At 34.9% G+C, this 144179-nt stretch overlaps 1 protein-coding gene across 11 annotated transcripts; it reads right to left on the bottom strand.

Annotated features, from left to right (window-relative positions):
* Nucleotides 1-23505: 23505 nt before the first annotated feature.
* On the bottom strand, nt 23506-122282 carry ZNF644 (zinc finger protein 644). 11 transcript variants are annotated; one of them, XM_077120303.1, is made up of 9 exons: nt 122139-122282; nt 121308-121364; nt 120756-120864; nt 96454-96514; nt 44092-47129; nt 43192-43797; nt 41111-41233; nt 26253-26355; nt 23506-25184 (listed from the first exon to the last, which is right to left on the bottom strand). In XM_077120303.1, the coding sequence occupies exons 3-9, from the start codon at nt 120757-120759 to the stop codon at nt 24992-24994; spliced, it is 4128 nt and encodes a 1375-aa protein (XP_076976418.1). In that variant the 5' UTR covers nt 120760-120864; nt 121308-121364; nt 122139-122282; the 3' UTR covers nt 23506-24991. The 11 variants fall into 11 exon arrangements, with proteins under 11 accessions (XP_076976418.1, XP_076976420.1, XP_076976419.1 ...); XM_077120305.1 differs by lacking the exon at nt 120756-120864; XM_077120304.1 differs by lacking the exons at nt 120756-120864; nt 121308-121364.
* Between the last annotated feature and the right edge of the window lie 21897 nt (nt 122283-144179).

The following is a 144179-nucleotide window of genomic DNA, read 5'->3' as shown; positions in this document are numbered from 1 at the left end:
CTGTAGTAAGAAATAGCAAGCTCCAAAAGAGGTACAACCAGATTTATCACAAGACCTTGTTCCACAAGTTCTTAAAATTTTATATTCTTGGTCTTAGAAACCCCTGATAATAGTGTTCTTCTTTAAACCTATAATAGGAATATACTTTATTTGCTAAATGATTAGGTCAAAGCCTAAGACAAATGTCTACTAAAAGGAATCAACACACCCCAAAGCATATAGGATTTAAAACTCAAGCCAAATCTCTACCAACCAAGTTGTATATTTTCTTTAATATTAAAGAGATAAATGTGTAAGATATTGCTCCTAAAGGACCAATGGAATTTATTCATCATTAAGTTTAGACCAGTTTGACAAAATTACTCAGCTTTATCTTTTGTAAGTAGTAAAACGTCTACAGAGAAAAGTAATCACTTGGGAAATGATTGGATTTTATTTCAACATGGTAGTTTATAGGACAATTCCTTTTTATTTTCTTTTAGTAATTTTAGATTACCATCAGTTCCTTTTGGACAGATTAGACTTTTCATGATTAACTAATTCAATCTTACAAAAATTCACAAATTGAATGTAATTAAGACAACTTAGAGTACAGGAAGGTAGAACTATAGTGGGATATAGGGGAGAGACAACAACATGGCTGAGAAAAGCCAAACTTGCCTGCTATTTCACAAATGGGAGCTTAAAACTATCTCTTGACCTGAGGATGACTTTCAAGAAGGAATCAAATAAACCACTTGGCTAATGTTGTGGGAAAGCTACATACCAGAAATGGAAGGGCTCTTATAAAGAAACTTTATTATATTACAAGTTTACAGTTCTAAGGCCATAAAAATGTCCAAACTAAGGCATCCACAGAAAGATACCTGAACTCCAAAGAAAGGCTGATATCTGTCACATGGGAAGGTATGTGGCTGGTATCTGCTTGTTCTTGTTCCTGGTTCTGCTGCTTCCAGCTTCTGATGCCAGTGGTTTCCTCATAAGTGTCTATGGGCCTTCACTTCATGCCTCCGGGACACAGCTCTGGGTTCTGGCTTGCTTTGCATCTCATGGGAAGGCACATGGTGATGAATGCTGGGCTCCAAATGTCCCTGTCTAGGCAGCTGCTCTCTCTGTCAGCACTCCAAGTGTCTCTGTTGGCTCTGAAGCAACTGTTCTCCAAGCATCTACTCTGAGGTTTCTCAAAAACGTTTAACCTCTCTATAATCAACATTGAATGGGTGGAGACAACATTGAATGGGTGGCCTCTAATCAAAAGGCCACACCCACAATTGGGTGTGTCACATCTCTAAGGAAGTAATCTAACCAAAAGGTCACATCTACAACTGGGTGTGTCACATTTCCATGGAAACAATCCAATCAAAGTTTCCCATCCAAACAATAGGTCTGGCCCCACAAGATTGGATCAGAATTAAAACAAGGCTTTGTAACAGTTTTAAACCAGCACATCCCACCCTCTAGACCCCCTAAAAAGACATGTTCTTTTCATACACAAAATACATTCACTCTATCACAATATCACAAAAGTCTTAAATCATTTCAGTAACAATACAATACCATACAAAGTTGAAAACAGTACAAAATCTCATCAAAGTCAGTTACAGGTATGGTCTATCCTAAGGCAAAAAATTCTCCCCTACTCTGGACCTGTCAAACTCAGAGCCTGTCAAACTCAGAACAAGTCATGTGCTACCAATATACAAGGGAGGGACAGTTATAAGATACATGTTTCCACTGCCATAGGGAGAAATCGAAAAGTAAATAGGGATCAAAGTTCCCAAACAGTTCTGAAAACCTGCAGGACAAACTCCATTGTGAGAATACTCACAAATTATGTATTCTCAGGGCTTTGGAAAATGGCAGTTCCATCCTTTCCAAGGGACTACACAGCGGCCTTGCTCTCTCCAAATGCTGGAGTGAGAGCTGCAACACGGGGACGCATTGGGGTAACCACCTTTCTCTTGGCTCCACCCTCTCCAAATTTCAGGGCAACACCTGGGATCTCTGCCATCTCCAGGGCACATGCTGAACTCCTCCATAACAATGTGGTGGCAGCTAGGCTTTCCCCCCACCCCACCCCCCAATCCCTGGTTTATATGCTCCACCCTCTCTGAGGCCTGAGGCAGCAAAACTCTTACTGCACATTGAGGCAAAGGCCCACCCTGTCTTCAGGGCAAACCCATCCTCTCCAAGTGCTTGTCTGCTCTTCTGTCCTGAGGTTTCTTGGCTTCAAAGCTTAGCTTCCAAGGCTCTGCCTTTGAAGTTATTTTTCCTTCAGTTTGCCCTTTTTCTGCCCCTTTTTACTCCAGATTGGCAATGGTTCCATTTATACAGATCTCACAACACTCTCGGTTTTCTATACAGTACACCGGGATCATGCCCATTAGACAATAGGACTTTCCAAAAACCCTCTCTGGATAACTCCATCTCAATTACTTGCTTATACCTGTAATACCTGACTGCTTCCATGTTTGGTTAAATCCTCATATGGGGCACTATTCTCTGTGTCTCCCTTTCTGGAAGCCCAGAATTTTCCACACCATCAATTTCTGGTTTCTTTGTACCCAAAAATTCAGCTCTCAACTTATCTCTTTCCTATTGCATTTCACTATCAGCTTCTAGAAGAAACCATTTAATTTGGAAATCTCTTCAGCTAAGTATTCAAGCTCTTGGCTTTTAAAACCTGCCTTCCATTCAAAACCAGCAGTCAACTTTTGCCAGATTCTTTGCCACTTTAAAACATGGATGGTCTTCCTTCCAGTTTGCAATAATATATGCATCATTTCTAAGGTCTTATAAGAATATCTTTACAGTCTATATTTCTACCAAGTCTCTTCATAGTATGCTAGACCTTCTCTATCAAGCTCCTCACAATTCTTAAAGAATCTTCCCCTCATCCATTTAAAAAGCCATCTCAATATGTTTGTTGCTTACAAACCACAGTTCTCTAGTACTAAAGTCTGTTTTGGTTTTTAAGTTGCTGGAAAGCAATATATCAGAATTGAAAGGGTTCTTATTAAGGGAATTATTATAAGTTCATAGTCTAAGGCCATAAAAATGTCAAACTAAGGCATCCACAGAAAGATACCTGAACTCCAAAGAAAGGCAGATGTCTGTCAACATGAGACAGTACGTAGCTGGTGTCTGCTGACCCTTGTTCTGGTTCTGTTGCTTCCAGCTTTTGATGCCAGTGGTTTCCTCTTAAGTGTCTACTGGGCCTTCACTTCATGCCTCTGGGACACAGCTCCGGGTTCTGGCTTGCTTTGCATCTCATGGGAAGGCACATGGTGATGAATGCTGGGCTCCAAATGTCCCTGTCTAGGCAGTTGCTCTCTCTGTCAGCACTCCAAGTGTCTCTGTTGGCTCTGAAGCAACTGTTCTCCAAGCATGTACATCTGAGGTTTCTCAAAAATGTTCCCCCCTTTAAAGGACTCTAGTAAACTAATCAAGACCCACCTTTGAATGGGTAGAGTCACAGCTCCATCTAATCAAAAGTCCATACCCATGATTGGTGTGTCACATCTTCATGGAAACAATCCAATCAAAGTTTTCCACGCTAAACAACAGGTCTGGCCCCACAAGATTGGATCAGGATTAATATATGGCTTTTCTGGGATACATAACAGTTTCAAACTGGCACACCAACCAAACAAAAAACAAAAAATAACAAACACTAATAGGTCTACTCTAATGGTTATGGTGACTGACTCCACAACCTGTTTCACTTCAGTAAAGGGATATTCCAATCAGTTATCCCATTTTCCCTGCCAGTGATTGTTTGGGAAGGGGCATATACCCCACTCTGCCAATGAGAATGGAAGAAGTCAATGAAGGCGATTCTGAGACTGTTTCCTTGGTGCTAAAACTTAAAGTTTTAATCCTGATGATTTATCATTTGGGTGGGCCACGGTGGCTGAGCAGGCAGAGTTCTTGCCTGCCATGCCAGAGACCCAGGTTTGGTTCCCAGTACCTGCCTGTGTAAAAAACAAAAACAAAAACAAAAAACCTTTTTAAATGAGTATTCATAAAATATCCCATACTAAATGTTTAACTAAATTCTCCCTTTCCCCAAAGATAAATTTAAAAGTTCTCTAGGGATATATCAGATTAGTGCCTAAAGAAAACCATCCTAATGTAATAGTTTTAAAATATTGTCATTAGATTCTTTTTTCTTTAAGAAAAAGTAGAAGGTCTCTGATTTTTTTAATCTATTGCCTGCTGCTGCCATATCAGATTCTAAATCATCAAATGCAGAGGAGCCATTTCAGACAAAGTAAATTAATAATAATCTTGTTTATTACTAATCTGATTCTACCTAGGGATTTTTTTTTTTTTCTGGATTAGAGGTCAGGATAAAGAGACTTCTCTAATATTCCTTTTCTCTGGACCACTCTAATTCCTGTTCGTCTTAATATGTGGTAGGGATAGGAGGCAGTTTGAACTTCCACCAAAGAGAGAGGCAGCCTTGAGCCCCATTTATCAAGGAATTTACATGAGAAGCAAGAGAGAAAAGCAAAGCACAAAGAAAACCAAAAAGGGCCAAGGTCAAGCAAAAGATTACAAGACAGAAAGAGACGTCACCCTAGAAGTAATTACTTTTAACCTTCTGGTTACATAAAAACTCCCCCCTACAACACAATGGCCCATGGCAGAATCTATTAGCACTGCTTCTTGTGAGGAATGAAGACTGAGATAGGGTACACTCACTTTTCGAAACTGGAGTGTGCCATAATGTATGCCTGCAAAAGAAACGGGTTTTATAACATACTATGGTCATGATAACAGATAAGAGCCTAGGCTCTGATGATGCCAGACTGCCTGGACTTGAATTCCAGCTTTGCCATTTACTACTAGAAGTAGCTCTCTCTGCCTTATTTTTCTCATTGTAAAAGATGATATTTTCTACTTTTTTGGATTGCTATGAGATAAAATAAGATTAATACATGTAAAGTATTTGGAAAATGGGCTGGCACATAGTAAGTGCTCAATAAATGTTATCTATTATTATGAATACTATAATTAGAATTATGATTGCTTTAAAAGGAAAAAGAAATGATAGCTGGAAGTGATGGTGGTTGGAGAGGATAGTGGGGGCCTAAAGAGGTTTTTATTTTTAAGAAATTTTTTTAAGATGAGAGGAAACAACAGCTTAAGTGTTGAGTTGGAATTTTGCCAAGAATACACAAAGTGAAAAAGGGACAAGGAAGGAATGAGTAATACAAAGGAGTGTCCTTGATTAAGGACTGATAAATATAATTTGGTAAATGGGCAAAGGAGAACATGAAGGGGCTGAGAGTCAGTAAAAAGGTGGTAAGATCAATTGATTATAGGCTTTGGTGAGGCTGAAGGATTACTGAACTCAGGGTTTAAGAGAACAAAATTGGAATGACAGAAAGTGGTAATTCAGAGCAGGAATACTGAAACCGAGAATAAAGGTGGGGCTGCAGTTATGGATACAAACAAGATTTAGGGACTGATCATGAGAGCAAGAGTGTAAGGTAGGATAAAGAATAAATTCAATGGAGAGATCTTATGATCTTATATAACTTGGCATAAAAGCCCTATGTGAGCAGCTCTATGTTACTTCTCTGACTTTATGTCCTACCTTCCCCTATGCGTTTCTTACATTTTTCCAACCATAAGGCATTTCTGCGTTCCTTCAGCACATCAAACATGCTCCAGGTTCAAAGACTGTTACACTTGTCCAACCCTCTGCCTAGTGTACTTTTCCCTAAGATAATTACATGACTAACTCCCTCACCTTCTTCAGAGATTTGCTACAATGATGCTTTCTCAGGGACACCGAAATTCTCAAGATTTAGGACAAGGATAATCCTGCAGAGAGCATCCAGGATCTAAAAATCTTAAGTTTTTGGCATACTGGGGAACCGGTATATAACTGGAACAAGGAGGAATGGTGAGTGGTAGAGTCTAATGGCATGAGCTTCAAAGCTAAGGACTTTTGGAGAACAGGGAGGGAGAAGAGTTTGGAAGTAGGTATGAAGAACAAACAGCATCAGAGCTTTCTTCCCTCTGAAGAGTTAAGGCACAATGTGAAGTTCATTAAAGTTATTGGTAGATCTTACTATGAAGTGAGCCCCAGCTCAGTGTATTCACAGATAATTGTACATACTTGGCTTGTATTTTGAGGCAGCTCAGTATCCAGGAAATGGATCATGAGAATAAAGTACACTTAATGTTGTACCAGCATTACCATTTTAGTAGAAAATAGGTAAGGAAGTGACTTCCTCTTTTAAGGAAGTGTGGGCCAAAAGCCCACAGCAGACTGTGGGTTTTACTGAAGTTTTCAGTCATCAATTCAAATAAGCAATATTAGCTCTGGTCTTAACGAGAAGGGTATTTGCCTACTGTGTCAGAGGAGTATTAATTACAGTAGCAGATATCTACTACAGAAAACAGATCTTTAAAGTTATATGTAAGAGAATATAAATTTCTTCCATCTTCCCAGCGAATGACTTTAAGTCCCTAATGTATTGGCTTTCTGAGTGAAAAGAGGTCTCATAAAGCTATGATTCATGATCTATGAACCTCTCAAAGGGCATATAAAATGTCAGCAGAGGTTTCAAAAAACCATGTTCACACACTATTTTTGACCTCTGGTAGGTAACGTTTTACTATAGAAATGGCACCTTAATGGGCATTTACATCAGCAGCTTGGTCATCTTGAGCAAAGAGAAATGAATAGCAGTAAATGCCACCTTCTAAAAATAACCAAATAAAGAATTTAAAAAGTAAAACACAAAGCTTAAACACAGGGTAAGAAATTTACTTGTTTCAATCACTCTGATTTAGGTTAACTTCTGAAAAAATTTGATGTTTATTCCTTATATACTTCTATGCATTTCATGAAGCATATATCTAGTGACTGCAGTGAGTAGAAAGAAATAAAGCACTGTTTTGACATTCTAAAAGGACTGACATAAGCTATATGCAGAAAAAATATACAGAGGATTTGAGGTAGCTAAAAAGGAACACTACTTTGAAGAATAACTACTGTTTTGTTTTTTTTTAAACATGATTTTATAATGGTTTAGGGATAATTATCTGTAAAGAGAAATAATATACCACCCTGATTTATACAAACTGTTCTATCAATCAAAAAACACTTTAATGTAATAAAATTTTGCCTAGACTGTGTATTATACTGAAAAGTTTACTGATAACTGAGATGCCAGAATGGAGCCTGGAGAATTTATTTGGGTGAGCTAGTAAGGTTATATATTCAAAATAATTTATAGATTAGCTTTTGAAGTTTGGATCAAGATCTAGATTAAACACATAACGCAGGATCCTCTAATCTCTAAAATCTGACAAAGAAAAACTTCAAGTCTGTAACTGGGCTGGGAGAGAAGAAAGGATATTTTGATGAATTAGAAATTATGAGCAACCTCTGAAAAACAGCAGGCGAATGGAGTCTGAAGGAGAAATCCTTAACCCAAACAAAGCATGAGAAGACTTCTACAAAAGATGGGAGGAGCCCTGGAGGCTGGGGTGTTACTAGTTCAGATACAGCAAAGAGGCAGAGAGAGAGTGAGGGGAGTTTTCACTTCTAGAAAACTCAATATTGAAATGTTTAACTCTTTCCTCACAATCATCTGAAAGAAGATGAAGAGAGAGAGTACGTTCAGATAGGCTAACAAGAAATTTGAAACATACAATAAGCAAACAAGCAATAATTAACAATATTTGAGCAAAACATACACCATGAAAGAAGGGCATCAAATTCAACAAACAGAACTCCTAAGAAAACAAAGCAAAAAGAAATAAAAAGTATGAATGCCAATAAACAAGCGATCAAATAAAAAACACCAAACCGTGAAACACCTTGTGAAATAAAAATAGCTTTAAAGTCAGTCAGTGAGTTGGAAGACCAAGTCATGGAATTCTTCAGAGCACAGTGCAAAAAGATGAAGGAATAAAATGCATAAGAGAAGAGCTAAGAGATAGGGGAGACAGATTCAGAGCCACACAAGACATCCGACCACAAGGATAGAGCAGAGAGAAGTAAGAGAAATAAGCAAAGAAATAATAAAAATAAGTAATTCAGAGCTGAAAACAGGCATAAATTCTAAGATTCAACGTGTCCACAAAGTACTTTACAAGATGAATGCAAAAAAGATGACACATCCTGGTGAGCTTTCACAACATTAAGGATAAAAAAGATAATCTTAAAATTTCCTCAGAGAGGGCAAAAGAAAAAAGACTGACAAAGGAATTAACTAGGTCAGACTGACACCAAACTCTATGTAATGCTGGTAATGAGACAATTGAACAATCTATCTTCAAAGACTTAAGGTAAAAACTATTCTAATCCCAAACAAAATAAATATATCTTCAGCTAGACAAAGACTAAGAGAGCTTACCACCTATAAACCCTTGCTGAAAAAATTACTGAGGATATTAAATGTCACCAAAGAACCAATTAAAATAAAGTACTGATTCAAAAATAATAAAATAGAAACTAAATTTCAGGTGATTTTAAAAAATGGGACGTTGTTGAATGGGTGGGAAGTAAAGTATGCTAAGGTTCTTGTATTGCTGGAGGGAAAAGACACAGACATTGATTAAAGATGCCAACTAAAAATTGTTAATTTTTTAAAGTTTTCAGTGTGAGGGAATTATGGGAACAAGGGTGATTTCAACAAAATTCCCTATCTCCTCCCAACACCAAGCTTTTAGCTTCTCCTAAGGCAAATGGCTACTAGGACTTACAGGCAAATGGTGTACATGTGAGGCCTGGGATTCTGTTGGGGTCCTGTTAGAGAGAAAAGGGAACTGGTTGGAACTTTCTTCTCCATGTGCTGATGCTCAGAGGTGAGGACCAGAAGTTGGTAGATCGACCCTGGGAAGATTATGACTATCAGGTATCTGTGGGCTCTAGGGAAAAAGGAACTCCATGTAAGTGTAGGTCTCCTTGAAGTGTTGGTTTCTGTGAAGTAAAAAAGGAAATGAATGGCTAGGTTAAGTACTTCCTGGCCTTGAAGCTGAGACAAGACAAGGAGCTCAGGGACCAGGAAGGTCCTTCAGGTACCTCAGCAGGGATTGACACTTTGCTTTTTATTTATCTGGGATATCAACAACAGGTAGGCTATCCCAACAAAAAACGTGAACTCAATTAGCTGAAAAAGTAAAATAACACATTTAAAGTGGCTCAGATGAATTAAAAAAAATATGTACTCAGTAAAGAGAGAAAGGCTAGAGAAGAAACAAAACTTAAATAAAAATGAGTAAGAAGATTTAAGTGCAGCATCCACACACTCCCAAAAGCTTAATGCCGTTATTTCTGAACTAGAATTTTAATTGGTGAATTTAAAATTTAATAAGCAGAAAGCATATATAGTCAATATCAGTCCCATCTGTTACTAGTGGTTTGAAAGATTAAGTGCAAGAAATATTGTGAAGTACAAAGCAAAAATACACAAACGGAAATCATGAGGGAAGAGATTTGAAGAATGTATCAAGGAAATCTAGCATGCAGATAATGAGTGTTCTAGAAGAAGAAAAAGGAACAAATGCAAAAGATAAAATTGCTCAACAAATGCTAGAAGAAAAATTTACCTGAATTAGACAAAACTAGATAGCGTTTGTTCATTAAGTTACAGGCTGGACTGATGCACACATGTTTTGGTAAAAATTCTTGAACTCCAAGCATGAACAGAGATTCTTATAACCATCCAAGCAGAAAGAACAAGTTATTTATGAGGAAAAAAATCAGATGGGAAATGAAACATCCATTCTATGCACCTTGAGACAAACTGCGTCTATGCCATCATAAGAGAAAAGGACGTTAACCAGTAACTTCTTATTCACCTTTCAGGGCAAAAATAAACAGCAAATGAACCAGAAAAGAGAATTCATGTTGGAGAAAGAAAAAAAAGCAAACACTCATTAGCTATGTAAAATTAATTTTTAAATGGATGAGGATAGATTTCTCATGATTGTGAAACAGAAAAGAAATCATTTCAAAGATCTCACTGTGGGAGAACAGTGATGAAGAGTGTAAAAGTATATTCTAAAGAAAAGCAGGGAACTTGCTTTGCCAGTTATCAGAATGTAGTATAAAAAACCGTTATCAAATAAGCATGGTATTGGATTAGAAAAAGAAAAAAGAATAGCTGAACAGAAAAGAGATTCTAGACAGATCATAGGATACATGACAATTTGATATGTAAACAAAGTTAATGGTTCAATTCCGCTGGACAAGAAATCTGGGGGCTCGAAGGCAAGGCCACTCTCAGATGAGTTTACAGATAGATAATATGGAATCTTTAAGAAAGCAGTATCATGCATTTTATGAAAACTCAAAGCATAGACAAACTTAAACGGTCCATCTCATTTTATGAGACCGGCATAACTTGGATACCAAATCTAGACAAGTAAAAAGGTAACACCAAATTCTTCAATGAAATAGAAGCAAATCAAGTTTACTAAAATAACCAATGACATCAACACAAAGGAGAAATTGTCCCAGAGATCTAGGAATGGCTCAATATTTAATAGCCTATATATGCATTTTATTACATCAACAAATTAAAGAAAAATCATAAAACTTCAAGAGAAGCTGAAGACACATTTGCTAAATGACTTTTTAAAAATTTCTTAAGCAACAAGTGTCTGAGAAACTTTTAGCAAAATCATGATTAATGATGAAACAACAGAAGCATCCCATTGCAATCAGGTACAAGATAGGAATTTCAGTTATCACCACTAATACTCAATACTATATTGGAGATACCTGATAGTGTAAGAATACAAGAAAAAGAATAGGTATGGATATTGAGGAATAAGGAACAAATATGTCATAATTTGCCAATAATATGATTGGCCACTTAGTAATGTCACAAGAACTTAGTAATTTCAAGAGTTCAACAGGGTGAGAAGATATACATAAGCCTGAAAATTTAATTACAAAATTATAGGACAAACTTATAGCAACCAAAAAAAAAAACCTATACAATATACAGAAATAAATTTAAAAAGAAATGTGCAATTCTATATAAAGAAAACGATACGACTTTCTTGTAGGACATAAAAGGCCAAGATAAATGAAAAAGCATACCATGTTCCTGAGCAGGAAGACTCATATGTTCCCATTTTTCTCAAATTACTTCATAAATTCAGTGCAATACTAAGCAAAATCTTGGGGCATTCAGATGGAACTTAAAAAACTAATTCTAAAATATATCAGCAAGTGAAAAATGCTCACAGCCAGAATTTATTTTTAACAGAAAAATAAGGAGAATATACTCTTATTTAAATTTACTTTGAAATAATAGCTAATTCATCTAATTATTCAGTGACTGTTTCTACATGCATACTATATGCCAGAACTCTTCTAGGAATATAGACAAAACATACAAAACTTACAAAATATTTGTTTGACCAAAACATACAAAATCCCTGCACTCAGAAATTTACGTAAGGACTTCTGATTCTGGTAGTGCTGGGCTAGATAATCTGGATAAATGCTCCCTCACTGAGGACAACTAAAACTGGATTAATTTATGTTCCAGTTTGCTAGCTGCTGGAATGCAACACACCAGAGACAGACTGGCTTTTAATAAAAGGGGATTTATTTCATTAGTTCTTCAGAGGAAAGGCAGCTAACTTTCAAATGAGGTTCTTTCTTACTTGGGAAAGCACAGGATGGTCTCTATTGGCCTTCTCTCCAGGCCTCTGGGTTCTAACAACTCTCCCCAGGGTGATTCCTTTCTGCATCTGTGAATGCCTGGGCTGAGCTGCGAGTGCTGAGATGAGGTATGCTGAGCTGCTTGGACTGTGCTACATTATGCTCTCTCATTTAAGCACCAGCCACTTAAATCAAACATCATTCATTGCAGCAGGCACACCTCCTAGACGACTGCAGATGTAAATCAGCAACAGATGAGGTTCACTTACCATTGGCTCATGTCCACAGCAACAGAGCTAGGTGCCTTTACCTGGTGAAGTTGACAACTGAATCTAACTACCACAATGTGGATTAATGAAAACAAAACTTCATAGAAGCATCAAAGATATAACAAGATAGTGAAAATTACTGAGTCAAAATCTCTGAAAAAACAAGAACCTAGCAAGACAACCCAGTAATGAAACTTTTTTTGTCCAGAGGACATGAATGAAATGGCTATGTAACTAAATTACACTTCTGATGACCCTGGTGAATAGGAAGATAATACTACACCTACACAACACAGAGGGTAAAGTGAACGAGAGGTGAGCCAGCCTTCCCATGATCCAGAACTTACAGCTTGAATTTGGGTCACCAGACCATGTCAGGTAAATTCAAATCTGAAACTGAATTAAGATTTCTAAACTGGTATCAACCCCAGGCATCTGGCAGAAGGAAATGAAAGTTCTATTCATAATATTTTCCAAATACAATGTCTGTCTTAGTCAAAGATAGAGGTGCACAGGAAAACAGAGCACCCTAACAAGAAGCAAAAGAAACATCCAATAGAATCAAGCTCAAAATTATATTCAGATTATAAAATAACTACATGAAGTAAAAACCTAAAATTGTGGAATTGTAACCCATACCAAACTCTGAAATCTGTTCTACAACTAATTGTGGTGTTGTGCTTTGAAATTTATTGCCTTTCTTTATATATGTCATTTTTCACAAAAAAGAAAAGTTGACTGTGATGATAAAAAAATATTTATTCCTTCCAGCCTCCTATATTCTGGAGCAGCTAGAAGGAAAAATCTGAGAGGATGGTAGCCCATGACAAACTCTGGGATCTGTCCTGTAACTACTTGTTGAAGAGTGCTTTGAAAACTACTGCTTTTTTCCTTTTTTGCTTTGTATTATACAATAAAATAATAGTAATAATAACTATGTGGACTGTATTTAAAGAAATAAAACCCAAGTGGGGGTAAGTGCAGGGGTTTCTGCCTATCAAGATGGTGAAGTAAGCCACTCACTCCAGGGCTCTGTTCCCCCAGAGAAGCTATAGGCAACAAACAATAGTTTTCCAGAAACAGTTAAACGATTGCAGTAACAGGTCAAGTACAAAATCAAGAAAAAGGCAACCCTATCCCTATCCCCTCTCTGGCCTGGCATGGAGCTGGCAAACACGATCACTATGGATCCCTGTTCCCAGCCCTGGAGGAAGCAGAATAGCCTTCATGCACAAACTGGGATGTTTGTCTTTGCCAATCTGTCTGGCGGCAGCCTGAAAGACTGAAACCAGGAGAACTGTCACAGGTTTGCTGTCCCAGAACTGGCCCTGGGAGTAGAAGTCAGCCCACAGTTACAGAGCGCTGCAGAAGAGTCAAATCACAACTGCTTTGAGCAAAAATACAATACAGTGCCCAGGACAATGAGGGAGGAGTTTTCAAGGAAAAATGGGCCATTTCAATCAATGTGAATGGAGGAAATTCTATGGCCACCTGTAGAAAAGTCTGGAGAGTCCCAAGGCTTCTGCTTTGGGCTATTCTCTAAACTCACTGTGTGGACAACAAAGCGTTGTCCACACAGGTCCATCTACAAAGACAGAAAGGTAGTGTTTTCTTTTTCTTTTCTTTTTTCTTGTTAGCTCATGGCTGTCAAGGAAATCTCTGTCATTATACTAGATGGATATAAGCTTAGGGAAAAGATGCTTCAATGTCTAAATTTCAGAGAAAATACATTAAAATATCAAAATGTACAGGTTGCAGCAAAAAATTATAAAACAACAGGAAATAATGGGCTGTGCAGAAGGATAAAGAATGAGAAGCCATCAACAAGGAAGAGTAGAACTTGGATATACCAAAGACTTTTAAAGATTTTATGTTGCTAAATATGTTCAAAGAGCTAAAGGAAAACTAAAAGAACTAAAGGAAACCAGAAAAATGACAAATATGTACAAAGAGAATGCTAATAAAGAGATAGATAAAATAAAAAAGAACCAAACAAAGCTGAAGACCACAATGACAGACCTAAAAAAAACTCTCTAGAGTGGTTCAGCAGCCTGGAGCTGGGATAAGAAAGAACCAGTGAACTTGAAGACAAGTGAAATAATTTAGTTTGGGGAGCAGAAAGAAAAAATAATTTTAAAAAGTGGACAGAGCTTGAGAAACCTGTGGGACACCATCAAGTCTATCAATATATACATTGTGGGAATCCCAGGAGGAGGAGAGAGAAAGGGACAAAAAGAATATCTGAAGAAATAATAGCCAAAAACTTCCCAAATTTAGGGAGTGCAGTGGTAGTTCAGGGGTAGAATTCTTGTCTGCCATGTGAGGGACCTGGGTTCAATTCCTGGATCATGCACTTCCCCTCCCTAGAAAAACAACAACAACAACAAAAAAAAAAACACAACAAATGGTGTTGCAATAATGGGATACTCACATAGGAAAAAAATGAAATGTGACCCCCACCATACAGCATACAAAAAAAGTAATTTAAAAAACTTCCCACATTTAATGAAAGACATGATTATATACATTCAAGCAGCCTAATGAACTCCAAACAAGAGAAACTGAAACAGATCTGCACCAAAACCTATCATAATCAAATTGTAAAGTGCCAAAGATAAAAGAGACAATTCTGAAAGCTGCATGAGGGAAGCAACACTGTCATGCACAAGGGAGCCTCAATAATACTAAGTATCAACTTCTTAGGAAAAACTATGGAGGCAAGACAGCAGTGGGATGATATATTTGAAATGGTGAAAGCAAAAAACTGCCAACCAACTGCCTAGGAAAACCGTCTTTCAAAATAAGGGAACGATTAAGACATTCTCAGATAATCAAAAATGAAGGGAGCATTTGGTATGTACAATTTTTTTTTTCTTTTTATTTCTTTTTTCTGGATTGATGCAAATGTTCTGAGAGGTGATCTGTGGTGTGAATATACAACTATGTGATGATATTTTGAGTTTTTGTTTATATGCCAAGAATGGAATGATCATATGGAAAAACAAACAAATGAACAAAAACCGTAAGGAGCTCAATCACTATACTCGCTTTATAAGAAATACAAAGGGATTTTTTCAGGTTGATAGAAAAGGAGCCCTAGACAACAGACTGATGTTAAAAAGAAATAAAGATACCTTGGTAAAGGTAAGGACATGGGTAAATACCAATGACAGTACTATTCTATTTTTGGTTTGTAACCCCACTTCCTAATTTTTACAGGAACTAAAAAGAAAATTCATAAAAAATAATGAGAAATCAATGGTTTGGAAGTCATAATGTAGAATTATGTAATTTGGGACAAGAGCTACATAAAGGTGGGAAGATGAAGGGGCATAGGAGGATAGTGTATGTATCCCATTTAAATTAAGTTGGCATCAAACCAAATGAGACTGTTATAGATTTAGGATGTTAAATTTAAGCTCCACATAACTATACGGAAAATACTGGAGAAATATATACAAAAAGAAATGAGAAGGGATTCTAAATGATTCACTATGAAAATGGGCAAATAACTTGAAAAGACATTTTGCCAAACAAATGGCCAATAAGAACATGTAAAAATGCTCAATTAATATCATTAACCATTAGGGAAATGCATACAAAACCACAGTGAGATACCATTTCACACCTACTAGAATGCCTATTATTTAAAAAAAAAAAAGAAAGAAAGAAAAGAAGCGTTGGTGAGGACAAGGAGAAATGGGGTTCTTAGTATAGCATTAGTAGGAATGTAAAATGGTGCAGCTGCTGTGGAAAAATTTGTTCCTCAAAAAGTCAAACATAGAACTACCACTTCTAGGTATATATACAAAAGAATTGAAAGCAGGGACTCCAACATTTATTTGTGCACAAGTATTAATAGCTGCATTACTCACAATATGCAAAAGGTGGAAGCAATCCAGATGTCTATCACCAGATGAATGGATAAACAAAATGTGGTATATTTACATGGAATATAAAATACAAAAAGGAATAAGGTTCTAGTACATTCCACTTCATGAAAGAACCTTGAAAATGTCAAGTTAAGTGAAGTCAGACACAAAGGGAAAGATATTATATTTCACTTATACAAAACATCTAGAATATGCAAATTCATAGATACAGAAAGTAGATTACACGCTACAAGGGGCAGGAAGAAGGGGGAATGGGGATGTAAGGCTTAATTAGTGCAGGGTTTTTGTATGGAGTGATGGGAAAAATTCTGCTAATGGACAGTGGTGAGTATAGCACAACACTGTGAGTGCGATTAATCCCACTGAGCTGTATGCTTAGGAGTGGGTGAGAATGGAAAAATTCACGTTGTTACCACAATCTAAAAAAAAACAGATTAAAGCGATAATAACATGTAAAGGTAATATATAATTCCTGGACTGTATTTAATAATGGAAGAGAAAATGCCCAAAAGGACATTATTGGCGTACAGTGTGTAACATAAGCTTTATATCAATGTAAAATTTCTGAAGTTTGATAATTGTGTTTATGGTTACATATATGAATATCCTTGATGTTAGAAAATGTACACAAAGGTATTATGTTCTAAGGTGCATGATGTATACAACCTACTCTAAAATGTTTAGAAAGCAGAAAAATAGAAATATAGATGGGTAGCATGGTATGGAAAATGTGACAAAATGGTATAAGTAGGTGGATTGAGTGATGCCCTGATAAATTTCAGAGTGATCTGAACAGTGAATAAAAAAGTATTTGCAAAGTCCCCTTGGGGGAATGGCAAGAAAGGGGGAAAATTCAGCTTCCCCATGTGGAGAATTCCTGATATTCTCACAAGCAGTGGGGACAACCAAAGCAACAGGCTGAGCTTTCAATCTTGGGGGTTGTTCATATGAAACTTAACCCTGCAAAGGATAGATAGGCCAAGCCCACTTCAAATGAGGCCTAAGAGTCACCCCCAAAGAACCTCTTTTGTTGCTCAGATGTGGCCTCTCTCAGCCAACATGACAAGCAAGCTCACTGATCTCCCCCTCTCTATGTGGGACATGAATCCCAGGGGTGTAAACCTTCCTGATACGTGGGTCAGAAATCCTAGAGTGAGCTGGGACTCACTATAAAGGGATTGAGAAAATCTTCGCAACCAAAAAGGGGAAGAGAGAAATGAGACAAAATAAAGTGTCAATGGCTGAGAGATTTCAGAGTCAAGAGGTTATCCTGGAGGTTGTTCTTATGCATCATACAGATATCACCTTTTTAGTTAAGGTATATTGGAGAGGCTGGAGGGAAGTGCTTGAAATATGTAGAGCTGTGTTCCAGTAGCCATGTTTCTTAACGATGACGGTATAAAGATACAGCTTTTGCAATGTGACTATGTGATTGTGAAATCCTTGTGTCTGATGCTCCTTTTATCTCCCTTATATGAGTAAAATACATGGATTAAAAATAAATAATAGGAGAACAAATGTTAAAATAAATTTGGTAGATTGAAATGCTAGTGATCAACGAAAGGGAGGGGTAAGGGGCATGGTATTTATGAATTTTTTCCTTTTTTCTTTTTATTTCTTTTTCTGAATTGATGCTGATATTCTAAGATATGATCATGATGAATATACAAAATAAAATGTTTGTTGTTTACAATAAAAATATTTTTTAAAAAGTTGGTGGATTTGAGTATCTGGGTGGGGTTATCTCAGGGTTCTCTGTATGGGGATTGTATTATTTTTGCAACTGTCCAATAAGTTTGAAATTATTTCAAAATAAAAAGTAAAAAAAAAGAAAAAAAAAGCCAAGTAAGGTACCAGACACAATAAAAAGTGACAGCTTATTTGAAAAGGAACCAATAGAAATACTAGATCTGAAAAGTATTACAAGCAAAATTAAGACCTCAGTGGATGGCTTTAATAGCAGCTAAGAAAATTAGAAAATTACTGAAAGGCAAGTAAAAAAAAATTGTCCAGAATGAGCACAAAGATACTAAAAGATGGAAAAGAAAGAAGGTAAAAGACCTAGAGAACATACTGAGAAGATCTAATATATTTAATGGAGCCCCAAAATAATAACAGGAAATGTGGCAGAAAAAAACTGAAGAGAAAATGGGTAGAAAACTTTCAAAAGCTCAAAGAGATCCCAAATTTGACAAAAATAAAGAAATTCCTACCTTAATATATCAGAAAAAAAAAACTTTAGATAACTACATATAAAGACAAATTATCTTAAAAGCAGTCAGAAAATAAAGGATAGATTATTTAAAAATGAAAACTAGCTCAACTTGCAAGAATGAAAGCCAGAAAATGGTGGAATAACAGCTTCAATACGCTGAAAAAAATAACTGACAACCTAAAATTCTACACCCAGTGAAAACAGCTTTAAAGCTTAAAGTCATTAAAGTTGTCTTCAAATAAAAAAAATATCAAGAGCATTTTCCACAAGAACTGGAAAAAAATGGAAAAGGATAGACTCAGTTAAATTAAAATTAAGAAATATTTAACAAGAAGCAAGTAAAAAATACAGTAATGGAGCAGTGAGAAGAGTTAAGAATAAACCCCAGACTGACCAAAGCCTGCGTACTGCTGCATCCCTGCGTCCAGAACCCAAGCCTAAAAAGACCAAAAAGACCCTAAGAAGAGAGAAAAGGTCCCAAAGGGAAAAAGGGGGAAAGCTGAAACTGACAAGGATGGGAATAATCCCGCAGAAAATGGAGATGCCAAAACAGACCAGGCACAGAAAGCCAAAGGTTCTGGAGACGCCAAGTGAAGTGTGTACATTTTTGATAACTGTGCACTTCTGATGACTATACAGTTTGAAATACTACTTTTTGTCAAGTTTTATAAAAATGTAGAATTTTTACTTTTTTTTTTTTAAAGCTATATTGTCAGTACACAGAACATTTCATTGTTGTTTGTGGGGGAAGGAGCAAATGTTACTAATATAACGTCTCCACAGCTGGATTTATATGAGACAAAACACACTTCCCCTCTAATTTTGAGAGACTTCATCTTTACTCCCAAGATATTGGATTCTTTGACACTGATACACAATGCCTTGTGGTATGGAAAAACTAAAATTCATTTTTATGTCCTCATGTCCTCTTCTCCTTCTCAGTCTTCAGCACAGACTTGACTCCCTGAAATCCATTGAGGCTTGACCCCTAAAAATCACTAAGATGTCAGGTAATCTGGACTTTCCAGTGATACCCCTGAGATGGCATTCCGCAAAAGAACAGCGAGTCCTTATTTAGGTTTTGGATCTTCAAACTGATAACTCTGCCATTTTCATTTCATTTCCTGAAAGTCAGGGTCAGTTTGTGAAAGGCTGCCTGTCAAACATGCTAAATGTGAAACGTCAACCCTCACTCTAAACTTGCCCTGTTCAGAGCATCAAATGAAAGCTTCACTGGGTTTTATCGTGGCTTTCTGATTTTGGTAGTCCATTGAAGAAGGGAGGTTTGAAAGCTGTTGTATACTGTTAACGATTGTCTGCCCATGTCCGGCCTAAAATACCATGATTGATTATGAAAAGTACCTTTAATAAAGCTGGATACAGTTTGGCTTAGAAAAAAAAATACAGTAACAAAGTACAGGATCTCTATGACATATAACCAAGGGATTAGTGGATTCCTAAGTGTAAACATGAAGAGGCACTCCAAAAGAAAAAAAATGGACAAAGAATTTATAAAAGCATTTCTTAAAAGAGGAAATCCAAGTGGGCAATAAATACAAGAAAAATGATCAACCTCATGGTAATCAGGAAAGTGTAAATTAAATTCACAATGAAATAGCATGAACACATCCACCAACTGGACAAAATAAAAAAGTTTGACAATATTATTGGTGAGGACACAAAGGAGCAAGAATTCTTATACATTCTTTTGGGATCATAAACCACAGAATCATTCAGAAAACAGCTTATAAACTCTAGACCAAGAAATGCCACACTTTGGCATGCACTTTAGGAAAACTCTTATAGATATTCACCAGGAGATATGTTTGTTCATAGCTACACAGCCCTTAATTTCCACAAACTGAAAAACCCTAATGTCTATCAACAGTAGAAACAGATAATAACATTGTGACATATCCATATACAATGAAAACAAATAACGCTCAGCTACAGGCAACGATAGAGATGAACTTCAAAGACAACATTAAGCAAAAGTGAGTCACAAAAGAATACATGCTTAAGGGCCAGTATTGGGAGAGATGGAATTCAATCCGTGTGGAGAACACGGGGGTTCCTGAGGATGCAGGTGATGTTCTAAATGTTGTCCTTGGTTGGTAATTAAAATATTTCTTGAAATGATATTCGTATATTGTACTATAAAAATTTTTTAGATAAGAGGCACTCTATGTAATTCAAAATTTTGAGTATTTGTAATATTTGAGAAAGTCTAGCCTATTAGTTTAACAGCTCAGCCTTCTAAATTCAATTTAAAATGTACAAACAAGAAATTGACTTTAACTTGCAATTTTTAAGTAGAAATCTTACTAAATTGTATTAATCATTGGATTATTCAAGAGAATTCAAAGTTCTACAAATTTACTAAGAGCTTAATTTATTATAAGAAATATTTATGTTCTTCAAAAGGTTTTAAATCAGGGAATTGAGGTTCCTGAAATATAGATGGAATATACTTCATTTGTAAATGCAGTTTAAAATGTTTACAGATGTTTAAGTTGTAAATGGGACCAAACATGATAAAAGTCCCTTATCCAAAGGACTTTTGTTTTTCAACAGAAAAATAAAATCTCATGAGTTGACCTTATAAGCTTAAGAACTCTGAGTTTCTTTAATCTTTGAGAAATCAAGTATTAATTTTTTTGGGGGGGGGAGGAGCATGGTCCAGGAATTGAACCCAGGTCTCCTTCATGGAAGGTAAGCATTCTACCATTGAAACCACTCATACACCAAAGTATTAATTTTCAAAAGCAAACTTCTGATTAATCCTTTTCTGCCAACTTCTTCAGAAGATGCAAAACAATTGACATTTAACCCTACTTCTTTTCCTCACCACATAAAAACAAACCAAAATCTATTTGAGCGTCTGATGAGTGCTATGAATTTCCCAGAAAAATTCACAGAGACACGTAAACACACACAATTTTGGAACCAATTTCAAAATAGTCAAAGTCCTCTTGAAAGTAATCTTAGGACCACAGGTTAAGGAACGCTCATACTCTTCATTGTCCCAGGGGCCAATTATGAAATCAGAGCTGAAGTTATTTTAGATACATCATCTAAATAAAACCTAAGTTTAAGTTATTATTTTAAATTTGAAAGTTAATGCCTTTATGATCAAAAAAGCTCACTTATTTTTTCAGTTTTCACTTAAAGATGAACAAGATACCACCAGTTTTAAACTAGGAAGTAAACAAAGTTGTTTGAAAAACTATATTGGCAGGGTGGGCCACGGTGGCTCATCAGGCAGAGCTCTCGCCTGCCACGCTGGAGACCTGGGTTCAATTCCCGGTGCCTGCCCATTCAAAAAATAAAAACAAAAAACAACAAAACAAAACAAACAATCAAACACAAAAACTATGTTGGCAAGAGCGAGAGGAATTATAAGCCATTCTCATATATTGCAGGTAGGAATATAGTTACATGACTACTAGAAAATAATATGCAAATCCATATACAAAGCCACGAATGTGAACAATATTCAACTATTTGATCGATCAATTATACTATTAGAAATTGACCCTAAAGAAACAATTTTGGATGTGCACAAATATTTACTGCAAGAATGTTCATCAAAACATTCTTTGTAATGCTAAATGCCTATAGACAACATAAAATGCTCAACGATAGAAGAAAATAAAGAGCACATGTACAATGGAATACAACATGATAATTTAAAGTATTTTTAAGAATATTTATTGGCATGAAAATACTCATGGATCTACTGCTAAAATAGGGTCATTTTCTACATAGCATGATCTCAATTTTTTTTCTTTTTTAAACATGGGCAGGCACTGGGAATCGACCCCGGGTTTCCAACATGGCAGGCAAGAACTCTGCCACTGAGCCACCATGGCCCGCCCTTATCTCAATTTTTAAAAAGGAAAAGAGAATCTATAAATAGAAAAAAAAAAGATTAGAAGAGTATATATGATACATTTTGTAAGATGGGGAATACCATGCATTTTTTTTCTTATCTAAAATTTTAATAACAAGGAAACCACCAACTCCCAAGTAATTTATTAGATTATATCTACTCCTTGTTCGTTTTTGCTTTTGGCCTAACCTAAGACTAAAAAGCATACAGTATGAGATATCAATTTATGTTTTCCTTATTATTATGGTTCTCTGCCTAGGCAATTATTGAGTATTGGTGATAATCAAGTAAAACCAAAGCAGTATCCTCCCCTCTATAGTGCAGGGTAGAAGACCAAGAAATTAAAGTTATGGGCTATTGGCAAAAGATCTATAACTGAATCTCACTGGCCCTCAAAATAAACTTTTAAAAATTCCAGTTTTTAAATAAACTTGAAAGCTATCTTTTGCAGCAGTGCTGAAAACTGATTCTAGTCCATAATTTCAAATATCACTAATACTGACTGGCTTTTGTCATATCCAAGTATTAACATAAATTATCTAGTATCTGAAGGTTGGTTCAGAGAATGTAGCTCTCAAATTTAAAATTAACTTTGGAAAACAGGAGACAATATAATACATTATGATCACAATCACACAGAAACAAGATAAAAGAAGAGAAAGAAATGTACTAGTAGTTAAAGCAGTTGTCTCTGAGTGATGATATCACAAGTGATTTTCCCCATCTTTCACTTTTCTATTGATCATATATAATCAATAAAAATTTCGTTTTTAGAACAAAATGAAAGTTATCCTTTGGACTAATATGTTCTAACTGTCCAGTTTCTGACAGGTTGTGTAGGGACTTAAGAAAAGTTTGTCTACTAACTTACTATAACAAACCATCATCTCCTTCACCAATAATTAAATACATGAAACTTCAAATAGAGATAAGGGCTAAGCCATGGTTCTAATCTATTCTGAAGAGGCATAGAGGAAAATACTACTTTTGGAGAAGTTAACTCTTTCGCCTTGCTGTTAAATATATCAATATTTCTAATTGGTTGGTTTAAAAAAAAAAAGCCCAAACCACTAAAGAAGCTCAGATATCCCAGGCAATAATAAAAGACTTAAAGCAAAAAGAGCAATCACTGAATGTTAATATTGCCCTGACTTGAAAATCTATCATGTGACTTGAGATAATATTCTATAATTTTCTTCTAGTGGAATTTTCTTCCTGTGTCATTACAGGCAAACACAGTTTCTATTAGACCTTTTGGAAAAACTGATAATAATTTATGAATACTTTTCCCTCATCTAGTACCCCAGGGATCAGGAGACCCTTAGTTGGGAATGATCCATCTAGTTCAACATCCTAATTTTACATTTAAGGTGGTTCTAGATTTAAAGGTTTGATTAGTTTGGAAAGAGAAAACAATGACCTACCTCACATACCATTACTGATCAATTCATTCTTTCTAGAAAAACTACATTCTGTGAACAGAATAATCTGCTAAGTATAAACAATTTAAAGAAAATAAAAAACAATCTCAAATAAACTATTTTCACCAATGATAAAATAAATGCTTCAGAGTATAGACATTATAATTTTCTTTAAGTCTTTTTATTTAGAGATTTTTCTGGTAAGGAGATATACCAAAGGAAAGCAATTTCACTGGCAGTGAGGTATGTATATACTCTACCAAAATACTCCTTATTTTAATAGTTTTTAACTTTATTTACATATGAAATATCAATGCATATCCTTGGTTTAATTATTAGTTATACTACATGAAATAAAAATGAAATGGTGCTTGCATACAAAACTGTCATTTGAAAAGGAATCTGATTTCAGACTAAAAGAACTAATTTGTTTGCTGAAAGTGTTTAAAATAAGAATCACAATTCATCATGACCAAGACACCTGCACCATATTTTCCATTCCTCACAGCACATTTATTTCAGTAATTCCGTTATGTTGGTTCTTAGCATGAGCATAGTGTTACACGATTTCCGTACATATAATCACATCCAAAACAAGTTCTAAAATTTAAATTGTAAACATTCTCATCATATGTAGAAATATTTCAAATGGTGTATTAAGTTTTGCTAACTGATCAAATTTGGAAGAGAATATAAATGAGAAAGTCTATTCTAAATTGTGTAGTGAGCATCATTTATTAATTACATTTCTACAATGTTAAATAAAGTAAGAGGCAAACTTGTCCTGTAAGCATGTCAAATTTTTAGGTAAAACATTAAAAAGAAACAAATTTGTTAACAAAAAGATGTCTTGCAATAAAGAACATTAGATTTTTAAAATCTATTATGATACAAAAATGTAAAGGGTAATAGCATCTTTGTTGACAAAGTAGGAGGTAGCATGGATGCACCACTTTATTGTCTGAGAAATGCAACTGGAGTAAAGAATATTTCCTTACCACAAATAATTTCCAGGACTATGTACATATTTCTTTTAGAAATATTTGTTTAAACAAATCTCCCTCCTCTTTTTAGTATTAAAAAAACCGTTTCATGTGATTTTAAAAAAACACTTACACATCTAGATAGAATAGTACTCATTGCCCTATTTGAGTGAACAGTCTCAAACTATGAAGTACATGATATTTAATGCCCTAAATTGAGTAAATTTAGTTAGCGGTTCCTGGTATTATACAAAACACTAAATACATACAAACAAAATATAATATCTTATTTTTCTATGCAAGTCTTGTGGGGAAAAACAGAGCCTTGATTCTGGTAACACTGCAGAAAACATAATTTTCCAATTGTCTATAAGTACCCATGTGCAACAGTTTATAAATGGCTGCTTACATGTAATGATCTTTTGAGTGAACAGTTAACCGACAAAACTTAGTAAACCTTAAAAACACATCTTCCACTGTATATAAAATATATAGACTACTTACTGTTTTAAGTATTTAATTTGCTCTGATGTCACTATAATTCAATTCTCCCCCATTTTCCTGCTTTAGTATTTATAAACGGATAATTTAATGTGGCTTTTTAAAAAAGACAAAGAATTTCAAATTTACATCCAATTCAAATTTGCTATTTAAAAGGTTTCCTTGTTCTATGAAGCTGCTTCTGCCATTAGTAGAGAAAATGAAGTTTCTGTAATGGAGGCCGGCTTTTTAAGTAGTGATGTGACTTCAACCATGCCAGCTCCAGTCCGTGGAAGATTAGCGTTTACAATGTGTCGCTGTAAGTGCTTAATCCAGTCTTCCTGAACAGACAATGGTCCTCGAAAGACTAGGCCACAAAACCTATAGAAGAAGTTAACAATTCTCTTAACATGACCAATTTCCTTTATTTAAAACCAATCCACCAAAATCTGTAAACATGGGAGTAAATTTTACTACTTATTACGGTAGCTGACTAACAGTTTTTAAATAAATATGAAGTTGAAATGATTTAATACAATATCAAGACTCCCAATTCATATGTTTAATAACTACAAAGAAACTCCAATAGTAATTGGAGAGGTGGGAGCATTATTAGAAAGTTAAAATTAATTTAAAAGTCTTTATACTTTATACATCTTAATATATTTAAACAATCAGTATATAGTAAAGGACCTCATTTTACACGACCAATCATTCCAAGACCTTTAGCATAAGATGAAAACTGTACATAATAGTAAATTCATTATTAAATAAGTATTTCTTATACGAACATATATATTACAAATAAGGCAAATAAACACTCCAGAAACAAGTAAACAAGATCAATCACAGAAAAAATTGTTTTAACTTGAATTCTGTCTTTTATTTTTCTAGAATGCCAATCACGTATAACTGAATTCGCATTGTGTTGTTTGTGTAAAACAAGGTCCTACTGTATCTCCAAAATATATGACTCTTTTTGGAAGGACCCTTCCCTGATTTAGCATTCCTTGAACTGCAGTATATCTATTCATGTTTGTCTGTGTGTGTAGGAGTATGGAAAGGGATATGAATAAGTATGCAAAGCTATACTGAGAATTATGTGGGGAAAAATATACGTTCCCAATAAAGGGGAACACAAGACATTAAACAAACAAACCAAACTAAACAGAATTAAACTAAACAGAGCAAATAAGAAACAAAACAACAAAAAGCCACCTTCATAAATTACATTGTAAAAGTTTCTTGGGTAAGGAAAAAAATCTTAATTCATTAGTTGTTGGAATAAAGTACAATATATTATGAGCTGAGTAAAATTTTAAGCTTGTATCCCAAAATGCACTCATAACTTGAATGCTGAGAAAGTACTTTCTGACCAAATAAAATAACTAACATGTCTCAAAACAAAATCTGAAGAAACTGATTAGGCTTGGCAACATAGGCATATACCTGCATCGGAGAATGTAAACCTCGTCAGCACCATGAGGTAATGTTAACATTTTCTTCTTGCTCCCAGATCTTGACCTTGATTTCTTTTGCTTACAATCTAAGGCTAAAAAAAGGAAGAAAAAGACTTAATATACTTATATATTTCAAAACATACAAATATACATATATTTCTAAGGAGGTAAGGACATCTAAATCAAGTTAGAAAAGTTTACATTCCATTGCCCATTCCCTGAAGCATGCACTAACTTGCAGCTGATTCTCTAATTGTAGAGATATTACCTGCATACATTTTTCTTGTACTACTTTTCAAATAATGCTTTACCATAACGAACTAGAACTGAGGAAATGCAGCTAATTAATTTTAAATTGCTAAATAGGACAATTACCACAATAATGGCAATCTTTTCTCTTATGATCATATATACATTATTTAAACATCTGTTTAAATCTTATTTCCAGAAAATTACAACCTTTTATTTAAGATCATTAAATTAAGTTTGTATCTTATGACTACTCCATTAAGTAGGTCTCACATGCTTCTTTTTTTGGGGGGGGGGGGGGCATGGTGGTCCAGGAATCAAACCCAGGTCTCCCACATGGAAGGCAAGCATTCTACCACTGAACCACCCGTGCACCCAGTCTCACATGCTTTTGAAACTTAAGGGAACACAAACAATGTAATAAAAAGCTCAATGAAAAAATAATTCATTGTGATTCACTTTGACTTCTATAATAAACATTTCTTAAAAATTATATTCTGGCCCTATATTTGAAAGGGCAAAAAAGCACAATGTTCATTTTCTAACTCAACCACTTTTGCATGTTGAGTCATATTTTAATTTTACTAGAAAATAAATATAAGACCAGACTGTCTCACACAGCAAGCTTATAAATGGGCAAGAAGTTTAGTGCTAACTATTCTTGATTATTTTCATTTTACATTTTCTCCAATAGCTTATTTAATACGATTAAATAGGGAAGAAAACCAAAGATTTTAAAGGGTGACCAAAATTTTAGTGTTCTTGAAATTTTTCCTTCAATCACTTACCCTAAAAAAAAAAAAGTGATTTAATAAAGAAAAAGATTTTTTGATAGTAGACAGAATATAACATTTTATTGGTCTCTGGATATAACTACACCATTCCTTTAGACAAGCAGATGACAATAATCCAGGGTGCTGCTGGTCAGTTAGCAAGAAGAGAAAGTAAGAGTTTATTTCTAGGGATCCAAGGGGGAGGGACACAAATGTAATAGAAGAGTTACCCAAATGGCTTTTCTTTTGTTAACCTGTAATGTGAAATCTCCTGGAAAAATTCTAGGTAAGAGAGAATAGGAACCGTGAAATGAGTTGTTTGAAGTCCAGATTCCAAAAGAATAGATGCTCCTATCACAAAACCAGTAAACACAGTCCCTTACAGTAGTCAAGTAGCAATGCTAACAGAAAAGTCATACTGAAAATTAAAAACTGGAGAAGGCTAAATCTCATTTAAGTCACTGGTTTCAGCTTCCTGTTACATGCCTGTTTAAAAGATCCACTGAGCATTTCTCTACTCATCCTCACAAGAAGAGTCTAATAAGTAAAGAACTACTGGAAGTCGAGTTAAGTATTAAAGAATGGCTAATTCAAGCTAAACAACCGAAATCTGGAATACAAAAATCTTATAAGGTTCTCATTAGTTATCTCAGTCCAATGCCTGGCATATAGTAGGAACACAATAAATACTCCTGGAGTAAAAAATAAAGGAACTCAGTAATTTAATTTTTGAAATTTAGACAGCATAATGAAATGAATGGAAATTAGTTTTATTGCTATGTAATATAGGTAACATTACAGGAGAATAACACCTCTGTATCATTTGTTTAAATGAATATGTTGCTAGCAGTCACACTTAAACTCTTCAATACCTAGTTATAAATCACTAGGCTGCCTCATTAAATGTAAAGTGAACAAGTAAGCAAAATTAGGTTCTTTACAATCAGTAGGAAAAGTGAGGTACCATGTACCTTGCATCAGTACCTTATCTCTCCTAACTGGTGAAGAGTCTGAATTTAAGTGGATTTTAAGAGATTCATACAGTGGAAGAGTTCAGACAACTCAAAAGGGCAAAACGCCATTAGACGTCACGTCCTTCTGTATCTATAAGGCAAACCACACACAATCCTTGTCTCTGTTATATGGAACAGAGAATAAGCATTTGGTATCATAAGGTTAAGGTAAAATCTTTGATGAGCTTTCTGGTTGTCAAAATTGCCACATTATATATAAATAAATTACTGTACGATACAAATAGAATACACCATAATCTTAAAACCTGTAAGACTGCTAAAATTACATGAGTAAAGTATATTTAGGGAGAGGGGCAGAGCACAGTGGAGAACTATTCAAAAATGTTGCATCAGTTACAGAGCATGTAAGTTACATTTAGATACTAAAATACTCTAAAACTGAAACTGGACATGTTTACCCTTAAGTATAGTTTTGAGTCAGTAATAGAGAACAAAAGACTATTTTCTGACATTTAATGCTGTATGGATTCTAGAGACTCTGACGCTTAGGCTATTTTATGAATGAGAGCTAAATTTTAAATGAGAATGTCATTTTTGTAATAATTAATACTTTAAAGTAATGTGACCTTAGAAAGTAGGACAACTCTGACAGCATATGACATACTCTCTGGTACCCTAGACTCAAGTTAAGTTTAGAAAACCTCATGTACTGAGAATTCTTGGAAACTTGTCCATAAAGCAGATAATAAAAACGTGGGAACTGCTGGTAATTATAAGTAACTCAGTGGCTTAATTTCCCAACCTCATCTCTAAAATTCTGAGCCCTAAAATTTTTATTTTTAACAATAAAATAAAAAATACATTTTACATTAATAGTTTTTTCTAATAACAACCTCCAGCCTCCATCCCTGTAATATTACACAAACATTTTAGGAAAATCTGTAGAAGACTGAGTATTTATATATTAATACATACAGAAAGGGGACAGCTATATGATATCCTCTAAATGAAAAAGATGATTTATATAAAATGTTCTACTAAATGAAAAATATGACAAACAAACATGTCTATTATACAAATGTTCTCATTTAACAGATTTCATATCTTTATATGGACTATATCAGGAGTCACTAAAATATTAAAAAAACAGAACATCACTAACATATTCAGTTTTAGATGGAGTTCTTCAATATTTGTGATAGCCAAAGGTTTCATAAAGTTGCTTATATGAACAGTCTGACAGAAAACTGTGGTTCAAAGCCCTTTGTGCAACAGGATTTTATTTGTACCTGTTAGTGTAAAAACAAAAATACCTTTTTGTTCCTTCCAAAGTATTTTAAATTTAACATTGTTTCTATGCTTGAAATTTACAAAAAATACAAGTTTAGTACTAGAAATTCTTCATTTTCTTCATTCAGTGTTTCTGCAGTGAAGCTGCATCTGAGCTATAGGTTTTTTTTTTTTTTACTATTATTACTTTTATTTCTTTTCTCTATATTAACATTCTATATCTTTTTCTGTTGTGTTGCTAGTTCCTCTAAACCGATGCAAATGTACTAAGAAACGATGATCATGCATCTATGTGATGATGTTAAGAATTACTGATTGCATATGTAGAATGGTATGATTTCTAAATGTTGGGTTAATTTCTTTTTTTTCCATTAATTAATAAAAAAAAAAAAAAAAAAAAAATTCTTCATTTTTTTCTCCTTAAGCAAAAAGTGCTTTAGAAAGGCACAAACCCAGTCACTCAAACCTAAGGTTCCTGGAGTTTGTAAAAAGTCTTTATGTGACCAATTTAAATCAGAAAACTCCTAAATCTTCGAAGCTACTGGATTTTTAAGGATCTAAATCACTACTAGGAATATTCTATTTTTAAGGAAATTAATTGAGCCGTAAGGCCACATACTGAAAGTTTTAGGAAATATCTTTAACTACAACAGCTGTTTTGATCAAATAGGAGTATTAGTGTGAAATATAACTGACATATTTCTCAAAAAGGACACCATACTGCTCTGTTATAAAATAGAACTACAACATCATCATCATAAAAGTGCCTAAAGCACTAAACCAGATCATGAAAAAAGCAAGTTGATAAAATAACACAACAGATACAAATTCAAGTCTGTTTTCTGAGACATCATTTAAGTTTTTTTTTTTTTTACATAGGCAGGCACCAGGAACCGAACCCAGGTCTCTAGCATGGCAGGCGAGAACTCTGCCATTGAGCCACCATTGCCCTATTTAAGGTTTATACATAGCAAAAAAGTTTATTTTTGGCTCTAACATAAAATAGAATCTTTGCCCTTTCCATCTTTCTATTACAAACATAAATTGCTTCAATGAGTCTTATTTTGTTTTTTCACCTCTAAAGAGATGACCTCAAAGAATGAGGACACACTTTTTTGAAAAATACCTGAAGCTACCATGATAAACAAACACACCATAACACTAAATTAGCATTCACCACCAAAATACCTTTATTTGAGTCATCTTCCCCTGCCCAATTAGTTTAAAGTCCCATTTCAGCAGGTTCAGTTCTAACTTGTTGTTGGCCCCCCGGAATAAAGTTAAACTTAACATAATGACCAGGTATATATACTCCAAATAAGAGGCATGGTCGAGTCCTACTAGGGGGATGAAAATTTCTTCTCCATTTAATTGGCCTATAGGAAATAGTAGCTACAAGCTCATTCAGAAAGATAGTAGGTATAAGGTTGACATCAATTGGCAAACCATCATTCCATCACCATTTAAAAGTAGGAGGAGGAGGAGAAGGAGGAGGAGGAAGAGGATGAGGGGGAGTGGTTGTCGTGAGGTGGGAACAGAAGGTATATGTCCTGAGGGACAGTGTGAAACGGATAAAAGGACTCAATTCTAGTTGCTGCCACTAATCCTTCAAAGTTCATAAGCCTCCAAGGATGTAAAAGGCTGTGTAAATAGCATGTTCTTTCCTTTAGCCCCACATGAAAAAGAACTGGGGCTTTTTTTTTTAAACAAACATTCTATCTTGGAAAAAGGAGTGATTGGGGTGGGGGTGGGGGGTTGGGACAAGGGAAGCCTTTTCCAGAGAAACCAAACTCTACATTTCTTCTGTTTATACTTTTCTCTCTGCTCACAGTGTCTACAATGTCAGCTTCATGGGTGTGCAACCTGTGCAGTTCTACAAGGCCCAGGGCTTGGTTTAATGCTCTGCTGTTGAAGTTTTGAACTTCTTAGGTTTTAAACTAGGGTCACCACATTTTCATTTTGCACTGGGCCCTGCAAATTATTTAGCCAGACTTGAGTATCTACTACACACAATGAAAAAGGCTGCACTCAACCTCACCACTTAATCTCTTGGCCCATTAAAGTGGCTATTAAAACCAAAATGGTTAAATCCCCACTCTATGCTGTTCATTAAAATTGTAAAGGGCTTCCCTACTCACAACATCAATTCTTTGCTATATCCCCATAATCAAACCTGTCAGTATTCCCAAGATGTACATATAAAACAGATTAAGTGGTTTATTGTTATGAAAAACAATGTTCCCCTTCCAATCAGAATTAAGCATACAGATAGATATACAATTAACTACCTCAGAAGTGTTTATTTTTAATCACCAATTCCCCTTGATATTTTTACTCTAAAATGGAAGGAAAAATTCAGTCTTCTAAGTCATTTACATTAATTTTTAGAGTTTCCATTCCTATTGACTAAAAAACAATAATCAACCAGTAATTACGGAGACATCAGTGGCAAAATTAATAAGATCCTGCTTTACCATTTTACCTGGAAAAGGACAAAATGCAAAACATGGGAAATGAAAACAGATTTCTCTTGCTTTATCATATTAGGTTTGTAACTTAACAAGTATTTGTCTAAAAGAGACAGCTATCTCGAGTTTGTTCTACATAGTAGAATAAGGGTAGTCAATAGTCATAATTTTATGCTCTGTTTAAATAAAAAATGAAAGCAAATGAGGGTGCTATTTATCAAGTCTTGGGTCTGTTTGGGAGAAGAAAAACCACATACAATTTGTAGAAGCCTCTGCTATTTCAAAGTAGAAAGGGTGATTAGTGAAAGAGTATTCTGAGCAAACATTCTCAAGATGTGAAGGGAAAACATAGACATGATACTTTAAAGTACCTACAAATAAAATTTGTACATTTTTATAGACAGAGAAACTAGAGACAAACTAGTTTTACAAGCTTGCCAAAAGCTAAAAATAAACACCTATTCTCTCTGATGGCCCCATGCCACAAGGTGCTTACAGGTCAATTAAGAGTTAGTAACAAATCTATTATATCTTTGTGGTTAAAAAAACATTAAAAATTTTCCTTTCAATATGAGTTGGACTAGAATGCTATTTTATTAAGCCAAATAGGTTTGTGTTATCAACATCAACCACTTTTCCAAGACTAAGACATCTAACATTAGAATAAACATTAAACTACCTAATAATGAATCTACTTTAAGTCACCTTTATTTAGAACTACCTGAGTATAATCACACTTTCTGCCCTCTCTTCACTCCCTGCAGGAGTGTGATTATACTTGAGTAACTCTAAACAAAATATTTTATATGTACTAGGAAATAATTTATATGTACAAGGAATAATTACTGTTTTTGATTATAAATTAAGGACACTTTTAAAATTCCCTTTAAGCTACCTTTAATATGATTATTATGTTCAATTGAAAATTAGATGGCGCGCACAACAATTACATTAATAAATCTTAGTGTCAGAAATCCATGGTCCAAATGTATCTGATTTGGCTTTTTATAATTTAGAAGTACTTTTTACACATTCCAACCCAAATCCAAACTATAACTAAACATGATGCTGACCAGATATGTTCTGTTTTACTAACTTCCAGGTAAGGCCACAAACATATACATATATTTATATATATATATTTTTAACTATGAATAACAAGAATTAATCTTATTTTATTTCTCAAATTCTAGACAAAAGGAAATTGTAAACACTATTTTTCCATATCCCAGATATGAGAGGGACCACCACTTTCCAAAAAGTCTTGCGCTAACCTTCAAAAGAGAAAGTCTGTGAGTTCCTCGATCATGTCCACAAAGCAGATCACCTACAGTTTAGCATCTACCCAGCAACATGCCTCCTTACTATAAGATTCAACTCTATCGTAATCCAGATTATAAACAGCATTCACAAACATCATGTTAGAATAGAAATCATAGCAAACACACACACCACAACTGAGGTAATAAAGCTATTACAGACATTAAAAAATCCAAACAGAAAAATCCAGGTGAACTTAGCTATTAAAACAAAACAAAACAAAACAAAACATAATATAAAAAGCAAAATTCCGAAAATTAGTTAATAAAACCAAATGAATGCTATGGGACTAGATAAGATGCTCACGAAAGACAAGATGTTGGTCAAACAATGTAATCAACCAAAATGAACTGCTCAATTTTGTTACTAATGACCAAGAAAACCAGGAATCATAAAATATAAGTATTTTATGCCAAAATGCTGTTAGGTTCCATTTTCCTAAAAACAAATTTACTAATTTAATGTGTGGTTATTTGCTTTGTCATAGTGAGTAATTAGGTAATGAAGTGCTGCTAGATAAATGACAGATGAAGTAATGAAGAGTAGGAGGTAGCAAGGTATCAGAGATTAACTGTACCCACAGAGCCAAGTCCCTCGATAAAAAGATCTAAAACCTTGAGTCATTTCTCTTTCCTCTATCTTACTCTTTTATCTCCACTCCAGCTAATTTACTGCTGAGCCCTGCTTTCTTTAATTCCACAATATTATCCTTACATCTATTATCCCTTCCTTACATTCCTACCATCACTGGCCCTGGTTAAGGACTCCTCAAATGACCTCACCTACAGTTCTTCCCCTTCCCATTGAATCCTTTAACTTTTTTTTTTAAAGCAGTTGTAAAAGCTTTACCCAAATTCTAAAAATTCTCAGATTCCTCACAACAAAATTAATTCCAACACTTTATGATTAGCATTCTACCATTCTGTGCCCTTTACCTGATCCACCTTACCTGTCCAACTCTAATCCCTTATCTCCTACTTCCCAGTATTTTCAATAAACTTTTCATGGTCTCATATTGTTTCCTCTTTCAGAAACGCTCCTCTTTCTTCCCCAACCTCTATTTCCAATTCTATTAGCTATCCTTCAGGGTCAAAATCAAATGCAAAAGGCACGTTGAGTTCTAGTCTACTGAAAGTACTTCTTCATCTAGACTTCCACATATTTCATGCGTTCCACTCCAATGGCATTTACCAATTTGTCTTGTATTACATATTTGTTTCTCCAATATTGTTAAAATCCTATTTAACTCTGCAGTACTTAGCACTTAGCACAATGCAAAAACCACGACTGGTACTGAAAAAAAATGCTTTGTTAAATTAGTGAATAAATTAGTCAATTACCATTTAATATTGGCAAATAGCCCAATACATGCTGAAGTAAAATGATTCTAAATATTCAAATACTTAAATTATATTTAGCCTACTGTTTCTCAAGGCAGAAATAAGAGCTTTCTTAAAAGATATTATCAAAATGGCTAGGATCTAAATGGCCTTTGACATTTAAAAGGGCTATACTTGAGGTTACCTGGAAAATCTACTCAAGTTGAACAATTCATTCATTACCCTGCTAATTCTGATAAATGATACACTTTTTTTTTACAGATATATATATATATATACTAACTCTAATGAAGATCGGTACTACAGAATTAAGTTATAGCCAAGATAATACAGAAATCCATCTTCCACAGGCTCAGAATAGCTTTTTAAATATACATTTGACCATGTCATTCCCCTTACTAGAAAAACAAACAAAAAATCCTTCAATGACTTTCTAAATTTTCCAGTAAAGCATTCAAAGTATCAACCCCACGTTTCTGGTATCACCATCTTCCTAAACACTTACAAATCAATCTCCTGATACTTCCTGAATTCCAAATTTCATCATTTTGTGCCCACTTTATGTTATTTTTATTTTCTCTGTCTGGAATGTTCTACTACTTCTCTTTTTCTTAAAACTCTACTTACCCCTCAAGTTCAGAGTCAATCGAAACCTTATCATTCTTTCCTTACTAGTACACTGTACCTATTCTAAGTCATGATTATAGGTATTCAGTCATATTTACAACCTTGGGGACTAGCATATTCTGGATACAATACAAAAACTCAATTTTGACTACTGGCTTTATTTTTTTACCTCATTTAAAAAATAAGAACTGTTTGAGGATGAACTATTTTTATTTCCTTTCTCTTTTTGAGGCTCTATTTAGCAATGAGACAAACAGAAAACTTAACAGGAAAAAAGGAACCTAACTTAATCCCCAGTTCCCTCCAAAAGGAGGCCTAGGCTATAATAATCTGAATTCCTATAGCACTTACAGCAAATATACCCACTTGATTGTGTCCCATCTTGCGCAGTTCTCTAATTTTGATTGCTTTGTATATTTTGCTAATAATGCTTTACTAATACAGTAGAAGTTCACAGATGGCAGGGATTTGTCTCATACGTCTCCTGTATCCTATACAAAGCCCAATCTAGAAGAATTATCAATATAATTGCTTTAAGTAGAAGCTGTTTTGCTCCTTTAGAGTTTAATCTTATGAAGACCAAAACTTGCCACTTATACTCTTTAAGGCTGAATGGATCACTATAAAAAGATGTAATTTTCTGAAGAGCCAATATTATAATAATATTAAAGACATATTACAGAGCAATTCATGAGAGGACAAGCAATTTAATGCACATTGGGAAGTTTTCCCAATAATATTTTTTTGTTTTCCTTTATCATAGCAGAAAATGTTCCCATAGTACTCTCTACAACATAATTACTTTTCTGGTTGCTTACACACCCATTCAGCACCTGGTGTAGTGTTATATATATTCATTAGCACTTATTCTTGCAGGCTTCTATGGCCAATCATGTCATTAAAGCCAAAAATAGGCAAGAGAATCTATTTTGCAATCCACAATCTACTATTCCACTTAAAACAAAACTGAACAGTATGAAAAATAAAACACTGACTTCACTAAACAAGATTACATATATATTTTGCACTAATAGTTCTGACTGAAAAGCCTTAGTACCAATTTTTTAAACTATTTTTTTCCTCATGGAAAAAATCATTCTTTAACTATGATGTTTGAGCCATTAATGGCTATAAAATAGCAACAACTGTGCTTTACTTCTAAAACATTAGCATGGAAATGTTATAAAGATAAAATGAAGCAGAAATATAAAGTACTTTAAAGATACTCAAAAGGAAAGTAAAATACAAGGTAACCACTTTGCCACCTCCACATATACACATATAAAAATATTTTCCTTGCATTAATTTTTAATAATAGAAAATTCCAATTTACTTTAAATCCAGAAGGCCAGCATTCAATAAAAAAATGTGATCTACAGCTCAAACTTTGAATAAATGAGTAAGGAAAATTACCTTGCTGACATATAAGTCTTATGATTTCTAAGATATGATTGAATTAGTTCTAGCCAGCTTAGCCCCTAAGAGTAGCTCATGACAATGTTTTTCAATCTGTGGGTGATCTCTTAGTAAGTAGTAAAATCAATTTATTGGGTCATGACAACACTAATTTTTAACGAAAAAGAATAAAACAAAATATTAGAACGTACTGTACTCAATTAAGGTGAGTGAATGAGTAAATGTACGCGTGTATAAATATAAGTTTGTATAAGGGAGTCCTGTAACAATGCTGAAAGTCAGTTATTCTTTCTTCTTTTCAAAAGATAACAGAATGCTATGTAACATAGAGAAGCACTGTGCAAATATGCATTCATCTTACTGACAAATGTCCTTTTACAACATTATCCCTACTCTCTGACCTAAATTATTCCCCTTCCCTCACCTGTTGAATTCACTCTTTGACCTTAAAATATTTTTCTTCCCAACTGCAAACTAAGTTAGTAGAATATATTCTGCTTTAAATCATTTTAAATGTTTTAGACATCTTGATAATGAGTGAAAAAGATAAGAGGGCTCAACAGGATGTATCTTCATTTTATTAGTAACTTAATACTATGCTTTTAATATTGCCAGTATAAAAAAAAATCTAGTTAAAATATTTATTATTAAGCACAGAAAGCCAAAAGTAAAAATAAAAAGTTCAAAAGCATTTAATATGAACTTTGTGAATCATGAAATTTCTGACTTTTATGAATTATATATTACTAGATTATATAAAAAAAAAAATCAAGAAAAAATCTGGATGAGTGCTTAAAACATTATGCTAAAGAGAATAAAAACTGAAAAATGAAGTCTATACTAGCTAGAATAAATTCGGGAATAACTGATTTGAATTTACAATATAAGATATAAATAAACCCTTTTAGTATTAGTCCAGTTCAAAGATCCATTTTAAAAAAGGTAGAACAGATTTATAAAATTATTGACAACTGAAAGCACAATAAAAGAACTTAAGACAGTTTATTTAAATAAGCCAAATGGGAGATAAACTGGGTGACTTCTGGGCAAACTTTTAATCTGTGAAATTTATTCTATTTTAGACAATTATCTCTGTCCTAAGGATTGGCTACCTCTTTAACGTCTTCAATTCCAATGTTTTCCTACTTTTTTTTATCATTTCTTTTTACTATATCCAGGGAGGATGTTATCTTTTAACTTATACTTATGATCATATGAATTACTTTTGATGGTAAGCATTGCTTACATTTTAATCCTTTTCTAACTCTTTTTAAAAAAGGATTTCTTAGGGCTCTTGATTCCAAGTTCTTGTTCCTTCCACTTTATTTTTATTTTGGCATCTCCCCATTCTCGGTTTTCCTTTAGAGAAAAGATAACAGATTTCAGGGGATATGAAAAGCCTACTCTCAGAAAGATTTTTATATGTGGATGAATAAGTGCATGTTTCTGTGATGGGGCCCATAACTTACACAAAATTCTCAAAAGGGTTAGTGACCCAAAAAGAAAAAATAATCACTACATTAGAAGTATAAGAGTCATCAGTAAATAGATATTTGGAGATACAGAGGGGTACTCTTTTTAGTCTATTCAGGCTAGCTGGAGAGTTAATGTTAGAAGGAATTATTCTCCCCCTTAAAAGGCTACTAGTTCCCACAGAGGAAGCCAGAAGCTGGTGGCATCTAGGAAGGCTTGGGTGTTTATCCTATCACAGATAACAAAAAAGTCCTTTTCCTCTTAGTCTAGGGGTATCTAAGCTTGTATTCAAGAGTGGGTATATAATTTTAAAAATCCATGTGAATGAAAACTGCTTGAAATAGGAACACAGATACTAGAAAATGTATGAAGGCTTTATTCTTATCTTATTGCTTATAAATAAACTGACAGTATCCCTACATTGACCATATTCTTACCTATTTTCTCTTTATATTGTTCCCGTTACGTGATTAAATTGGATTCAGGTGAGATTTTTTTTAAGAAATGAATTTGTGTTTTATTCATCGAAACAGCACTGACATATACTTGAAAATGTTTGGCATTCATATGTACTGACAAATTTCTTCTAATACCCTAGCAGAACTCTCTGGGACTATAGGTTGAGAACCACTGTTTTGTATCAGTGGTTCTATTTATGTGAGAAGAGAATAATCATGTGTGTTTATAAAGACTGGATAATTCTCCAGCTGAAAAAAATATATATATTAATAAAGCCGGATAAAAACTTCTTTGTTGGCATGGATAAGCAGCAAAGACATCTTCTATGTAGCTCTACTACCAAGATTTTTCAAAACCAGGGGAAAACATTTCAGATTATCCAAGAAAAAGGAGTACGAAATTTTTATGTTTATCAAAAGTAAGCATGGGGTATGGAAATGCCATCCTAGATTTTCTTCAGCTGTTCATTCCCTTTCTCTTTGCCCTAGGACTGCCAAACACATACTATGTATTTTCTAGCACTTTTGACATTTTGGTTACTATTTAATTACATTGTAAAAATACTATCCCCTATTTTGTTGATGCTCTGAATCTATCCCCATTCATCCTGTATTACTTTTCATTTTGGTAATGAAGTGTTCATTAGAATATACTCATAGTCAACTATCAGTTATTTATAAGCAATTAATTTAATCTTTTGAAGGATCTTCAGATGGGATAACAGCATTATTTTTAATGGCCCAACAAAATCTAGACTGGAGAGATCTGCCAATGAATACTTGCATGATTTGCTTAAGTAGTCACAACGCAATATTTTCTGAAATCCTCCAAAGTCTAATCCAGACCTCACCCTTTGTTGGATCCGTTCTTTTTAATTGGATAGATAAATAGACAATTTATCTATTCAGCTGTTATCAGAATGCTCTCTACCTTAAACCCAAGTTCTTTTACAATTTTCATTTGCTTTCATTTTTAAGTAAGAAATCCAAGAAAAGGATGTCTTGTATATGGTAGAGACCAGAAATTAAGTCTAGGGTAAGGGTGTCTTGATTTGAATGTCAAGTTTGCTATTTATTAACAGTATAAGTTTAGGCAAATTGTTTAAATTCTCTAAGCTCTATTTCCTGTACAACTCATATGGTTGCTGTAATGATAAAATAATGCTATGCACATAAACTGCAATGCATAGTGCCTGACACACAGTAAGTTAAAAGTCAGTGGCTATGATAATAATGATTTCTTGTTCTACAGTTTATTTTTACTGCCACCCACCCCCCACTTTAATGTCGACAACCACCTTTCAAGGCTGATGAATGTGGATGTAATATAAAAATTATAACCCCATAGTAGGAAGACTAATCCAGTACAGCAAAATTCACTCTACTCTGCTCCCTCTAATATAAATGGTCAAAAGTCATCCCCGGTTATTTGTATAACAAGTCAGGGGATAAAGCAAAGAAGCAGGAGAAAGAAAGACACCAGTATAAATGCAAGTGTTTTTATTTTGAAGCAAGAGCATATTGGATGTAAGTCATAAGTTATCACATGAGGAAGAACAGAAAAGCTGGGAATACAACAACTAGAAGACAGCAGAGGGTAGTGATCTAAAAGAGCAAGATAAAAAAAGATTGGAAGAGGAGAACTTTTTTGGCAAAAGGATTTATGTATATCTATTTAGAAAAGAAGGTGTATTTTAAGATGTAGAACAATGAAATTTGCTGAAAGCTGGGTAGCCTGTAAGGCTACAAACAAAAGAGCAAGGCATTTTGCAGGGTATAAGAAGTAGAATTACGTATGAGCTAATAAAACTTTCACAGACTGGAAGTATGATGAGGTATCTGCAAGGTTGGGCTAACCAACCAAACATAACACAGAAATGTGCATGCTAACACTTATGTACATAGATATATTTATTAACCCTAAACATAGTTTAGGAACATTAAAAGAAAAATTTCTTCAGCTGTCAAAATGGGTCATTATTAAAGCTTGCCCCATCAAAGATTTGATCTAATAAAAACTGAGATTGCTTAGTTTCCTAGTCAGTTTCTACATATCTGGTTACACTATAATTTCCTTTCCTAGTAAATTATTTCCTCAAGCTAGAACTAAAATCCTTTTTACCAAAGAAAGGCGTCTTACTGGAATCTACTAACAAAAATAAATTAAAAAATAAAAAATAGTATAATTTAAAAATCAATAGGAATAATGTAGACTAAAAAGTTCTACACCTCTTTTGGGTTATTTTTCCCCCAAAATCAAGTCAATAAGAGCAAAATGAAAATGGATAGTTTACTTAAAATTATATTTAATAGTTTACAAGTTGCTGAAATTTAATGTCTATCCAGATTCAACTGCTGCTACCAAAGAAAGCTATAAATATCATCTGAATTAGCACCAGTCTGGTGAGAAAAAGTCTATTGCATCAGACAGACTTGCTGTGATATCTGTTCAAACATACCTGTACCAGTCAAAAGTCCAGCACTCTTCTTTCGTGCATAAGCGCGTAAGTGGTTGGACAGGCTAACAGCACTTGTAAACGTCGTATTGCAATGCACACATGTTCTAAGCTTCACAGGCATACCTATCATTCAAAAGAAAACTATAATCCAGTTCTCACTTCAAAAAGTGAAATTTTCTTAGCTTAAAGTGAGTAGAAAAGTACCACAATAAAGATGGTTTAAAAAACGTTCATTGGAATAGTTTAATTTAAAAGGAGGGGGAATTAAGTTAACTACTATCTCAGTTTGTAGTTAGTATTTAGAGCCAACCCATGCTCTTTAGAAAGGCTGAAGAGGAGTGACTTGAACCTCTGAGCTCCTCTGGATTTTACACGTACTATCACTTTCTTGCAGATTTCTGTGTTACGCAGATCACTTCCTAAACCTAAAATATATCCTTGTGATTTGAATAGCACAGTTCTGTTTAGAAGTTTCAAAGCTTACAACATTACCAATAAAAAGAATTTAAAAGTCTAGTTGACAAAGTGGTAATTAAAGTGTTTTACCCACAAATCCGTAAACGGCTCAATACTAAATTAGGCTTTCTGAAGAAGGCTGGGAGAAAAGGTGGTAAAACACACCACTGAACAGCTGTTAGGCACAACATTTTATTCAGGGCATTTTATGTTCATTACTCTGAATGCGCAATCAATAATGAAAGTTAATGATTTGAAGTTTTTTGCTAAAATCTTTGTGCTAAATAAATGATCAACAAGCTAACATCTTAGTCATCACAGGAAAGAAACATGTTGAAACAATAAGAAACTCCTAACTTCCCAGACAACTCTCACTCCCCCGACACATTTTAATTGGTTTCCTCAAGATTATTGTGTTAGCCACAAATACACTATTCTTCTCTGAAGCGTACCACACATAGATCAACACAGTTAATACATCTTCTCTATAATTTATACCTCTGAAAAATATTGAAAGCTACTGACTTCGAAAGACTCTCTTAGAACAAAACAAGAACCCTATTAATCAGAAGTCCATGCAAGACAAATTGTTTTCAGACTACTAACAAAACAAGACAAAGCTTCCTTAAACCAAAACTGCATTACAAATATTTGGGATTTCTAATGTCTGCCCAAAGTAAACAAATCAACATTACAGTAATTTTACTCATCATCACTACATTAGCCAATTACTATAACCTAAGGCAGATTCACTTTAGGATTCTAATCATGAGACCATCTAAATTAATCTTCAACACTCTTAAGCCCCAAAAGAAGCCTATAAAGACACTTAAAATTTCTCTATTCTAAAAATAAAAAACAAACTTAGCAATACTAAAAAGTCTGGCTACCTTATCCTACCACATCATTTGCCAATACATAGAAATATTCCTTGGAAAAGGAAAAAATACTGTAGCACAAGCACTAAGCTAAGTCATCTGTTCTGTTCCATCACAACGTTACCTAAAATTTAAAACGCCAAACAAATATATTTTATACATACAATGGTACTCTAAAACCTAACTATTCCACAATATGAGGAACTGGAGTGGAAGCAATTTCTTTGACTTAAACACAACATATAACAGACACCAATCCATTCAGTTCAAAAAGTCTGTTTTGCTTTACCTAAGCAGTGTAAAAACCAATAGCTAAATTTTGAGATTATCACCTTGCAGCATTGGCAAACGTATGACAGAGGTCTGCCTTTTTGGTAATGTTATGCTTTTGAACAAAACCAACCTCCCATCCATGAACCACCATCGCCCCTCCCCGGCCACAGCAAATTTCATTTTTATAGACCAGCTTTCTCGTTAGTTTTGCTTTTGTTCTCACCTTATATTCTGACCAAAAATTGAGGCACAGAGAACTCAATGCTGATGAGCATCAACTGACTCAGTGCTGATGAGCATCAACTGATACGTCGTATAAAAATAGCAGTATAGTAACCATTCCCGTACTCTGCAAAAAGAGCAGCTTAAAGGAAAAGATTCTGAAAGTATTTTCTACAAATTTTCCATTAAAATAAGCATAATCAAACTGTGTTTAAATTACACATGCTAACATAGTCACACATGTCCTCTTACCTGAGTGCATAGTCAAGTCCATTTTTTGTGGCTGATACATCAACGGACTGTCTTCATTTAATGGAAGAACACATTTTTGAACAAATCTCTTTCTTGCAGTTTGATTATGGGTCTTTTGAGGAGAAATAACAGAATTCCTTTCTTCTCCCATTCTTTTATTTTTAAGAAGTTCTATCAGTGTAAGAGACTGATTTTTTTTCCCACTGGACAGTTCTGGTTTTGTTTCATCACATTCATTTAGGAAACTCAATCCTTCTTCCTCTGATGCAGACACTGATATAGCTTCAGTCTTTAGGCCATTATGGTATGCTTCGAGAGGTATAACATTTTGAGATAAAAAGTCATCACTTGATGCAAGTTTTTGAGCTACAAATGGTCTGGGAATAATACGACGACTATTCAATGCCTTTAAGATCTTTTCATATTTTTCTTCATTTTGCATCATCTCATTCAATACACAGATTGGAGACTTGTGAGCATCCCATTTGGTTTTTCCAAGTCTTTTCAGGTGGCCTCTAACATGATTTGATAATCCAATTTTAGTATCAAACCAACCGCCACACAGCTGACAAGTGTGTTCAGAAGTGGTTTCAGACTTCTCTATAGCTACAAAAAAAATTTTTTAAGAGTAATATCAGCAATTTTTTTTGGGGGGGGTATATGGTCCAGGAATCGAACCCGAGTCTCCTGCATGGAAGGCGAGCATTCTACCACTGAACTATACCCATGCACCCTAACCACCCATGCACCCTTCAGCAATTTTTATTAACTGACCATCCTAAACCCGGTTAATTCTGAAATATGCATTATGATTCTAATAAAAAAAATTCAAACAAAACATTAAAATCCTCTGCATTTGAACACAGACATGTTAACCCAAAATTACCCATGAGAACTTACCTTTTCTAACTCGCTTAACAGGCGTCCCTGTGCCAGCTCTTTTGAAATGCTGCATTTTGTCACTTGTGGCTATTTGTTCTGGAGAAACAACATGACGGGCTTCATAACTTAATCCTGCTCTGTGAAGATGTCCCCGGACATGATTTGACAATCCAACACCTGTTTCAAATGTTGCTGGACAATAAGGACAAGATTTCTTCTCAAGAGACAAATCAGTCCAATGAAAAACAGAACCATGCTTTGACAATGAAGTTTCTGTATTTTCTAAATGCTGAGGATCATGTATTTCATGCAAAAAGTTATTAGTTCCAGCATCTTCATAATATTCAAAATAAAAGCCATCATTTTGATCATAGCTAAGGGTAGTATCTTCTCCAGGCTCCTGACTTTCCACCTTGCTTTTAAATAAAGGAAACAAGTTCACATGTTCTTGATTAATATCATTATAGGTTTCATCTTCTATTGCCTGTGTAGTGTAGTCACCTAGTTCAACATTGTCCCAGGAACTTTCATCTTCTGTTTCATAGCTATCTTTCTTTTCAGCAGAATTAAGTTTCTGCAAAACAACAACAGTCATTTTATGCAAAAAATCAGGATAGCTATCCAATTCTTCTCCTCCAACTGAACTTTCCTTCTTAGATTCCTTAACTACTCTTTTTACAGCTACACGCCTGTGGTCTTTGAAGCTTTCTGGCCTTTTGGTGTCAAGGTTATTAGAAGCTGCAATATAACTATTATTGTGAGAATCACTTGATGATGAATATAAATGTAAAGAATTTAATGAACTAACTTCTTTTTTGAAATGCAGAGGATATGATTCACCTGATTTTTTTATCATCCTGTAGTTTTCATATTTGTGTTTATATGAATAGTTGCTATTCGTCTTGACATTAGATTTTTCTTTTGCTGCTTGATGAAAATACTTAGGTTTTTGGTCAGTGCTGTTTTTACTCATAACAGTCTTGTGAGGAGAACTGTTTTGATTGCACACATTTACACCTGACTGGGTGATGCTTTTCCGAGCTTTTTGAATTCTATGTGGCCGCTTATGGAATTTTGAAAAATTACTTGACTGTGAGGTGGCTCCAAATGTTCGCTTTACATCTTGTTTTAAAGCAGAGTTCTTTGGAAATGTGGTTGACTGTTGTTTAATTAATGGTTTAGTGCTATCAATATCTACAGGCTCTTCAAGAATGTCACTTTTTCTTTTATCAAGTCCAAGAGGACTACCAAATGAATCAATGCATGACGGTGAATGTAAGTATTCCATGTGTTTTTTTAAAATACTTCTGGCTGAAGTAGTAAAAGGACACATCTTACATATATAGGTAGTTGGTTTTTTGGATGACCCTGTAACAGAGTCTTTAATGAAAGTCTTTTTTTGCGGTTTTCTCTGGGATATATCAGAACTGACCACAGGGCATTTTACCACTGCTCCATGGGCAATGCCTCGATGGCATTCCAATTCATTTTCTGTCACTGCCATGAAATTACACTCTTCACAGCAGTAGTACCTTTTATCTTTTTCATGGGTTTTAGCATGTTGCACAAATGTTTTAGGGCAATTGGTACCAAACACACACTGAGGACACTGTAATCGTGCACTTCTCCCTTCATCCTGAAGTTCTTTCAGTTCACGAATTTCCTCCATCAACTTCTGCCTTCTTTCTTGGTGAATAATCATATGCTTGAGAAGTGAGTTGCGATCTCGAAATGTCCGTCCACATTCTCTACAAGCATACGGCCTTGGGACATTAAGATGGCGAAAATGACTATTTCCATCTAAATGATACATCATATGCCTGTGGAGGTGCTTTTTCTCCCTAAAATTCACATTGCACTTTGTACAGGGGTAGAATGCTGGCTCTTCGGTGCTGAAAGTGGCAGGTGACTCAGAATCGCTCTCTTCACATTTCTTTTTTAAGGTATTTGAAAGAAAAGTGCTAGTATGAACAGGTGAACTGTCTTCTCTACACTTATCTGAGTTATAAATTAGATGTTGAAAAGCATCCATAGATTCCAAGTCTTCATCAGCTGATTCAGGCTTCACTTTTGATAATGTGTATTTCTGCGAGTCTACTGCTTGTGGTTCTTCATTCTGTTCTGAAAAGTTTGCATCTAGCATTTTTGATTTACTGGGTAGACAATTAGAATCACTAAAGCAATCCTCAGTATAACGGGTTATCTTGCTTACGTCCATTTTTCTCTTTCTCTTTTTTTCTTGACCTCCTTTAGAGTGAACTGGAGCTTTATCCACACTGTCTTCATTAGTCATAAGAAACTGAATGAACTCTTCTTGGGGATCCCAGTTTGTATCATTTTCTGACCTAAATTCATCTGTACCTGAGGAAATTCCTGTTAATGTATTGACACAATCATCTTTTACTAATACATCTTCACTATCTTTACCCACCTCTACTTGATTTATTAAAGTGCCATCTGACTTTATACTACTCCCTACAGAATTTTGAATGTCACAACCAACCGAAGCAGAGGTAGGTAGTTTTTTAATGGAATGGGCTGGATTCTTAGCATGTGCTACATCTGATAACAAAAATAAAACTTGGTGTTGACTTGCTTTCTGGGGTGTAGACAGCTGAAGATCAGCTGTTACCTTCAAGGTTGAACAAGATTCTGCTGTTGGCTGATCCACAGATTGTCCAGTGGTTAATGAAACACTGCCTTTATTCATATTAGAAGTCTTAGTTAAGGAGGAGTGTGAAACTGGTCCATTAACAGCAACTCCTTTAGGCAAGATAAAGTTTTCACTAGAATCAGTAGGAGGACCAGCATGTATAAATAGAGGAGACTGGCCTCCACTTAAGGCTTTTTCAGATTTGTCCTTTGACAATTCTTCAGGCAGAGTCAACGTATTATTTTTCTGAAATGATGGCTGACAATCTTTTGGTTTATGAACTCCACTCTCCTTTTCTGAGATAAAACTGTTGTCATCTAGGAGTTCTTCTTTAGCACCAGTAATATCGGTGTTTATCTTCAAATCATCCATGTTGTTGGCAAGCCCATTTAACACATTTAGTCTAGAAAATGGAAAAAAGAATTAGATTTGCAATGAAAGAAAAATATTATTAAATCGTGTATGGAGAACAGAAAGCATACATTTTTATTAACTTAATTTTCTACTTTTTATATTGGGATGCTAATAATTTTCTTAGAATGAAGAAACACTTAAAAACTTGAAACATTTTTAAAGTGTCACTAAGGCTCATTTTTTCTTTCTGTTAGGCAACAACAACCCAACATTGCATATATACAAAACATCTAGGTAAAAGTGACACACACACAACTCACACAGCATAAACGAGTATTTTACAGAGGGAAAAATCCTTTAAACTCTCATATACAGAGACAGCTACTAAGGAGAAAATTATCTCACAGATGCAGATTTATTAGAGGTAGCCACTAGTTATAAGCCACTTATAACTAGTGGCTGCCTCTAATAAATTTACAATTTAGAACAGTCTAAATTGTAGAACATTGCAGAGATGTAAAGTTTTGCCTCTTAAAAGTTTATTCCTGGAGGAAGATAATAAAATGTCATTTGGCAAAGGACCCTATCTGAATGAACATTTTTTTCAATGTCAATGGCTTACATATGAAATAGTGATTTTCATTTTAAAAAATTTAAGAATGCTTTGCTTTATATGTTTAACATTTCTAAATATTCAACAAAAATTTTATGATGAAACATCATAAATATGTTTTAGCTTATCCATGTAAAATGTAGATATGGTTTCTAAATATTTTTGATAATACATTTAATCACTGTAACACAACAGAATATTCTAAAAGTAAAGGAGACTTCTAGAAATTTGGGAGGCATACACACCATGCTTGTAATAACGATCTCTACTATAAAGAGTTATCTTGTACAGTCTGTATTCCATCAGCGCCAATTACCCATTATCTTACCCTGTTTCTAACTCCTGCTGACTAGATACAAAAACTCAAAAATGGACAGCACAATAATACCTAATTGTAAAGTAATCATGTTAAAATACTGAATGAAGCTGCATCCGAGCTATAGGTTTTTGTTTTGTTTTGTTTTGTTTGTTTTGTTCTTATTATTATTACTTTTATTTTTTTTCCTCTATATTAACATTCTATATCTTTTTCGGTTATATTGCTAGTTCTTCTAAACCGATGCAAATGTACTAAGAAACGATGATCATGCATCTATGTGATGATGTTAAGAATTACTGATTGCATATGTAGAATGGTATGATTTCTTAAAAAAAAAAAAAAGGTCAGCACAATACTGCCTAATTGTAATGTAATTATGTTGGAACGCTGAATGAAGCTACATCTGAGCTATAGTTTTTTGTTTTTTTTTTTCTCTTATATATTTTTGTACTTTTTATTTTTATTTTTGTTTTCTCTCTGTGTTATCACTTTACTTCTTTTTCTGTTGTCGTGCTATTTCTTTCTCTAAATCAATGCATATGTACTGAGAAATGATGACCATACACCTATGTGATGATATTAAGAATTACTGATTGCATATGTAGAATGGAATGATTTCTAAATGTTGTGTTAGTTAAATTTTTTTAATTAATAAAAAAAGAAAAAAAAGGAAAAAAAAAGAGTTATCTTGTACTCTTTTCATATTCTGCTGTTAGAAATGGTCATTTTGTACTGGATTTGCTTGTCTCCTTAGAAGAACGTAAGCTCTTTGTGGGCAGTGACTGTAACCTAGTCACCTTATAGCTCTAGAAATTAGCTTAGTGCTTGGCATGGGTACTCAGGTAATATTCATTGAATAAAGGACAGAATAAATGTTGACTGAATAAAAATACAAGAGCAAAATCAAAATAAAAGTTCCTCAAGTAAAAGAAAGATAGTCTTTCTATGAAAGAGGAAACCCATTCAAATAACACATGGTCCTTCACAGTTCTGATTTTGTGACTCAGTAATTGTAGTAAGGCTCTCAAATTATCCAGCAATACTCATGAACAATTTAAAGAACATGCTTTTGGAACCTCAGGTATTAACTATTTGAAGCACTGTCATAAAGTTCCATATTACTTTTGCTTTAGTACATAGTGGTAGGTACAGTTTGTTAATTATCCAAATATTTGCAGAGCCCTCACTATATACCAGGCACTGCAGTAGGTATTAGGCATACAGTAGTAAACAACAGATCAGGCAGCTGCTCTCAGATAAAAAATAAGCCTTCATAACTTTCTTTGATAGTATTTTAAATTTGCAATACTATTTCAGGATAGCAAGAACTTTAATCTTCAAAAATTAAAATACTTTCAATGAAGTCCACTATTTCTACTCTCCTTTATGTAATCAATCCCATAATATGTAAAAATAAATCTAAGTTAAAGAATAAAAGTTTTTTCATTACCTTTTCCTTATTCCATAAATTAGAACAAGTACTTAAATGACATTATTCTACATAATGTATTCTTTTAATAACAAACACTACAAGTAAATAATACAATACCTTTCTTTAGCATTACTATTTATAGGGACAATCATTTCCACACCTCATAGGTCTTAAAATTCTGTTTTGAGACTGGCAGCTTTCCAAAGTAATAAAAATACTTTTAATAAGATCATACTCAAAGATATCACCCCAAAATGGTGCTAATGCAGCACCCAGCAGGAATCTCTACATCACATATACACAAGTTAAAAATGCGCAGCACAAACATGTGTTAAGAAGGAGTGTGCAAATGTCAATGAAAAGAAAAGCAGACTAGATGCTATACTATTATCTATGCCCGAAATTTCTCATTAAATTAGGTAAAAAAGGAAAATGCTTTAACAGCAATAATTTCATAAATCTGAAATGGAAGAATTTTTTTAAAAACTGTTTAAGCCTGAAAGACAGTTACTTTCTGTTCCTATTTATTATAATCACAGAGGTAGACAAATATATGCTCAGTCAATTTGAAAGCCTATATTAGCTTTTCTCAACAGGAAGCAACGTTGCTAACGAAGTGGTAAATTCAGTGTTAATGAGTGGCTTCACTGTTACCACCTCAGAGGTAAAACCTTCCATGTTCCATGTTCCACCCATCTGTTCTGGTGTTAGAGGTTCAGAGATGGAACAGACGCTTCCCATTTAAAGCAACTTCATTGGTACCCCCTGAACAGCAGGGTGACGAACTACGAGAATATCATGTCGACTTGAAGACTGCATCCTCATTATTAGAATGGCTTTATAAGAGCTTTCTCTAAGTTCACATTCTGAAGATACCAAACTGTTTTGCTCAAACACATATAAAAATATATATGTGCACAACGGATCTTTCATCTACAAAACACATTTAGTAAAAAAAAAAAATCAAATTAAATATCGTTAAAATGTAAAATGAAGTGTTTAACAATCACGTTTTCTTTCATATCTACATAATGAAACAGGGCTTACTTGCCCCAAATTAATAATTACCTCTCTGCAGGAATAAGAGAAATTTCTTTTTCTTTTTTTTTTTTTGGCTAAGTGGGAAGACTTTCTTAGCACAATATTAAAAGTCTATCGGTTTAAAAAATATGTAAGAAATTCACTTGGTGAGCTAATATTTTAGCAACAATTAAAAGTTTTACTGTTTACTAATCAGAATGAAATATTTTAACTATCAATTGTTCCAAACACATTTTTTCCTAATAAAAATATTTACGAGCCATAGCTGTTGCACTGAGACACAATGCAGGACATTATTATCAAAATCTGTTGCAATGAATAACTTAGAATTTTTTACAACAATCCTTATTTCCATACATTCACAAGCACTTACATGATATCCAGACAAAAAAGCATTTGACCCATAAGCTAATTTTTCTTGTACCAAATAGCTTTCAACTACCTTCACAGTCTTAACAGTTAAATATAATAACAGAACCATCAATACCAGTTATGCTAATATTACAAAGCATGGGATGGATCTGAAGGGAGGCATTAGTTAAATATTAAAAAGGGAGGCTAATAAATGAAAAAGAAAACTAAAGTTATGCTGTTCAGATTTCCTAAATTTCAATGAACTTGTTCTATCAATTAGGATCATTTTATAAAAAGTTTCAACACCATTACAATGTCCTTCTCCATGTAATCATATATATAACCATGGAATTTTTCCTACATCTGAATTAAAATGTACTTTAAAAAAGATTCACACATGCTATAAAAAGCTGTAAATGGAATTTTAAATCTACATAAAACATATTTCCAGTTTCTAAAAAATCATAATGAGTTCTACAGCTATAACTGCCTGTAGTTATATACCATGAGCTTTAAAAAAGTACAAAGGTCAGATCTGTCTTCAGGATGACAGATCATCACTTATATGCCTCAAGCTACACTTATTGTCTCAGAAATCTCAAACACCAGTATTTTTGCAAACTATCAGCACTTGCTATAACACCCTCACTACACTACATCTTGAGGTTACTACAGAAGAAATGAGGTGATAATTGCATATTAACATAATTATTCTGTAATCCCTCTGAGCAAGCTTCCTAGGTCACTCAGTAATTCAGATTAGCTACAACCTTCCTGTCATCAAATCTATGCTGTCCACTTTCTGTTCATGAATAATTCTTTTTTTGATAGAAAATTAGCTTAATTTCATTCTTTTATGTACATTATTAATTGTATTTATTACAAGTAGGTTAACATTTTGGGGGTACTTCTTACATAATGCCAACCTTTGTCATGCTATATAATTTCACACAAAACTACAGTATGATTTGCCTTCGTTTCACATTAGTTCATTAACAATTACATTACATAGTTATAAATATAACGCTGCCCACTAGCTGAGTTACAGTTAAGACCTTATCAGGTTTTCATAAAACCATGTTCACTTAAATTATCCTTGAGAATATATGACAACTTCAGTTAGAAATATATGAGACTGGTTTAAGAAGAGAAAGCCATTTCAGAACTGCTACTCCAATTGCAAAACAAATCCTAAGTAACTGAAATACTACATCCAAAAACTACTGCAGTATTTAAATCTATATATACTATACAAATGTAAAAAACATGCAGCTAAATCTCACCTAGCCTACAAGTAAAGACAGAGCAAACTGTTATTGTATACCTAAGAACAAGGTATCTTATTATGGATGCCACAGAAAGGAAACACAAAACCATTACAGAACACTCACAAGAGTATCCACCATGAGACTGACTGAAAACTATTCCCACATAGTGAAATGAAAAGAAAATTTGGTTCTGTTCAGATTAACAATTAGCACACACAACTAACAATCTTCAAATGTTTGAAGCTTTGGAGTTTAAGAGGGCAGAACAGAGTCAACGTATTAGAATGCTAAGAAAAACTATAAACAGGAACCATTCAACATTGCAAAGGGTTATTTTATGCAACAGTGTACTTAACAGATTAGGCTGACCATTTGTCCGGAGCGATGGTTGAAAGAATATGGGGTTGGAGATGGATGATTTCCAAGAAACCTTTTCATATGTGCTATATATATTTAACATTAATTTGTATATATGCAAAAAGAAATAATTAGCTAAAAACAGGGGTGAGAACTATATTATAGGACCTTACTTTTTTTTTCTCTAAATTCAAAATTACTCAAAGTAGTCCTTTAGTTAACTTTAATATGCTGATATACTACCTCTTGAACAAAGAAAATATGGCAACGAATGACTAACACACTGAGGACATTACACTATCTGCATCATGAGAACTCTACAGTATAGCAAGGATTATTTTTTATAGGCGATATGAAACGTAAAAATTGTCACTGAGTTTGAACACCTAGAAAACATACAGTAGATTAAGAAGAGAAATAGAAAACAAAAATAAAATATATTGGGCACATACTGTTAGATTATCAATAGCATATGGCACTGCCACGACAAACTACTGATCTATATATGTATTTTTACCACTTATCACAGAATTACATTTAACTTGAATAGATCTGTCCCTAATGCCACATGTCATCTTCATAATTTAATGGCAAGAATATACATATATTAAATCACAGATGACTTAATAAGGTGATTCTTACTACAATGTATATTAAATATTAAACATAACCTGACACATCTCAAGAAGCGGCTATATGTAAACTCCAAAGGCTAACTGGCAAGGAGGATAAAGGAGGGGGGAAGCTACAAAATCATAATTTTGTAGAACCTTACAAAATAACAACAACGAGAATCAACAGTAACAAAAATAAACGGATATTCATTAATCAATCAAAGGTTAATTTCCCCATAAAGGAGTTTGCAATTGGAAGAGACAAGGCAATATATCATAGCTGCAGCCAAAGGAGAGTTTCAAGTCATATTCTGCCTGGTACTGACAGCTTGTTTATGCTGTTTATGCCTTCACACAGAAAAAGATAAGTGATGGCTTCAGCTTTGGTAGGGTAAATGATGCATGTATGTACAATGCATGTTTTTTTAAAAAATGGGTGATAATTTCATCATGTATTTTTTAAACTGATCAAACTTTTGACCATAATTACAAAATTATCAGGTCACTGTCAACATATCTATCCAAATTTTTAACTTAAAAACTTCCAAAGAAATCAAGAAAGCTAACTAAGGTGTATCAAGTCTACATTCCAGAACTAATGTGTCAACTCTGCCCTCCACCACCAGTGAGTACTAACTGCCATATATTGTCATTTTACTTTGGATTTTTCAATGTTTTTTAATCCATGATGGGTTTTCTGTCTTTATGTCCAGTTTTAAGATTTTTTTGTGACTATTAACCCATCATGTCCAATAAGTGTAAAAGAAGTGAGAATGTTAAATGTCCTAGGAAGGCAACACATACAATTATATTAGAAATGAAAAGAGGTATCATAAAATACTCAAAGGAACGAAATAATTATTACATACACATATGGGATTAACTGCTTTATACGTGAAATAATTCTGAAAGGCAAAGAGAATTTCACCATTAAAAAACTATTGTGCCTATACATTTGACAATAATTAAAGAGGTAAGGAGATGAGATAAAAGAAGGATTTTTGAGTACAGAATCAGCATCAATGTCAGATCTCAATTTGTATAATGTTTACTTAGAAAAAGGATAGGAGTTCGTTCAAGTACTTAAAAGCTAACCATTTTCAAAGTACAGCTGATGAAAATTCTACCTTAACATGCATGATTTCACAGGATCAAGACCTTTTATAGTATGTACAACAAAGTTAGTAGTACCATGACTGCAAACGCAAACACTGTGGCTTCGTAGGAATTCCTTATGACAACTGAAGAAATGATTTGTGCCTTAGTAGATTGTCAGTGTAGATGAAACGATTTCATTTTGGGGAAAAGGTGACCAAGAAAACTTGGATCAACATGGAGAATAGTGCCTGGGACATACTAAATGTTATGTTAGTTTCCTTCTAATATTTCAACAATTTTGCTAAGTCTTTCAAATTCAAAATTTCATAGATTCAACCATGTGTAATTTTTAAAAACTTTCATAGATCATAATAGTTAAAATAAAAGTCTGTTACAAAAGCTCCAACAATTCATTTACTAAATCAAATGATTAACTGTATTTAAAAAATAAAAAAACTGTTTATAGTCTAATGGAATTACAACATTATGACACTACAATAAATCATTTCACTAATTTACAATTTCATTTTATTGAAGAGAAGGATTAAGACTGTAAAAAAATGACTTCTAGAATTATGCAATAATCTGTAATGAGTACTTAACCATTCATCTGTATATACACCTTCAAATTCTAGTACGTAAATTCAGACTTAAATATATTCAGATGAGAAACTCTCTTTGAGACATGGAAAAATGAAATAAGACTAATTACTTCCTAAAAATATATTTTTATTACATGTGAACTTTATTGTTGTTGATCTCATTTACTCAACTTACCTTTCTTCTTTTTCTGAAACTGGCAAAAAAAAAAAACCCGAAACCAAAAAACAAACAAAAAAACCCAAGCCCAATTATCTTCAAAAGAAATATATTCCAAGGTAATCACTACAATTATTTTCACTTAGTAGTAAAAATCCAAATACAAGAAATTTGATTTCCTTGACACAAAGTGTATTTATGCATCTGTCCCACACCAGTGGCAAATAACCAACCATCTTGTTTGGATTCAACATTTGAGATGCTAATAAACTTTTACTTATTACATTCTCAGTTTTGGGAGTTTTGTTTACAAAAAACACAGATGTCCATATGATATATGGAAAATGCAAACACTTATAATTAATCAAATGCACAGCACTATTCAAACAACTATGATTAAAAAAGAATTTCCTTTAGATTTATTCAAATAGAAAGAAAACAAAGGCATAGACAAGAGCAGCAATTATGAATCCATACAGTCTTACCAAATGCCTAACTTCCAATAACCCATGAAACTAAAGTGTTATCAATAGTACATTATTGTATTGTGAAAGGTGACTAAAGCATATTTAAAATGGAGATAATTTCAGGGAAATTTTGAATTATTATGTATTAAATTTTAACACATTTAATCAAAACGTATAAATAGTTTTTCTTTTACTTTACTGCTATTTAACTGGAGAAAACTTCTAGTTTGCTAGCTGCTGGAATTCAGTATACTAGAAACAGAATGGTTTTTAAAAGGGGGGATTTAATGAGTTGCTAGTTTACAGTTCTAAGGCCAAGAAAATTGTCTACAAGTCTGTAGAAATGTCCAATCTAAGACATCCATCCAGGGAAAGATACCTTGGTTCAAGAAGGCCGATAAAGTGCAGGGTATCTCTCTCAAATGAGAAGGCACAGGGCAGACACAGTCAGGGCTTCTCTCTCAGCTGGAAGAGCACATGGCGAACACGGCATCATCTGCTAGCTTTCCCTCCTGGCTTCCAGTTTCATGAAGCTCTCCTGGAGGCGTTTTCCTTCTTCATCTCCAAAGATTGTTGGCTGGTGTACTCTCTGCTTCTTGGTGCTGCAGCATTCTCTGCTCTCTCTCAATCTCCCATTCTCCAAATCGTTTCCTCTTTTATAGGACTCCAATAAACCAATCAAGACCCACCCAAATGGGTGGAGACATGTCATCACCTAATCCAGTTTAACAACCACTCTTGACTAAATCACATCATCCAGGGAGATGATCTGATTACAGTTTCAAACACACAGTACTGAATAGGGATTATTCTACATGGCTTTTCTAGGGGGGCATACATCCTTTCAAACCAGCACAAAGACTATACAAAACAAATGCATATAAAAAGCCATCAGTAAATATGTTATATTCCCAATCAGTAACACATGTTATATACAATGTACAGTTTAGAGCAGGTAGAAGACCCTTTAAAATACTAGTCATAAAAATTCAGAAGAGAGAACTTTAACTAAATTTTACTGTGCAGTGCAAAGAGAACCACTCTTTGGAGGCAAATAGACCTGGTCTGAAAAAGTGGCTCTTTAACGTCTAGCTGGGAGCAGTTATTTCACCTTCCCTAAACTTCTGTTGCTTAATCTGTAAAACAGGAATGAAGCCCACTTAAAGGTTTGTGAGGATTAAATAAAACAACCTATTTAAAACATAGCACCATGTCTGGTATTGAGTACTTATTCATTAAAGGTTAATTCTCTACTATCCCTGTCATTGACTTATTTTATGAAATTTTTGCATTGCTCCTGTCCAAAACCAACCTGGGAGGTTAAGTCTCAGAGCTATAGCCAGACTATCCTAGCTTCCTAGGAATACACTGAATGACTCATGGTGGAGGAGGCCCTTAAAATTCTGGGAGGAAATACCTGGGGCCTTATACCACACGCAGGTTATAAAAAGAATTGTAAGAACAGAAGGTATAGAGTTAAAGGAAGAAATGTATCTTAAATTCTTGAGCTAGGACAATTAATAACACTCTTGTAGGAACAGAGTAGGGGTTCAGTGAGAATATTTACTAAATAATAAAAAGGGGGAAGGAACTACAGTGCTTGACCCAATACTCTTAGAAAAAAAGAGCATCAAGTGCCCCTCGGGATTTACTCTTAAATGTTCCTGGTTCTTATTGATATATCAAGGACATAAAATTATCTTCTTTCATAAAATCCCAATGAAATGAAAGCAGATGGACTAGAAGAATGAGACATACCAGAGCATATAAAATCACAAACTAGAACAGATACTGAGATAGGCTCCTGGAAACAACAGAGATGCCAATCTCAAATAAAACAACAAACACACATGCACATTAAATACAGGTTTTATACAATAGTATATGAATCAGAGTAGCATGAGGCTTTTGTCAAGGCAGTGTTAAGTCAATGTATTAGTAACTTCAAACTTTGGGGTGAAGATTATTTTGACCCTAGAATTCTAAATAAATTATCAAATATGACAGCACACAAAGTCTCTAAGTTTACTACTCACTAGCGCAGAAAAATTTTTTTCAAAGAGATTGAGCACGTAGGGGGTTTTGGAAATGGATAAAATGAGTGTGCTAAGAGTATTTTATTATGTTAAAAATGAGGTTATAAAAACTATTTAATTCTTTACAATGACAGAAATATATACATTTAAATGACTGTTACAATTATAAAGTTAATCACTAGAAGAACAAGAAGGAAATGAATATACTTAAATATCTCTGATTCTACAAACTATTATATTTTAAATAAAATAGTCTAGTCACTTTGAAATGAAAAGTTACTAAAAACAAAAGTAAAAAAAAAAATTCAATAGGTTGGTTGAAGAGCTAAATGGATGCAACTGATGAACTGTGGTATTCTTCTAGAAAATAATCATCTTTTAGAAAGGGGATGTGGAAGGCCTAGAAATTATGAGACATGGAGCCTAGATCCAGAAATTATTCATATCAAGTGGAAATTACTGAGAAAACTGAGGCTACAGGGTAGAAGACAATAAAAAAAGTCAGAGCTCAAGAAACAAGGAAATCTTCAGATTTAAAAGGGTTCTCACGAAGTGTTAAGCAAGATCAAAGACACCAACTGACAAAATTCAAAACTCTGTGAATAAAAGGAAAATCTCTATACATTTCCTGAAAACAAAACAAAAACAAACAAAAATAACTACCTACAAAGGAACAAGAATACAGTACACAATTCATCACCAACAGTATCTCTTCAGACTTCTGAGGGAAAATGAGTTTTTTTTAATCACGAAGTACAGCATATTTGTTGTAATCTCCTCTAAGTTCTCCACTCTATCTCACATCAGTTACCAATTTTAATAGTATGATGTATCCTTCTACTCCCATTCTTATTCACACACATACATATATATTTGTTTTGTGTCTAGAGACACAACCTATACACATACTATGATAAATCTTTTTATAGTTTTACAGCTGTGTTTTATTTCCATAATGTAGATTCTTTAAAGTTGTATGTGCATATTTTAGTTTAATATATATTTCCAAATCATGCCCAAGTCTGTGGCAATTTGAATGTCTATCTTCACTATCTAAGAATGCCTGTTTCCCCACATCCTTACAGTTTTTGCCAATATGATGGCAAAAAATGTGTAAAATACTTTTTCATCTAGAATTCCATAACTAGTCAAACTAGTGTTTCAGCATAAGAACAAAATACAGACATTTTTGGATAAGCAAGGGTTCAAAAAGGTTCTCCCATTCACAAATGAGAGAAATATTCATGGAGCTATTCAGGCACAAAGAGAAATTAATGCATGAAAAAGGAAAACTTAGTATTCAAGAAACATTACGGAGCAATTAAATCACTAAAACATTAAACAAATTTAAATAACGGTTGACATTTGTTCAAATATGATTCCTACAAAATAAGAAGTAAACCGCTATTAAAAATTTAGAAACTAAGATCTTCTGAAAAAGATTTCAACATGGAAGATAAGACTAGTACACAACTAATAAACTTCTCAAAAATGGGTTAAAATTTAACAATATTTAACAGTGAAATAAAATAAAGTTTCAAACATATAAAAGAAAAAAAAAGAAAGAAAATTCAATTGATACAATAATAAAAATAACAAAGAGAAAACAAAAGTAAAATGTCAGCTCTACCTAACTGTGAGTGCCAACTTTTGGTTAGATGGTTTTCATAGAGATGTGTCTCCACCCACTCAAGGTGGGGCTGCTTACTGGAGCCCTTTAAGAGGGAACCATTTTGGAAAAAGCTTTAGAACCAACAGAGCCAACAGAAAGGACAGAGCCTCAGGGAAGCCACTGAAGAAGCCTGGAGAGAAAGCTAGCAGATGTTGCTATGTGCCACAGCTGAGAGAGAAATCCTAAACATCATCGGCCTTCTTGAACAAAGGTATCTTTCCCTGGATGCCTTAATTGGGACATTTTCACAACCTTAGAACTGTTAACTTGCAACTTAATAAATTCCCTTTTTAAAAGCCAAAATAAATAAATAAGAGGTCAGAAAGAAGTATAAAACACATCAATATTCACAATAAATATGCAAGTGAAAATTTCATATAACAAGAAAAAGGCATTTGGATTTGTTGTTTAAGTCTAGCTATATATCTATATCTAATCTATATCTATATAATTATATATATATATACATGTTACTTATAAAAGCTTAAAATAAACTAGGCAAATGTTAATAGAAAAATGTCTCTACTATCAGAAAAATCAAATAGCATGTAAGACACAAAGCACGGGACTTCACAGAGAAGAATATGATATATTAATAGAATGAACAATTCACCAAGAAGATAGTCAAGACCTCTTTGTATGTTACAAAATGCCTTAAAAAGATATAAATAAAAAGCTATTTTACAAGTAAAAAGGTAACTGACAAATCTATAGTCACAGGAAGTTAATATATAAATAAGCATATATAGGATTTTAACAACATAATTAATAAAGTTGATCTAATACTGTCGTCTTCAAACTGGAGCATTCATACCACTGAAAGACTTCTCAGGGGGTATGCACATATGAATATCAATTTCCAGATCCTCAACTTCCATATGTAATCTTTCCTTAAAATTGATCTGAAAAGAATACATTTGCAACATTACAGTCCTCCTTCCCCAGCTCCCCTTTTAAAATCACCCTTCTCTCTTTTTACAAAAGGATCCCAAACAAAAACCTGCAGCCTTCCCCATCTCCTATCAGTTAGGCTGCTTAGGCCAACAAACTTTGAGCAGTCATCAGTCTTCTGTTCTTCACACACCCTATATCTAAGCCATCAGGAAACACTACTGCCACTATCTTCAAAATACATCCAGAATCCAATCATTTCCCCTTACTGCCACTGCTACGCCCAAGTACCTTATTATCTCTCCCCAGTATTACTTGAATAGCTTTCTAATTGTGTTTCTTTTTTCTTTTCTTGCATGGGCAGGCACTGGGAATTGAACCCTGGTCTCCAGCATGGTAGGCAAGAATTCAGCCTGAGTGAGCCACCAGGGACTGTCCCTTAGTTGGGTTTTACTACATCTTCCCATGTCCCCTACCACCTATTCTCAACATAGTAACCAGAGTAATCCTTTTAAAACCCAATTAATGTCCCTCAAAATACTAGAATGGCTCCGTTTCTTTCAGAGAAAAATAAAACAATGTCCTTAGAACAGCTTATAAGACTACATAGATACATCTCAGTTAACTCTTTCTGACCTCGTATCATACTCCTCTTAACAATTCATTGACTCTACTCTAGTTATTCTCGCTTTCTTACTATTCTGGGATCACGTTCCTTTCAACTTTAAGGTCTTAGCATTCATTATCCCCAGCTGGAATGCTCTGTCTCTCAGATATTCTCATGGTAAACTCCCTCATCTTGCTTAACCACCTTCTTATGAATGATGCCTCCATCTTCCCCACCATGTTGGCATTCTCAATTTATACAAACCCACCCTTCATCATTCTATCCCATAATATTGATCACCTTCTAACACACTATGTAATATACTTAATTATGGGTTTCTGTTTGTGCATCTCTCATCTAGAATTAAAATTTCAAGAGCACAGATCTTTGTTTTGTTAATTGCATATCCCAAGGGCCTAGAAGAGTGCCAAAATCTTAGCATCATGCATTGCTCTGGCATATAAAAAACCTCCCCCTGGGGAGCCAAATAAAAGGTGGTTTGAGTATACAAAGTTCCTTAGAAAAAATGCCACCAATGCAGCAAAAGAAAGAATAAGGAAAATTGAAAACCACCAAAGTTTAAGTAGTAGAAAAACAACTCAAAGCAAGATTCCCCTATCTGTCTCTTCCTCTTCCATCTTCTTCCTTTCCATACCTCTTTTTTTGCTCTCTCCCTCCTGTCTCCCAGTTCCCTAGTCTAGGAATTAAAATTCAGAAGTGAGAAGGCTGTCAACAGGGACATGAATGAATACATTTACTTGAATTTAAAAAGTGAAGCTAGATTTTTACTGACAAACGGTAACTAACTTAGCTGTGAAGAATGTTAAATACAGTACATGGCAGACATTTTCTGTAAGTTAAATGAATTAAATAATGCAAAGATTTTGAAGAAATTATTTTAAATGGATGCATTTCATAAACACTAGTAATTATTTTCACGTGTGACAAAAATATCAGATGATAAGTTAAAAATGCCATAATCTTTCAAAACTCTTTTAGAGGTATGCAAACAAAAATGTTTGAAGATCACAGATCAAATCTGAGAGCTCTATACAATAACAAAAATAGTTCTTTTTCAAAACTCAGATGGAACCCTGATAAAATATAACTATTTTTTATCAGGTGACCACAGAGAAATTTCCAACAGAAACAGAAATCACGTAAATCATACTCTCTGGTTACCACGGAACAAAAGTAGAACTTAAAGGATAAAAGGCTATACCCTACCACTCAGCCAAAATCTATCCATTTATAAACCTAAAACATCCTTCTAAATAAACCTATAGAAAAAGTGGTTAGCTCTTAAGTTACAAATTATTCTAGACATTTCTGCAAATGTAAAAAATCTCATTTGGGTTAAAAGATACAACAACAAGAAAAAGACAAGGTTTAAATATATATATGCTGAGGCAGCATATTTCCATACAGTGTTTCTCAAATCCTGGTCCAGTACTAGACAGCAAAGCTTCTACTGTTTCTATTCCTTAATTAAAGTTTTTATTAAGTACCAGTATTTGGGCAGTATGACTGAGTGGTTAACAGTACAAGCCATAGAGCTAGAGTGCCTAGGTTCAAATTTTAGCTTCCCTACTCACTAGCAAGGTGATTCTGAACCTCAATTGCTTCTCTATTCCTATTTCCCATTCTTCAAACAAGTTTAAAAACAGTTCTCTCTCATACAGTTGCTGTGAAGCTTAAGTGATTAAATAATATAAGTAAAGTACTGACAGTAATACGTGACTCACAGTAAGCAATTACTTAGTGTATATTTGCACATGCATGTCAAGTACTATGCTAGTCCTTGGAGTAGAGATACGCAGCCCTCAGGGAGTTTTCAGTCTAGTTCTGGGTTTCCATTCTTCCCTCTAATATTTCTGTTTAATTACTCTTTGTAAAGCACTGAGCTTGAACCTAAAGATACAGTAAGGAGATATGAAAATATGGAATTAAAATACAAGGCAGAAAATGTTAGGATAGGGATGAAGAATGGGTTTTAGACAACCCATAAGAAGCAAAACTACCCATACCCTTCTTAATGAACTAAAGTTTTCACTTGTTTTTTTTTTTTTTGAAATTTTTTTTTATTAATTAAAAAAAGAATTAACAAAACAATTAGAAATCGTTCCAATCTACATGTACAATCAGTAATTCTTAATAACATCACATAGTTGCATATTCATCATTTCTTAGTACATTTGCATCGATTTAGAAAAAGAAATAAAAAGACAACAGAATAAGAATTAAAACAATAATAGAAAGAAAAAAAAAAAAACAAAAAACCTATACCTCACATGCAGCTTCATTCAGTGTTTTAACATAATTGCATTACAATTGGGTAGTATTGTGCTGTCCATTTCTGAGTTTTTATATCCAGTCCCGTTGTACAGTCTGTATCCCTTCAGCTCCAATTATCCCTTCTCTTTTTTTTTTTCTTTTAATTAACGGAAAAAAAGAAATTAACCCAACCTTTAGAGATCATACCATTCTACATATGCAATCATTAATTCTTAACATCATCACATAGATGCATGATCATCATTTCTTAGTACATCTGCATTGGTTTAGAAGAACTAGCAGCATAACCGAGAAAGATATAGAATGTTAATATAGAGAAAAAAATAAAAGTAATAATAGTAAAATCAAAACAAAACAAAACAAAACAAAACAAAAACCTATAGCTCAGATGCAGCTTCATTCAGTGTTTTAACATGATTACTTTACAATTAGGTATTATTGTGCTGTCCATTTTTGAGTTTTTGTATCTAGTCCTGTTGCACAGTCTGTATCCCTTCAGCTCCAATTACCCATTATCTTACCCTGTTTTTAACTCTTGCTGGACTCTGTTACCAATGACATATTCCAAGTTTATTCTCGAATGTCGGTTCACATCAGTGGGACCATACAGTATTTGTCCTTTAGTTTTTGGCTAGACTCACTCAGCATAATGTTCTCTAGGTCCATCCATGTTATTACATGCTTCATAAGTTTATCCTGTCTTAAAGCTGCATAGTATTCCATCGTATGTATATACCACAGTTTGTTTAGCCACTCTTCTGTTGATGGAGATTTTGGCTGTTTCCATCTCTTTGCAATTGTAAATAACGCTGCTATAAACATCGGTGTGCAAATGTCCGTTTGTGTCTTTGCCCTTAAGTCCTTTTTTTTTTTAAATTTTTTTTATTAATCAAAAAAAAGAAAAGAAATTAACACAACATTTAGAAATCATTCCATTCTACAAATGCACTCAGTAATTCTTAGTATCATCACATAGATGTATGATCATCATTTCTTAGTACATTTGCATCGATTTAGGAAAAGAACTAGCAAAACAGCAGAAAAAGATATAGAATGTTAATATAGAAAAGAGAATTAAAATAATAATACTAATAATGTATATATATATATATATAAAAAGGAAAAAGAAAAAAAACAAAAACAAAAGATACAAACACACAAACAAACAAACAACCGTATTTCAGGTGCAGCTTCATTCAGTGTTCCAACCTAGTATTACACTTAGGTATTATTGTGCTGTCCATTTTTGAGTTTTTGTATCTAGTCCTGTTGCACAGTCTGTATCCCTTCAGCTCCAATTACCCATTATCTTACCCTGTTTCTAACTCCTGCTGGTCTCTGTTACCAATGATATATTCCAAGCTGATTCTCCAATGTCGGTTCACATCAGTGGGACCTTACAGTATTTGTCCTTTAGTTTTGGGCTAGACTCACTCAGCATAATGTTCTCTAGGTCCATCCATGTTATTACATGCTTCATAAGTTTAGTCTGTCTTAAAGCTGCATAATATTCCATCGTAGGTATACGCCACAGTTTGTTTAGCCACCCGTCTGCCGATGGACATTTTGGCTGTTTCCATCTCTTTGCAATTGTAGATAATGCTGCTATAAACACTGGTGTGCAAATGTCCGTCTGTGTCTTTGCCCTTAAGTCCTTTGAGTAGATACTTAGCAGTGGTATTGCTGGGTCGTAATCCATTCTGCCATTCTATGTCTTTTGATTGGGAAATTCAGTCCATTAACTTTTAGTATTATTACTGTTTGGATAATATTTTCCTCTACCATTTTGGCTTTTGTATTATATATATCATATCTGATTTTCCTTCTTTCTACACTTTACTCCATACCTCTCTCTTCTGTCTTTTCGTATCTGACTCTAGTGCTCCCTTTAGTATTTCTTGCAGAGCTGGTCTCTTGGTCACAAATTCTCTCAGTGACTTTTTGTCTATAAATGTTTTAATTTCTCCTTCATTTTTGAAGGACAATTTTGCTGGATATAGGAGTCTTGGTTGGCAGTTTTTCTCTTTTAGTAATTTAAATATATCATCCCACTGTCTTCTAGCTTCCATGGTTTCTGCTGAGAAATCTACACATAGTCTTATTGGGTTTCCCTTGTATGTGACAGATTGTTTTTCTCTTGCTGCTTTCAAGATCCTCTCTTTCTCTCTGACCTCTGACATTCTAACTAGTAAGTGTCTTGGAGAACGCCTATTTGGGTCTATTCTCTTTGGGGTGCGCTGCACTTCTTGGATCTGCAAATTTAGGTCTTTCATAAGAGTTGGGAAATTTTCAGTGATAATTTCTTCCATTAGTTTTTCTCCTCCTTTTCCCTTCTCTTCTCCTTCTGGGATACCCACAACACGTACATTTGTGCGCTTCATATTGTCATTCAGTTCCCTGATCCCCTGCTCAAGTTTTTCCATTCTTTTCCCTATAGTTTCTGTTTCTTTTTGGAATTCAGATGTTCCATCCTCCAGTTCACTAATTGTAGCTTCTGTCTCTTTAGATCTACCATTGTAGGTATCCATTGTTTTTTCCAGTTTTTCTTCTTTGTCCTTCACTCCCATAAGTTCTGTGATTTGTTTTTTCAGATTTTCTATTTCTTCTTTTTGTTCAGCCCATGTCTTCTTCATGTCCTCCCTCAATTTATTGATTTGGTTTTTGAAGAGTTTTTCCATTTCTGTTCGTATATTCAGCATTAGTTGTCTCAGCTCCTGTATCTCATTTGAACTATTGGTTTGTTCCTTTGACTGGGCCATATCTTCAATTTTCCGAGCGTCATCCATTATTTTCTGCTGGTGTCTGGGCATTTGATCAGATTTCCCTGGGTGTGGGACCCAGCTGGTTGAAAGCTTTTTCTGTGAAATCTCTGGGCTCTGTTTTTCTTTTCCTGCCCAGTAGGTGGCGCTCGTGGCACTCGTCTGTCTGCACGGCAGTCGGCCCGGGAAACCGCGCGTGGAGGCGGGGGTCGCTGGCCGCCGCGGCTTGGGGGAGTGCCGGTCCAAATTGCCCAGCTGGCCCGAGATGCCAAGCGTGATGGGAGGGCCCCGCTATCCAACGTTCCCAGTCAGACCGGGGAGCCACGTGCGTGGAGGGGACCCCAGTCGCCAGCCGCCCCGGCCAGGAAAACGTGCGCCCCCCGGGTATCTCACCGCAGTGGATTCTCCCTGCCCGTTCAGCCGTTCCAGAATGGGGTACGCTGTCTTTTTGGTCTCTGTCGTGACTCTGGGAGCTGTTTCGTATTGTTTCTGTTTCTTTAGTTGCTTTTCTGGAGGAGGAACTAAGACCCGCGCGTCTTACTAAGCCGCCATCTTCTCCGGAAGTCCTCATGTATAACTTCTTCACTTAAGTTTTAACTCTCTTGGTTAACTAACAACTTCTTTTAAAAGGATACCAATTGTTAAACCTATTGGTCATTTTCAATTCCTTTGTGAATTGCTTTAATTAAATAACAAAGTATCCTGGGTATGTTATTTCAAAACTAGAAAAGAACCTAGTTGCAAATATCTGTAATTCTTTGATTCTAATAATGAAATTATGAACAGAGAAGGGAAGTAAGTTGTTTGACCACAGTCAGAAAATCATACATAAATACACATGCACAAAGCATTATGTGTAATTTGGGGCAGAGCCTCAGTAAGTCCTACAGCTGCCAATAGTTCTGGAAAAATGAACACCACATAAATACCAAAGGTGGCTGGAGGAATAGTAGAGAGAGGAAATATACATATAACATATATATTTCGTTTACTCTGCAATTTACATCTGGAACTTACAAATAATATTTGAACATGAAGTTAAAATATATTTTCAAATATTCATGCAAACATAAATATGTATATGTCAAATCAGTTAAATAATCAGCTTAAGAACAAACCTTTCTTTCTTGGCTAAGAGCTTTTGGGAGCCCTCTACATTTCTGTCCTTTCGGATTTTGAGTTTCCATCATCGAAAGTTCCGTTGTGGATGGCAACTTAACAACTTCACAAACAATAAAAATTTTTATTTTTAGGCTTTATCCTAAAGCCACAAGATTTCCTAGATGGAAAGACCTTGAAACCAATGTCAAAATATCCTCGTTGTATGCAAGGATCCAGACATGCAGAAATGTTAAAGATGACTCAACTACAATTAAACAACTGATTTAATAACAAAGCCTACACATTAACTACGGGTATCCTGATAACAGACCACTAGTCTTTCTAACATATTACTAAACCTCATCTATTTAGTTGAAACTATTGCAAATTATGTAGTGCTGAGAATTTTTTAGAAAGGTAATACATTCACTCCAATTTTTCTCATTCCCCTCCTTTTATATTTGGTGAAAAACACACAAAAAATCTGGTTGTTGGGTCTTTCCTCACTTTGCCAAAGTGTCTAGAGCAGCGCTTGGCATATATCCATTTGCTCACTAAGTCTTATCTCTTTAATAGCTCTACAATTTAAACTCTCTTTTCCACCCCCATTATCACTTCTTGCCTGGATTTTTGCAATACCACCAAACCTGTCGTCTAACAATACACTCTTCCTACTGCTACCAATTCCTGAAATGCAAAATTATCATGTCATTTTGTATCTTAAAATCCTTCAGTATCTCCTCACCCGCCTTCAAGATAAAATCCAAACCTCCTTTGGGTGAACTTCTGGGCTATTTACCTCTGAATTCTTGCCATTTCTCCACTCATTTACTGAACATTTCAACCATTAACTTCCCTATGGAAATTCCCTATAGGCCACAGTCTCCATCATGTTTTTGAGCCTGCAAGAATATCCTACTGGTTAAATATTAATCATCCCTAAAAGCTTGGCTCAGATGTCATCTCCTCCAGAAGTTCTTTGAGCATTAGATTTATTACTCTTTGGACCGTCATGTATGTTGCAAATATTTCCCCTTTCTTTTGCCTTTTAACTCTGTCTATGGTGATTTGCTACCCACAACTTTTAACATTTTATGCAATCAAGAATATCAATTATTTTCCTTGTGACCTAGATTTCATGTCATACTAAAGTCTTTACTACATTTTTACTACATTTTACTACTTTACTACATATGTAGGATACTACATATCCTACCGCTTTTAAAAAACTAAAAAGATAAAAATATACAATGACATAACACCACGCAAAGATCAAATGAAACTTATTTTCTATTAACTTTTTTTTTTTTGCATGGACACGCACTGGGAATTGAATCCAGGTCTCTGGCATGGCAGGCGGGCATTCTGCCACTGAGCCACCATTGCACTGCCCTCTATTAACTTTTAAAATAGAAGTTTCTTCATTTCCAGTAAGGTGGGCTACGTAGTTCAGACCAACAATCCTGCTGAGAACTAGAGAATGTGGTCAATATAAAAAATATCGGCTTAAATAAATTAGAGCACTAACAAATTAGAGAGTTAAGAAACAAGAGATTGATATTCCAGATTAAGGAAACTCAGAAAGCAAGCCTGGCACTGGATCTGCCTTTGCCTTAAGAGTATCTGCAGATACAAGATCTCCTACAACTTAGGGGGCAAAAAGCAAGAGTTTAAGGCCAGCTAAAGAAAAGGGCTTTGTTAAATGCCCAAATGTTGGTTTGGGACCATGAGGCTAGCTATCCCTAGGAGTAGCGATGAACCAAAAATAGGCCTCTGCAGAGATGTAAGCCTTGCTTCAAATCATTCTATTTCCTGCTAGAGGATTAAAGTGATCCTGGATTGCTAGTGACCACATTCGGTAGCTAGAAGCAAGCATCGATCCTCTCAAACATCATTTCAGACCTCAAATTATCTTTACAATGTTTCGTATATAGTACCAGGCATCAAAATAAATAAACAAACAAGCAGGTACATGAGAATCCAAGGCAATGTGACCACAATCACAAGAAGAAAATAGGTAATGGGAAGAGACCTACAAAGAGTCCATAAAATGGAATTATCAGGAAACTTTAAAATAAAATACTGTGTATGTTCAAGGAACTAAAGACTGAGAATCTGAGTAGAAAATTTAAAAACAAATGGAAATTCTACAAGTGAAAAACACAGTAACTGAAATTAAGAACTCAGTGAATGGGTTTAAATGACAAAGTAGATATAATTAAAGAGATAATCAGTGAACTAGAGAAAGGTCAGAAGTATAAAGAATGAGGAAAGGAAAAACAAAAGGATGAAAAATGGAAAAAAAAAGTAAGACCCAAAGAGACAGGGTGAAAAGATTCAGCATACATTTAAATGTAATCCCAGAAGGAAAAGTGTCAGATAGGACAGAGTAATAGTTAGAGAAAAAATGGCTGAGAATTTTCTAAAACTGACAAAAGTTATCAAGCCACAGCTTGTGGAAGCAACAAAAAATCTAAGATCTAAATTTAAGCACATCATCGTAAAACTGGTGATAATGAAAGACAATGGAAAAAGCTTAAAGGCAGCCACAGGAAAAAAAAACAGTATTTGTAACTGGGTAATAATTAGACTGAGAATGAAGAAAAGCAGCTCCTCACATCTGAGAACTAAATTGCTGCTTTCAATTTTATCTTGCCATTCCCTGTTGGACATAAAAAAAATCTAATAGAACATCCACTTTGGACAAGATTAATGGAAAATCTGTAAGTGAAAATTTTCACTGAATGGTTCCTGCTCTATTAAATGAGTAGAGGGAGAGGAGAGACTTCACAAAAGAGGATAGCCAAACAACCAATAAACTTTTGAAAAAAATGGTCAATCTTATTTGAAATCAGGAAAATGCATTCTCTAGAAGAGCTAAAATTAAAGAGGCTATTAATACCAAGTGTTGGTGAAGACAGAAAGCAACAAGAACTCTCATATACTTTTGATGGGATCAGTACCACCACTGTGAAAACAACTTTTGCATTATCTTCTAAAATTGAACATACATACAAAATTGACCCAGCTATTTCATTCACGGTATACACCCAGACTAAATGTTGCACATGTTCAACAAAGGACACGTACAAGAATGTTCTTGGTAGCACCATTCAACCCAACCAAGAGTAAAAAAGAATAAATAAGCTATGATAAAATTATACAAGTAAATTACAACTACATCTGACAACATACATGAATCTCCCAAACATAATGCTGAGCAAAATAAGCCATAGACAAAATAATACTACTATATAATTCTATCTCTATTAAGTTAAAAAAAAAATAGGTGAAAATATTCTCTGATCTGAAGTCAGCCTATGGTTACTCCAGGAAAGAAACGAGTAGTGATTGGGAGGGAAAACACACAAAGGTTGCTGGCAGATTCTATTTCTTGATCTGTAGTAGTCATGAAGTTTTGTTTTTTTTTGTTTTTTTTCCCAATCCTTTTGTTAAAGCATTTATTTATATATAAATTACATACATACAAACATACATACACATATACATATATACCGCACACATAGTTTTGAGGGTTCTTTTTTAACATAAATTAGCTCATACTAGATGAATTCTTCTGCAGCTTGTTCATTTAAAGATACCTTTGGGATTTTTCTTTGTTAGTATGTAATAGGTTTATTTCAGTCTAATAGCTGCATACTATGCTTTCTTGTTAATTCACTATAACTTACTGAGCCATTACTGTGTTGACACACATTTAAATTGTTTGTAATTTTTGCATTCTTAATACTCTGGTTAAGAGTATCGACAGTCTCAAGTCATGAAGTTTTAACTTTGTGGCAACTCACTGAATTGTAAATTTACACACTGTTTACTTCTCTGTATATATTTCAATTTTTAGAAAGACCAATAGTTCCATGTTGCATGTAGTAAATGCAACCTAGAAAACAGAATAAATGTAATACTTTACACAAATACTTTATTGTGGTACTGAAAGTCAATTGAGAGTAAAAGTCACAACTGGGAAAACAATAACTTTCCATTTCTTCCACTTCATGATCCTTTGTCAAATTAAATTAAACAAACAAAATATCTTACAAAGGGCTATGTGGGTTTTCAATATGCTGCAAGCAGACTTAATTAAATATATTTAATTTGTTTTGTTTTCTTACGTTTCATTTATTTTGGAAAAAATTCAATTTCCTAGCTGTATATAAGCTAAAATAAAATACACACCTTGGGAAATGTAATTAATATTAAAGGAAAGTTGAAGCTGTTTCTAGTATTAAAATATATTTTTCTAAAGATATGTAGACACAGAAGAGGATTAAGGTAGAAAGGTAACTGATGCCTGAACTAAAAGCAGACATATATGAAAAATGTGCATACTTCCCTCACCAGCAAAATAAGCCTTGGTTTATATTTTTATATTCCATTACATTTTAATAAAATTATATTTTAAATCACAAATTACTGTTTGTTTTACAACATAAGAACCAAACATGTAATATCAAGTTGCTCAATATTAAATAGATGCCCTCTCAATTTAATCATTTATGTAAAACAGAGTGCAGTTAATCGTAGAGAAACTGATTCATTTTTAAGCCACGTAGTGCCACCAAGTGGTAGCAAATTCTTTAAAATATCACTGGAGCACTGAAAAAAGTCATACTGAAATTGAAAATTTATCTAATAAATTTCAGTAAAATTCTGAAATAGCTTGGTATAAAAATTTTAAAACAAAAGAGCTCAATCTTTTGGGAAAGCAAGATGTATTAATTTGTGATGTAGTTTTTGTTAAATTAATATTTCCTTATAAAGCAAAGGACTTTGAATATAATACTGCAGTATAATTTTATTGCTTTTTCTTTTTCAATTTCACATTTTCTTAAAAGATTTACTTAAGTTACTTTAGAAATTAAAACACACATACATATATATAGTAAAAGACTTACAAGGTCTTATAATAAACCCTCATATATGAAAAATGTGCATGCTTCCCTCCCCAGCAAACTAAGCCTTGGTTTATATTTAGATAGAAGAGTGGGAGTAGAGGGGAAAAAAAAGAAAACTTTTGATTTTTAGTTAATACCCTTTTATGTTTGAATTTCTTAGAGTATTTTAAAAACAGGGAAAGACAAAATAGCTTTCAAAAGTTGTTAAATAATAGAATATTATTCTATTCTAATATTCTAATTCTAATATTTTAAATATTCTAATATTCTAATAAATGGCTAAATCTTAGCATAAAACTGTATGTATGAAATTCAAGTAGTAAGTATCCATACTGTTTATGCTCCAACCAATTCTAAAGCAATTCTATATGTATGGTGACATCTGCTGGGCTCCAAGCACATCCAAATATCTGTGTCTGTTCTCCATGTGTCTGTATCAGCATCTGTGTCAGCTCTGCTCTGAAGTTTCTGTCGGCTCTGTCACTTCTGACTCTCTACAAAATGCTTCCTCTTTTATAGGATCCCAGTAAACTAATCACCTCTAATCAAGACACACCTGAAATGGATGGAGTCATATCTCTGTGGAGATAATTTAATCAAACGTTTCTGTCCTACAGTGCTGAATCACAATTAAAACATGGGTTTTCTGGGGTACATAATACTTTCAAACTGTCACAATACCAATATATGAAACATATGGATCTTCTTTCAATCCATAAAAATATACTCTGGGCCCTTACAAATGGCATTTATTAAAATAGTTTATCCACTGTCTTTTTCTGTGGCAGTGAAAATTCTAGAGTACTAGTAGTTAGCATACCAAGCTTGGAAAAATTAGGAAACTTTTAACATAGAAAGAATGCTTAATAAGATTAACATGAAATTCCCTATCAGTAACTATGGAGGCCAGACAGGAGTGGGATGAGATATTTAAATTCTGAAAGAAAAAAAAATCTGTCAACTAAGAACTATAAAGCCAGGAAAATAATCCTAAATTCCCCAGACTAAAAAAACTCCAAAGTTCTTCCTTCTAAATATTTGTTAAATGTAAATTTACTTCCAATTAAAAGTCAGAGGATGGCAAAATAAATTAAAAAAAAAATATATGATCCAGCTATAAGCTGTCTATAAGAGACTTATTTTAGGTACAAAACACAAATAGATTAATAGTAAAAAGATGGAAAGAGATATTCCATACAAATAGTAACTAAAAGAGAGAGCTGTGAAGGGGGCTACACTAACATGAGACAAAATAGCCTTTGGGTCAAAAACAGTTTGGAGACAAAGAAGGATGTTATTTATTGATGAACGTTCAATTTATAAAGAAAATATAGCAATTATAAACATATATGCAGCTAAAAACAAACTATATGAGGCAAAAACTGATGGAACTGAAGGGAGAAACAGATATTTATACAAGAATAGATGGAGACAGTAATACCTCACTTTCAATAAAGGAAAGAAAAATCAGACAAGATGATCATCAACAAGGAAAGAGAGGATTTGAACAACACCGTAAACCACCCAGACCTAAATATATTCAGAACATTCTACTCTAAAACATCAGAATACATACTGTTCTTAAGTATACATGGATCATTCTCCAGGTGACCATGTGTCTCCATAAAACAAGTCTCAATATATCTTAAAAGAATGAAATCATACAAAGTATCTTCTCTGACAGCATACAGCAACGGACTAAAACTAGAAATCAGTAACAGAAGAAAAATGGGAAAATATGCAAATATATGGAAATTAAATAAGATACACTTAAGCAACCAAAGCAGAAATTACAAAGAACATCAGAAAATGCATTAAAATGAATGAAAACTGAAAACAAAATTTATGGGCTGCAGAAAAAGCAGTGCTCAGAAGGAAGTTTATAGTTAAAGAAGCCTACATTTAAAAAGGTGGCAGACCTGAAATCAATCATCTAATGTTGCACCTTAAGGAACTAGAAAAAGAAGAGCAAACTGAACCCAAAGTTAGAACATGGAAGGAAATAAAGACTAGAGCAAAAATAAATGAAATTGCGACTATAAAAGCTAAATAGAGAAAACTGACAAAATCAAAAGTGGTTATTTGAAGAGATCAATAAAGCTGAGAAACCTTCACCTAGACTAAGAAAAAAGATACAAGATCAAATTACTAAAATCATAAATGAAATACAACTTACTACTGACCTTACTGAAATAAAAATGGTTGTTAACACCATGAAAACTGTATGGCAAAAAATTGCTTATTTAGAAATGGACAAATCCCTAGAAACACAGAAACTAGCAAAACTGACTCAAGAAGAAATAGAAAATAAATACACCAAATAAAGAGATTGAATCAGTAAGCAAAAGCCTCCCAACAAAAAGGCCCATAACCAGTTGGCTACACTGGTTAATTCTTCCACATGTTTAAAGAATTAACATCAATCCCTTTCAAACTTAAAAAAAAAATGCAGAAATGGAAGACAAAGATTCATTTTATGAAACCAGTATTAATCCTGATACCAAAGTGTATCCCCTAATAAGAAAGCTACAGACTATTTTTTTTTTTGAAAATAGATGCAAAAAACTTCAACAAAAGGACAGCAAACCAAATCCAGCAGTACATAAGGAGGATAATACCCATGACCAAGTGAGACTTATCCAGAAATGCAAAGGTGATTCAACAAAGAATATCAATTAATGTAATGTACCAAATTATAGATGAGGGAGGGAACCCCACAGCTGCTGAATAGATGGAAAAAACCCCACGTATTTTGCAAAATCCAACACTTTTTCAGGATAAAAGCACTTAAAAGAGGTAGTTCTCCAGTTCAGAAATAAAGAAATAAAACTATCTGTTTGAACTGACAGGATCTTATATAAAGAAAACCCAACAGAATCCATTAAAGTTGCAGAATATAAGATACACAAACCTTTGTTGTATTTCTACATACTAGCAATGAAAAATGTGAAAATAAGATTAAGAAAATGATTCTATTTACAACAGCAACAAACAGAATAAAATATTTACAGGTAAATTTAATCACATTAAGTACAAGATTGTTCAAAGAAATTAAAGAAGACCTAACTAAATGGAAAGACGTCTCATACTTAGGGACTGGAAGACTTTAAATATTGTTAAGACAGCAATACTCTTCAAAGTCATAAACAGACTCAATGCAATCCCTATCAAAATCCCAATAAGCTTTTTTTGCAGAAATAGAAAAGCCAATCCTAAAGTTTATAGGGAATTACAAGGGACTATCAATAGTAGTTAAAATAATGTTGAAAAAGAAGAAAAAATTTGAAGGACACACACTTTCTGGATCCAAAACATTCTACAAAGCTACAGTATACAAAACAGTGCAGAGCTGACATGAGGATAAATATACAGGTCAATGGAACAGAACCAAAAGTCGAGAAATAAACCCATTCATCTATGGTCAACTGCTTTTCAACAAGAGTATGAAGACCATTTAATTAGGAAATAATAGTTCCTTCAAAAAATGATGCTGGGACAACTAGATACCCATATAGAAAACAATGAAACTGGACTCCAACTTTGCATCACATATAAAAGTTAACTCAGAATGGATAAAAATCTAAAGATAAATGCTAAACTATAAAACTCACAGAAGAAATGATAGGGTAAATCTTGATGAACTTGTATTTGGCAATGGATTCTTAGGTATGACACTAAAAGCATAAGCAACAAAAGAAAAGATAGATAAATTGGACTTCATCAAAATTAAAAAATTTTTGTGCATCCAAGGACATTATCATGAATGTGAAAAGACAACCTACAGAATGGGAGAAAATATCTGGAAACCAATCAGATAAGGGTTTAATATCCAAAATACACAAAGAACTCTTACAACTCAAAAACAAAACAAGACAACCCAATTAAAAAATGGAAAAAGGATTTGAATAGACAATTCTCCAAAGACAATATACAAACGGCCAACAAGTACATGACAAAATGCTCAACATTACTAGTTATTAAGGAAATGCAAATCAAAAGCACAATAAGATATCACTTGATATCTGTGAGGTGGTTTCAACCAAAAAAAAAAAGAGAACAAGTGTTCAAGAGTATTTGAAGAAACTAAAACCCTCATATGTTGCTGATGAGAACTGTAAAGTAGTACAGCCAAAGTGGGAAACCATTCAGCAATTACTCAAAATGTTAAACATAAAGTTACCATATGACTCAGCAATTCCATTCCTAGGTCTGTTCCAAAAGGCTTGAAAACAGGTATTCAAAGAAATCACAATAGCCACAACATGGTAGTAATCCAATGGTCCAGCAATAACTGAATGCATAAACAAACTGTGGCATCAATACAATGAAGTATTATTCAGCCTCATAAAGGAATAAAACATCATGCTAAGTGAAAGAAGCCAAACACAAAAGGCCATATACTATATAATTCCATTTAATGAAATATTCAGAATAGGTAAAACCCAGAGCTAGAAAGTAGATTAGTGATTGTCAAGTTTTGGAGATGGGATGACGAAATTTAAGGGATGATACAAATGTTTTGGGATATGATAGGGGATGGTTGTATGGCATTGTGAATATACTATATTCCACTGAATTGTATACTTTAAGTATTGATTTTTATCTTATATGAATTTTACCTTAATAAAAAAATTGCTAATCAACTGTACTTCTATGTTAACAAGAAAGCTGGAGACTCTGAAATTAAAGTACATTACTATTTCCATCACTCTAAAGAAAATTAAATATTCAAATATAAACTTAAAACATGTATAGGATCAGCACATGTTGAAAATAAAATACTGATAAAAATATCTGAGAATCTGTCAACTGGAGAGAGAAAACTGTGGGAAATATTAATGATATGTTACTATCTCACTATCTTACAAAGCTCTTAAGCCATTCAACCAATAGTTCAATCTACAATCATCATAGATACCAAGAAAATGCTGACTACTTAGGGACTGTGTCACATCAAGAGAAAGGCAGGATCTAAACTGAGCTTTCACGGATAAATCAAATTTCATGAGTCAGGGTGAATTTGGGATGAGCTGGTAGGATAGATATGAGGAAAGGAGAAAGTGTGAAGATCAGAAAGGAGAAAGTGTGAAGATTAAAAAGGGTTCTATGCACTAGAGTAATTTCTCAGAAACCTACAACCTTCAGATGGGTTCCTGTCCAGATAAGTCCTGAAAAAACCCACAATGATTAAATCAAATGAGCTGTAGCAAAAAGTTTACTAAAAAATAGATCAAACTGTTAAAGTAGGCTGGAACATGAATTCAGAAGCTTTTAAAATATAACACCCAGTATCTTAGTTGTTTTTTTGTTGTTGTTGTTTCCCCCCCTCCCCCCATTTGGGCAGGCACCAGGAACAGTTTAATGCTTTTTTTTTCCACATGGGCAGGCACCAGAAATCGAACCCAGGTCCCTGTACGACAAGCGTGAACTCTGCTTGCTGAGCCACTGTGGCCTTAAGTTAGTTTTTAATACTACTTAGAATTTAAGAACTTTGCTACCTGAATATGTAGATTTTTTTTCTTGCTGTCTTAATTTTAAATTGGTTTATGAAACTTACCGCAAACACAGGCTTTACAATGATTATATGGATATTTTATTTAAATATGCCTATGGTTAAGCTAAACAAGATACCCATTTTTGGTGGTTCTAAGTGTTATTATTTTCTTAAATAAAAAAATTTATATATATATATATATATATATATATACATATATATATATATATATATATATATATATAAAACACTCAAGAACTGCTAGAGTTTTTTGAATAAATAAGTAATATAATCAGGGTAACTTCCTAGAAAGTTAAAGCAAATGGCCTTATACAACCGAAATGAGGTAAACAAAGAGAGATCAATTCATAGATGAATGCAACAAACAATATGAAGAAAATGAAAAGCAATGGGAGCTGAAAGAAAAGATAAACACAGGTTATACTGCCAAAGGAAAAGTAAAAAGACACAGCATCTGAGCAACTCTAGAATGATAGAAGGTAAGTAACAGAAATATTTAGAATCAATGACGAGAATAGTGAACCTCACTAGCAGAAAGAGGAACATGTTTTGAAAGCAAAGATGACTAATCCAATTTTAGACATGGTAATGTCAAAATACAAAAGTGAAATGTCCAACAACCACCAGATTATGTTTCACTAGAAAACATTATCAGTAAAAATATTCTGATAAGCTAAAACAGGAATCCTTAAGTTTGACAATGGAATGTTTTAGGTATTAACTGGGTTGTCACTTAAGTCACATGACTAAAATTTAAAATTTGATAAGATATTAAAATATGCAAATACTGATGATTGAACAAATATTCACTGAGTACCTTTTTGCCAAGAATTGTTCTAGATGATGAGTACAGAAGGGTGAATAAGATAGGCAAGGTTCTGTTCTTATTTTATCCCAGTAAATTTATAAATCATGATTAATCTAAAGACTTCTTTATCATTTTAACCTAAATTTTGTTATTCAGGCTGAAAATGTTTATAATCAGAATTGGTGTTCAGTACTATGTAACAGACACTACAAATGTGAATTTACGATTTAATATATTTTAAATACCCTTGGCTATTCAAGTATTTCTGGTAAGACTCACCTTCAGTAGTGAGTAATGGTTCAATTATTAATTAATGGACAACTAAATATAAACATGAATCTTAGTATGTTAAAGCTGCCGGAATGCAATATGCCAAAAATGGAACAGCTTTCATACACAGGATTTATTTAGTTACAACGTTATAGTTCTAAGGCCATAAAAATCCAAACTAAGGCATTCAGAGAGTGATACCATGACTCATAAAAGGGAGGATGACATTCAGGACTTCTCTGTCAGCTGGCAAGGCACATGGTGACGTCTGCTAGCTTTCTCTTGCATCTTCTCATTTCAAAAGGCTTCCCCCGGGGTGTTTCTTTCTGCATCTCCAAAGGTCTCTCCAGCTTTTTCCAAAATGGTTCCCTCTTAAAGGATTCCAGTAAGTGGCCCTTACTTACTGTAGACATATCTCCATGGAAGCCATCCAATCAAAAGGTCCCAACCACAACTGGGTGGCTACACCTCCATGGAAACAACTTAATTAAAAAGATCCCACCCAACAATACTGAATCAGGATTAAAGAACGTGGCTTTTCTGGGGTACACAACAGTTTCACACCAGCACAACATGCTTTACAGTAATTTGTAGAAAGCCATTAGGACAAAAAATGTGTCTGTGAGATATTATGAAGATTAAGTACTGACAACTCTACAATCTCTCTCTTAACCTAAAGGTGTGTGTTTTGGTTTACTAAAGCTGTCAGAATGCAATATATCAGAAATGGGTTGATTTTTCAAAACAGATTTATTAGGTTACAAATTTACGATTCTAAGGCCATAAAAATGCCCAATCTAAGGCTGAAGAAAGGTGAATGGCATCCAAGGTTTCTCTTTCACATGGGAAGGCACAGGTGATACCTTCTGGAGCTTCTCTCCAATATGTCTCTGAGTTTCCATGTGTTCTTGCATGTTTCTCCCAAGACATTTTTGACTCTGTGGGTGTTTTCTTTTTTCTTACCTTCTCTCGGCTCTGAGACCTCTCCAAAGTGACTCTCTTTTAATTCCAGCAAACAGATTAAGGCCATTGAATGGGCAGGGTCACAACTCCATGGAAACAATCTAAAAAGTCCCACCCAACAAGAGGTCTGTACCTACAAGACTGCATTAAAAGAGCATGGCTTTTCTGGGGTACATAAACCAGCACAATCTATAAAGTCTAATTGTCACCAAACATTTTTACTCAGATGTCTCAGGATACTTCAATCTTAATATATCTATAACTTAATACTCATTCTCTCCAAACATGCTTCTTTTCCAGTTAGGTCAGAAGCATGGTTATCATCATTAAGTCTTCCCTCATTCTCCTACTTACACTCCATTAAAGCAATCACCAGACCCATCTGCTCTGTGGGACAAGATAAGGGAATGGTAGAAAATAACCAGGACTGTGGTCTCAAGGGATTGAATGATTGAAGAGGGTCTTCAGTGTTTCTTGGGTAAGAGAGTGGCAGTGGGATCAGGACAAGGAAAGTAGGATGGATCTGATCAGCTGTAAGTAGCCTTCCCCACCAGAGGTGGAAGACGGCAAACAGGGAAGTGTGGACTCAAGGGAATTGACCATCCCTCGGCTATGACCTGCTCCAGCTGTTGGTTGGCGAAACCTCCGTAAGCAGCTTTGCAGCCAGCAGCACCCACGGAGAGTCTGGAGGCAGACCTAACCATCCATGGTGAAAAGCCGTGCCGCTGGGTGCTGGGGGCAGTCGCCCAGCCAGGTACTGCAGGTACCAGTCACGTGTGGGACACAGTGAGGTGCTGGAGATCAGCTGCTACTCCAAGTTCTGCAATCAGTATCGCTATCCTGTGTGCCAGGAGCAGCCTCCCCGCTGAGCACACCATCTTCTCAGCCAGCCACAACATCCCAGGAGGGGCAGCCCTAAGGGGAGGTGTCTCAGGAATAAGAGCACTGTGGCAAACTCCTATCTGCCTATATTTATTTTTCAAATATATTTTTCTATATATACTTTTATAAGTATTGTTATTTATTTTATATTTTTATTTGCATATTTTAAATATTTATATTTTTATTGATTTTTATATTTCTTTTATTTATTTTTAAATTTTCTCTCCCTTCTGTGGACAGCAGTCTGAGTTCATTCCCAATGTATCTTGGGTGTCTCCTTCTGACTTTGGGGACTATTACAGTTGAAATTTTTTTTTCCATGTCTAATTATTCTCATTTACTTTTTTAGGGTACATGGGACAGGAATCGAGCCCAGTTCTCCCATGTGTCAGTCAGGATTTCTGCCACTGCACTACCCATGCACCCCTGCCTAGCTTTTAAAAGAACCTCAAGGAGAATTATATCCCATACATGAGATCCAGGCCTTGTTCAATGGGAAATTACGCACAAATCAAGTGCAAAAGGGATCCTTCAACATAAAATCAAATAAATACAAAACTTTACTCAAGTGAAGGAAGCCAACTTGCAAAATAACCTTATGATAATCAAATGCCCTGAACACAACAGAAAATCACAAAGCATGTGGAGATCTAAACAGAAACGGACCAGCCGAACTACCAAATCAAAACACCAGAAGGGACACAGAATAAAGAAAAACTACTCAACGATTTTCATAAAGAAAAAAGGATATCAGAAAGACACTAGAAGAGCATAAAGAAGAATTTGAAAGATTAAATAGAAAAATGGCAGATCCCATAGACATGAAAAATACAGGAGACCAAATTAGAAAGATAGTAGAGACACAGTAACATATTTGAAGAAGGAAAAGAATAAGTGAGCCAGAAGACAGAACAACTGAACTAGAGTACACAAAAGAACAAACAGCAAAAAAGATGGAAAAATGGAATCAGATCTTAAGGAAATGATGGACAAGAACAGGCTCACAAATGTAAGAATCACTGGTGTTCCAGAAGGAAAAGAGATGAGTAAAGGGCTAGGAAGGCTAGCTGAAGATAAAACTGAGAACTTCCCAACCTTTATGTATTAGTTGTTAATGCTGCCAGAATGCAATATACCAGAAATGGAATGGCTTTTAAAAAGGGAATTTAATAAGTTACAACTTTATAGTTCTAAGCCCATAAAAATGTCCAAACTAAGGCACCCAGATAAAGATACCTTGACTCAAGAAAGGCCAATGGGTCCAGAACACCTGTCAGCCGGGAAGGCACATGGCTGGCATCTGCTGGGGTCTTTGGCTTCTGGTTTCAAACAGCTTCCCTGGAGGCATTTACTTCCTACATCTGCAAACATCTGGTTCTCATGTTGGTTCTGTTTCCCAAGTGTGTGCATTTTAGGTTTCTCCAAATGTTTTCCCTTTTAAAGGACTGCAGTAAAGTAATCAAGATCCACTTTGAATGGGAGGCTTTATATCTCCATCTAACCAAAAGGTCACACCCACAGAACTGGGCACACCATATGCTCATGAAGATAAATCAAAAAGGTTTCCAACCTACAATACTGAATCAGGATTAAAGGACATAGTTTTTCTGCAGTACACAACATTTTCAAACTAGCACACCTTATACAAGAGAAAAATACACAAATAAAAGATGCTAAACAAACTCTAAATAGAATTAATCCAAATAGGCCTCCACTAAGACACATACAAACATCAAACGCTAGAGAAGCAGAAAGTCCTTAAAGCAGCACGAAAAAAACAATTTCATGCACACTTGGGAAAACACATAAAACTAAGTCAGACTACTCAACAGGCATCATGGAGGCAAGAAGAGAGTGGTATGATATATTTAAGATATCGAATGAGAAAGCCTTCCAGCCAAGAATTCTTTATTTAGCCAAGTTGTCCCTCAAAATAGAGGGAGACATTAAAATCTTCAAAGACAAAGACTGAGAGAACAACTGAATCAACAAGGGATATGCCCTATAAGAAATACTAGAGGGAATCCTGTCAACTGAAAAATAAAAAAGACAGGAGAGGGAGGTTTGGAGGAGGGCAAAGAATTGAAGAGTACCAGTAATGGCAATTTTAAGGATAAAAAGAGAGGGTAAAGAATATATAGATCTGACAACTAAAAACTAAAGTATAAGATAGCAGGTTCAAGAACTGCTTTTACAGTAATAACTTTGTAATGTTAAAGGACTAAACACCAAGTAAGACATACAGAATGGCAGAATGGATTAAAAATATAAATCACCTATATGCTGTTTACAAGAGATCCATCTTGAACCCAAGGACACAAATAGACTGAAAGTGTTAGGATGAAAAAAAGATGTTCTATGCAAGCTGTAACCGAAAGAAAGCAGGAGTAGCTATACTAATATCAGACAAAACAGACTTTAAATGTAAAGATGTCATAAGAGACAAAGAAGGACACTACATGTTAATAAAAGGGACAATTCTCCAAGATGAAATAACAATCATAAATGTTTATGCTCCCAATCAAGGAGCTCCAAAGTACATGAGGTGAGAGCCGGCAAAACTGAAGGGAACTACAGATGTTTCCACAAGAAGAGTGGGAGAGTTCAATATACCACTTTTCATTATAGAGAGTGACAGAACAAACAGGATCAACAAGGAAACAGAGAACCTAAGCAATGTGATATATGAATTAGATCTAATAGACATATATAGACCATTACATACCAAACACCAGAACATACATTCTTCTCTAGTGCATATGGAACATTCTCCACGATAGATCATATGCTGGGACACAAAATAAGTCTTTATAAATTTAATAAGATTGAAATTATTCAAAGCACTTTAACCACAATTGAATGAAGCTGGAAATAAATAATCACCAAAGAAAGAGAACTTTCACAAATATATGGAGATTAAACAACACACTCTTAAACAACCAGTGGGTCAAAGAATAAATTGCTAGAGAAACTGGTAAATATCTGCAGATGAATGATAATGAGAATACAACATATCAAAACTTACAAGATGTGGCAAAGGCACTGTGTAAGGGAAATTTATTGCCTTAAATGCCTGTATTCAAAAACAAGACCGAGCAGAGGACTTTACTGCTCAGCTGAAGAAATTAGAGAAAGAACAGCAAACTAATCCCAAAGCAAATAAAAGAAGAGAAGTAACAAAGATCAAAGCAGAAATAAAGGAACTGGGGAAGAAAAGCAACAGAAATAATCAACAAAACCAAAAGTTGGCTCACTGAGAAAATCACTAAAATTGATGGATCCCTAGCTAGATTAACAAAGAGAGAGGATGCAAATAAATGAAATCAGAAATGAGACGGAAGTCATTACCATGGATCCTGAAGAAATTTTAAAAATCATAAGAGGTTACTATGAACAACTATATGCCAACAAACTAGACAAATGGACAAATTTCTAGAAACATGCAAACTACCTATACTGACTCAGGAAGAAATAGAAGATCTCAACAAACCAATTACATGAAAAGAGATTCAATCAATCATCAAAAATCTCCCACAAAGAAAAGCTTAGTACCGTACCGGGAAATTTTATCAAATATTCTAAGTAGAACTAGTATCAATCCTGCTCAAACTCTTCCAAAAATCTGAGGAAAAAGGAAGGTTACATAACTTACTTTCTTAAACTAACATCCCCTCTAATATTGGAACCAGATAAAGATGCTACAAGAAAAGAAAACTAACATCAATCTCTCTAATGAACACAGACACAAAAATTCTCAAAACAATACTAGAAAATTGAAATCAGTAACACATTAAAAGAATTATACATCAAGATCAAGGTTTAAACCAGGCATGTAAGGGTGGTTCAACACAACAAAAACAATCAAAGTAATACAGCACAACAACAAATCAAAAGGGAAAAGTCACATGATCATATCAATTGATGCTGAAAAAGCATTAAACAAAATTCAGCATCCTTTCCTGATGAAAACACTTCAAAAGATAAGTACTGAAAGAAACTTCCTCAGTATCATAAAAGGCATATAGGAAAAACCAGATAGCATCATACTTAACAGTGAGCGATTGAAAGCATTCCTCCAAGATTGGGAATGAGACAAGGATCCACTGTCACCACTATTATTCAACATTGTACATGGTCAAGGTAATCTCAGAGGTACCAAAAGGCCTAGCTAGAGTGATGAGACTGGAGAAAGAAATAAAAGGCATCCAAATAGGAAAGGAAGAATTAAAACTTCCATTATTTGCAGATGACATGATCCTGTACTTAGAAAACCCTAAGAAATCTATGATAAAGCTACATCCGCTAACAAAAATATTCAGGAAAGTGTGGGATACAAGATTAATACTCAAAAATCATCAGTGTTTCCATATACAAGTAATGACCAAGGAGACAATTAAGGAAAAAATTCCATTCAAAATAGCAACCAAAAGAATCAGATATCTAGGAATAAGCCTAACCAGGGATGTAAAGGCATGTAAACAGAAAACAATAAAGCATTGCAAAAAAAAATTTTTTAATGACCTAAATAGATGGAAAGACACTCCATGCTCATGGATAGGAAGGTTGAATGTTGTTAAGATGTCAATTGTACCCAAATATGATCTACAGATTCAATGCAATACCAATCAAAATCCCAAAAACTGACTTTGAAGACTTGGAGAAGCTAGTTAACAAACTTATTTGGAAGGTAAAGAGACCCCGAATAGCTAAAGATATTCTAAAAGGAAGAGCAAAGTGGAAGGACTAACACTTTCTGACTTTAAAGCTTACTATAAAACCACAGTACTTCACCTGCCACGCCAGAGACCTGGGTTCAATTCCCGGTGCCTGCCCATACGGAAAAAAAAAAACAAACACCAGAGTAGTCAAAACAGCAAGGTACTGGCACAAAGATAGAAGTGTCAACCAAAGGAATCAAATCAAGAGTACAGAGTTAGACCACCTCATCTATGATCCTCAATGAGGCCCACAATACCACTGAACTGGGACAGAATAGTCTTTCCAATAAATGGGCATGGGAGAATTGGATATCAATAGCCTCAAGTATGAAAGAGGAATCCTACCTTACACCCTGTTCTAGTCTGCCTAAGCTGCCAGAATGCAACACACCAGGGACAGATTGGTTGTTTTTTTCCTAATTTTTTTTTTTTTCCACATGGGCAGGCACCAGGAATCAAACCCGGGTCTCCAATATGGCAAGCGAGAACTCTGCCTGCTGAGTCACTGTGGCCCACCCAGAATAGCTTGGTAAAAGGATTTATCTCGTTAAAAATAAATAGTTCTTCAGAGGAAAGGCAGCTAACTTTTATCTGAGGTTCTCTCTTACACGGGAAGGCACAGGGCAATCTCTGCTGGCCTTCTCTCCAGGCTTCTGGGTTCCAAAAGCTTTGCCAAGGATGATTCCTTTCTGCATCTCCAAAGGTCTGGGTTGAGCTGCCACTGCTGAGATAAGAAATGCTGAGCTGCTTGGGCTGTACTGCATTGAGCTCTCTCATTTAAGCATCCAGCCAATTAAATCAAACATCATTCAATGCAGCAGGCACTCCCCCTAGCTCACTGCAGATGCAATCAGCGATAGATGAGCTTCACATGCCATTGGTTCACGTCCACAGCAACAGAACTAGGCACCTTCACCTGACCAAGTTGACACCTAAACCTAACTACCACACACCCTATGCAAAAATTAATTCAAAATGGATTAAAGACCTAAATATAAGAGGCAGAACCTTGCAAACATAATGCTGAGTGAAATAAGGACAGATACTGTGTGATTTTGCTATTATGACTCTAGTAAAGGTAATCTCAGAGATTACACTGAAGAATATAGCAGACCTAGAGGACAAAAAAGCCCCAGACAATGGAAAGGCTATCCAATGAGGTTGAACTTAAATGTAAGAGAATGGAAAGAAGCGATGGTGTGCCGGTTTGAAAGGATTTGTGTACCCTAGAAAAACGACATTTTAATCTTAATCTCATTTTGTAAAGGCAGCCATCTTCTCTAATCCCTATTCAGCACAGCATGTTGGAAATTTTAATTAAATCATATCTCCACGGAAATGTGACTCAATCAAGTGTGGGTATTAAATTGGCGGGTGGGTCTTGATTAGTTTAGTGGAATCCTTTAAAAGAGGAGACATTATTTGGAAAGAAAGCCACAGCAGAGCCACAACAGAGCCAAGCAGAGCCACAAGGCTGAGAGAACCACACAGTCCACCAGCCAGCGATCTTTATAGATTCTGAGAGAGCAGAGACTGCCAAATAGCCACAAGAGGTAGAGTCCATCAGCCAGTGACTTTTGGAATTGAAGAGGGAAAACGCCTCCCGGATAGCTGGAGAGGAAGCTAGTAGATGACATCGTATCACCATGTGCCTTTCCAGATGACAGAGAAACCCTGACTGTGTTCACCACGTGCCTTTCCACTTGAGGGAGAAACACCAAACTTCATCAACCTTCTTGAATCAAGGTATCTTTCCCAGGATGCCTGAGGTAAGACATTTCTATAGACTTGCGTTAATTAGGACATTTCCATGGCCTAAGAACTGTTAACTTGCAACTTATTAAATTCCCTCTTTTAAAAGCCATTCTGTTTCTGATATATTGCATTCCAGCAGCTAGCAAATTAGAACAGACGGCAACTAACTAGTGTGGTTATAAGTAACTGTCACAGTGAGGGTTAGTATGATTGAATGGGGATGTGCAGAGCCATGTATCCCACTAATTAAATTTTTAATTATAAATAAGTTCTCACATGAACTATTTCAAAGGTTTGATATTTGATAAACAGTCAATAGTAGAGGGGTACAGGGGAAATGCATTTTATGGTTAATAGTTAACAGGAAGACATCAACTGTATCACAGCACTACTGTGGTACAACTAATTGGCAGAGTAGGGATAAGTGGTAGGGGTAGTTTTGATTTGACACTTGGTGACGCTGTGTTTGTCAGTTTTTTTGTCGCTATGAATTAATGAAAACTGTCTAAAATTGAGTGATGTTGATTGTGCAACCAAGTGAGGACACTGTAAGACAGAGTTTGTTTATTTTGGCCATTATCCATGAGGCCCAATAGACGTAGGGAATCGAAGGGGACAATGAGAAGAAGAATGACAAACTGATACATTTACATGATGGAATATGGTGTGTCTACAAAAAGTCAAGACACTGAGAGGCACACAACAAACTGAATAACCTTGGGGGACAATGGGTTGGGCAAAATAAGCCAGAAACGAAACATGCTAAGGTCTCTTTCAGAAAATACTTGTAAGAAAATTGGGGCCTAGGTAGTAAGCCCTTATAGCACTTAGTCTGAAGTTTTAAGTGTCTTTCTAGATTCTGAGACACAGGTGTATGTGTATCAGCAGATACTTTCCTGGAACTCTGAGTAACTGTATGACACCTAAGACCCAGAAATGGAGTGCTGCAGACCTGAAAGATAGCATAGCTATATGCAAAAATAGTTAAAGTAACCGAAAAGAGATCAGGCCTCAATTAGAAATAAAAATGAAAACAATCTGGCTGGGACTACAATAAATAAAAATCAGGGTAAAAGTTCTTAGTGTATGCACTATAGACCTTTACCTATTGAACAGACCAAAGGCAGAGAGGTCTATCATGTTTAGAACCTAAATTTTCCGTAACACACAATGTAAATCAACCTGTTTGGATAGCTAGTTTAAACAACTCAAACTCCTGGAGTCCAGAACTGGAACAAGCCTTGTTAATTCTGTATAGCTTAATGTAACACCAGGATAGATCTCAGACTATAGTGGGTTGATCATTAAGAAGTATTGTGAGAGTCCTTTGAGGGTCAGGAGAAAAAAGGAACTATTAAACTTTTCCATCTGGGAAACCCCGGATACCCTCTCAACCATTGGGAATTTCCAAGAAAACAGGGTAAGCCCTTGATTTTTGAGACTTCCCTTAGGAAACTTAGTTCTGTGGTGAAGTTAAGACTACTGCAGAGTTGCATAGGCCAGGAAACCTCTTTCGTTGCTCAGATATGACCTCTCTCTCTCCCTAATCTCAACTGCACAAGGAAAATCATTATCCTTACCCTACATAGGACCTGACATTCTAGGGTGAAAACCTTCCTGACAATGTGGGGATTGTTGAGTCTGACCCAGGTACCATGGAAATCGACACGCCTTCCTGACCAAAAGGGGGAAAGTATAACAAACAAGACATCAGTGGCTAAGAGAGATCAAATAAGAGTCAAGAGGCTATCCTGGACACTTCTCTTATGCAAGCTTCAGTGTGATATTCTAAATGCCATGGTTTGCTAAACTCCAACCAACATCACTCCAGTTAAACCTTAAAAGGCTTGAACTTAGACTGTATAAAAGTTTTGTGCACAAAGTTTGCTTTCCTGGAACCTATAGTTTCCAGAGGGTTCCTTGTCCAGATAAATCCTGAAACCCAGACGGACCAGCCTCTCCCATTATCACTTGATTACATTACCCTATTCTTTAATGTGGACACCCCTCCTCAACACAAAAACGTCAAAAAAGGCACTGCCTAAAGATCTCTATAGATGGGGAAAAGGATCTAAGGAGAAGGAGGAAGTATAAGAGAGAAAATAGGATTTAACAATTGAGTATAACTATTTAATCACTGCAATGATATTCCTTCTAGCCTCTAGTGCTTTGGAGCAGCTAGAAGGACAAATCTGAAATTGTGGAATAGTAACCTATAACAAACTCAAATCTGTTTGTTCTGTAACTACTTGTTGAAGTGAAATTTGAAAGCTACTTCTTTTTCTTTTCTTTGTATATATATATTTCACAATAAAAATGCTAAAAAAAAAAAAAAAGCAACCACCCAAAGTTGATCTATTTTGTTGTTTAAATTTCCCTCAAATCCAATCACATCTCTGTATCCCCATTGCCACCACTCTGAAGTCAAGCTAGCATACTCCCTTTACTAACTTTTTAACCTGAATCCAACCTAGTTACCCTCCAATCTGTTCTTCACACTTTAATCAGGGACCTTTCTTAAAACAAATTTGGCCACACCTCTTTTTCATACTTAAACCCCTTCAATGCTGTCTCATTTCTAAATCCAAAGTCCTTAAAATGTTTTATGAAACTCACAATAAAACAGCCTTATTCTCATACTCTACAGTCTTCTCTCTTGATACTAGCTACTGCTCACATCCCATCTCTGTGTTGGCCTCTACACTCAAGACATACCACATTTCTTTCAGTTCCATCAATCTTCCACCCTTTCTTTTCTTACCTTTCCTCCTTCACACATGTTCTTTCTTCTGTGAACAATAGTCCTTCCCCAATTTTTTAGCTAGATAAATCACCAACAGTTCTTCCAAATTTCATCTTAAATGTTACTTCTTCTGGGAAGCCATATCATGTTTCCTTTCAGTCATTCAATAAATATTACATGAGTATTACAAGCAAAGTGTTGTCCTAGGGACATGGATATATATTAATACAAAAAACATATGGTCTTTGCCTTCCTGCAACATGGACTATGTCTCTATTATTATGATGTAAAAGAGTTTAATTGTAAGTACATATTTAGTCATCTTTCTTTCCTTCCTCTTCAGACTGGTAAACTAGTATCAAGCATGAATTGAAACTAACTAAAAGAGCCAATTCATAAAACAATGAATGAATCAGTTATCTTAAATATTTACTAAGCACTCACCATGTGACAGGTAGTTACTCAGTTTTCAACCTAGATATAAGACCCTAATAGGCTTCACTTATCTGTTTTAATGTTCATCTCAAAAGAACAGTTTGGAACAGAAGACTTAGATTCTAATTCCGTCTGTGTAATTATTTACCTGAGCTCATGCAAGTCACTTATTATTCTTCAAACTCTTACCCTCAAGTGTAATATTATAACATTTAAGTTAATGAAAGCTATGGAGCACTTCACAGTATAATTTAGTTCCTGGTGGGTTCAAAATCAGACTTGTCTGGAACAAAGAAATTGTCCAAACAGTGAATTCCTAATCTGTAGTAAAATGTAAACTTCTATAAATTTAAGAAAATGTCAGTAACTTTAGCAACATGTGTACCCAGTTAAATGAAACTATTTTTCACATTTTCTGAATACTAATGTGACCATAAATTAAGTTCATCAAACAAAATTTTGTCCCTTCCTTCCGGAGTCCAACTCAAACATCACCTTCCTCTAGGAAAGCCTTCCTGATCTCTTCCTTAAAAATTTCCTTCTCAGTCTTAACTAAACTACACTAATCATACATGAAAGTATTCTTGTGATCACTTATAGTATGGTACTGGAAATTCTAATTACCAATGCATCAAGATATAGCACAGTACCTGGAATATAAGCACTTAATAAAGGTTTACTGAATGTTTAAAGTTTAGACCTATCAAAGAAGGCTAAATTATAGCAAAAGAAAAATCCTTTGGTCTGCAGCTCATGGTTTCCTTTTCACATAATGGAATGACATTTGCCACTTATCCATCCTTTAACTATTAGATTGAAAAAACACATTAAATTTGGATAGAAATTTTTATGTAGTAAATCAAGAAATGAATAAAATTTTCTTTGGAAAAATAGCTCAGCTTCAAAATAGATCAATGTAGCATCTTATCCCCTTTAATAAATGAAAAAGCACAATAAAACCAAGGAAAAATTTAAAGAGAGATACAAACATATCCAGGAGTAAAGGCAACTCCTGAAAAGTACTGTACAAAAAAAAAATACTAATAATAAGTAAACCTAAAATAAATAATTATCTTAACCCTTAAAAATAACAGAGAAAACTATCATAAAAAAACATCATAATAATGTTAAGAATCTTCTTGCCTTCTGGTCTTAAACTTAGTAGTTTCTAGAATTAAAGAATTCAAAAACAGGATTTAGTTGACTTTAAAGCTGGTTCTGAGCCTAGTAACTATAATATACACAGTAAAGGAAGTAAAAAGATAGCCACAAAGAAGACAAATATCTAGTAATTGAGTTACAGAGATAAACAGATTTTCATCAGCTTGTTACTAATTTAGACTTCAATAACCTAACATTTATTAATGGCTTTTATTTTATTTTACTTACAGACTGTGGTAAAGTTAGTTTGTAGCAAATAAAGAATTTCATGATAAGGAAATATTTATTCTAAATAAACAGCATAAGGGGGGGAAAAAGGACAAAAAACCTGGTCATTCAATATTAAATAGCTTTTGGATGTAATATATAATCCTAAAATAAGCTAACTGACGGATTTCATAGTAAAGGAGAAAAATCTTTGCAAATCATATATTCTCCAATAGAATTTAAGTTATGACTATGACATTTCAAATCTTTGAGAACTCTCAGAATTAAAATGCATGGTTTAGCTGTCACCCAGAGTCAGGTCCTTGAAGCCAAAGACCTTGTGTGATTCAGCATTAATACTGCATGTCCTGCTATTATTATTTTTATCAACAATCAACATTTATTTAGTACCCACTATTTAGTACCCATTTTTTACAGATATTAGACTGGCAAAGATTGAAACACTGATTAATATTTAACAAGGTATAGGAAAGGAGACACTCAAAAACTGCTCATGGGAATGTTCAGTGGTACACAACCTCATTGCAATTTTACAGTAGCTATCAGAAGTTTAAGTACTTATCCTGTGACAAACAAAAGAATCCCACTGCTTCAAATTATTCTACAGAAACTCTCATACACTCCGATATGACAGTCAAGAATATTTATTGCAGCACTGTTTACAAAATTAAAAAATTAGATTTACCCAAATATCTATCAAGAAGGAAACAGTTACATTAAATGCGATCCATATATACAAAAATTTCCAAGATATATTGGTAAATGAAAAGATCAAAATGCACAATACATACCAGTCACTTTTCGTAACTTGTGGAGAACACAATGCTGGGGGGGATGAGAAAGTATTACTTTTAAAAATTCCTACTCTATAAAATGAGACAAAGTGTCAATGGCTGAGAGATTCCAAACAGAAGTAGATATCACCTTGTTGTTCAAAATGTAGTGGAGAGGCTGGAGGGAATTGCCTGAAAATGTAGTGCTGTGTTCCAGTAGCCATGTTTCTTGATGATGATTGGACAATGATATAGCTTTCACAATGAGACCCTGTGAATATGAAAACCTTATGTCTGATGCTCCTTTTAGCTACTATATCAACAGAAGAGTAGAACATATGGAATAAAAATAAATAATAGGGGGAACAAATGTTAAAATAATTCAGTTTGAAATGCTAGTGGTAAATGAAAGCGAGGGGTAAGGGGGATGGTATATATAGTTTTTTTTTTCTCTATTATCATTTTATTTCTTTTTCTGTTGTCTTTTTATTTCTTTTTCTAAATCGATGCAAATGTACTAAGAAATGATGAATATGCAACTACGTGATGATATTAAGAATTACTGATTGTATATGTAGAATGGAATGATATCTTAATGTTTTTTGTTAATTTTTTTAATTAATAAAAAAGTTTTAAAAAATTTCTACTCTATTTGCTTATATACATAAGCATAAATTTTTATATAAAACAAAATTCTTGTAAATATTAAACTGTTACTTGACAAAATAGTTGAAAAAGGTCAACTGCACATTGTGTAATCTCATAAAGAACCCAAAACAAAGAATTTTATCAATTAAAAAGTTTTTTTTTCCCCACCCTACAGCAAGGAGCTACAATGTTATTAAAGAAACTGAGGCCCAGGTAATTAATTTGAGAATTAAGTCAATATGAAGAACTAACAAGGCAAAGAATTATAAAGAACTTCAAATCTTTAGATTCACAGAGTCTGTAAAATGAAAAAGGTTAGCAGCAGTTGATTGTATGAAATACTGAAGTACAAAATGAAGAGTAAGTTTGAAACTGAAGTATACCTATCAGTTATGAAAAGAAAACTAGTTCAAAACCTTTTGGAGGCTTATTAAGTCAAGCAGTCCCAAGGTTAAATTTCTCTGGATCCTCAAACTAAACAGACTTCATAACCAGGAAGAAATAAAATAACCAAGGTTCTACATTCGGTAAGAATTTGTGTCTAAGAAAACCCTCATAGGGAGCCAGAGGAACAGTATGAGATGGGGTCAATGTACAATTTTGTGTTCAACCTTTATAGCAGAGAGGAAAAGCAACAAACTGACTCCAGTGGGGGTGAATTTCTCCTTGCTCTGGACTTGCCAGAAGGCAATCAACCTTCAGGCAGAGAAAATCCCAGGTGACAACAATAACCAACTCGACTAGCCAAATTTTCAAATATGGAAGAAAACTACTGCAAAATGCTTTAACATGACAGAAGTTGAATTTCTGAAGGTATATTGCTCACATATATTACACATCTACAATGATAAAACAAAATTAAAAAAAAATGCTTTTCAGTTATCAGCACCAAAGCTACAGGAGTCAAAACGGTTACCACAAATCAAGATTATGTATCTTCAATTTCTTCCTCCATTCCTACAGATTTTTACCCTCAGAGAAGTGAGAAAAAGTTTTCTTCAGTTCTAACAAAGGTAGCCAGTCTTCTTAATCTTTCACTTATATTAGCTTTATGCATTTTTTAGAATCTTTAAATTTAAAGATAAAACAATTAGAAACACGCAAAAAGAATACTATTAATAAATAGTAATTACTCCATACAGAATGATCCACAGTATTGTGAAGATCCAGAAATGGATAACACTATACTGTCTGATGCCTGCACAAATTGCAAGTACCTTTAACAAAGCTGAGTGTGAGTACAGTTGAGGGAGGAGGGCTGGGGGCATGTATGACACCAGAAGGAAAGAGAGGATAAAGGCCGGGACAATATAGCTTAGCAAAGCTTAGAGTGGACAATGAATAAATGTATAAATATAAGAATGTTTTTGTATGAAGGAGAACAAATGAATGTCAACATCGCAAGGTGTTGAGAATGGGATGGTATATGGAAAATATATAATCAATGTAAACTAGAAAAAAATTAACTTTAAAAACCCAAAATAAATAGATGAGTATTTATTTCTCATATAAAAAAATAGTAATCACTCCAATTTCCACACATGGATTAATGTTTCCATTTGAAAATGGTCATCAAAATCAGTAATGACATTCAGTCTTCCTTAGAGCATCTGAATGGAGAACATTATTAGCCATTTCTTTCCAACTGGATTGAAAGAAGACTTAGATAACGTTTTATTTCTTTTCCCAAAATGCCGATAATATGGCCTCTGGATTGCCCTCATTGGATCCTTCTTACAGCCTAACAGCAATAGAACTACCACTGTCCCCAGTCCATTCCAGCCAGCATTCTGAATTCTATTTGTCTGAGAGAGGAACTCTGCTGACTTTTGTTCAAAACCATTCAGTGAGTACATAAGATGTCCCAGGCACAGTGCTATTAAGATAAATAGGACATGGATAATGTCTGCCTTCAAAGAACTCAAAGCTTACTAGAGAGGAAAGACTATAGCAGTATGGGCAGGCCTGACTCTAATGATGAGATGATGCTCAAGATTATTTCAGGAGATAAGCTAACAACCAGGAGGAAAGACCAGGATAGTGAGAAAGGGTGGGGGACTAGGAAAAAGCAACAACATATACATTGGGCTAGATCTAGGAGTATGAAACATCATATTTAGTTTACTCTGATAATTCTAGGCACTGTGGAATTGCTGCAGTGAGATAATTATATGCTATGTTACAGAGTTTATATTTTATTCTGCAGGTGATGGACAACAATTAAGGGGACAAGTAGTAGAAGTAAAGCAGTGCAGAGAAGCTTGCAAGTGAGGCCAAAGAAATCCAAGAAACAAAATTTTATAGAAAATGGAAAAAGCCACTTGTGGTATTGTTCTACAATGGAATTTTACTCAGGAATAAAAAATAACAAATTACAGATACACACATTACGTGGATAAAAGTAAAAAACATTATGTTTAATGAAAGAAGCCAAACACAAAGGAGTACATACAATTTTATGTATATATAAAGTTTAAGAACAGACAAAATTGAGCTATGCTGATAGAATTGAGAAAGATGCTTACCTCAGAGGGAAAGGCTTTTGAATTGGAAAGGGAAGAAAACAAGAACTTTCTGGGATAATGAAAATGCTTGGCATCCTGACCTGGATGGTGGTTACATGTGTGAACATAAATGTAAAAAGTCATTCAGCTCTATCCTTAAAATTTTATGCATTTTACCATAAGTCAATTATACCTTAATTTTTAAAAATGCCTATATAATTGTGATGAATAATAAATCAGGATAAATTAAACCAGTGTCATCCCACAAGTAATATCTACCTTACAGGAAATCAAAGCAAAGGTTAGATGATACCAACTACTCAACTATGGTACTTCTCATCCTAGGCTCTTTAAGAAAAAAAAAAAAAAGTTTTATTCACACATCATACAATCTGACCTAAGTAAACAGAATGCTTTCACCACGAAAATCCATATGAAGACATTTTCTCTTCTTCCACAAAGAATCCACACCTCTCCCCCATATCCCCAAACTTGCTGACATTTAGTTTTGGCATAATGCTATGGCTCTTTCTTACAAATGTTGAGACCAGCAAGTTTTTGATAGCTGATACATCTGGTAGATTTTAGGAAGATCATGTTAATTACAATTTCATCAAAGTTTTCTTTTTAATCCGTTAAAACATTTGAAGCCATGCTCACTTACCAAAGGACAGTGAATGTTGTTTTTTTAACCTTAAACAGTTTATATTATCAAAAAACATTCTTTCACAAACCAGATCAAAACTACATTATCACAATTCAATTTTCTGAGAGTCAAAAATCTTGTAAACTAATCAGAATGCTGCATTAGAAAAGACATTCAGTAGAGTTCTCCACAAGAAAAATATTAAAACAATTATTTACACTATTTTAATAGAAAGAAGTCAAAATTTGGGAACTTTAGCTCATTAGTGGAAATTCTTCATTCACAGAAATATGAAAGTAAATTTCATAAAAGCAAAGGTTACTCATGTTCTACTAAGGCAAGAACACTCAAGCAATTGAATAAATCTCAAAGATTTGCCTTCTGGGTGGCTAAACCAAATACCAACTTGATTTTCTAACATGTTAGAATAGTCACTGGAAACTCATACATTTTAATTACCCTCAACATAAAATTTAAAAAAAACTAAGAACATTCTTAATATTTGATAGTTGTATTTTCAGTCCCAACAAATCAACTGAGCCAAGTATGTAATAAAGCAGATTCTTCTTATTTCAAAATTTGACTTAAAAACAAAAACATACAAACAAACAAACAAAAAAACACACAATGGTCCTGGACTTAAAATATACTTTTTAAAGAACAGAAAATTTTGTATTATTCCCACTTTAAAATGCAGAATTTAACAAAAATAGTCTTCTACTTACCTAGGTTTTGTTTTATTAACATCTTGCTGAAAGAACAATCTCATCCGAAATAAAATCAAACCTGCAATTACATATGTAAAGATCATCATTCAGTTTTTGCTTCAGGTATGAATAACTAGATCTACAACATATTACTCTTTCAAATTAAAAAAGAAACATCAAATTATTTTTTAGATGCACCATCTATTTGAAAAAAATGTTCGGCTAAAACAGGAAATCTGTTTTCCTGAGGAATAATCATCTATCTATTCAAATGAAACTCAAATTTTCTAATTCTCTTTAAACAATTTTATCATAACTTGCTTTTCTTAATTTTAATACTATGACAATAGCAATACCATTTGTTAATAAACATACACTTTAATATTATGTACATACCAAAAAATATACCAAAAAGTTGAAGACAAAAAAAAGATACAGTACTGAAAGGCATAAAAATATATACTAATAGTAATCATAATATTGGCTAATATTTATTAAGTACTTAATAAATGCTAAACACTATTATTCTAGAGAATGGCATACATCGATGCTCTCTTGCTTTTTCAACTTAATCCTTAACATAGCATAATGTGACTTCTAGCCCAACAAGCCACTGAAAATGTACTTGCCAAATATCTACCTACCCCAACTAATTTTACCACATTCCACAAATCCTGAAAACTCAAAATGTCCTACCATGAACTTTACACCTCATTCCCCTACCTGAAGCTGGCTCAATATTCTCTGAATTCTCTATACCCCCAAAAAACAGTACCACTATCTTCTTCACATTTCTTAATTGTGCCCTTTTCCCCATACCTACTTATCAGTCTCACATTCATCCCTCTCAGAATTAAATGAATCATAACAGCTGCCCTAACTAAACATGTCATATCTATGATTCAAGTCCTTTAATAAATAGTACTCAACTTCAAAATCAAAACTCTTCAGCATAGAACTTCACAGCAAGATACTCTGCAATCTCAGCCTTATCTATCTCTAATCACTACTCTCCCATTCATTTTTCTGCATGAAAACCTTTTCCAGTCCCTTAAGAGGTGCCATGTTTCTTCAACTTTCATGTTCCTCATACCCTATAACTGTCTTCTACTACTTTAATTTTTCTAACCCCTTTTTACTAGTCCTTCAATACTTAGCTCAGTCACACTGGCAGATCCTATTTTTATCACCTTTATTGTTTCCCAAGTTACCAAACAACTAGCAATAGTTCTTTATTAACTTCTTTTTGTTTCAATGTGTATTTTCTAAACTAGAATGTGGACACACTGAAAACAAGAATTTATTTTTCTCTTTAAGGACTCTTAGTGGCTGGCACACAGTAAAAGCTTAATAATGTAGGTTGAATGAGCGATTAGAAGTTTTGTGTTATATCACAGAATGTACTTAGGAACACAGAAGATAAGCAAGTAAATTTTAGGCTAATGAACTTAATTCACATTTTCAAGGAACCAGAGAAAAACATTTACATCATCTCTGGATCCAGTAATATTATTTATTAAATAACTACAATTAAATAAAAATTCAACTGACAAAATCAGTTACATGTTTCAGTTCAATCTTGTATTAATTTTATTGATTATCAATACCAAGATTTTGATACTGAATATTTCTAGCCATAGAGAAAACAGTTTGTAGACTAGAAGTCCCAGACTGGAGTTAGCAAAGAAGGCCTACGGTTATAATACTAATAGTGTCAATAATTTAGAAAACAGATGCTTAAACTTGAGCATGCATCAGAATCACCTGGAGGGCTTACTGTATCAGACTGCTAGTTCCTGTGCACCTCCCCGCTCTCCCCTCACCCCCACAGAGTTCTTGATTCAATGGTCTAGATCAAAGTCGGAGAGAATGTTGCATTTCTAACAAGTTTCCAAAGAAATGCTGATGCTTCCAATGATGCCCAATTAATACTGATTTCCGACTTCTGGTCCCCAGAATTGGAAGAATAAATTTCTGTTGTTTTTAGCCATCTTGTCTGTGGTAATTTGTTACAGGAACCACAGAAACTAATGTACTGAGGATGGCATGTTCTCAAGAAGATAAATAAAAAACACCCACACACACATGCACCAAATCAACACATGCAACACATAACTCTGACTTCAGTTGTTTAACGTTTGATCATGCTCTCTTCTTAGCTATGCCTCAAAATCTGAAATAAACCTTTAATTGCATTTGTTCTCTAAACACCCATACCCACACATTTTAAACACACTATTATTTAAAGAAAAAAAAAAAAGGGTGTCTAATGACATTTGATAGGAAGTACTCTTAAATCCATAACTAAAAAAATATAACTTGGGGGCGGGCAATGGTGGCCCAGTGGGAGAGTTCTTGCCAGCCATGCCAGAGACCTGGGTTCGTTTCCCGGTGCCTGCCCATGTTAAAAATATATGTATGTATGTATATATGTGTGTGTGTGTGTGTGTGTGTGTGTGTAACTGGGATTTTTTTTAGGTGAGGGCTGGGAGGTACAGCTCGCTTTACCTCAAGATTTTAAGAAAACACTTACATACTAAAATTTCTTAAGATGAGAAAAACATCAGACAAATTCCAATTGATGAGCATCTACAATATACCTGACTAGTACTTTTTAAAACTGTCAAAGTCATTAAAAACAAGAGAAGTCATGAGAGGCCTATGGAGAGATAACATTTAAATGTAATGGGATATCCTACATAGGATCCCAGAACAGAAAAAGAACATTAGGTAAAAACTAAAGATAAAAGAATAAGCCATGGACTTTAGTTACAAATAATGTAATGATATTTGATTCATTGTTAAAAATAAATTATATTAATGTAGGATATATTAATAATTGGGCAACTGGGGGAGAGAGGGGAGAAGATATGAGAATATTTTACTACCTGCTCAAATTTTCTATAAATATAAAATTGTTCTAAAAAATAAAACCTATTAATTTACAAAATGTTTTAGGAGATATCAGCACATTGTAGAAAATAAAACAATGATAATTCATAAAAAGCATCATAATTAGACCATAAAATTCTGATAACACATAAAAAATACCCACAAGGGGAGAAAGGATCATCTTTTTTAGCAGATGGTGGTGGAAATGGACAGACACACTAAAAATAATGAAACTAGACACATATCTTACACCTTTCACAACAATTAACTCAAAATGGATCAAAGACCTAAATGTAAAACTCAAAACTATACAACTTGTAAAAGTGTAACATAGGAGAAAATATTGGTGACCTTGGATTTGGTGATGACTTTTTAGATATAACACCAAAAGCACAATCCATGAATGAAAAATTGAGTCTGGGCTTCATTAAAATTTAAAACTTCTGATCTGCAAAAGACACAACAGTGTCTTTTTTAATAAAAAGAATGAAAAGACATGCACACACTGGAAGAAAATATATGCAAAACACACATATGATAAAGAACTTATATCCAAAATAAACAAAGAGTCCTTAAAACCCAACAGTAAAAAACAACACAACTGGGTAAAAGAGCTGTACAGATAACCTTATCAAAGAAGATATACAGATAGTAAACATGTATATGAAAAGATGTTCAAAACCATATGTCATTAGGGAACTGCAAAACAAAACTACAATGAAACAACACTACACACCTATACAATGGCTAAAATCCAAAACAATGACACCATTAAATATTGAGGAGACTGTGGCGCAACAGTAACTCCCATTGCTGGAGGGAATACAAAATGGCACTGCCACTTTGGAAGACAATCTGGCAGTTTCTTACAAAGCTTACTGTATACTACTGGCTTACTGTATGCTCCAGCCAATCATGCTTGCAGTCAAATATTTGACCAAATTAGTTGAAAATGTACGCCCACACAAAAACCTGCACCAGAATGTTTATAGCAGCTTTATTCATTATTGCCCCAAACTGGAAGCAACCATGATGTCCTTCGATAGGAAAATGGGCAAATTATGTGCATCCGTACTATGAAGTACCGTTCAGAAATAAAAAGAAGTCAGCTACTGAGTTACCAAAAGACATGGAGGAAACTTAAATGCATATATTGCAAAGTGAAAGAAGCCAGTCTGAAAGTACTACACACCATATGATCCAACTATATGACATTCTGGAAAAGGCAAAACTAGAGACAGTAAAAAGATCAATGGTTGCCAGGGGTTAGGGAAGGGGTGTGGTGGGATGAATAGGCGGATAATAATTATGCGTTTTTAGGGCACTGACACTATTCTATATGATACTATAATGGTGGACACATGCATGACATGTATTTTTTTAAACCCATAAAACTGTATAATACAAAGAGTGAACCCTAATGTAAACTATGGATCTTAATAATAACGTGTCAATATTGGTTCACCAAATGTAACAAATATACCACACCGATGCATGATATTAAAAATAGGAGAAACTGTGGGGAGCAAGAGGAGTAAACAGGAACGCTTTCTACTTTCTGCATAATTTTTCTTTAAACCTAAAACTACTCTAAAAACAAGGTCTGTTTAAAAATAATAAATACAATGCTAAAAAAAGTTAAATATAAAGACCACGATGGAGAAACAGGGTCTGGGTTTATCCTCCCACCTGAAAAGACTAATAACCAAAAAATATACATGAAACAACAGTTTTCAGATATTAGACATTAGGCAACCAACAACAGCGACTCCTGAAAGAAGAGAAACAAACGAGGTGAGCCCCATCACTACCCCAGCTTACTGCCTAAAGAAGGGGAAAGACCCTTGACCAAGGAAGGAAATCTCAGGCAGAGACCAATGGCCTCCCTGAACTGAGGAGACTGAGCTAAAAGATCAAAGTCAAGGCACCTAGGGAACACAGGGCAAAGTAATGGAGAGAAGATAGCTAAACAGAGAAAAAAGATGATCTGCCTCAAGAATCTAGATATTTAGTGATTAGGACAAATACCAGTAGAAACTACTCAAGACCAAGAAAAGAGCCACCTAAAACAATGACAGGGAATACTGTTCAAGTCTCACATAGAGCCAGATTATCATGCCTGCAACATGCAGACAATGTAGAAAACCTCATAATTCAGGGAGCACTGGTGAGAGTACTAAAAAAAGGGAACTGCCTGGATAGAAAGGGAAAAGTAACCCTAGACTAAATGCTGTTTAACAGACCCAAAAGGGGATGAGACTCAAGATTGGGAAGGATTACAAGTGACCCAAGGAAACATTTATGTGTAATGAATATATTCAGTATCTTGTTTGCAGTGATGACTTTCTCAGTGCATGCATATGTCAAAACTTATCAAATGGTACACTTCAAAAATGTGCAAATCACTATATGTCATTACACCTCAATAAGCCTGTTTTTAAAAACTCAGTAAGAAAACAAATAACCTAATTACAAATTACACAGAAGATTTGAAGGAGCACGTCACCAAAGATATATAAATAACAAATAAGCAAATGAAAAGATGCTCAGTATTTTTAGTCATTAGAGAAATACAAATTAAAACCACAATGAGATTTTATTATACATCTGTGAGAATGACAAAAATTAAGACCAATCAAACCAAGTGTTAGAGAACATGTGAAGAAATTCTTGTACACTTATGGAGGAAGATAAAAGAGTAAACCACTTTGGAAAACAGTTTTGCCATTTGTTAAAATGTCAAACATACACCTACCAGTCATCCATTCCTAGCTTTTTTATCCCCCAAAACGAAAGCATGCATCCATACAAAGACTTGTGTACAAATGTTCACAGCATCTTTTGTGTAATAGCCAGAAACAGAGGGAAAATGTCCATCAACTTGTAAAGAGATAAATAAATTTGTTATATTCTTACAATGGAATAACTAGGACAAAGTAATGATATATTCAACATGGACAAACCTCTAAATAACTATGCTAAGTGAAGCCAGACAAAAAGAGTAAATACCTTATGGTTTCATTTATATAAAATTCTGGAAAATGTGAATTAAACGCCTGAGCTTGGGGGGAGAGGCAACAGGCAAGGATTATAAAGAGGTACAAGGAAACTTTGAAGGTGATGGGTATGTTCATTATCTTGATTTTGGTGATGATTTATATAGAGGTCAAATCAGTTCAGATTGCATACTTTAAACATGTGATTTATTATATGTCAATTATACTAACAAAATTTTTAAAAAGTAACAAGCAAATAATAAATTTGGGGGGAAATGAAGTAAAATGAAACATATATAACAGAGAGTCATTTGAACTACTGGACAGACCGATGCATATAATTTACGTGTCCCAACTTCTATGCCCAAACACAACTACTGAAATATAACAACACTCAACCCAGAGCTAAACAAATCTTTAAAATTAGATTAATTTTAAAAATCGGTCAAAAAGATTGATCGTAAAAACAGCCCCAATTCTGTACCACTTCCTATTATCCATGCATTTGGCAATAAAGTTCTAAAGTTTCTCCAAAGAGGTGGAAGACTTTTTCCCCACTCCTTGATTCTGGCCTTGACCAAGAAAACCAGTTAAATGCAGGAAATGTAAGTTTACCTGTTCTGAGCTTAGGCCTCAAGAAGCCTTGTATACTTCTGCTCTTTCTCTTGGAATAAGACCACGAAAACAAGCCCAAGCTAACTGGATGAAGGATGAGAGACAATACTGAAGACAGCCCAAAGGTCCCACCCAAGGCCATCCTATACTAGATTACTGCCAGCCAACTCCCAAGCATGTGGAGCCATCTACCACAGACTCATAAGCGATCCCAGCCAAGATGAGAAAAACCATCCGGCTGACCCATGGAATTGATGTAATAATAAGTACAATTGTTTTAAACCACCAAGACTTTTGAGTTACCTGTTACCAAGGTATCACTAGGAATAGCTGATACACAACTCTACCTTAAAGACACTGTGTTAAATGTTTCTTATCCCTAGAGGATTCATCTTAAATTAACAATTGATCTATATCTCTTAGCTTTAGGTTGCAAGGGAAAAAAGAGAAACACAAAACCTCTTTTATGCTCTTATTACCAGTGACTCCAGAAAACGTTTTGTCCCAAGTTTTACAAACTTGAACACATATAAGCTGAGCAACTCAGTTCTGCAAATACTGTCACCAATCAACTATAATTCTGTTCCTAAACAGCTTTACTGGATTAAATGATATAATGAAATTTTTCAAGATGCCCCAAAATCTATGAAAACTCTTACAGAGTAATTCGTTATTTTGTCTAACATTTACTTTCCTATTTTGTTCATAGCATCCTGATTTTCCTCTGGGGAAGCATCCTGACTTAATTTTTACAGTGATGCTAACACTAGACCCCTAGTAGGGATGAACAGGTGACCACCAAATTGGTCAGAATATCTTATCCTCCTAGACTTGATTTGCCCATGGTTAGGAATACAAACCAAAGAGGGAGATTTGGAATCTTCCTCAGAATGTGTGCTGGGATTATTGGGAAATGGGCACTCCTTTCAGCGGAAAAGATACTTATGAGAATGATAATGAGAACAGCCAGTGGTCATCTTTACCACCTCATGAAAAGAACATGCTTAGGAATTAAGTCACCACAAAAAAAGAAACCTAGCAATAATACATTATCCTAATGATATCACATGCACCCAAAGATTCGAACATGCCTGATATAAGTGCAGTAATAGTAGAATAGGTAATACTAACTGTTTTAGTTTCCTTGGCTTCTCAAGGAAATATCATGAAATGGGTTGGGTTAAATAACGGAATTTATTCGCTCACAGTTTGAGGCTGGGAAAATGTCCAAATGAAGGCATCATCAAAGTGATACTTTCTTCGGAAAGTCTGTGGCATTCTGGGGCTGGCTGCTGGTGATCCTCAGTCCTTAGCACATCACATGGCAAGGCATATGGCAGTCTGTCTTGGTCTCTCCTATCTCTTCCAGGTCGCACTGATGTTCAGCTTCTTGCTTCCTGTGGTTTTTTCTATGTCTGAATTTCATTCTGCTTATACAGGATTCCAGTAACAGAATTAAGACCCACCCTGACTGGGTTGGATGACACCTTAGCTAAAATAATTTCATCAAAAGGTCCTACTCACAATGGGTTCACAACCACAGGAATAGATTAGATTTAAGAACATGTTTTTCTGGGTTACACAGTTTCCAACAACCACACTTAACTAATCCTCCAAGTCCTACTATATAAAAAAGCCATTAGCTTGGAGGTATCAGAAAGCTAATAAGGTAGTAAAGAATGACCATGCAAGAGCCAAGCTAAAATGGAAATCTATAGATGTAAGCCCAACTCCTGGGAATGCTTTTGCCTTGAGGTTGTTTGCCAATCCCAAGGAGGAAATTGAAAAACTGATCAGTGCCTCTCACATTGTTGGGGATTAGCGGTATAAAGGATTCAAAAATGGTGGGGATCATACTAAAAATGCTTGCTGTTTGAACTGAGATCCCAAAGGATGTAAACTTCTGTGGATCAGAAGTAAACAAACCCTTGCATGTACTGCAGCCCTATTTAGGCATTTAGATGGTCAAATTAAAAAAAAAAACAAAAACACTCACTCCCTAAAATTTAATTAAGGTAATTCCAGACTGTTAGCAACACAGGTGTCTGTGGTAAGCAAACAAAAAATATCTCTATGATCTAGAGTTCAGGCCTGGAAAAGCTAGAAATTTAAATGGGGATAGAACGGCAGCAACCAAAGTAGGAGTGAATAGAGAATTCTGAGTATAAACTCTGCCCAAAGCACTAGCTGACTGCAAAACGATGCAAATACAAAAGAGACATGGGGGGGGGGGGGGGAGACAGAGATAAAGGAGGCAGGGACCAGAGAAAAAACAACTCTTTAGAAATAAGGCTGTACTGTGAGTTGGCTGCTTTTTTAAAAACAGTATATTCCCTAACTGCGCACAGCTTCAGCCGCAGAAAGCTGAAGTTATACAAGCTAGGTCAGTGAACAGACCCCAGGCCCAGGAGAATAGCTAACATTAGAATTTCTAGAAGCAAGACAATCACAGGACAAGCTCCAAAATCTGACTATACATTCCACCTGAATCTCCAAAGACAGAATTCTGAAAGAATCAAAAGAGAAATGACTCAGCACTTATAGAGATCCTCAAAAGACATTACTTATCAGAAACTAGGGAGGCTTGAGGTAGTAAGAAGATATATTCAAAATGCTGAAAGAAAAAACCTGTCAGCCAAGAATTCTATATCCAGTAAAACTATACTTCAAATATGAAGGAGAAAAACAAATACAACAAATACGAAGGAGAAATTAATATATTTACAGAAAAACAAAAACAGAGAGAATTGGCCAATAGCAAGAAATACTTCAGGCTGAAGTGAAAGGATACGAGATAATAACCTCAATCCACCTGAAGAGATAAAGTGACACGATAAAGATAACTACATAGGTAAATATAAAAGATAATATAAAGTATATATTTTTCTCTTATCTGGTTTAAAAGAAAACTGCATAAAGCAATATTTATAAGCCTATTTTGATTAGCATGCAATATATTAAAATATAATTTGTATGACAGAAAAATGAGGGGAATGGAATTATATTGAAGCAAGATTTTAGCATATTATTGAAATAAAATTCTTATTAATCTGAACTAGAATAAAATAATCAATTATAATTCCCAAGGTAACCACTAAGAAAACAGCAATAACAACACACACACACACACACACACACACACACACACACACACATATATATTAAAAAGAAGTGGTAAAGGAATTTAATGTTACACAAAAAAATCTCTATGTAATATAAAAGAAGGCAATAGCAGAAATAGAGGAACAGAAAAGACCTAAGACATAAAGAAAATAAAAGTAAAATGGCAGATATAAATTCTACTTATTCAGGACTACCAAAGCAAGAAGGACAGAAGGGGTTAAAAAACAAAACATTATAATCCAGCTACATAAGTTCTACAAGAGGCATACTTTAAATTCAAAGACACAAATAAGTTGAAAGTAAAATGACGGAAAAAGATACACCAAACAAACTATAACCAAAAGACAGGTGGAGTGGACATCCTAACATTAGACAAAATAGACTTTAAAAAATGATAAAAAGGGTACTGCCCATCAAAAGGATATGAGAATTGTAAACATAAGTACCTAACAATAGAGCTCCAAACGACATAAAGCAAAACTGACAGAATCTGAAGAGAGATCAACAATTCAACAGTAATTGTTGAAGATTTTAATACTTCACTTTCAATAATGTATACAACTTGATAATATCAACAAGTAAAAAAAGAATACTTGAACAATACTATAAACCAACTACTTTTAACAGACAACTATAGAACACTACTCAACAGAGCAGAATATACATTCTTCTCAAGTGCACATGGAGCACTCTCCAGGACAGACCACATGCTAGGCCATAAAACAAGTTTCAATAAATTTAAAAAGAATGAAATCACACAAAGTATGCTTTATGAACATAATGGAATGAAATTGGAAGTCAATAATGGAAGCGAATTTGGTAAATTCACAAATTTGTGGAAAATAAAAAATACAGTCCTAAACAACCAATGGGTCAAAGAAATCATATGGGAAACTAGAAAATATATTGAGATGAATAAAAATGAAACACAACATATCAAAGCTAATAGAATGTAGCTAAAGGAGTATTTGGAGGGAAATTTATAACTATCAATGCCTACATTGAAAAAACTATCATATTAATAATCTAAACATTTTGCCTTAACAAACTAGAGAAAGAACAAACTGAACTCAAAGTAAGCAGAAGGCAGAGAATAATAAATATTAGAGCAAAAATAAATGAAATGGAGAACAGAAAAGTAGGTAACATTAATGAAACCAAGTTTGTTCTTTAAAAGATCAACAAAATTGGTAACGCTTTAACTAGACTGGCCAATAGAGAGAAAAAAAAGACTCACATTATTAACAATCGAGAATGAAAGATGGAACATTACTACCAACCCTAGAAAATAAAAAGGGTTATTAGGGAATACTGTGAACAATTGCATGCCAACAAATTAAATAACCAAATGAAATGGATACATTACTAGAAAAACACAAACTACCGAAACGGATTCAAGATAGAAAATCCAAACAGACTTATAACAAAGAGATTGAGTTAGTAGTCAAAAAACTTCCACAAAGAAAAGCGCAGAACCAGATTTCACTGGTGAGAGCTAGCAAATATTCAAAGAATTAACACCAGTCTTTCACTAACTGGTCAAATAATAGAAAAGAACTCTTCCAACTCATACTAAGACGACAATATTATCCTCACACCAAAAACAAATCAACATCCCTTAATGAATATAGTTGCAAAAATCTTTTTTTTTCTATTTCTTCTGTGTTTTCCCTCCTCTTTTTGATTTCCCAATTATTTTGATGAAGCCCACCTTGTACTAACTTCTTGAGATACAGTGTATTTGAAGTAAATATTCTAACATTTCCTATTTTTAGTCTACTCCTACACTTGGTAGGGTATACACACAGGGTATATAGAATTAATAGTTTGGAAAAAACTCTCCTTCAGAAATTTGAAGGTATTATTTTATTTACTCAAGTATCAACATTACTGAGTACCAATCCTTTTTTATACATCCCATTCCTCCCTCCCCTCACCTGAAATTTTTGAGCCCTCCCTTTATTTCTGGTGTCTGAAATTTCACCATAATGTGATTCTTTATTTCAGTCACTATGTTTGGCATTCTGTGAGCCTTTTCAATCTAGAAACTTAAGGTTTTGCTTCAATTTTTCTTAAACAATTCCCTACATCCGTTTTCTCCTGTTCTGTAGTTTTAATCACACCTATGTTAAACCCACAAGTGTGATCTTTTTTCTTATTTTCCCCTATGTTACATGTGGGAGATTTCCTAAATTTTATCTTTCAACCTTCTATTATGTATTTTATATGATAAATTTTCAAACATTGAATTACAATATTTCTCAGTCTAAATTTCTAAGGTTAAATTCAGAAAAAGCTATGGGAAGAATATCAAATAATCAAACTTGATAATAAAATTGGTGAATCAGGCTTGGAAAATCAGATGAATAAGGAGGCGGTCAGGCATCCTATTTAGGATGTCACTGCATAAATGTCAATGGCACTGTCACTGTAAGACATTTACTGCCACAGCACAAAATTTTGAGTGCTACCGCAACCACTGAAAATTATCTCTAACTTCACCACCACCGTTCTCTCCTTGCACCAGTTTACTAGGTTAATCAATAGATAGTTCCACGGTCACCCCTGCTCACCCACACTATTATACAGAAACCCCAAATTTCAGACATGTATGCAGAATCTCTATTTCCCAACGAGAGTGAGTAGGGGAAAATGTATTCTTTTACTTTAGCTGTTTTGCCTCAGTAGTAAGCTTAAGAGTCAAATGTGCCTGTTTTGCCATGTTGCCAGAAATCTCACCATTAACTTCTTAACTGAAGTTAAGTCTATATTAACTGTGATAACAATTAAAATGTAAACTTGTTATGACAAATATACTATCTTAAAAATTTCATTAACTCCGAAATTTCTGCTATATCTTCTAACTCTAATAAAAGCAGAAAAGATTTTAAAATATATGTTACTTCTGTGATATTTCATGTTTTTCTACTTCTACTGTAAAAAAGGTCTTCATTCATTATAAAACATAGCACACTTTCAACTTAGGAAACCTTAAAGTCAACATTAAGAAAAACATATCATAAATATCAAATACTACCACCACCCTGAGGGAACCACAGTTTAGGGATTTTTATTTTTCTCATAAAAAAAGCAGTATGTTCCCAAATGCTCCTAAATTTTAAACAAATATCTACTTAAAAATAAATTGAAACACTGGTAGTTCATATTATTATTATTATTTATTATTATTATTTTGCCTGGGCAGGCACCGGGAATCGAATCCGGGTCTCTGGCATGGCAGGCAAGAACCCTCCCTGCTGAGTCATGATGGCCCACCCCAGATTATTAATTTTAATTAACCTGTTTTCCCAACTGTCCCTCTACCAATTAGAATGTCTCTAGAACCACAGTTCAAATGCTCAAACCTCAGCATTACAGTTTACATCTTCTCTTTCCGTTCATCTAAAATATTTTGTACTCAAAAGTACCTGAAATTCAGAAAATACTGCTATAGCATAATTTTCTTGTGTTTTACTTATTTTTCAAATCAAACTTTAAAAAAAAACCTCAGGTCAGTTTTTTTTAATAGAAAAAGGCAGATGTATCTCAATTAGTGTTAATAACAATGAAAATTTTCTCCAAGTAAATTTATGTTCAATACCAGAAGATAATAAAACTATTCCATTCTTATTTTAACTTTGCACTACAAACTTAGGAGCCACAATAGAAATCTACTTTATTTTTTATTTGTGAATATAACATATATACAAAAAAGCAATAAATTTCAAAGCACATCACAATTTCAGTTTGGTATGGGTTACAGTTCTACAATTTTAGGTTTTTCCTTCTACCTGCTCCAAGACACTGGATCTAAAAGAAATATGATTCAGCTGTTATACTCATTTGTTAAATGTCATTTTTTCTATTATAACTCCACCTTCTCCTTTGATCTTTCTTCCCATCTTTAGAGGTATTTGGGCTATGTCCATTTCAACTTTTTCATGTTGGAAAGGGCTATTGATAATATAGGAGAAGGGGACAGAACTAGGTCATTTTCTGGAGAAGATGGCCCCTCTGGGTTTCAGGAATTATCTGGCCTAGGAATCCATCCAGAGGTTCTAAGTTTCTGGAGAGTAATCATAATGCATGGAACCTTTGTAGAATCTCAGATAAAACCCTAGCTGTTCATTAGGGTTGGCAAGAAAGGTGTGGATTGGGGTTTAGCAAACCATGATAAACAGCAATATGTAGCTAAAGTTGCATAAGAGTAGCCTCCAGAGTAGCCTCTCGACTCTTTTTGAACTCTCTCAGCCACTGACACCATATTTGCTACAATTCTTTTCCCCCTTTTGATCAGGAAGGCATTGCTGATCCCATGGTGTCAGGATCAGGCTCATCCCTGGAAGTCATTTCCCATATTGCCAAGACAGCTTTCACCTCTACATGTCATGTCCCACAAAGGGGAGAGGGTAATGATTTTACTTGCAGAGTTGGGCTTAGAGAGAGAGAGGTCCTCTGGAAGTAACTCTTAGAACTATAGGTAGGCTTAGCTTCTCTACTAAATAAATAAATTTCACAAGAGCAAGCCTCAAGATCAAGGGCATGGCCTATTGACTTGGGAGTCCCTAATGTTTGAGACAGTACCAGGAGTTTCCTCATTGGTAGAGTTTAATAGTTCCATAATTTTTCTCCCACCCCTCAAGGGATTTTGCCATACTTTTTCAGTATCTCTCATCACACTCTGGGACGTATCCGTGCATTACATTAAGCTATACAGAATTACAAGCCCTTATTCCCATTCTGGGTTCAATGTGCTTGGATTGTTGAAATCATCTATCCAAACAGATTGAATTAGATTATGTGCTACAGAAAATTTAAGTTTTGGACAAAATAAACCTCTCTTCCTTTGGTGTCGCAGAGTAGGTGAAGTTCTAAAATGCAAACAATGTCCTCCTTACCCCCGTATTCTGATTTAATTTAGTCCCCACCTGTTTTATTTTAAAACTACCCATGCTACCTTCATATACTCATCGTGAACCAAGACATTAACTTCCTAACAGACCTTCTTCATACCAATCTTTTCTCCAATTATATTACTTGACTGTTAATCCCTCTCCTCTTTTCCTCATGCAATTCTGCTCAAAGGCTTTCAGTAAAACTCCTTATTTCTTTCTCATAAAACTCCTTTAGATTCCTCTAGCTCAAGACACAATCTTATCAAGTTTATTTTTCATTATATTTATTTCAAATAAACTCTACTTCAGCCAAGGAAAATGCTTGCATTCCATAATTCCCATCTCTGTGCTTTTTTTTTTTTTTTTTCTTTTTGGTGCATGGTCCAGGAATCGAACTGGGTCTCCCATATGGAAGGCGGGCATTCTAATCACTGAACTACTCCGTGCTTTTAAACATGACTTTCTCATAGCTGACAGTACCTTCCCTCTCCACTAATCTACACATACCACTTTTTCAATATCTAGATAAAAATTTTTGCCAAGAGGTTTTTTTTAATTAATACACTTTCTATAAACCATTCATTCATATTATTTTGTTTCACATAAGCTCAGTAATTCAAATATTTCCCTAATAGGTGCTCTTCAAATCACGTTTTAGATCAGGAGCTATTTGAAGCACTGTATATGTGCATATTCCTAGTGAGACAGTAAGTGAATTTGTATAATAACTAATAAACATTTAAACAAGCAAAAGTGGGGAGAAATATAATGACACAATGCTTTTCCGAATATAAAAATTCAAATCTCCCAATCCCGAATTCAAATATAACATTCATTTTTGTCAAGAGGAAAACATATACTGTTCAATGCATTTCTTCCTACATATAATTAGTACCATTGTAATAATTTTGTTTGTAAGTTTTGAAATCTAGCCCAAATAAGCTATGAAGAAAGTTTTGATATTTTGTAGATAACAAGCATATACTTTTTCAATTCCTAACCTAATTCTGCTTTAGTCTTCTATACTTCACAAACACAAAACCTACAATAAGAAAAATTGATAGATGAGGTTTTATTATTTCTTTAAGGAAACTATTAAAATTCTTGAAATAGGAATATATTAAATGTACTTTAGTTTTAAAAATTGTAAACAAAGCACAAAGTCCAAACATACAACTTTTTAATAGAGTAAATATTTTCATTCATAAACTCAAAAGCACTCATAATCCAATGCTGAGAAATTCTTCATGCTCCATTCTGCATAATTTACAAAAAAAACTCCAATTTTCAAAGCTAAGCATGTTAAAATATGAAGACATATTTTCATCATTACATACCTTTTACAACTTTTTTTAGTAATACATATTTCAGAACAAAATCAAATTTCTCCCCAAAGCACCAATTTAATATTGTTATATAATAAAAGCTTCCAGTGCTCAGTATTTATGAAAAATAATGCTGCTAACCCATTTTGAAAAAAAAAAACAAACAAACTGATTGAAGACCTAGAAATAAAAACCATGATCAACAATTCTAGTTTCAGTTCTCACTTTATGAAATCTCCTTCACGGGTTTTAACCAGTGAATCTTTTGTGCAATTTGCCTTAGGGTAATATCCTAATTATTTACACACAAATAAATGCCAAAATCTTTCTCATTCTAAGGTGGATACAAATCTGTAAACAGTAGTACACCAATTAATTTCTATCCCTACGATCACAATAAGAAATACCCAATACTTTATTAAGCAAATATGAAATCCTGAAAGCTAAACTTACATATTACCTACAAGCTACTGTCAAAGAGGATCCAAAATGCAACTACATTAGGGGGCAACCTAAGACCTCCTCCACCTCCTTCTTGGCTATGTGTTTAGAGAATACTGTACTAAAAGCAAGCCAGATAATTTATGTTACCTGTGAAGGAAATTCACATCTCTCCATTCTGAACAAACACTGAAATCATAAGACTAGCCTCTAAAGAGTTATAATAGTGAAGACTAAGGATCTCTCTAAACTTGGCATAATCAAGATTGGGGGAAACAAACAAAAAACCGAAATAAAACAGAAGGGCCACGGTTCCAGCTACCCATCGTCTGTTTTACCACCTGTACAGGTTTGAAACTGTCCCGTACCCCAGAAAGGCCATACTCTTCAATCTTTATTCAGTACTGCTGGGTGGGATCTTTTTTTGTTTCCATGGAGATGTGACCCACCCAATTGTGGGTGATAACTTCTGATTAGATGGTTTCCATAGAGATGTGTCGCCACCTATTCAAGGTGGGATTGCTTACTGGAGGGAACCATTTTGGAAAAAGCTTCAGAGCCAACAGAGCCCACATAGCCAGAGACCTGCAGACAGGCAGAAGGAAAATACCCCCAGGGAAGTCCTATGAAATGAGGAAAGAAAGCTAGCAGACACTGCCATGTGTCTTACCAGCTGAGGAGAAACCCTGATGGGCCCTTTCTTTGGAGTTAAGTTATCTTTCTCTGGATGCCTTAGTTTGGTCATTTGTTTTGTCTTAGAATTGTAAACTTGCAACTTAATAAATTCACCTTTTAAAAGCCATTCCATTTCTGGTATATTGCATTCCAGCAGCTTCAGCAAACTAAAATACCAACAAATTCACAAATACCAAACAAGGATAGAAGAGAAATAGACACAAGCACCAACTCTCACTACCCTTGAAAAGGAGGACAGATATGCCATAATTAAGTTCAGAAACAAGAAAACTAATTTACAGAGATAGAATTCAGAATAGTGGTTACTTTTGAAAGGGGACTGACAGTAGGCACAAGAATCTTACTTCCATTTAGTAAAAGGGGACCCAAAATGTTCTGAAAATGTTCTATATCTTGATTTGGGTAGAAGGTACCTAGATTCACTTATATGTAAAAATTCACTAACCTGTACTCACGATTTGTACACCTCACTATGTGTAAATTATGTCTAAATAAAACATTTAAAAACAGGTCACCAATAACAAAGTATTGGCCAAACTGAAGAACCTTTTCTTAGTTCTCACCCTATTTAAAAACTCTCCATTATATTACCATAGAGTATCAATATTCCCTAAATTTCTCTTTAAAGGCCCACATGGCTTTGCTAGTAGAGTTTCTCTAGCATTTTTGGTATTCTGCTTCATATTAATTCTATTAAATATTCATCAAGTACTCAATTTATGACCATGGATTAGGCACCCTCAAATACACACACACACACACACACACACACACACACACACACACACACACACCCCACAATATACAAACTAAATTTCCTAAACCGGGTTCAGACTATTCTATTATCTGCTTTCAAAATATATCTCTTGCTTTAATTTCTATCTCTTCTTTACAGGAACAGTGTTCTTCAGCCTTTAGTCTCATACTCTTGACCCAGTCATCTTTTAAGGCTCAGTTCAGTTTCTACTTTACACTTTGTCCATACTCCTACAGCACTTACTAACTATACCTGTGCTGTCCCATACTGTAGCCAGCAGTTTTATGTGGCTATTGAGTACTTGAAATCTGGCTAGTCTGAATTGAGATATGCTTTGTACTTAAGATACACTAGATTCTGAGGACCAAGTATGAAAAAAAGAACATAAACTATTCCAATGCTTATACTGATTGTATTTTGATATTTTAATACTGTTTTTAAATAAAACATATCAATAAAATTAATTTTACCTAAGTTTTTATTTTTAATGCAGTTACAGAAAATTTTAAATTACACTTATGACAACTTATATTTCTATTGGGCGGTACTGACTTATACAATCTATTTATAAATGCTCCAATTATCTTTTGATGTATATCATCCTCCCAATGAGAATGTAAGGACTCAATACTCTTCTTTCATTAACTACAATTTTCTTTTATAATTAAAGATTATGTTAAGAATTGCTAATAGTAACTACCCATTTAATTTTAATGTCACTCAAGATTTTTTTAATAAAGAAGTTTAAGTCATTTCAAAGTGTAAAAATACAAGAAAAATTCTGTTTTCAGATGGTTATAAACTGAATATATCATCCACTTTTACTTTATCCTGTTTTAAGTTAAATGTGCTATAAGAAAAGGTAGCATTATTAAACCTGCAGCATGCTTAGCCCCACAAATTATTAGTTCTGATTAAGCTTGAATTTTTTCATATTAACTACTCAGTAAAGAAAAAGGCAGCTTCCATTTTGGCCAGTATCATTGTACCAATGTCCAGCCAAGACAAAGAGTCTTTATGTGATGCTATGAATAAACAATGTGGACAATAAAACACCACTTGAAATAAGGGTATACAGAAAAATGCTTCTGTAACGTTTTAAGAACAGGAATTTGAAGAACAGGAGATAAAACTTACAAACTGTTGAACAACTAAGTAAGATGACAACACAGGAAGGTAGAATAGAAAGGTCTCATTTCTAGAATCAAGACATGCCTAGTTCAATGCTTAGCTGCTACCGCATTAACTCTGTGTGACCCAAGTCTGAGTTTCTTTCCTTGCATGTAAAATGGGAATATATACATCAAAGGATTATTATAAAAAGCACAGAAAAATGTTTAATTAATGTCAGTCTCATCTCCCTTTCTTTTAATACTAATAGCTGTATAATGAGTATGTGATTATGGGTGAATTTTTCTCCCTTGATTTTCCAAATTTCTATAATATAATGAAAATATTTTTAAGAATAAATAAAACTTCTAATATTTCAATCTCACTTATGTGAACCTAAAATTACTTTTGCTAGCTGCTATTTTTAACAATTTTGTACAAAAGCTTAAAATATTTGCTCGTGGTGGGAGAGGTAGGTGGCAGAAGGAAAATTAAACAGGAGAAGTGATAAGTTTAAGACTCTACAGACACCAACACACACAAAATTAAAAAAGAAGTATAAAGTCAGAGATGAAAATGGCAAAAAGAAATGCTGTTTGGGGAAGTACCCGACTCAGATTATCCAATGAAAAATAACATCTCCCTCCTCAATCTAGTTACTGTACCAGCTATTTCTCACTCTCATCTCAGGTTGATGTACCTTACATAACATAGGCTGCATGTACATTACACCAGCACATATAACTCTTTATCTGTACTAATGGTCACCACTTAGCTCATGGTCAAAAATTTAGGGGAGAATGAAGACATATAGGATATTGCAAAAAAGACACACCAATACACTAGTTAAGAAACTGGAATAAACACTCACCACCAAGTCCATCTATTCATTAGATGACAGCCATAAAAGGGAATGCATTCCTGAAATACTGAACCTGACTATTTTTGCTGCTAGGACAAGAGAAGGCACTCTTCAATGCCTGCCTCTGACTTCCTTAATAACAACCCTGCCTTTGTGTATACGGACCTAAAAATAGGACATCAGCAAAAGTATTCAAATCAAAATCACTCATAGATGAAAATGTTATTACAGTAGAAAGAACAACTGAACAATGTTTTAATAATAATTATTAGTCATAGTAACGGCTACTATTTTCTGAGCATTGTGTGCCAGAAAGCTGAGGACTTCACGTGAATTATGTAATCTAAACCCTTAATCTCTAGGAAGAAGGTATTACTGTTAGGTCCACTTGTCTAATACTCACACAGCTAGATTTAAACCTCAGCAGTTTTACTTCGAAGCTTACACTTTTAAAAACTATCCCATCCTGCCTCTTTATTTATATATAGGCATAAATATAAACCTATGATTGTATATGTGTACATATACATATGTATATACAAGTATTAAATGAGTTGGTGGTAAGCAAAAGGCAATTAATTCTGCTGGCATGGTTTTACCATCTTCACAAATCATTCAACAATAAATTGGAAAAATATAAATTAGATCACAAGGTTGGCAAGTAGGTACATGGTATCCAAGCACTTTTTTTGGGTAAAGAACAGCATTTTCATAGAACACTCAACTAGTGCTCTGCAAAACAGTGATATAAAGAATATTTGAAACTCAGTGAAATACTGGTTCCATTCACTTCCATGCAATTTTTTGAGTGGAAATCAGCATTTTCACTGAACACTCACTTAACCCTATCCAAAACCTGTATGTAAATCTGTGTGGTAAAGTAAGTCAAATATTGGCTCCATTCACATCCATGCTCTTTTCTGACTGAAAAACTGCACTTTCACAGAACACTGACTTAGTGCTCCCCAAAACAGGTATGTATGTATGTCATTTTTAAACCTGAATCATATGCTGTCTCCATTCATTCTAATATAACCCCTCCTACAATGCATGGTGCTCTGAAAGTGGCGGTTATATTTAACATTTTCCTTAAGAAAATGATGTAAAAGATATGCATTAAGCTTACAGATAAAAAGATAAACACCTTGGTAGAAAGGATTAAATTGAAATCTTTTTTTTAAAATTAGATAAATGATATACTAAAGGTAAACATACTCTGTAAAGTAACCCTAACACTTCACCAGGTATTTTTTAATTTTAAATCATCTGTTTGCCTCACAACATACTTAAGTTTCTAGAGTTTGCACAAAAAATCTTTAAAAAGTTATATGTCCAAGGTTATAACTTAAGTTTATGACAGACATGCCAAAAGCATCTAGAAAATCTGTATTTATCACTCTAACCAACTTCAATAGTTGGCTAATAGAATTTCAAGGAACAATCATTTACCTACACTTTATAACAAAGCTACATACATGAAACGAGTTCCAAGAATCCCAAATGAAATGGGAATGCAATGCAGATAAAAATTGTAGGACAAGAATTAGCAAAGGATGAGTGCAAAGGAAATCTCTGAGAAACTCTAACCTTTATTCTTATGCAGTGTATGGCTATCACTTTTCAGTTTTTGGTGTGTTGTAGCAGCTAGGGGGAAATGCCTGAAACTGCACTCCAATTGCCTTGATTCTTGACGATGACTTAATAGCTATAGCACCTTTAGGGTGTGAAAGTATGAATATAAAACCCTTGTGACTGACACTCCCTTAATCCAGAATATGGACAGGTGAATAAGAAAAAAATATTGTTATTGGAGAAATGAAATGTTCAAAAATCAGTTGTAATGACAAATGCAGCTTTATGATACTGTGAACCACCAATTGTAAACTTTGTATGATTATATCTCAATAAAACAAATTTGAAAAAAAAACAAAACTATAACCTTAATCTACTCTTTCTTTCCTCCATCTAAGAGAAGTGTTTACTGCTGCTGCTTCTGCCCTAACAGGCTCCTCTACCTCTTGAAATCCTCTGCTTTTCTCCTCCTGGATTAGTTACTGCACAAGGATTCTTTTTTTCTTATTAACATCTCTTGATTGTCAAAGGATTTCTTATCTTGAATTTAAAAAACAAATATATATAAAATGTCCATGATCACATAAGAGTTCCCAGCAAGTTCAAAAGAGGACAGTAACTCCACAGTTCAACTTTTACAAATCTGAGAAAACAGTACAGTAGAGCAACTAAGGCCCTAAAGATGAAAAGTCACCTTTTTCATGGTGAAGAAAGACTATAAATTGAATTTGGTGCTATACTACTCTCTGGGTTTCATGTGATCTTTGTTTGGGTTTTCGTGTTGTTCCTTAAGAGGGACAAGAGGGGAAATAATACTTTAGACAACCAGCAGGGTGAGCTAGTGCTAAAACAAGTTTGCTTTAAGTCTCGAATTCCTAAAAATTCAATGGTGTAAATACCATGAACCTCACGCCATTAATGAACCTGAATCAAGAGATGCCACTTTTAAAACTGTTTCAATCATTGGTACATGTCATAATATTATTCAAGTTTTTAAACCTTGGTAATATTTACAGATCCTCCATCTATAAACACTTTCTCTATACCAAAAGGATGAACACAAAGAAATGTAAAAACACTTAGAGCTTGCTTTAACAGCTATCTAAAGTATCACAGTATCCATCCGTTATTTTCATGTTTAATGTACAAGGCTATCAATTAAAAAAATTAGCAACACTTTTTTTAAAAGGACTACTATAACTGTTCTACAAAAGTAGGTCTGGATAACTCAAGAAGCCAATTTCAGCTTTTGGTGCAAACTTGCTGTCCTAAGATCTGCCTGAATAGAAGTCATGAGAAAAGTATTTCCACAAGAGTAAGATCCACTCTTTTCTTTCCTGGATCACATGCTCAGAAAAAAGTCTAAATAAGTAACCAAAATAACTAACAGTATATTTAGGATAAAACAGTATGAACCTGATCTTTTCCAACAGCCAGTTCCTCTTAACTACAGATATCCTCACCACTTCTAGTAACTATCCTTGAATCTTTCTTTTCCCCTCCTGCTACCCATTACAGTCTCAATTTAACCACCACCAAAACTTTCTCTTACAACTTGAATGACAAATTAAACCTGCGAAATGTTTAAGGCTTTCAGGTGACAGATTCACTTTACAATTACAAATAACGAGAGCAATCCTAATTATCACAAGATTAAAGTGTAATCAAATTCATTCTCTTTCAGTGTCAAAAATTAAGAAAATGCTTAACCATTTTCTTTGAAAAATCAATAATTTAAAGGTACCTTAAATGACCCACACTATAAAACCTTAAGACAGTTTAACTGCTTTTGCTAAATCTGACATCTAAGGAAGTTACAGATCACTGTGGAATCCTACCATAAAGTATTTCTACTACTTACTGAATTTCCTAATGATCTCACAGATCTATTACTCAAGAGTAGTAGTACTTAATCTTAAAACGTTGTTTTTAGACAAAAGAAAAGAGACAGCCCAAGTGACATGTTCATTTATCCAACCAAAATGCTATTACAAAATGAAAGGCATAGCACCATTGTTTTCAGTGTCTATTTCATTTTTTCTTATGTGATAACTCATAACAATGACACTTATTTCAAATATTCCAAAAAGTTTATATAGCAATCTGGTTTTTTAATTTTTAAATTTCTGGGTCAACATTACTTTTTGAAAACCTCAAACTTCAGAAGCAACACTGGTGAAATTTCCGTATTTTGTATCTGAATTTGTTTCACTGGAAATAACTTCAAAAACTGTCACTGCATCACATGAAAAAAAGTTTTTAACTTATTGTTACAAAAGTTTTCATGAACAGTGGTTAACTGACAAGTATTCTCAAATTGTTTTTACAGCTATAATTAGGCACAGATATTCACCTTCTTATCCCAGAAATATGACAAACGAAAGAGGAACAGAACAGAAATTGCAAGACAACATTCCATTATGGCATCTTTGGTCCTCAATATGCCTTAAAAGAGGGGGTAAGACTAGTTGTTCTCTTAAGATTTCTTGTAATCTAAAACTGTATGTTTCAGTAATACATTTTGCTAAGGTTAATATATCTCCTATTCATTAACCTAGCAAGGTTGTTCTCTGTGAGTAGGAGAAAAGCTAAAAAAATAATAATAATAATCAAGGAAAATGTATGTATCTGAAAAAGTAACAAGGAAAATGAAAATTTTAAGTAATGTTAAAAAGTTCAAATTTCAATTTAAACACAGAGATCTAAATAACGTTAGTGGTCTAAAATCTGGTTAAATATTCCTTCTAAAAGTAATTTTGTTGTTAAATGTTACCTGGCTAAAACAAAACATTAGCTGTTTCCAAATTCTGAACTGCAAATATTAGTTAATATCAATATAATGTATGATGTAGCGATAACTTTGTTAGAAATTCTAAAATTGACACTGCCATGATTTTAAAGGAAGACACAACCAGCGCATTAAAACTAGTAGAGCCTTCATGCTGTCTAAGCTAAAATATAAACTATAAAAAACTAGTTTATCTTACCAAACTTTCCAATGTAATATTGCTGCTATCAAGTTCCCTGGATACTTACACATAGCACTGAAGGTAAACAGCAGGTTTCCTTTCTTTGAGGGACTTTAGTTGTCTATTTTTTGCAATGCTTCCCTTCTTGCGGGACCAAAGCATGTAACTAAAGTAGACTATTACAAGGAGGGAATGTACGGTTAAGACAAATTTAACCTAGCATCCAGATAAAACAAGCCTAACTTAGTAAGGATTGGCAAAAGTAAATGATGGTGTTTCAGTTTTTCTGTTGAAATTATTAATTTATATATAAAACAAGACCATCATTCAGAATCCCCAATGGTGTTATTTACCCTCCTTAAATGTTTCTTAATGACCACACAAAATGTGAAGTATAAACATAAAAGTTTTAGAACAACTCAATTTAAATCAGTACGACTTAAGAAATTCAAGAAAACTTTTCCACTAATGTTGCTAAACCATGGATGAATCCCACCACGAGAGTCGTCTGTGGAAGTCTCGTTAACAAGAAACCTCTGGCTCCACCACCTAAGTTTCCAATCACTGAGAAGGGTCTGGGATAACTCATCTTCAGGTTCACGGGAGAAGTAGAGCACACCTGCTTTCCTCTGGCAGAGATTAAGCTCCCAGGGACACAAAGGCCAGGGAATCAGACCTGGAGAGGCAAAAAGCTTTAGGTGGACACCCACTAAGCCCCTGGCAACCCAAACACTTTGAGCGATTTACTTCTTGCTATTACTCCCCAGACACCTAGTAACACAAGATCTTGCAGAAAGGGGGAAGTGGGGAGTGTGATGCGGTCCTGGTCCTATGTTATGAGGTGGGGTACGTACAGTTAATGCCAGAGCCGGCGCTGCTGGCCAAGACCAAGCAGTCCCGAAGAGGGGCTGGTGACTGCTCTCAGACCGCCCCGTTACTCAGTGCACTGCAATGGCGACGCCAGTCTCCCCTGGCCGCCTGATCTCGGCCCCTTCCCCCTAGTGCTCACTGGCTGCTATCCTTCATGTGATTAAACAAAACCCCCAGTCTAGCGCCCAGCTCAGCCCCTTTGTGTCCGCTACCGGATCCACAGACGCCGCCGTGGAAAGTATCCCCCACCTCCGCCCCGCGGCGGCGGCAGCCGCTCACCTCAGAATCCGCCGCCCCCCGCGGCCGCCGCAGCAGCCTCCTCCCCGAACCCCGGGCCCCGGCTCCTTGTGTAGCACCAACTCCGCCTCCTCGGCCGCCGCCGCCATCTTAGCCTGTGCGGCAAAATGCGTCCTTTAGGATGGCTGGGACCCAGCCTAGGGCGTAGTTCCCCCGGCCCAAGCGCCGCAGGCCGGGTCCCCTAAGTTCTTCCGCCACTCTCAGTCCCGCCGCCGCCACAGCCCAGAAGCCCGAAACCCACTCCCGCCCCAGCGAATCCGACCAAATAACCCCTGAAACTCACAGTTTGGTGCCGTGTGCGTCAAACCGGGGCGACGTTGGGAGCGCGCGGCGTCCCCGCGTCACACGCCGCTCTGTACGCTACTCGGCTCCAACGGCCCCCCTCCGCAACCCGCTTTTCGCCTCCGGCCCCGGTTCCCACGGCGCAGGCGCGTTGCTTTCCCGCCTCTGCCGGGCTGCGGGCTGCGGGCCGCCGGCCACCGGCCGCGGGGGTGGCCCGCGAGGAGTTCCTGGGTAGCTTCGCGCTGATCGAGTGTCTGGGCCAATTAGACAAACGGGGAAAGCAGAAACAGTGCACCACTGTTCCCGGGTGCCAGAAACCAAACAAGGTCACCTCCCCCAGCGCTGACCTAATCGCTCCCGAGGAGGTTCCCGCCCCAAAGTAGGCACACTCCAAATATGGTGGTACCCAAACGCTTTGCAAGCCTAGGCCCTTTAAGGTGGAACAGGCCCATATTTTATTCTCACAATCACTAGCGGGTCAAAATCCTCTTTATTTTCCTACTATTTGAGGAAAACAGCTAAAGAACTCACGTTTGTTTGCTGGTCAGGACTTCAACTGTGAAGTAATGGAAGAGAAAGGTTTTAGGATCCTAAGGGACCAATTATTGGGAGGTGCTTAATGGCTAAGCGAAGCATCGAGTGTGGCATCTCAATTAGCCGAGCTGTACCTAAAGAGGTGCCCTGGGTTTGGTCCAATTTGATTCTGTGAGGATACTTTTCCCTAGCATTAAATGTACTGTTTCTCCAAATTAAAATTACATAAGAAGCACCTGAGATGCTGGATAAACCTGCAACGAATCAGTAGGCCTGAAGAGGGTTCTGGAAATCTTCCTTTTTGACAAACTTCCATCACAATATTCTGAGGGTAGAGTTTCAAAGAACACTGAGATACACTGACTGGCAGCTGTTACCCTTGCTTTTGAACAGAGCAAGCCAGAAGTTGCTAACATGTTTGACATGAGCCAACAGTTCCTGAGCAGTCCACTAGTATTGCCTTAAATCCTTTTCCTTGTCTGAACCTCTGTTTTCTCATCCTGTTTTTTTTTTTTTGTAAGTTTTCATTAGCTTATCAGCTATCATAAACTGTGCTCTTCCGCACTATGAAGATGCTATTGGCTTTCAGAGGAATACACCATAACTGTACATATTTGATAGGAATGAGAAACGGTTTTTTCCCCTATAGGATGGTGCATTTTCATCATCATTTATCAGCAACGTGGATTCCAAACAAGATATTTGACTGAACTCTTACACTTGCAATTGAGTTGATAATAATAGCTAACACTTTTGAGTACCAGGTATTATTCTAACTCATTCGATTTCATTATAATCTAATAAAGCAAAGAAAGGTTAGGTAATTTTATCAAAGTCACACAGATATTAATAGTGGTAAAACAGATTTGAACCTAAACTTTCTAACTCCAGAAACTGCCCTCTTTCCTACTGTACCCTCACAATACCTGCTGCACTGGTATTTGGGCTTTTTTAAAATGCAAAGTTTCTTCTTCATTTACACAAGTGTGTAAAACAATAAAATAGAAATGTACACATATTTTCATCCAGTGGAGGTAGGGAAATTTGGAAAATTTCATCTGCAGAATCCATTAAAACTGAAAATATTCTCAGGGATGACTGGGCTCAAACAACAAGTAAAATTATTACGTACTAATAATTCTCACAACATTATATCACTACAAAAGCAGTTAACAATAATTAAAAACTCTCTTGTGAATGTATACCATTGACTGACTGATAGGCAGACATATCAGACCACAAACAAATACAAACACTCAAAATTCAGCCATGATCAGGAACTTGTTGCAGTCATGAAGTTGTTTACATTAGAATTCGGCAACTAAACTGTAAGACTACAAACATAAAAGTAGTGGTCAATGAGAGGGAGGGGTAAGAGGTATGGTATGCATGAGGTCTTTTCAAATTTCTTTCTTTTAATAACTTCTTCTGGAGTAATGCAAATGTTCCCAAAAAATGATCATGGTGATGAATACACAGCTATGGGATGATATTGTGAGCAACTGATTTTACACCATGTATGGAATGTATGTGTGTGAAGATTTAGCAATAAAATATTTTTTTAATTCTAGAAATGATAGTAGTAATCATAATAGTAGATGTAGTAATAATTAATGAAGCTCTTTATAAACAAAATTTACTCAAAAAGTGAGTACTTGGAGAAATCATGATAAAGACAGAAAGCTTGAATAAGATAAGGCAAAAAGAAGAAAATGCAGGTGACTTTTGGAAAATCCAATTCAATTCAATTAAACCAAAATTCACTGATTGCTTACTCTGTTCAAGGCCCTGTACTAGGCACTATCGGCAAAGAGTAAGAGAGTTCCTTGCTGTTTATACAATAAATTGTAGTTGGATGAAAGAACTATACAAAAAGAAGATACAATTGGCTTTCAATTTACCAGGGAATGGGGGAATTGAAGAAACATAATAAAGAGTTAAAAAATCATAGTTAAAATAAAACCTCTTAAAACATGGTACAAAATAAATTTAGTATATACATATTCAGTAAAAATACAAATTTAGTAAATATATGTAATATTTAGCAACACATTTACTATTCTATCCATCAGCATATCAGAGATAGATGAAACCGTAAGACTTGATAGTCATAGAGAAAAAAAAATGGTGGACTGTAGAACCTTAGATAAAAACATTTAAGAAATGGGAAAAAGTCCAAGAAAATAGGAAATGAAGGGATAGAGGGATAAGAGGAGATTCAGGCAAGAGTGAAGCATTACAGAAGTCAAGGAAGTAATGGTAACAACTTACTGCTGCAACCCAGCCTAAGTTTTATTTCTTATCCACATCACATTCCACTGCAGTCATTGGGAAGGAGAGAGGAGGCCTCTGAGCAGTTATTCAGGGGCTTAAGCTCTTTCCATCATGTGGTTTTGCCATCCCCTGTGAATCCTCTGCAAAGAAAGAGAGAACACACTTGGAGGATAATATATAGTTGAAGGGGCAAGCCTGGAAGTGGCACTAATCCCTTCTCATTTTCCACTAGCCAGCACTCAGTCACTTGGCTCCATCTAACTGCAGGAAAAGACTGGGAAATGTAATTTGGCTATATGCCCTGGAGGAAAAGACAATGGGATTGGTGAGCACAAAGCAGGGACTTTACATACCTTGACTAAAAGTAGCAGAGAGGTCTTGAAAAATAAAAACATACAAAATCGTTGGTTACCTTGGTAAAAATAGGATCAGTAAAGTGGCTCAACACACTGTAGTGGGTGCAGGAATAAATGAAAAGGAAAGAAGAGGAAATATCAACTGAGTTTGATCAATTTTGGAAACCCAATGAGATCAAGTGACTGACCTTACAAGACAAATCTGAAGCTATTGGTAAGTGCCACTGTCCAAGGATTCTTGCAACCAATCATCCAGCCATCTTTTGGTAAGAACCCATCCTCACCAGGCCCTCATCAAACCTCCTCAAACATTAAACTTGAGAAATGCTTTAAAATTTTCTCTAGAGTGAAAGATTCCAGATGTACTGGTGTTTGTTGAGATCCATCTAAGGAGATAGGGCATCTGTAATTTCAGCCATCCCATGTGCTTTATAAAGAAAATGAACATAAAATGGTAGACCAGGGGGGTGCAAGGTAGTTCAGCGGTAGAATTTCTCTTGCCTGCCATTCAGAAGACCTGGGTTTGATTCCCAGCCACTGCACATCCCCCACCCCACTCCCCCTCCAAAAATTCAACAAATGGTGCTGCAATAACAGGATACTCACATGCAAAAAGAATGAAATGTGACCCCCACCTAACAGCATACAAAAAAAAAAAAAAGTAGGCCAATGTATGAATTATACATGCACACATGTTAATTTTTGGTGAATCAATAATTGGCAGATATAATTTTACAAATGTGTTCCTTTAACTACAGAGAAATAATTCAAAATTGGACTTTGATATTTCTATTTTAGCTGTAAATGAAATTAAATATCTTCAAAATGAACATTAAACTTCTATCAAATATTATTTACTTAAGTTTTAAAAATATATTGTAAGGAGGAAGAAGTATAGTACTTGCAACTTTTGACAAATAGACCTAGGAAATATTTAGTCTGAAATAGAATTACAGCCTTAGAAAGTGTAACATGATAATGTCATATTTATTTTTCTTATCCATTTCTCTTTTCATTTAAGGTAATTAAAATTTCTCTACCAGATTCCTTCCCCAAAGCTGTACTTTACTGTCAACCTAGAATGGCTCTGGTCTTCATACACCTGCTGACTGTAATCCTTTACCTCCCAGACCAGAAAGATGCACTGAAAATGTACAGCCATCTTCTCAACTAATATTTATGCAGTGCCTGTGATATTGCAGGCAATTGAAATGGGCCCTTTGGAAGATGCCAAGGTAAATAGGACATGCTCAACTCTCAAATATGTTCTGGTGGAAGAGATAAAATCCACATGCTGAAAGTGCCATTTGCATATTGAAGTTGACAAAGAAAGAGATCAGCTTGTTGTTCAACTAGTCCTCACCTTGTAATGTTAACACTGTACACAGTCATTTTCCTCCAGAGTTTGACTCTTAGTTTTGCAAGTTGAGAATTAGTTCAAGCAGAGTTGATCAAATTCAGATGGATGAAACTTAGAAGAGACTAATGCATAAGACACATGCTAATATAGTAATTTACAGTAAAAAGTTTAACTGCCAACCATAACAGAATACTCAGGCACATTGGTCAAAATATACCTTCCCCTTTAGAGAAGGGTGCCAGATACACCAAATTACTTGCTTGGTGAGTGTGGAATTAGATGAAAATTATTCTAACAGATGGTGTCATGAAACTTTGATAGCAAACTGCCCTCTGCCATGAAAATATATCTGTCGAGGAAACATGTATCCTTTAGTTTGCTCTCACTAGGAAAATAACTCTTAATTTTCTTAAAGCAAATAGCAATATATAAACCACAAAAAGATGAAAACGTAAATCTTATAACTGATTTTTCATTAATTCAAGGATACTTTTTAAAAAATATTGTAACATCTCTGAAATCAGGATGTATCTTACAAATCGCAGTATGATTGGCAGAATTTCTTTCTTAGGAGTATATAAAAATATAGCTTGTCTTTCAATCAGTGATATTTTAGAATTAATGAAAAAACTTTCTTCTATGTTTAGAAACAACTCTAACTCCATTTTGGTAATTCGGCTTTCAAAAACATAGCAATTGCCCACCCCATCATTACTTAGTAAGATCAAAAGCTATTATCAAGCTGGTTGCAGAGGCCAAGGAACTGAGAGGCAGAGGGCTTGAGCCTGGCGTGGAGGTGCCAAGCTACAGAGCCCACAGGAGTGCACAGATGGGTACACCGGACTAGGAAGTAAGACAGGCCACGTTCCTTGGGTGCGCTACCCTTACCAGCACAGTCCCCTGATTGGAGACTCACCTCATACCCACGTAACTAAACCCCTTCACCCTCTCCCATTCCCCGCAATCCAGGTGCCCCTCCCCAGCCCCAGTACATGTACCTGCCCCTCACCCTCACCCCAAGTGCAGCCCAACCCACCTCTCCTGCACTCCTCCCGAGCACTATCTGCCCCTCCCTGTTCCCTGCAGGCTATTGCCAGCACATAAAGGTTGTGGGCACTAACCCCCAAATCTAGGCTACCCCCATACCTGCCCACCCACCACTTCCCCACCCATACCACCCACAGTGTTGCATAGCCTCACCCCGCCCTGAGCTCAGTGCATCCATTTACGGCACTCACGCGCATGGCCCACAATACATCATTCAGCTCTGGGAACCGCACTTTACAGCAGTCCTAGAACCGCACATGTGCACAGCCCTCGGGCTCACTTCCCAGCTGGGAGGAAAGGGCCAACCTGCACAGCTAGGTCATATCTGCCCCAATCCAGGAAGGTGTAACGCTGACGTGCTGCCACAGCTCTACGCATGCGCACAAACAGCCCCATGCTTTAGACCAGTGCACTCCAGGATTACAACCCCAGACCGGTGCACCCACACAGCTACATCCTCCCTGGGCGCTGGGCACCCACATTCACAAGCACTAGCGTAATATCCCCAACCTGTGCCCATACCTTCACTGAAACAGATCACTGCTGTACAACCATCCCACAAACACAAAGCCTTAGACCACTGGAAAAATTCAACTCCCAAAGTAAATCAATCAAGATATCTACATGCGACGAAGATAGCACAAGAGGGCTACGCATATCACAATGTAGACAGATATGGCCCTGTCTAATGACCAAATTAAAACACTTGAGGAGACACAGACACTGGAACAATTAATCAAAGATGTTCATACAACTCAACTTAATAAAATAAGCAAGATAACAAATGACATTAAAGGAAATCAGGAAGACAGTAGAAGAACACAAAGAGGAATTTGAAAGAATAAATAGAAAAATTGTAGAAATCACAGAGATTAAAGCTTTGTTGACCAAATAAAAAACATACTAGAGGCACGCTACACCAAATTTGAAGAGACAGAAGAAAGAATAAGTGGCGTAGAGGACAGGGTAACTGACTTCGAAGACTCAAAACAGCAAATGGCAAAAAAGATGGAAAAAATTGAATGGGAACTCAGGGAAATGATAGACAAAACAAAACACATGAATGTAAGAATCACTGGTGTCCCAGAAGAAGAAGAGAGGAGTAAAGGGTTAGGAAAAGTAGTTGAGGATATAATGGGGAAAAACTTCCCACCCCTCATAAAAGACATAAACACACAAGTCAAAAAACGCAAAGAGGGCGGGCCACGGTGGCTCCGCAGGTAGGAATGCTTGCCTGTGATGCCAGAGGACCAGGGTTTGATTCCCGGTGCCTGCCCATGTTAAAAAATAAAATAAAATAAATTAAAAAAAAAAAAAAACGCAAAGAACTCCAAACAAATAAATCCAAATAGGCCTTCCCCAAGGCACATACTAATCAGTCTGTTAAATGTTGAGGAGAAGCAGAAAATCCTGAAGGTGGCAAAAGAAAAACAATCTACTACATACAAGCGAAATCAAATAAGACTGAGTTCAGACTACTCAACTAGCTAGAGGAGAGACTGCAGTGGTATCATATATTCAAGATCCTGAAAGAGAAAGACTTTCAGCCAAGAATTCTGTACCTGACCAAACTGTCCTTTAAAATTGAGGTAGAGATTAAAGTTTTCATAGACAAAGAAGCCTTGAAAGAATTTGTCAACAAGAGACCAGCCCTACAAGGACTTCTAAAAGGACTTCTACCACCTGAAAAAAAAAAAGACAGGAGAGAGAGGTCTGGAGGAGGGCACAGAATCGAAGAGTACCATTAAGGGTAATTTAAATAACACAAAAAAAAGAGGGAAAAGAATATATAGATCTGAAAAATAAAATTGAAAAATGAAGATGGCGGAATCAAGAAATGCATTTTCAGTAATAACTTTGAATGTTAATGGACTGAATTTACCAATTAAAAGATACAGATATTGATGATGATTGAACAATTATATAGCTTTCACAATGAGACTCTGTGAGTGTGAAAACCTTATGTCTGATGCTCCTTTTAGCTAGTATATCAACAGAAGAATAGAACATATGGAATAAAAATAAATGATAGGGGGAACAAATGTTAAAATAAATTCAGTTTGAAATAGTGATAAATGAAAGCGAGGGGTAAGGGGTATGGTATGTATAGTCTTTTTTTTCTCTATTATCATTTTATTTCTTTTTCTGTTGTCTTTTTATTTCTTTTTCTAAATCAATGCAAATGTACTAAGAAATGATGAATATGCAACTATGTGATGATATTAAGAATTACCGATTGTATATGTAGAATGGAATGATATCTAAATGTTTTGTTTGTTAATTTTTTTAATTAATAAAAAAAGTTTAAAAAGATACAGATAAGCAGAATGGATTAAGAAATATAATCCAGCTATATGCTGCTTACAAGAGTCATATTAGACATGAGGAAACAAATAGATTGAAAGTGAAAGGATGGAAAAAGATTTTCCACGCAAGTTATAACCAAAAGAAAGTAGGAGTAGCTATACTAATATCGGACAAAATAGACTTTAAATGTAAAGATATCATAAGAGAAAAGAAGGAAACTATATACTCAATAAAGGGTCATTTCACCAAGAAGATATAACAATCATAAATGTTTGTTGTTCCTAATCAAGGAGCTCCAAAATACATAAGACAGGCATTGGCAAAACTGAAGGGAGCAATAGATGTTTCAAGAATAATAGTAGGAGACTTCAATGCACCACTCTCCTCTAGAGGTAGACCAATCAGACAGAAGATCAACAAAGAAATAGAGAAGTTAACTAACTTGATAAATGAATTAGACCTAACAGACATATATAAGTCATTGCACCCCAAAGCACAAGGTTATACATTCTTCTCTAGTGCTCATGGAGCATTCTCCAGGATATATTATATGCTAGGACACAAAACAGGTCTTTATAAATTTAAAAACATTGAAATTATTCAAAGCGTGTTCTCTGATCACAATGGGATGAAGCTGGACATCAATAACCACAAAAGAATGAGAACATTCACAAATACATGGAGATTAAATAATACACTTTTAAACAACCACTGGGTCAAGGAAGAAATTGCTAGAGAAATCAGCAACTATCTGGAGATGAATGAAAATGAGAATACAACTTATCAGAACTTATGGGATGCAGCAAAGGCTGTGCTGAGAGGGAAATTTATTGCCTTAAATGCCTATATTAAAAAACAAGAAAGAGGAAAAATCAAGGACTTAACAGCAAACCTGGAGGAACTTGAGAAAGAACAGCAAACAACCCCAAAGAAAATAGGAGAAGAGAAATAACAAAGATTAAAGCAGAGTTAAATGAATGGGAGAACAAAAGAACAATAGAGAGAATCAAAAAAAACAGAAGTTGGCTCTTTGAGAAAATCAATAAAATTGATGGGCCACTAGCAAGACTGACAAAGTAAAGAAGAGAAAGGATGCAAATAAACAAAATCAGAAATGAGAAGGAGTGCATTACCACAGACCTGAAGAAATAAGAGAAATCATAAGAGGATACTATGAACAACTATACACCAACAAACTTAACAACTTAGATGAAATGGACAAATTCCTGGAAATGCGCAAACAGGCTACACTGATTCAAAAAGATCTCAACAATCCAATCACAGGTAAAGAGATTTAATCAGTCATAAAAAAAAAAAAAGCTCAGGGCCAGATGGCTTCACATGGGAATTTTTTCAAATATTCCAGAAAGAATTAACACCAATCCTGCTCAAACTTTTCCAAAAAACTGAGGAAAAAGGAACACGACCTAACTCACTTTATGAAGCTAATATCATTTTAATACCAAACCGGATAAAGATGCTTTGAGAAAAGAAACTACAGGCCAATCTCCCTAATGAACATATACACAAAAATTCTCAATAAAATATTAGCAAGTCGGATCCAACAATGCATTAAAAGAATTATACACCATGACCAAATGGGGTTTACACCAGGAATACAAGGATGATTCAACATGAGAAAATCAATTAATGTAATACAACACATTAGCAAATCAAAACGGAAAAATCACATAATCATCTCAATTGATCCTGAAAAAGCAATCAACAAAATTCAGCATCCTTTTCTGATAAAACACTCCAAAAGATAGGAATCAAAAGTAACTACCTCAATATGATAAAAGGAATATATGAAAAACAGATAGTCAGTATCATACACGATGGAGAGAGACTTAGGGGGAAAGCCTTCCCCCTAAGATCAGGTACAACACGGATGTCCAGCATCACCATTATTATTCAACATTGTGCTAGAAGTTCTAGCTAGAGCACTCAGGCAGAACAAAGAAATAAAAGGCATCCAAATTGTAAAGGAAGAAGTAAAACTCTCATTATTTGCAGATGATATAATACTATACTTGGAAGATCCTGAGAAATTTACAGCAAAGTTACTTGAGTTAATAAACAAATTCAGCAAGGTGGCAGGATGTAAAATTAATGTGCAAAAATCAGTAACATTTCTATACACAAGCAATAAGCTAACTGAAGAGTCAGTTAAGGCAAAAAAATCTATTCAAAATAGCAACTAAAAGAATCGAATAAAAAAAAAAAGAATCAAATACTTAGGAATGAACTTAACCAGGGACGTAAAGGACTTGTACACAGAAAAGTATGTAACATTGCTAAAACAAATCAAAGGAGATCTAAATAAATGGAAAGACATTCCCTGCTCATGGATAGGAAGGCTAAATATAGTTAAGATGTCAATTCTCCCCAAATTGATCTACAGATTCAGCACAGTACCAATCAAAATTCCAACAACCTACTTTGAAGATTTGGAAAAGCTAATTATGAAATTCATCTGGAAGGGAAAGAGACCCGGAATAGCTAAAAGCATCCTAAAAAAGAAGAACACTCCCTGACTTTAAAACCTAAAGCCACAGTAGTCAAAACGGCCTGGTACTGACACAAAGACAGATGCATTGACCAATGGAATTGAAATGAGAGTGCAGAAATAGACCACCAAATCTATGGTCAACTGATTTTTGACAAGGCCCCCAAATCCTCTGAAATGGGACAAAATAGTCTTTTCAATAATTGGGCATGGAAGAACTGGGTATCAATAGCCAAAAGAATGAAAGAGGACCCCTATCTTAAACCCTACACAGAAATTAACTCAAAGTGGAACAAACACCTAAATATAAGAACTGGCACCAAAAAGCTTCTAGAAGAAATTGTAGCGAAACATCTTCAAGTGATAGGAGGTAGCTTCCTAAACTTTACACCCAAAGCACAAGCAACAAAGGAAAAAGTAAATAAATGGAAACTCCTCAAATGCTTCTGCACCTCAAAAGACTTTATCAAAAAGGTGAAGAGGCAGCCAACTCAATGGGAGGAAATATTTGGAAATCACATATCAGACAAAGGTTTGATTTCCTGTATATGCAAAGAAATCATACAACTCAACAAAAAAAGAACAACCAACCCAAGTATAAAATGGGCTAAAGATATGAATAGATATTTTTCTGAAGAGCAAATACAGATGACTCAAAAGCACATGAAGAGATGCTCATTTTCATTGGCTATAAGGAAAATGCAGATCAAGACTACAGCGAGAAAACAGTCAGGAAACTATAAATGTTGGAGAGGATGTGGAGAAACTGGGACACTTCTACACTGCTGGTGAAATGTATAATGGTGCAGCCACTATGTAAGACTGTTTGACAATTCCTTAGGAAACTAAATATTGAGTTGCCCTATTATCCAGCAATAACACTACTTGGTATATACTCAGAAGACCTGAAAGCAACAACACAAACAGACACCTGCACACCTATGTTCACAGCAGCATTATTCACAATTGCCGAAAGATGGAAATAAACCAAATGCCCGTCAACAGACAAGTGGATCAACTAAACGTGGTATATCCACACAATGGAATATTATGTGGCACTAAGACAAAATGATGTCCTGAAGCACATGACAAAATGGACGGACGTTGAGGACATAATGCTGAGCAAAATCAGCCAGACACAAAAGGACAGATACTGTATGACTCCACTTTTATGACCATGGTAAAGGTAGAATCAGAGGCTTATAACGTAGACTAGAGGGGACTTAGACATACATAGGAGCTAGAGATGGGTGAATGGCTAGCTAATTACTCTAATGTAAGGAAGTAGATGGAAGTGGAGGTGGTTCTCTAGTGGGTCTATAAGTAATATTATCATATTGAGAATGAACAAGATTGGAAGGGGTTGTATAGACCTATGTGCCCAACTGACACTAGAAATATGAATGAGTTCTCATAAGAATTGCTTCAAAGATATGGTTCTTGTATAAAGAGTGTTTAAGTCCAGGGAATAGGGAGAAAACTGCTATTGCATGCTATGAGCTATGTTCAAAAGGAAACCATCAGCACTACCACAGCAACAGCAGAGGTAAATAATGGGGTGAGGGACAACAGTTAAGAGGAGGTTTAGATCTCTTATTTGGTGAGGGTGTGTTTATTGGTTTTCTGACTCTTGGAAACAATGAAATTATCTAAAATTGAGAATGTTGATGGACTGTGGACTATGGGCCCTCTATGTGATGCCCAGTGAATGCAGGTGGCTGAAGGATGCACTGGCAGAGAAGTAGAAATGACAAACAATGGTGTATACTTATGAATGAAGGCTGTGCTGCTACAAAAAGGAACGTTGTCATGAGGCATGCGACAATGTGAATGAACATGTGATATTTGGTGAGACAAATAAGCCAGAAACAAACAAACGAAAAAAGCAGCAATGGTATGGTCACCTTTAGAAAATGCTTTTAAGAAAACAGGGGCCTAGATTGTAAGCTTTTAGAGCAGGCACATTAAGTCCGGAGTGGTGATTATTATTTCTGGATCTTGAGAGGCTGTTTTATATATATAACCTGATATTTAGAGATAGGAATGAAGCTGAACAGGTTGGAGTTAAAGTAATTCAGATCATAGGGGTAAGAAAGACAGTGTTTATATTTTAGAACCACACATACTCTTTGAGACCAATAGAAGAAAGGTTTATTTGATCTGGAACTGAAATTTTCTGTAGTGCATAATTTAATTCAACCTATCTGTATAGCTCATTTGAACAACTGAAACACAGAGAGCACAGAATGAGAAAGAGGTCCTTTAATCTTGTAGAGATTATTTTAATGCCTGGAAACATCCTAGAGTATATTAACCAAATAATCAAAAAGTATTGGTAAAGTCCCCTGAGGGAGGGGAAAAAGACTATGGAACTATTAAACTTTACCATCAGGGAATCTCCTGATACTGTGTCAAACTTTAGGGACACCCAAATCAATAGGCCATGCCCTTGATCATGAGGCTTACTCTTGTGAAGCTTATGTAGGTAGCAGAGAAGCCTAGACTACCTATAGGCATGCCTAGGAGTTACTTGTGGAGGACCTCTGTTGTTACACAGATGTGGTCTCAGTCTCTCTAAGCCCAACTCTGCAAGTGAAATCATTTCTCCCCCCTACATGGAACATGACAGGGTGAAAGTCTCCCTTTGGCCATGGGAGAGGATTCCCAGGGATGAATCCAGGTCTGCACCATGGGGTCAACAATTCCATCCTCACCAAATGTGGGAAAAGAAGAGTAATTAATAAAGTATCAATGGCAGAGAGAGTTCAAATAGAGTCGTGAGGCTACTCTGGAGGTTGCTCTTATGCAAACTTCAGGTAGACCTTACTACCTATCATGACCTGCCAACCCCCAACCAGGACCATTCCAGCCAATCCTAAAGAACACCTAGGGCAATATATAAGATTCCACAAGGGTTCCAGGCACTAGAGTAATTTTCCAGAAACCTACAACCTCCAGATGGGTCCCTGGTCAGATAAGTCCTAAAACCTAGCCCAGCCTCTCCAGAACATCAGATAGTTCCATCTCCCTACCCCATATTAGTGACAGACCCTTCCAATTTCAAAAATTTAGAATTGCCATCGCCCAACCAATCCCAATGAGAGGTATGGAAAGATCAAAGGTGATGATGGAATTATACATAGTATAAAGGACTTAATAAATGAATATGAATGCTGAATCATCCAGTATTTTAAAGCAGCTAGAAGTAAAAGCCTAAAATTGTGAAATTGTAGCCATGTCAAAGTCTGAAATATGTTCTATAACTAAGTATGATGCTGTGCTTGGAGATTCATGACTTTTTTGTTATGGATCCCAGATCCATAACAAGCTCTGGGATCTATCCTGTAACCACTTTTTGAAGAGTGCTTTAAAAACCATTGCTTTTATTTCTTTGCTTTGTATATATGCTATGCTATACAATAAAAAAAGCATAAAAAAAAGAACAGAGTTTAGAAATGTATCACTGCAGTACTATTTTGCTTTATTGGTAATGATAAAAAGGTCAAGAAGCTCTATAGAAATAGATTTCCATTGACTATTTCTCCTAAATCTTTTGAGCCATAACCACTCACTGAGTAAGCAAATTAGTTTTTAGAATAAGCTTGGTTACTATTTTAGGATGACTCTCAAGAGGAAACTTTTGGCTGGGAGATAGTAGAGTTTCTAAGTTCCCAGAAAACCAGTTAATAATCATTAATTGGTCAGCCAGAGGTTTGACAAAGCTTTTATATATGTATGAGCACTTTATTCTCAGGTAATAGTTTTTTTTTCACCATCTGTTAAGCTCTAAAACTTATAATTTAAGCAAGTAGTGAAAGTTCAGCTTAAACTGTAGTACCTTAGACTTGGCATTTATTTTTGATAGAGCAGAGATGAAATGTTTTGATGAAAAGAAACCAATTTTCTGTAATGATGATGTGCAAATTTTATTTTTTGGGAAATGACTTACATAGCCATTAAAAAAATCAAAGTATATTATGATTGGTTACAAGAGAATAATGTTATATGTTTAATTGTAATATTTGTCTCCTATCATTTTCTTCCCTTTCAATCATAATAAATGATTTACAACCACCACCACCACCACCCCAAAAAAAGAAAGCTATATCAAGCTTTAGTCTTCTCAACTCATCCTCTGATCAGGCTGTGATAAAATAAGCTAAGTTTCTGAAGGATACTGGACATTGGAGGATGGTTCAGATGTGCATTTTTTGATCTTTAAGTAACCCAGGCTTCATGGGGTTTTTTCATCATTTTTTATTGTAAGGCTCCTATGGCCCCTGCAAAGTCCCTTGAGGGATCTCACGTGTACTCAGGAGCAGGTCCTATCAGTTACTCATTGATCATCTGATATCACAAGCTATCTGAAGTGGCTACCACTTCTGGACCCTTCTGTTGGAAGAAGCTGTCTTCCTCATGGCACCGTAATTTATTTTTTTATTTATTTGCATGGGCAGGCACCGAAAATCGAACCCAGGTCTCCAACATGGCAGGTGAGAACTCTGCCTGCTGAGTCACTGTGGTCTGCCCAGCACCATAATTTTTTGCCAGGCACCCTTCTAGCCACAGCTGACAATCTGGAATATATATGGTGCTAGGCATTACACAGGTCTGAATTTAAGCTTTTATTAGGGGCGATTATATAAATATTTACCTATACATATCAGGCACTCTACTAGTCACTGCAGAAACTACAGTGAAAAAATCCATAGGACCATTAAGCATAGCTGTAGAGCTTGTGCACTGCACAAAGATTCTCAGCCAACCAGGTGAATGTGGGCTAAATTCATTCCATCTCCCCCAACTAAGTCATGCCATCTAGTGAAGGACTGAATCCATCTACAGAAAAAGATGCATTTTCTTTCCACAAAGATCCCTTTCCCCTGTGAAGCAATCCTTGCACCTGTGGCTGCATCAACTTATTTCTAATTCCTCTGCTCACCCAGACAGGGCCATTCTCTAATTGCTCTTTTCTATTTCACTTGAAGGAAATGTATAGGCAACTGGGCACTAAATAGTCAGTTTGTGCCCTTAGGGAACTTGCCGTCTAAGAGAGGGAGAGTAACAAAGCAAAATTGCATTGTGGTGAGTCTCATGAAAGGAGTAAGCACCCAGGGCCTTGAGAACATCAAGGAGAAGGGTATATGGGGAACCAGGGAAGGCTTCCTGGAGGAAGCACACTCTGTCTAGTCTTCCTACTCTTTCACTCCTACTCATTCTTCAAGTTTCATTAAATATCCCTCTCAGGAGACTTTGTCTCACCTACTTACCTCACACTTGTATAGCACCCTAAGCTTCCCACATTTCTTATATACTCATCTCATGTATACAGAAAATTTTACTCAATAAGAGTAGTCCAAAATTTCAATTTCATAAATTGTGAGATCATGTTATTATGAGATTAATGAAATGACTAGAGTGAGCCTGTATAGTATGCTGGCTAGAGTTCCAGAGGGCTGGCTCTGTGAGTCAAATCCATCCTGGTCTCAGCTAGAGTTTGGAACAATGTGCTGGAACTTGCCTTCTCCAGTTTAAATGTAGTTGGGGATGGTTCTGTGTCCTATGACTATCTAAAAATTCCAGGATAGCAGCACTGATTCCAGAAATCTCCCAGTTACTTGGTACACATTTCATTTGCATAATCTAGGAAGTTAGATTATGAAAATACCTGGAATGCAAAGTCTCATGCCCTCCATTCCACCTTGCCATCCTCCCGAGATAAGAACTTTAGCACACTGCATTTGAAAATGGGAGCTGGGCAGAGGGCAAGAGAAAAATGGTCCGTTGTATTACTGTTGGGTTTTGCATTATCAGGGAACGTGATTTTGCTATATGTTATTTTCTACATGATTTTACATCTGGATTTTACTATAATTACTTGCTTAATATCTACCTCCTCCTCCTTTAGACTGTGTACTCCATGAGGACAAGGGCCATGTTAGTCTTGTCCATATTATATCCCTTACTCATAGAATACTTCTTGACACATATTAGTTGCTTAATGACATTCATTAAACAGAATTGATGTAATATTTAAGATGAGATTAAAAGAGCTGGCTGGGGAGAAAAGTGAGGGAAATGACATTCTATGCAATGGAGCAACAGGAAAAATGCCCAAGGAGGCAGAGAAGAGAGTCTATAACATGTTTGGGAAGTGGGAATTCACATGACTGGAGTATCGCATGCAAGTGGAAGAGTGGGGAGTGGTAAGAAAAGAGACTGGAAGAGGAAGCAGAAGACAGATAACAAAGGATGGGGGGGGTTGGCTTTATTCTGTGAGCAATGGGAAAACATGGAAGGATTTTAAAAAGGAAATGATATAGTCAGATTTCCATTTAGAAAGATCTCCAGAGTGAAAAATTCATTGATAGGGACAACGCTGGAGAAAAGGAAGGGTTTTCAGGGTAGAGCATTCTGCTGACTGTATAAAGGTAGCATATGTTAAAAGAAATTGCCCTGCCTTCATCCCATGTGGAGAGGTAGCCCATAGCATCCTGCAACCCTGCTTCCCCTAACACTCAGCTACAGCTGATTGGACTATGGATGGATAATAGTTTTAGAGAAAATCAACCGTAGGCTGGCAAGTGCTATGACATGACAGGCATCAAAAAATCTCACCCCAACAGGGGGTGCAAGAGTAGTAGTTTAGTGGTAGAATTCCCACCTTCCATGCGAGAGACCCAGGTTTGATTCCCAGCCCATGTGCTTCCCAAAAACAACCAAACAAGAAAATAAAATAAAGAAAATACAACAAATGGTTCTGCAATAACGGGATACTCACATGGAAAAAGAATGAAATGTGACTCCCATTGCATAGAATGTCATTTCCCTCACTTTTCCCCCCAGCTAGAGTTCTTTTAGTCTCATCTTAGATATTACATCAATTCTGTTTAATGAATGTTATTAAGCAACTAATATATGCTGAGAAGTATTCTATGAGTAAGGGATATAATATAAAAAAAAATTTTCACCCAAGCAGTGAACTCTTGATCTTGGAAATTTGAATTAGCAAAAGAAAAGTATTCATGAGTTACTAGAGAAAGTTTAAAAGATATGTGGAAAGAAGTTAAGAGAGTAAGGGCTCTAAGCAAGTCTAAGTTGTTTACCTAAAGTTATAAGAAAAATAAACTAAGCAAAAGCAATGGAGGAAAGTCAATGGAAGAAACATGATAATTTGGAAGTCAAAATAGAAAATAAGTGTGTTTCTGAGTCACCTTAATAGCATAGAACTATAGGAAAAAAAATCCAAAATATCCCTTTTCTGAGGTTCCTAGAACTGCCCTGGATCTGGTTTCAGTATCTGTAAAGCTCAGTAATTACCATGGTGTTTCTGATTCTTACAATAAATCCCCACAACTTCATCAAGCTTAAGTGAATCTCTCTGTTCCTTGTGAATAATGTAATCTAACTAATTGAGCCAACAGATAAGATAGTCATTGCAGGAGCAAAGCTCTTAGAAAATTATCTCTAGTTCTGGTGTGAAAAAGGAATTTTGAAGAGGAATAAAAGTGATGCAATCCAGGAAAGAGACGATCACCTAGAATGGAAAAGAATGGATGCATTTCAGATATATGTAGGGGATGAGTCAACAAACCTTAGTGATTAAATTGTTGTCAGAGGCGGTGAGGAAAAATAGAGGAGTAAAAAAATGACTAATTATAGGTGGAACACCTGAATGAAGGGGTTAAATTGCTATAAAGTTCCTATACTATACATGAAGTTGTATAATATCGCTTAAAAGTACACTCTACGTAACAGCTCGAAGGAAATGCCTGAAATTGTGGAACTGTAACCCCTACCATACTTTGAAATTTCCTCTATAACTACTTGTTAAACAGTACTTTGAAATTTATCACTTTTCTGAATATATGTTATATTTCACAATAAAAACTGTTAAAAAGTACACTCTGTGATAAGTTGTGGATATATACTATAAATCCTAAAATAACATACCACAGAGTTATAGCTAATGAGCCACAAAAAAGATAAAATGTAACTATAAAAAGATTCAAAAAGAAAAGCAAAAAAGGAAGAAAAAGGGAATGAAGGACAGATAGGACTAATAAAAAACAAATAGCAAGTAGTTGATTTAAACTCAACCATATCAGCAATCACATTAAATGTAAATGGCCTAAATACCCCAATTAAAAGGCAGACATTCTCAGATTCGACAAAATAGCAGGACCCATGTATCTGCTGTTGTGCTGATTTGAAGTTACGTGCCCCAGAAAAGGCCATGCTCTTTTAATCCATTCTTATGCATGTAGACCTATTGTGGGTAGGACCTTCTGATTAAGTTGTTTCAATTGAGATATGACCCACCCAATTCAAGTGGGTCTTAATCCTTTACTGGAGTCCTCTATGAGAGGATAAAAGGCAGAAAAGTTGGAGAGGCCTCAGAGAGAAACTCTCAGAGACAGCTAAAACAGAAAAGCCCAGAGTAGCAAGCAGGGATACACAGAAGCGGAAAGCAATACAACCTGGAGAGAGGGACCTGCAGAAGCCAACCATCTGCTTTCCTAGCTGACAGAGGAACCCTAGAAGCCAGTAGCCTGTCTTCAGAGAAGGCATCATCCTGTGGATGCCTAATTAGGATATTTTCATGGACTTAGAACTGGAAATTTGCAAGCTAATAAATCTCCATTGTAAAAGCCAACCCATTTTTGGTCTATTACATTCTGGCAGCTTTAGCAAATTGGTAACAGCTGCTTATAAGAAACCCACCTTATTTATAAAGACACAAGCAGATTAAAAGCAAAAATTTAGAAGATATATCATGCTAACATTCATCAAAAGAAATTGAAGTGATATTAGACAAAGTAAATTTTAGAGCAAAGACTATTACCAGTGTTAAAGAGGATCACATAATAATAATAATGAATTGTTATTTCATTAAGACAAAACCTTCCTAAACATGTATATATTAATAATAACAGAGCCTCAAAGTACATGAAACAAAAACTGTTGAACTGCAAGAATAAATAGACAAATTAACAATTATCACGGGAGATTCAGCACCCTTCTCTAGTAATTCACAGGTCAAATATACAGAAAATCAGTAAGACTTTAACAATACTATCAAGTAACTTGGCATGATTAACGTTTATCATACACTCAACCAATAATAGCAAAATGCACTTTCTTTATAAGTTCACATAAAACGTTTACCAAAATAGATCATATTCTGGACCATATATCAAGTCTCAGTAAATTTTAAAAGATTCATATACTACCAAGTATGTTCTCTAATCGTAATGGAATTAAATTATAAATCAGTAGTAAAAAGCTTTTTGGAAAATCCCCCAATTTTTGGAAACTATATAATACACACCTCAAAATAACCCCCAAGTCATAAGATGAAATTAGAAAGCATCTTAAATTAAATGAAAATGAAAATGAAACATATCAAAATGTCTGGGATGCCACTAAAGCAGTACATAGAGAGGTAATTATAGCCATAAATGTCTAACACAAAAGAAGAAAGTCTCAAATCAATAAACTCAGCTTTTACTTTAAAAAGCCAGAAAAAGAACAAATTAAAGACATATAAACAGAAGAAAAGAAATAAAAGATTATTTTATGAATAAAAATATTTATATATTTTGATAAATAAAAATAAGCAAGGAAAATGAAATAAAGATCAGAGTGGGAATCAATGAAGTAGGATATAGGAAAGCAATAGAGAAAATTACTGAAACCAAAATCTGTTGTTTTTTTTTTTTGAGGTGATCAATAAAATTGATAAACTTCCAATGAGACTGATCAGAAGAACAAAGAGAAGTCACAACTTATCAATATTAAGAATGAGAAATGTGACATTGATACAGATTCTACAGCTACCAAAAAGATAATAAATTCAACAAATTACATGAATTGAAAAAACTCCTTGAAAGACCCAAACTACCAAATCTCACTCAAGAAGAAACAGATGACCCAAATAGTCCTATAACTATTTAAGACTGAATTTATGGTTAAAAAGTTCCCACAAAGAGAACTCCAGACACATTTCCCACTCGTGAATTCTACTAAATAATTAAGGAAGAAATAATAGCAATTCTACACAAGCTCTTCCAGAAAACTGAAGAGAAGGGAACACTAGTCAACTCATACTATGACTCCAGCATTGCCCTTATACCAAAACATGACAAAGACAAAGAAATGAAAACCACAGAGTAATATTCCTTATGAACATAGATATAAAAATTCTAAACAAAACTATAGCAAATCAATACTTACTAACATACAAAAAGGATAATAATACATCATGACCAAGTGGAGTGTATCCCATGAATGCAAGGTTGGTTTCACACTTGAAAACCAACCAATGTTATTCACCATATTAACAAGTAAAAAGAAAAACTATATGATCACCTCGATAAACGTAGAGGAAGCGTTTGTCAAAATCCAACATCCATTCCTGAGAAAAATGTTCAGCAAACGAGGAATAGAAGAGAACTTCCTCAACCCAATAAACGAAATCTATGGTAACATAGTTCTTAATAGTAAAAGGTTAAAATGTCTTTATTCACTAATGGTATGATAATCTTTCTAGAATATAGGTTGCCAAACCCAGGAGCCAAATCTGGCTTGCTTTGTATGAATTAAAAATGGTTTTTATATATTTTTTATTGGTTGAAATATTTAAAGAAGAATGATATTTTGTGGCACCTGGAAATGAATATAGAATTTAAATGTCTGGTCCATAAATAAAGTTTTATTGGAAAACAGCCAAGCTCATTCATTTACATAGCATCTGTGCCCGCTTTCTGGTTACATTAGTAGAGTTAAGTGGTGGTGACTGACACTGTATGGCCTTCGAAGCCTAAAGTATTTACTGTCTGCACCTTTAGAGTAGTTTACCAAATCATGATCTAGAAATTCCTGTGGAACTACAAAGCGACTATTAGAATTAATTAATGAATAACAAGGTTGCAGGATTCACTGTCACTACACAAAAATCCATTTTATTTTTATATTCTAAAAGCAAAGCAAACAATTAAAATTAAAACAATTAAAATGGAAACTTAAAATATGCGATCATTAGCACCAAAATATTAAAATACTTATGGAAAAATATGACAAAAGATGTACAAGAACTATTTACTGAACTAATAAAAAACATTGCTGAGAAAAGTTAAAGATCTAAATAAATAGAGAAATGTTCAATGTTCATGGATTGGAAGATTCAGTGTTGTTAAGATGTCAGTGTTCCCCAAAGTGATGTATAAATTTAATGCTATACGAATTAAATCCTATCAGACTTTGTAAAAATTACATCCTGATTCTAAAATTCATAAGGAAAAGCGAAGGACTTAGAAAAGACAAGAATAAAGTTGAAGAACTTACACTATTTGATTTCAAGATATTATAAGATAATAGTAATCAAGACAGTGTCATACTGGCATTAAGATAGACTAGAGAATACAGGGTCCAGAAATAGATGTACACATATATTGTCAATTGATTTTTGGCAAAGGTGCAAAGACAATTCAATGGAGAAATGATAGTCTTTTCAATAAATGGTGCTAGAAAAATGGAATATTTCCATGCAAAAAACTGAGCTTTGATCTATACCCATATATAAAGATTAACTCAAAATGGGTAGTAGATTTAAGCATAAAACCTAAACCTAGAAACTTTTAGAAAACAAAGGAA

This window comes from Tamandua tetradactyla, chromosome 11 (genome assembly GCF_023851605.1).
Source record: "Tamandua tetradactyla isolate mTamTet1 chromosome 11, mTamTet1.pri, whole genome shotgun sequence".
Taxonomy (NCBI): domain Eukaryota; kingdom Metazoa; phylum Chordata; class Mammalia; order Pilosa; family Myrmecophagidae; genus Tamandua; species Tamandua tetradactyla.
The sequence above is the reverse complement of the archived record's forward strand: the minus strand, read 5'-3'. Positions and strand labels throughout refer to the sequence as shown.

Excerpts from the sequence above, each read along its gene's own strand:
- ZNF644 (XM_077120301.1), bottom strand. The coding sequence starts at position 109,990 with ATGGACATAGCCCAAATACCTCTAAAGATGGGAAGAAAGATCAAAGGA. Across the intron at positions 96,515-109,938 it reads AAGAAAGATCAAAGGAGAAG|GTTTGATTTTATTTCGGATG; the intron begins GTGGAGTTATAA and ends ATGTAATTGCAG. Across the intron at positions 43,798-44,091 it reads TGTTAAGCGAGTTAGAAAAG|CTATAGAGAAGTCTGAAACC; the intron begins GTAAGTTCTCAT and ends TTTTTTTTGTAG.